The sequence below is a fragment of the Cyprinus carpio genome, unplaced genomic scaffold (assembly GCF_018340385.1).
Source record: "Cyprinus carpio isolate SPL01 unplaced genomic scaffold, ASM1834038v1 S000006643, whole genome shotgun sequence".
Classification (NCBI taxonomy): domain Eukaryota; kingdom Metazoa; phylum Chordata; class Actinopteri; order Cypriniformes; family Cyprinidae; genus Cyprinus; species Cyprinus carpio.
In genome coordinates, this window is record NW_024879270.1 from 248,572 (window position 1) to 392,750 (window position 144,179).

Genomic DNA, 144,179 nt, shown 5'->3' on the forward strand with positions numbered 1-144,179 from the left:
ATTGATATACAGTTTTCATTTATATTTTGTGTAAATTCATGTTTAAATTTAAAATTGTGACTCAAACCACACTTAGTAACTAACCTCTGATGCATTTTAAATCAAAAATCACATTTAAAAACAAATACTACTGAGATTAATATATTGATGCTATATACAAACATGACTACAAACTAAACCAACAGGGTCCTAGAACTGCGGTCCTGAAACTGCAGCCACCGCTATATCATCCATTACGGTAGGTGGCGCTGTCACGAAAAACTAGGGTCCTAGAACTGCGGTCCTAGATCTGTGGTCCTGAAACTGCAGCCTCCGGTTGTGCAGGAACATACTATTGGGTTTTTTACACTACCATTGAGAAACTTTAACCAAACTATGTTACAGACTTTTCATTAAGACCCTAAAGAATCATATCAACTTGTGGAAAATGGGCATCTGATGACCCCTTTAAAATCTTTTATATATCCCTCCAAGGCATATTTAGGTCCCACTTGAATGGTGGTCCTTCTGTGTCCAAAATTTATCAAAAACATCTTGGGACAAGGTTTTCACTCTGACAGCTGTCACAGTAAGACAGCAACTCCGTTTGTTTGTCCGAGTTAGCAACAGTAACTAAGGGGGGTGGAGCTTACCAATAGGTCAGTTAGACCATTTGAAATGGCACTCTTTTGCTTGAAAAAATAAATGCATTCTCTAGCATATCTAGAATTTCAGCAGATTTAAAACAATTTACTTGTGGCTTTGTAGGAATTTAATTTTCAGTAGTTTATTTATCACTTATTGTTCAGATTGTCACAGCATTAATTGAAAAAAAAAACATACTGTTTTACATATCTTTAATAGAGGAACTACAAAAGGACTAAGGACTTGATACAGTTCTTGAATTAAAAATCTCAAATCATAAAAGTCTGTTTTAAGTATACTTACAGTATAACCATCGAGAATGTGACCTTTTAATAATTTGATAATGTCATCAGTCTGTATTGTTCCAGTTTTAGTTTCATTGTGCATACCGGCAATGTCAGTGAATGAGAAAGGAAAGAAAGAACCAGTCTTGTCCTTCTTCACTTTAAATGTTGTGCACTGAGAACAAAACCCAAGCATGTGAGGTTTTGCTTTCAAGATTCTTATTTTGAAAATGCACATATTTTATCATATATTATATAGGTTAGCGATCAACATTTTTTACCTCCAAAGTGAAACTTTTTCCAAAATTTATTGATTGTGTCAAGGCTCTGGTAGTGATGCGACCCTCAAAAACATTATTTACAGAGTTGAAGAAGCTTGATTTTCCAGCACCTTGTGGTCCATGCAGGAGAATTCTGAGAGTCTCGACTTCTGAGCTCCCAGACTGGAAGTTGTTTATTGTTCTAACAAGGTTTTCCCTCTCCTCTCTTGAAAGGAAATTTAAAGGGGGTGGGCAAAACACTTATATCATTTCAGAAACAGAACTGAACAGAATTGCATAAATTCTACAATTTAAGTTTTTGTAATGGCTCATTGTCTCTCTGCATGAAATTAACAGAGACAACAGTAATTTAGTTCAGTGGTCAATTAACAAAAAACTGGTTTGCTTTACATTTGCTTGTGATCATGAGTGTTTCGAGTTTTGTTTACTAAAGACAACGACTGCTGCAACTATATCCTACTTTATTTTATCTCTGCTGCAAAAAACCTTGACAATAGCTATGTAATAAACATAGATATTTTGTTGTATTTATATAGAAAGAGGTTCTCAGAGCTTACCTCCAGTTCACTGATCTTCATGGCCTATTAAGCTCTGCTGAACCAAAATGTCAAAGTCAATAATTTTTACATTAAGACACTTTCACTGTACTTTTTACTGTATTTCATGACATTTAGGTGGGATCCAGGATAAATAAGTATAATTTCTGTCTTCCAGAGAAAAATCATCAATTACCTGGAGATAGAGGAGGAGGGGGTTGTTCGGATTGTCTAAACATCCACATCCTCCCAACAACTTGTGCTGTACTTGGAGTTGAAATAAAACGTGTTAGAGTAAAAAAAAAAAAAAAAAATTGAATATTTTTTTTCTATACATAGTTTTATATAACTTTTTTATATTACACGATTTGACACCTATTTTTATTTTAATCTGGGTCCCATTTTGGTGTCTGCATCAAATTTACAAAAGTGATTTTATATACATAGAAAGCATACGATAATGAAATTAAAGCACTGAAAAGAGTCATGAACTGCATTTTTTGATTATTTTTAAATGTTCTCTGAGGTTCACTTATAATGTTAGTGTGATTTTTATATTTTTATGTAAAAATGTAACCAAATACTTATTTTGACCTGCACTTATTAAAATATATAAAAGAATAAGTGATCCTACTAAATTTTATTACATTTGAAATGATATGCTGTTTTCAAAAAATCAAGCTATAGGAAGAAAGTGACAGAAATCTGTCACTGTCCAATGAGTTTGAGATATGTTTGTGGCATAAGTTTGTCTTAAAAAGTGGTGGGGACGGGGCTTGCATCTTCTTTAAATATTGCATACAAAAAATATATAAATGTAAAAATATTATCTACAAATTATTAAACTTAAATAAATCTAATATTCAAGCGCTTTTATGACAGATAAGTAACCAGTGCATGAAATAGTCATGGCAACCATACACACTGCGGCTGATTCCCTTTACCGGATGTGCTGAAAAGGCAGATAAGCAGGCAATATTTATAAGTATTTATAAGTGAAATTGTGTGGAACATCTTCAGACTTCAGCATCAGTTCTCGCTCATTTTACGGTCATTGCATTTGAGACTGGATGCGTAATGTACAGTACAGTAGCTGTAAACTAACAGCGCATGTGTGGCAGCGTGTCGAACGGGTCCGGCAGTGTGTGTATGTTTCTAAGCCATCTTCTGAATCAAGTGTGCCTCACTGATCATTTTTAAGATACAAATATTTTATTTGCACTCAGACTCTGATTTCTGCAGTATAACACACTTTAAGGCAGAAAGTGTAAACACAATGAAAATAAGAGATTCATTACATTGTGTAGAGAGATTCATTGATTTTAACAGAACTCTAGATCACGATAAGATAAGTGACAGCTTGTTAGTAATTATAATGGGAGCACTTATTGTGCCATAGCAATGGATGGGTCAAAAATCTAGGTCAAAATAGATTTGCATTAAGGCTATTTTCAGAAGTACCCTCGGTGATTTGATTCTGGAGCCGGACATGCATTATTATTACAGTATGTCTGTTCCAAACACGCAATTTTTAACTTCTAATAATTTAACTTCTGATAATTATAAAATATAATTTGTGTTCTTAATTTATGAGGGTGGTATATTTTATCGAAATTTGTTTACTTCATTGATATCACACAGTAAAAGAGTGTGTGCAGAAATGTGCACATAACATTTTGCCTTTACATAACATTGTGCGTGCAGGGGCGGACTTAGTTATTTAGGGGTCCTAAGCAAATTTCAAGTATGAGGCCCCAACACAATAATGTCACCAGTTCACCGGCTCCTTTTACCAAGCCTGTCACAAGACCAGTCATCTCAGCACACTACATTTCCCATCATCCCCTCTGACTACCACCTGTGCACACTCCACAATCACCACACCTGTCTGCCATCAGCCTCATCAGTTCCTCTACATAAGCCAGCACCAAACACACATGGTTGCTGGGTCTCATCATTCACTACAAAACTACGTACCTGTGGATTATTTTCCAGTGCATCGAACTGTCCTGACCTTTGTCGTCTTTTGTCATCTGTGTATCACCATCGGCCTACCTACAGCCCTTCAGCAACTCCCCATCATTCTCATGCCATAAAAAAAAGCCACCATTCCCTAACCAGAGTCATCAAAGTCACGATCTGGTAACCAGAAACTCACCTGCTCTCTGTCAGTCCCTAAGTTCAGCTCAGTCCCAGAGTTCAGTCATGAGTTCACTCCAGCTCCAGTATGCGGAAATGAGTCTGCTCTATCCTCAGAATTCTGTATCGAGCCTATTCCGGCCCCAGAATCAGCCACCATAGTCACTCGTCCCTGTAAGGAAATTCTTAATTTGCTTACAGTCCTTAAGTCCCCGGCCAAGATGGCTGCCATGCCGGAGTCTCGTCACGACACGGCTGCCACACCAGAGTCTTTGCCTGTCACGGCTGCCATGCCTGATCCTACGGCTAAGATGAAACTGGGGCCAAGAGAGACTATACTGATGTCCAGTGTGGCAAACCCACCGCTGATGTTGGTGCGAGCAGCAAGCATCCCGGTAACCTCAGTGCTCTCAAGCCCAGCCGTCTTAAAGGTTCTGCCTCTCTCCGTTGCCGTTCTGGTAATGGCGGTTGACATTTTGTGTCTTGGCTACACACTGCTCTTCTTCCCATGAGTATGTTCCATTTCCTGCTCCAGTCCATGGGTCACTCTGCAGAGCTCACTCAAACCTTAGAGCTCAGTCCTGTGCTGGTGTCAGCCTGTGAGTTCCCTGTTTGCCCTGCTGCGATCATGGAGACTGATATTATCCCCCGTCCTCAAAGTTCCCATGTGATGGCTATGGAAGCCAATTTGATCTCCTGCTCCCTCAGTTTCCATGTGATGGCTATGAAAGATGATCTGATCTCTTGTTCTTAGAGTTCCCTTGTCACGGCCAGGAATGCTATTTTTCTGTTGCAATGACTCTAGTGAGTCCAGTTCCAGTGTTATGGCCGAAGAGGCCGTTTCCAAGTCCAGTGAGTCCAGCTCCTGTGTCACGGCCGAGGAGGCCATGTCGAGATCCAGGCTTTTGGCTCCGCCCTGGTCTCTTGCTCGGACAGATGCTCCCTGGCCTTCTGCTACACCTTGGGGATCTTCGGCATCGTCTGCACTGCTGTGGTGGTCGTCTGCTCCACTGAGTAGGACTTCGGTATCGTGGTGGTCTGCTCCGCCATGAGAAACTTTGGTGATATCCACTCTGCTGTGGTGGATTTTGTGTGGCGAGAGGTCACACCTTTGGGAAGGGGTGAGTACTGTCACCAGTTCACCTGTTCACCTGCTCCTTTCATCATGACGGTCACAAGACCAGTCATCTCAGCACACTACATTTCCCATCAACCCCTCTGGCAACCACCTGTGCACACTCCACAATCACCACACCTGTCTTCTATCAGCCTCATCAGTTCCTCCACATAAGCCAGCACCAAACACACATGGTTGTCTGGTCTCGTCATTCATTACAGAACTACTTGCCTATGGATTACTTACCAGTGCATCAAACTGTATTGCCCTTCATCTTCTTTTGTCATCTGTGTATCACCATCAGCCTACCTACAGCCCTTCAGCAACTCCTTTCCAGAACCTGCACCACAGATAAGACCAAAATAAAACCACCAATACCATCACATTCACTATCTCCTAACCACAAACTCATAAGACCACACCCAAAACAAAACATTTAAATGAAACAATTCATAATACTACCTTTCCTTGCATTCTTCTGTTCTGTGACAAATAACTATGTGTTCTTTTATGGCTAACTCTTATTTTGCTCGCCCTCTCTTCAAAGTTTAGCTGATTACTTCTTCACAACTTAAATAAGTAGTCAACCTGATGCTGTTATAAAGCCATATTTGACTTTTTTTTTTTTTTTTTTTTTTTTTTCTTCTCAGATCACAAAAGACATGCTTGTACTTGTTCATTTAAAGGGGTCATATGATGCAATTTAAATTTTTCCTTTCTCTTTGGAGTGTTACAAGCTCTTGGTGCATAAAGATCTGTAAAGTTGCAAAGACTAAAGTCTCAAATCCAAAGAGATATTCTTTCTTAAAGTTGAGATTTGTCCACGCTCCCCTGAAACGGCTCGTTCTAACACGCCCCCACATATCTAGGTCACTATGTGGGAAGATTTGCATAATGCCGCCCAAATGTTCACACAAAGATATAAGGCCTTCCTCTTATTCTCGTTGTAGTATTGTTGTTGCCGCCGCCATGTCATTTAGACGCTGTGTGTTTCACTGTGAAAGCGAAACTACTTTGTTTGGCCTTCCAAAAGAGGACGATATCCGCTTCATCATGCCTGGAGCTGATCCGTGCTGGTCGCTGAGGAAATATGTCAACTTTGCACTGTGGATCACAGAATGGGCTTTCACCGTGGACGAAGTGGAGTCTAGCCCGGGGTCGTCACATGTGGTTGCTGCAAGCCCACTGGACGCTCTTTAGTTGAATCCGCCGGCCGCACCGTTCTCAAGTCGCCCGCCTCTGCTCACTCAAGGCCGCGGTGTGTGACGCTGTTTTGTTGAGAAAGTGAAACTACTTCGTTTGGACTTCCAAAAGACGACACGACTAGAAATCATGTTTATATCACGCTTATAATGGGTTTTAATGTTTATGTCTCGTTGCTCCGGCCGGACAATGCTTCACAATATGTTAAGGGGCATAACATTTCCATCACACGCTTGAGGTATTCGGCCAATCACCACGCACTGGATAGCTGGCCAATCACAGCACACCTCGCTTTTCAGAGAGATGAGCTTTGTAAAAATCGACGTATTTCAGAAGGCAGGGCATAGAGGAGAAACAATAATGTACAGTATGTGGAAAATAATGTTTTTTGAACCCTAAACTGCATAAACACATTTCTTTACACCAAATAATGTTCTTTTTAGCAGCATCATATGACCCCTTTAAACAAAAATCTCCAGTCATTGCATTCGTACATTTGTATGAGAGCAGCAGTTCGTGCTGGCACGCACAGAAAAAAAGCACACAAGCGAGACATTTTGAAACATCAAGATGAATAAAATCATGATACGAAACACAATAATATCCACTCTGAGACAAACATACACAATCATACACACTAAAACCGTACAAATAAAACTACAAACTACAAAAACAAAAATCCCTCAACAACCACAAAAAACTGCCATCTTAACTACATCCCGTTAGATCTTACAATGTTCCGTTAATCAATGATGCTGTCTTCACTGCACTATGAATCTATTATTTACATTGTATCTACACATTGTTATAATGAGAGGATTCGTCAGCTTGCAGAACTCAGCACTTTATAAAAACTCTGTGCTTTGAGTAGCGTGTGAACATTTAAGCAGTGAGTGAAAACTTTGACGCTCTCCAGTACACAAATACACACTGGAGCATTTGCCAAATGTTTCGCTAATGGGGCCCCTGATTCCCCGGGGCCCTAAATGGCTGCTTACCTCACTTATTGGTTAAGTCCATCCCTGTGTGCAAGACAAGGTTTATAGATCAGGCCTGTCTGACTGGCAATGTATTTCGTGTTACGTGAATGAATTAATTATGAATAACGAATGGAGATGTATTGGAGACGCTTTTACTTTGCGTTAAAGCCTTCCACATGCTATATTTTTGGCAGCAACTATTTGCACTAAGTGTAAATAGTAATTAGATGCTATTTCTAAACTAAGTGAAAATAGCAGTATTTTTGGCAATGTTATTTACACTAAGTGCAAATAGTGATCAATTCTATTTACACGAAGTGAAAAAAAACATTTTCTTAACAATAGATTCTATTTACACTAAGTGCATTTAACAATGGATTCTATTTCTACACTAAGTGAAAATAGCAGTATTTTTGGCAATATGCTATTTACACTAAGTGCAAATAGTGATAGATTCTATTTACACTATGTAAAAATAGGAGTATTTTCTTTGCAATAATAGTAGTTAGATGCTATTTATACTACTTGGTGCAAATAGTGCCAGATATATGCACCTCACTATTGTAGTACATTATTTAAAAAAAAAGTAGCAATAATAAAGTATTGAGTGTAAATTATAATTTTTATTACAATTATTAAATGCATGCTGCTTTGGGACAAAGCCCTCCCTACCCTAACCTTAACCAATAAGCACCTGTGAGGCACGTTATTTTCCACTTTTGATTATTTCCTTAATTTTTTTTTTTTTTTAAATAAATACCTTTCCGATGTGAAACCACACATTGGTGGGCGGAGTTAGTGTAAATAGCCTCTGCCAGCAAGTTGGGCTATTTGCACTTAGTGTAAAAAGACACTCCACATAGTTTCAGCGGCTTCCAACAAGTTCTGGGGACAGATTTGACTTTGGCAAAAAGTGGAGATGTCCCACCCTCAAATTACACCTATGTTTATAATGCAGTTTTGTACATGCCCTTTTGTTTAGTTTTTATTTTCAGTTTGGTTTGTTTTTGAACGTCCTGAGTCAATAGATGTTGTGAATATTCAATAAAATAATGTGCTGGAGAAAGCTTCATGATTTAATTCAATGAGATCCTATTTACAGTGTTTCCCAATCCTTTAGCCATGGCACAGTTTTGATAAGTAAAAAATCCCAGGCCACACCACTAAGCACTGCTTCAAATAGCATATTAAAACTGAATATTTTATAATAAAAGTAGTACTCACATTTTATTTGAAACTTAAGCAAAGTCAGGTATGAACACAAGGTCATGTAGCTTTATGTTGTTGGTGATGATAAAACAACAAATTTACATATCGCTGCTGTCGGGCGGAAGCCTTGTATGTCCAAAACCACTACCACTTTCAGGAAATGTAAAAACATTTCTTTTTTTTTCTTTTTTTATTAGAATTAAACTGCATCGTCAGATGTGACTTTTGTGGCTTTATATATGATCAGACACTTGCATGTTCCATTATAATATTAACATTTTATTAAAATCGAGCTCAAATGGAGGTACACGGTTTTTGACCAGCGGATGACGGCAATATGTGTTTTGTCCATTATTAACGGCTGCATCTGAGGCTGTGAGTGCATCACATCACATTTTCATCACAGGTTATAAAGTTTATTGTAGCTATATGGGCGCTCAGTTTTTTGTTTAATACATTTGGCCAAAATCTCATAAAATAAAAGATTAAGTGCTATACACAGGATATATAAAACAGTATATAGTTACACCTTTATGTCAAATACTAAGACTCTTCTCTGCTCTTCAAACACACAGAAAACATTTGCCTTTGTAGACATGGTGTTTCTTGAGTAATGAAAACGCTGTACTTATTACTCTGATTTAAAAAAACAAAAAAAACAATTATACATCCCATATATACACTGTTAGAAATGTCTGTAAATTGAACAGTATTTAACTGTAAAATTAACTGTATTTTACTGTAGGACAGTTATACAGCATGTTACTGTATTTTAAAGTTACATTTTGGGAAATATCCCCTTGGCGCCACTAAAATACAGTATTTTTGATTTACTGTAAATCTAAATACAGTAAAAAAAAAAAAAAAAAAAAAAAAAAGTGCGAAACCTGACCAATCACAGAAAAGCTTTTATTTCCCGCTTGGAGAAAGAAGAAATCGAAGACACACAGATGCAAGAAGAACCAGTCAGATGCAAAGGTGTGTACAAATATTTCTCCTTTTACTTTACATATATTATATCTTTGGTTTAACTAAAAAAAAAAAATAAAAAATAAACGCTGCCACTTAACGGCGCGCAGTCACCTCACATTTATGCTGTGAAGAGAACTAGAGAGAGTTGTGGTGACACTGTGCAAACATTCATATTTCTTTACTTTCTTTCCCTTTTCTGAACGTTTCACCGTCAAAATATGGACATTAACGGGTCTCTGCCTTGGGTTTGACCACGTCAGGAGCTGGTGAGTGTTCACGTGAACTGCTGGCCGAACAACAAAGCTTTTGTGGATTTAGTTTAAAGTCAGTCTAGTTTAAAGCGCTATTATCGCTTGCGTTAACTGATTACCTCATATAAATGCACGTCATGCATATAGTACTGGAGTAAATCCCGCAATGTTCGTGTGCAAACACTGTGGCGTCTCTGTGGAGACATTATACGCCTTTATTAATCATGCCAAAGGGCATAAAAACACGGCGAACTTCAGGTTTTCGTGTGCAGTTCCTGAATGCCCATGCACTTTCCAAAGCCTCTCCGCCCTTCAGTCTCACATTTACCGCAAACACAGAAAGGCCGCAAAAAAACCCCGAACAGATTAGAACAGCATGATCTGAATTCTAGATGCAGTGTTGAAGGCTGCAAGTAACATTCGTGTCGACCAAAATCACCAGTCTTTGTGAACATCTAAGTCTTATTATTGCTGTTAACATAACTGTTGCAAATAAATACATTTTATACAAAAAAAGTTTTCATAATATGCTTTATTTATCTGTGTGTGAGTGTCTCAACTTTAAAAATTGCTGTTTCATCTTTGGACCCTACATTACCTTACATTTCTTACCTATGAAACTTATTTAAACATATCATTATTATTATTATTATTTTTTTTTTTTTTTTACAATGTTACTGATATATAGATTAATCTTACCTTCTGTTCTTTTTAAATTTTGTATATTGTATACAAAGTTGTATGTCATAAACATGTCATCTCTTTATGTTTTACAAGAAAAAAAGCATGCCCCATCCAGGTTCGTCACTTATTGGGGTCCCCTGGAAATATTTTTGTTGTGTTCTGTGCCATTTGCAGCGCATTTCTGTATTTGGTTGTGTTGTGAGTATTTGGTTGTGTTGTTAGACATTTTTACACATCAAATGATCTAACAATTTTTTTTCTGTTATGTAAAGGTTCATTGTGAGGATTAACCCTGACAACAGCAAGTGCTCCTCAAATTTCCAGGTCAGCAAAAGAAGTGGGAAGATGCATGGTGCAAAGGAAGAACTCTTGCCTGAACCCTCATGTATCCTCCTTTATTAAGGAGTTTCTGGATTTCAGCTGGCAAAACTATTAAGCTACTAAGAGCAAATATGTTCTACACAGGAGTTTTCTGAATTTGTATATTTTTAAGATTGTTCTTATGACTGAATCTGTTCATGTCTGTTGTTTTAAAATGCTCTTAATATGAAACTTTTATGTATAAATGAAATGTTTGCAAGTTTTTGGAAAACTGAAAGTACAATCTGCAAGAATATTAAAATGTTATTTCAAGTATTACAATTGAACAATTAAATCAATAAAAGAAGTGAAACAGTATTTTGTTTCTTTTTATAGTTTTTACTACTGAGACCTGTTGAAATACAATAATTTGTACAGTTTTACAATAAATAGTAAAAGTGGGACAACAAATTACAGTCAATTTCACAGTGTAAAGTAATATTTTTATTGTATTAAAAATATATCAATGGAGAAAAGAACATAACATTGTGTTTTACAGTAAAAAATATATTATATTGTAAATAAATTTACAGCAAGTTAAGTGGTGCTGTAAATATGAATAGAGTATCTTTACTGTAAGTTTAATTTACAGTAAGTTACTGGCAAACTGCTGCCAGTAAGTTACTGTAATTTCTACAGGAATTTTTTTACAGTGTATATTAGGATGGCCATACATGCCATTTTTACGGAACACGCCCTGGCCAAGATTTGTATATTTTGCAATGCAAAATTATGCAAATAGGCAAATACACGTACAGATAAGATTTGATAAGAAGTGTTTGTTCATTCAGCTTGAAGCAGTGCTGAGCCGACTTATCAGTGTTTGACATCAAAGTACCGCAAAACCATATTTTCGACATTTCAATTATTTATTGCCTATATAATTTCTTTTTCATTAAAATACAATTAACAATGACTGGTAGGCTATACAAGGTGTGAAATATAAAAACGTACCTTACCTAATGTAAAAGAATCCACCTCTTTTGCTGTGTCAGTATTAGCAGCAGTAAGAATAAATATTGAAAGTGTCAGTCAGAAACCTCCACTCTTTTAGTTGTGGGTTTATTAAAAAACCGACAAATACCCATTTTGTTTATTTAGCATATCTCTGAAGACTAAAGCAGGAACAGAACAAGAAGAGAATTCACTCACGTGATATTTTGAGATTAAAATATTAAGATAATACAAATAAAATGAGAAAATGCACACCTGACAACCTGTCACGATATAGCAGTGTGCCGGAGCACAGTGGTTGGGAAATACTGCTCTAGTCTATTTCTATATCCTGACATAATGTCACAGCACCAATAAAACAAATGGAATTATTCTAAAATGTTTTTTTTGTTTTTGTTTGTTTTTTTACATTCATTCACATCAATTATTCTTAAGAAAATCTTTATAGTCCTACCTGCAAGACTGTCCCAGTGTGAATGACAATATTGTTCCTTGTTTCAGGAGCCACACCTTAATTCTGCAACTAGCTGATTTTCATAGCAGTTACTTTCAGTTTTGATTTCACCTGCTTTTGCTAACTGATGGTGCTCTGAATATTACCGTAAGGCTATTGTTTTTTGCACATGTAGCAATATAATTCAAATTAGATTAAAAAAAGTTTGTCAAGACAAACTTTGAAGTTGGCTTAAGAAAGCTAAGACAGGAAGTTAGAAAAGGTTATAAAAAGCTAGAAGTTTGAAGGTTTTGAGTTTGAAGTTTAAAGTAGTTTTAAAGATTAGATAGATATTGTCAAGGTGCAGGGTGCCCTCTCGGCTTCCCTTGCGGTCTGTGTTGTCCTGTCATGTTCGATAGCTCGTGGTCTGGGCAATCAGCGCTGATCTTGCGGCGGGTGTCCACAGATCAAGAGCTGACTCTCCCCCACCTGTCGCTCATTCCTCCACTCCCTTATATGTCTCTGCCTTTCGGTCAGTCGTCGTGAGTAGATTGTTTTGTCCTTGCTCGTGTTTTGTGTTTTAATGCTAGCATCAGTGTCTGACCCTTTGTTTCTCCCGTGCTTAAGGACTCGTAGTACGGAGATCCGGCAGCTCGAGCGGTCTGCAGTGTGCCGGCCAGCTCTGGAATCTCTGTTCACCTGAGCAGCATTTAACTATTGTTTATGTTATTTTGTGTTTTGTGGCGAGAAAAAAGATTCTCCTTTTTCACCACTCTGCATCTAAATCCTCTCTCTATCCTAGACCCTGACAAATATATAGATAGATAGATAGATTGGAGAAATTAGAATAGAAGCTTAAATTATTTTATTTGGCTTAGAAAGGACGGACGGACAGTTTGAAAAAGTTCTAATAGCTTGAAGTTTAAAGGTTTTCATCTTGAAGTAATTTGTAGTTAAAGTAGATTTAAAAATATGGATGTAAAATAATGACAAATGTCTTTGAAACAAAAAAGCATGTTTAATTGAACTGAAAAAATAATGCATTGCATTACCAGTGCTTGCATTTTTATGCCTTGTATTTTCAGGGCTTGCATTATTACGGGCTGAAATTTAACATAGTTGTTTATTTAAGCTGTCAATATTTCAATTCAAAACATTTCACACAAATTTTCATAATTAAAAATTCAATAATTCATATTCACTTTTCAGAGTTCACTTCCAAAATAATCTGTTTAAAAATACGATGTATTATATTCGACAGGCAATTTTCAGTCCATTTTATTCAGTTAACTTTTTGTACCTTCAGACCCATTTTGTTCTGAAGATCAGCAATCTTTCCCTCCAGTGCAACAATAGTAAAGGGGCCCAAGTAGTTTGGTTCGAGTTTGCATCATACAGCGTGCATTCACAAGAGAGCCACATATGTGCTAACGTAAAGAAATTTAAAGTAAATAATTTTTTTTCCCTTTATTGCTGCACATGGCACATTTAGACCACTTCATAAAACTGGGATTAAACCATGAAAGTCACATGGATTATTTTATTTCGTCTTTATGAACACCTTAAAGATTGAAAGCTTTGGGTTATTAGACATTGAATTTTTATTTTTAATGAAATTCAGATTTTATTAAAAATATCTTCATTTGATGAATAGGAGCAAACTTCTTATGGGTTTGGAACAACATAGTGACAGATGTTAAATAATAACAGAGTTTTCATTATGGGGGTGAATTAACCCTTTAAGAAGTTATTAAACATTCCATTCAGTTACATTCCATTCCAAACATTCGTTCAGTTACCTCGTATTGCTCAGGAATCTCGCACGGATAACGGGCCTCTCTCCCAAACATTAAAAAGCAAGGTGAGAATTTAGTTGTCATTTGTTTCTTTTTGTTCGAAGGCCGAACATGACAGAATCCAGATGCTTGTCCCAGTCCTGTGCTTAGTCTTAGACAAGCTTGCAAAGGGCTCTGTAGACATAACAACATTGAACATTTTTTATATATATATATATATATATATATATATATATATATATATATATATATATATATATATATATATATATATATATTATACCATTACTGTCTGTAGAAGTGTTCTTTTAGCTTAAACTGTAATGTGTTCCTCAGTGATGTGTAGGTTTAATTTGCCTCTTTAATATGCTCCTATATATTTATACAACAGTTAGCTCTGTTTCTCTAATCTGATTGGCTGAGAGCCTTTTCCAGCCATGAGTATCAACAGGAGTATCAATCCACAATTTGTATCACTCCGCTTTTTTTCTACCAGATCTAAACTGACACAGATTTACTCGAGGGCGGAAGAGCAAAGCTACTATAATTTACTTATAAAGTACTTCTGTTATTCTTTTAACAAAATTTGTTTATTTAAGTGAAGGTCAAATAAATTGACCTACCATAAAAAATTGAGTAAATTCAAGATTATTATTATTTTTTTTAGTGTATTAATTTACACTCTTGTGCCGTCAAACTGTTGTATAAACCCACTATCACTGTTGTAGTCAAGAGATATGGCTCTATATCGGCAAGGCTGTGATTGCCTCCAGCATCTGGTTCGGTTTTTGTTTTTTATTAAACTATCATATTGTAAGGTCCACGCACACGGTCCAAGGATGGTATCCGGTGCTGGCTGAAGGTTTCCTGCGTGTTCTGTCTTTTCAGCGCGTAGAGTTATTCAATTTAGATAAAACTCATTTAATGATCTAATCTGACTCCATTTTAGTATGACCTCGAATTTGGGTTGAAAGGCAAATTGGTTGTTTGTCTATCTCTAATTATTATTATTCTCACATTTGATTATTCTATTTATTCTTTAATATTATTGTACTCGTTCATTCGGGTGCTCATGTCGCTAACAAGGATACAACGTAATCTACTAGAGTCAATAATTACAGAATGACACAGAATAAAATCAAATGTAACAATTTATTATCAGTCAGGTAAATATGTATTCTGCCAATTACATACCCAATTCAAAGATATCAAATCAATACAAGACATCAAATTCTCAAAGATGAATCTAAGAGTGAAAGATGCATACCTGACTTCTAGTGAAATACATAGTATGAAGTGAAGAGACACACACCACACTCAGGCTTTCTGGCTACAGAATCGCCCCGATCCTTTTGCTGCAATCCTTTAAATACCTCAGACCAAGACAAACATCCCCCGAGATGAAGACAGAAACTAACAATTGGAATTTGTTTTAAGTCAGGTCCCAGACCAGTGTAGTTTACACCTCAAAGGGAACAGAAGGTAATTTACATGGAAGACCCTGGAAAAGGGCACTCCCATTACAGTAATCAAAATATCTCTAGACTCTTAGGATCTGTATTATCTTTAAGTCTACTTTTGTAAGGTTGAGACCATTGTACCAGGCACACTGAGACATTTCAAATGATACCAAACATATATATTGTCACTTGTTGTATACACTTAACATCGCATAGATTTAGAGTGAGTTTCAGGTGAGGGAGAAAGGATGGGGATCATAGTGTGAGGAGGGAGTGTGATGGTGAGGTGTGAACTGCTAAGTGTGGTGCGTCTCCGATGGCACTGTTACTTATGCAGGAGGGTGTTCAAGAGAGTGTTCAAATGTTAATTATCAGGAAAGTCCTTTGTTCTCTTAGGGGGAAGTCATTCCTCAGTCCAGACGGTCCGACTCCATCCTTACAACACCTTGCATTTAGATTCTCTTTTATGCCTACATCCCTCGTTCCCCTCGTTAAACAGGCAGTGTAGCATGGCACAATAAATATAACTGTTAGGGAATGCATAAGTTGATAGAGTTTATACTTCGAATGCATTGTTTTTTAAAGACTTTGGCTATAGTTGTCTGCCAAATGTCTACATATAAATGCAATATCATTCATCAGCATATCAAGTCAGTATATATAAAAATACCTCTTTGTATTGTGGCATTCATCCTCTCCACAAGGCCGTTGGTTTGAGGGTGATAAAATGCACACAGTGAGTGCTTGATATTAAGATGTTTGATCAGCTGAGACCCTCTTAGGGGCTTCAAACTGGTGCACAAACTTGATCAAGCACTCAGTGACCTCTTTGGCGGATTCTGACCTCAAAGGATAAGCCTGGGGCCACTTTGTGAGGTAATCGAAGATCACACAAATGTACTGATTACCATCGTCACTCGCTGACAGCTTACCAATGAGGTCCTTGCCCAACAGCTCAAATGGATGTTTAATCTAGAGTGTAAAAAAAAAATTGTTTTCTGTTTCCCTGGTTCTTTTTTTCTTCTCCTGTTTCCTGTGTTTCTACTCAGTTTTCAATTGTTACCATAGTTATGGTTATAAGGCATGTGTCTTGATTTGTTTCTCATTTAGTGTGAATATAAATTGCTCTCAGTTTCAGTTATATTTATTCATTCTGGTTGCAACATCTGTTTTATAAAAGAATTCATATAAGAATTTATATTACCATTTTCCACTGAATCAACAGATGTGTACCCATTGGTCGATGTCCTGAGACATGTCAGGCCAGTAAAATCATTGTGAGATTGTGTCCCTTGTTTTATTTTGTCCAGTGTGTGGCCTGATGCTGCTGCCATGAAAGTCTATGAATATGATCCTCATTATTTCCATAGACCACCTTTTTTATTTCTTTTTTGTTGTTTTTGTACTGAATATAGTACAATTTGCCATCTATGGAAAAAGAGACAATTGTCCATATATGTTGTAAACAAAATATGTGTTGTAATACATTGTATGTACATTTTATATTTTCTTATGGTTTGATATTAAAGTCACAAAATTACTAAATTCACCAAATAATGTATGATTTTTATAGCTGCATGCAGATAAATTTGTCTTTATAGAACATAGAATGTTTAAAGGATAGTTCACCCAAAAATTACAATTCGCCCTCACCCTCATGTTGTTCCAAACCTGTTTAATTTCTTTGTTCTGCTGAACACAAAGGAAGATATTTGGAAGAATGTCAGTAACCAAACAGATCTCGGACAATTCACACCACACCAACAGACGGCACAGGACATGTTTGATGGGTTTTGTCAGATCAGGTGTCTGTTGGAGCTCAGTTTCGCTGATTGAACATGCAGAATCAGAATTAGAATGTCTGAGAAGTGACGTGCTAATCTGTAATCTGGTGAATTTTGTTGTCTGTCAGCATTTGTTGGTGCGCTGTGAATTGGCCTTAATGAAGTTAGCCTACTGCTACCGTAATGTTCAAGTGCATTATAAAATATGGTAGGCCTGCATTTAATTGGTGATATCAACGCAAATGAATTTAAACATGTTATCAGTTAAGTATCAGTTAAATTAAATATGCAAATCTCAGTTATTAAAATTAATGATATATTACCTTCAATCTCAAAAGTCTGCGCTTTTTTTTATTTTCGAAAAGCATTTTTTTCATTCTTGCTTAACCATCTGGATATGTCCCCTGAGATTTATAAGCAACAATTTGGTCGTAAATAGCAGGACCCATAATTGGAAAAGGCCAAAAACATCTCTTTTTGGTTTATTTACAACCGCAGACTGGTATGTAGAACAAATTAGCGCGGGATTTTCATACAAGCAGGGAGGAAATACTCCACGTCCGTTCAAAGAAAAGCCTACGTAAAAAAATAAAAATAAAAAATAAAATAAAATAAATTGATAAAATATGATAAAGTAACATATTGGATGTCTTGTTTTTTTTTAACAAGTATTATAATGATTTTTATTTTTTTTTTGCATTCTTTTGCATTTTCTTTATTTTGTATTTCGTTTTGTGTATATTTCTATAGAGCGGGAGAGGTCCGTGTGTGTGTGTGGCAATATACTTTTAATGACAATGGATACACTACAAACATTTTTGTTGGCACGTACATTACACAATGTGTGGGAATTTTGTCAAAGTGGATTTTATTGTCATTTCAATCATATACAATTGGTACAGTACACCATTAACCAAAGATAATTAATACGAAAGGACTACACAAAGCACACGTGTCAGCATATTTAATGCACAGAGAAAACAGTACAGTAAGATGGTAATGGTGACAATGTGGTACTGAGCAATGCACAAGAGCTAAATCTGTTGTAAGTGTGATAAAATTGTCCAATAATGGTTGAACAATAAATATAAATATTTGCTATCTGAAGCAGGAGAGAGGATGTTGTTTGGCAACGCAGCCCTATATAGTCAATCACTTGTGTGTCTGGGTAGTCCTGGAACTCATTGGGTAGATGAGCTTTGACTGCCTCCTCAGACATCCAGATGCACACAGACCCAATAATGATGTACAGAAAGTTGTCCCAGGTTGTTATAATTCTGCTCACTGTGGACTGATGGATGTTAAATCTTCAATTGAAAGGTGAACCATGAAGAGGAAGAACTCATCAATGGGCTAGAGACTGACACTGTAAAAATAAAACTATGATTATTTTGAAATTATGATACACATAATATGCATGCATCAAGAGAGAAAAGTTAATATATTTTTTTCTCTTGTCCTAAAGAACACAATATCATTATCGTTGCATTGCTTGTTGCTCCAACTTCACTCCTCGTAGCTGCCCTTGCTCTGGTCACACTAACCATGTTGTGGGATACAGGTTCAATAAGTCCAAAAGGCCATTTAGTGGCTGTAAGTCACAAATTTAAATTAGATGGGAGGTATGGTTTAATAAAATACACACCACAAAATGTAATAATGCAAGTTAGTTTGTGTTCATTGAACTGAAAGTTACTTTAAAGATGTATGGTTATAATGGCATGCAGGTACTCTTATAAATTATGGTTTTAGCTGGGTCTTTTTTTAACAAGTTAAAAAAAAAGACTAAATTAAAATACTTCAATAATTTATTCTCCCTCATGCCGTTTCAAATGATTGAATGAATAAGAATGGTGACTGACACTACCATTCATCCCAACATATCTGTATGGCATACAGAAATGTTGAGAAGAATGTTAGTGTCAGTCACAATACATGGTATTATAGTAAATCAAAAGTGGGTTTAAATCTTACCTGGTGTAGAACCGTATGTCATCATCAAATGCAGCAAATAGAAACTCTGACGGGCCGACAATTCTTCGACCTATTTCCTCAGACCAGATCACCAACATTCTGACATCCAAGATGAAAGTTACTTTTATTTTCTACAGTAGAAGAGTAAAGATGATTTTTAGCTGAAACTGTGCTCCTTGATGATTCATGAAATGCAAGTCAGCGACTGTCCATCTTTGAGAATAAAAAAAGAAAGCCAAGGAACACAAAATGAATACCTGTTTCTCCTGATGATATATTGAGGTCTTATGAAGCAAAATGATTGGTCTGTGTACAAAACTGAACATTATTTATCCTCAGGAACCATGGGTATTGTTAACCTTTCCTGTTTCTGTTTCCTAACCGTGGTTGGGAGACACAGGGGAGATCCATCTTCTCCAGGGCCGGAAGTTCGAGAAGGGTCTGGCTGCAGACTTGCACTTGCATTCTCAGACTTGCATTCTCAGACTTGCACTCTCAGACACTTGCGCTTCCGCTAGTGACATCCGTCTTTTTTTTTTTGTTCTATTTATTGATTACTTTTTGTTTGAATCTCTCATCATTTTACAACAGTAGCCAGGTGGTGTAGACAAGAAAAAAAGAAACAAAATTACGAAGTCACTTGCACTCTCAGCTACCTGCGACGTCACTTTCAATCGACACAAATCATATGTGTTGCCAGTGGAGACAAGACGCTTAAAACTAATTTAGTACCGTAACGTACAGGGTCCTAAGAAAAAGACAAGACCCGCGAATCCGCGGCCACAGAACAGCAGAATATGAATATGACAGAGGTGGAAAGAGTTAGTGTCTGTGTCGGGAGACATTGCTCCCCATACTGCTTTCCTTCCCGGCTGAAGTAGACGCCTCTTAACGAGCTGCAGGTGCGGCCGCTCAGCCCGTGACGAGCTAGTGCCGGTGATTCCACTGTGTTGCCAGGGCGACGCTGACGAGCGCTCGGGACACACGTCACACTCCCCCCCCCTAAGCGTCGACCTGCGCCTGCGGAACAATGGGGAGATATGGGGAGGGTGGGGAGTGGAGCCTGACAGACCTGCGAAAGCTGCCCCTATCCTGGAGAGGCCGTCCGCGTTGGCGTTGGCTGTCCCCGCCCGGTGTTGTACGGTGAAGTGGAAGTCCTGGAGCGCAAGGAACCACCGGGTCACCCTGGGATTGGTGTCCTTTGCTCGGGCCATCCACTGCAGTGGCGCATGATCTGTCAGCAGGGTGAACCGGCGGCCAAGGAGGTAATAGCGAAGCTCCAGGACTGCCCACTTGACAGCCAACGCTTCCTTCTCCACGGCGCCATACCATTGTTCGGTCGGGGTCAGCTTCCGGCTAATATAGATCACCGGGTGTTCCTCGCCGTCCTGGACCTGGGAGAGAACCTCCACCAACCCGAATTCTGAGGCGTCGGTTTGCACCAGGAAGGGGCAGTTGAAATCGGGGGCTCGCAGGACTGGCTCCGTGGTGAGGGCTGACTTCACCTGCTGGAATGCCTCTTCCGCTTCTGGACTCCAGGCTACCTTCTCGGGTTGCCCCTTCCTGGTCAGATCTGTCAGGGAAGAGGCTAAGGAGGAGAAGTTAGGGATTTAAAACAACGGTAGTATCCCGCCAACCCCAAAAAGGCTCGTACCTGGGTCTTGGTAGTGGGCCGCGGGGCCGAGAGGATAGCTGTCACCTTATTTTCCTGGGGGCGGATGAGGCCGCGACCCACGCAGAAGCCCAGGTACTTGGCTTCGGAGAGAGCCAGGTGACATTTCCGGGGGTTGGCGGTGAGCCCCGCCCGGCGGAGTTCCAGCAGCACCCTCCGGAGCCGCTCTAAATGCTCCCCCCAGGTCTCGGAATGGATGACCACGTCGTCGATGTAGGCCGCGGCGTAGGCCATATGAGGCCTCAGCAGGACATCCATGAGCCTCTGGAAGGTGGCGGGTGCCCCGTGCAGGCCGAAGGGAAGGACCCGGTATTGCCAGTGGCCACTGGGGGTTGAGAAGGCTGTCTTGGGCTTGGCATCCTTAGACAGAGGGACTTGCCAATAACCTTTGGTGAGGTCGAGAGTCGATATGAACCGGGCCCTTCCCAGTCGATCCAGGAGCTCATCGACTCAGGGCATGGGGTAGCCATCAAAATTCAGAGACCTCATTTAGGCGGCGGAAGTCGTTGCAGAACCGGAGGGTGCCGTTGGGCTTCGGGACCATTACGATGGGGCTGGACCAGGGACTCCGCGAGGGCTCAATTACCCCCAACTTCAACATCTCCTGTACCTCTGTCTCGATTGCGTGTCGCCGAGCCTCCGGGACACGATAGGGCCGCTGCCGGACGATAACTCCTGGTGGTGTTCGGACTTCGTGCTGGATGACGGTCGTCCGCCCTGGCAGGGGGGAGAACACATCCAAGAACTGACCGACCAGGTGCTGCAGTTCCGTCTTCTGGGCCGCGGAGAGATTGGGATCCATGTCTACAACCACGGGAGAGGTGGTGGCGAGGGCCGAGAGCTGGGGTCCGGTCCCCACCCAGCGCTTCAACAGATTTATATGATAGAGCTGCTCCTCTTTTCGGCGACCTGGTTGGCGCACTTTATAGGTGACGGGTCCTACCCGTTCGGTGACCGTGTATGGGCCCTGCCAGCGTGCCAGGAATTTACAGGCGGAGGTGGGGACCAGAACCATGACGTAGTCTCCCGGCTGGAACTCCCGTGGTTGGGCGGCCCGATTGAAGAGGCGCTGCTGGTCTTGCTGGGCCTTGGAAAGGTGCTCCCGGACCAATGGCATGACCCTGTCGATCCGCTCTCTCATGGCCTTGATGTGCTCGAGGGTGGTCCGACATACCGCAGGCTGTTGCTCCCAGGCTTCCCGGGCGACATCTAGAAGCCCTCGGGGTTGGCGGCCAAAGAGGAGCTTGAAGGGCGTGAAGCCGGTGGAAGCCTGGGGCACCTCCCGGATCCCGAACAGCACATACGGGATCATTTGGTCCCAGTCGCGTTGGTCCTCGGCCACGACTCGTCGCAGCATTTGCTTAAGGGTCTTGTTAAACCGTTCCACGAGCCCATCAGTTTGTGGATGGTACACGCTGGTCCGGATCTGCCGGACTTTGAGGAGCTTGCAGAGGTCAGCCATGATCCGGGACATGAAAGGAGTGCCCTGGTCGGTCAAGATCTCCGCTGGTAGGCCCACCCGACTACTCAGTAGGAAGAGCTCCTGTGCGATGTTCTTTGCGGTGGCCTTGCGGAGGGGAATGGCCTCTGGGTAGCGGGTGGCATAATCCACGATAACTAGGATGTGTTCATGCCCCCGGGCGGACTTCGGCAGCGACCCCACCAGGTCCATCCCGATGCGCTCGAAGGGCACCTCTATGATAGGCAGCGGGATCAGCGGGCAGGGGGGAGGAGTATGTGGCGATGTCCGTTGGCACGTCGGGCAAGCTTGGCAGTACCGCTTGACATCCCCCTCCAGTCCTGGCCAGTGGAAGCGATCCCGGATCCGTTGCGCGGTGTTTTGAGCGCCGAGGTGGCCAGCCATCGGGTGGGCATGGGGCGAGTTCCAACACCGTCTGGATTTTGCTTCGCGGTACCACCAGCAACGTCTTTTCCTCCCCCCTTAGCTGCGCGACACAGTAAAGCAGGCCGTTTTGGATGACGAAATGGGGAGTGGGGTGGGGAGCCGGTTGTAGATCCTCTCCTTCCGCCACCCGCACTTGAGACCAGCAATGCTTGAGGCGTTCGTCCCCCCGCTGCTCGTTGGCGAGAGCGTTCCCCCTCCCGCTATCTGCTGGAAGACATCAAAGAACAGGTTAGAGTTTTGGGAGGGGGGCTCACCTCCTCGAGGGCTGTCCGACCTCAGCAGCGCGGGGCGTCGTCGAGGGCGCCTTGCTGATCTCCGGCGTCGGCGGTCCCCGGCCAGGCTAGCAGGCTGTGTGCTGGAGGTGAGGAGCTGATCGAACCCCGGCCAATCCCGGCCGAGGAGAACGGGTACCGGTAGGTCCTTTAAGATTCCCACTTCGACGGGCCAGGAACCAGGTGTCGCGGTGATGGTCACTCGCCGTGCCGGTACATGCCTGGTATCCCCGTGCACGCACGTTATCGCCAGCCGGGCTCTGGAACCGGTTCTGGGCGGAAGGACAGTTGGTTGTATCAGGCTTACCCCGCTGCCCGAGTCGAGGAGGGCGATGAACGGCCGGCCATTGATGTGCACCTCGGCTCGCGGTGCCTCCGGCGGCGGGTTGTGCACTGAACAGCCTGCTAGCCATATCCGTCCTGGGGAGCGCGGCGGCTCGGTGGGCATCGGTTCGTCCTGGGGGCCGGGAACCGCAGGCCTGCTCATGGGTCGCTGGGTGCCCTCCGGCGAGCGTCGCTCCTGGACCACCCTTCGGGGAAAAGGCGGCGCTCGCTCCCCTACCTCCCGGTGTTGGGCGGCCTCCGCCAGCTCAATGGCCTCCACGAGCTCGTCGAGATCGGTGGGATTCCTCATGCCAGCCGCCTGCCTCAACGCGCGGGGGAGGGCGCGGAGGAGTCGGTCGATCACCACACACTCAGCTACCTTGTGTGCGGAGGGACCCCCTGTCAATAGCCAATGGTGGGCCAACCGGGTTAGTTCTGCCGCTTGGGCGCGAGCGGGCTGTCGAGCTCGATATGCCCAGTCATGGAACTGCTGCGCCGCACAGATTGGGGAGAGTCCTACTCGGCTCAGGATTTCCTTTTTCACCTCTCCATAGTCCCGGCTTCTCTCAGCCGTCATGGTGAAATACGCCCGCTGCGCTTCCCCGGTCAGCAGTGGCGCGAGAAGTCTGGCCCACTCGTCCTCTGGCCACGCCTCCCGGATCGCGGTGGCCTCAAACATTTGAAGATACATCTCCACATCGTCGTGCGCCGTCATTCGCGGCATCAGCTGTACGGCTTGGACACGGGGGTCAGGCAGCGGCGTGCGGTGGGCGGCGGTGCGGAGGGCGGCGAGCTCGCGTTCGGCGTCTCCTTGACGTGAGGCCATGTGCTCCATTATTTGCTGCTGGCGGATGCTCACCTTGGTGAGGTGTTTAAGCAGCTCTTCCATGCCGGGGGAGGAGCGGCCGCCTGTGGAAACAGAGCAGAGGGGAAAAGAAAACCAATGTAAAAAAAAAAGGAAAAAAAAGGGGTGACTTTAACGATCTCCTCGGGGGTCGGTTGTCGGTGTCCACCTCACACTTGCCCGCATTCTCCACCAGTGTGGCGAGGTGAGGAACTACACGACAACCGATAGACAGAGAAAATCCCCGAAGGGTGGATTTATTGACAACTTTGTGCTCTGAGTGAAGACGGTGCTCTCCATAGTGCTCCAACTCCCTCGTGCTCTCTGTGCCTTGAGTGGTGGATCCCGTGCGGTGCTCTCCTGGTTGGGGCTGACGGTCACACGCTGCTCTCTACGACAGAGGTGGAAAGAGTTAGTGTCTGTGTCGGGAGACATTGGTCCCCATATTGCTTTCCTTCCCGGCTGAAGTAGACGCCTCTTAACGAGCTGCAGGTGCGGCCGCTCAGCCCGTGACGAGCTAGTGCCGGTGATTCCACTGTGTTGCCAGGGCGACGCTGACGAGCGCTCGGGACACACGTCACAATAGCAACACTGATTAACTGCGATGCTGTTGTGTCTAAAAAAACCTTGCCCAACAAAAGTTCATATGGAATACAAATATATAAGAGACATCATTCAAAAATACATTTCATGACATTAAAGGGATAGTTCACCCAAAGATTTGCTGTTAAGTTACTCACCCTCAGGCAATGGCTGCTGTCAGATTAATACCAGTGGCTCCAGATGATACATTTGGAGGTCTAATGAAGCAAGCTTCCTATTAATTTTGTTTTGTCTGTATGGTTTTTATACTCTCACATTGACATTAGCCATTGACTAGCATTATGAATCACCAAACACCACAATTACAGAAAAAAAAAATTCTTTACTGTTCTACACAAGGAAAAAAAAAAACAGTCAGCTACATCTAGGATGTTTGTACAGAGCCCTGCACATGACATGCAAGAAAAAATAAATAAATTGTGTGCACGATTTACTAATTCGTTCCCTCAATGTACTTAAACGTGCACACGATTACTATTGCGTTCCCTCGATTTGCTAAATCGTGCGCATAATTTATAAATCGAGTGAACGAAATAGTAATCGTGTGCACGTTTTAGCCTACTATTTTTTCCTGCATGCCATGTGCGGGGCTCCGTATGTTTGACAACTATCCTTGTAAGTTTTTGAATGATCAGTAAGCTGGCTTTCACCAGCCAAAAAAAAGACAAAGCAACAGCTATTTGTTAAAAATTAATTAATATATTGGCAAATAGTACAAATCTTCAGTGGTCAAAACCAAATGTGGGTCACTTTGTGTAAAGATGATACTGTCTTTCTTTTAAAGATGAATGTCTGAAGAACAAATAATGTTGAAACTAGAATTTTATCTTGTTTTCTTCTGTCAAAACAATTGCATAGAACATACTTGTCTGAATGTCATAAATAGTCTACAGTTTGCATGCCTATAACTCAGTAAGTATTAAAGTTATCTTAATAGGATTGTACATTCATAAGGCTCTGTAGGGTTCAGTTTCAGAGATATCAGACCCGTATTGATCAAGCATCTGAGAATTACTCTCTAGAATGCTGCTAAGAATTGACTTAAGTGTAAAAAAAATTATTGGCTCAAAGCTGTGCTTAAAAGTTAGTTATCAAGCATCTCATTGGTAATTTAAGCAAAGTGTAGGACTAAATCTTAAGTGTCAGTCTTAGAGTTTCACAACACTTGCAGTGCCACAAACCTGATTTTGGATGATGAAATATGCATGGACCAATCACTGAATAGATTTCTTTATTTAAGAATATTCTTAGATTAAATTCCTAATAGGAGTTTACATTCAACACACATGGACCGGATTGTGGCGCATGAAAAAACCTTTTGAATTCTTGCTTTAGGTAATTCATTAAATGTATGTAAATTCTACATGATTTAAAAATAATAATTATAATGAATATATAAATAATAAATAAAATAAATATTTTTTTAATTATAATTATTATTTATAGTACGTTAATGATATAACTGGATGACCACAAGGATTAGAAGGATTCTGTGACATTCAGTGGAGCATCATCATCAGTCTCTGGCTGAATGTGCTCCTCTAGCAAGCCAAAAACAGTTAATGAAACCATTAATTACTAAAAAAAAAAAAAATTATTACTACTACCTCTATTACTACTAATAAAAAGGTCCAGCTGGTTCATCTCACTGGTCACAGTTTTTTGTTAATCCAAACACTCAGCAGGCAGTTTTTTATTTTTTGGTGCTAGTGGTGATGAGTTATGAGTTACAAATTAACAGGATTCATCCTCTGATGAGCATGTGCTCATTACATTTCACAAAAATGTACCAAATTTATTTGGATTTGCATTAAAGTGTTGAATGAGGGATTGACAGTCTAATCAAATTTAGTCAAATTGTTTTTGAAATTTTGGATCTCCCCATACTGATATTAAAGTTAGTGTTTCTTCAGCCGTCCAGTGTCACTTCCTGGTCGCCATGTTGAACATCTGACTGAGCACGTCAATGATCATGTGACTGACTACAGAAGACACACAGTTCTGGGTTCGTAGGATTTCAAACTCAGACGTCCACAGCAAATTTATCTTCATCCGAAAGCATGTGTTTAATCACTGAGGAGCTATGGAGATTTATTTTTTACAGACATCCCCATGAGAATCAATTACTGTCCGAATAGGGCTTTAGATTGTATCATTTTAAGTGAAGATGATACTGAAAGTCTGTCCCAGTCACTGGTAATTCCTTACAAGTGCAAGTGTACCTTATTAAACCAGGACATTTATTTTAAAAGATCATTTAATAGATTTTTTAATTGATGCTGTCACGTAGAACAATTCACTTCAAAATTAAATGAATTGAAAAATGCAAAGCCTCTACACATTCTAGAAATTATTTACTAGAAATTAAAACGGTTAAAAATTTAATTTATATATTATAACTTCTATGTCATTTTGCTGGCTGGGCTGTTTCCTTGATCTTAATTATAAGATGTAATTATGTTGCAGTCTCATCGCCAGCCAATCGCCACATTGCTAATCATGATTTCGAGTATTGATATACCTGCCCTTTCCAGTGAACATGTCAACACAAACATCTCAGACAACTTAATCCAGATATTTTAATTAGGGGTGCGCCGATCTGATATTCAGTATCGGTATCGCTCTGATACTGGCATTTTCTGCAGGATCGGGTATCAGTCAGACGAGACCGATCAAAAAATACGATATTCTGCATATACTTTTCTGTTATTGTTAAGCGCCACGAAAGCCACAAAAAACATTATAAAGCACCATAAAGTTTCCGTACACTATATTTCAGGTGTTCTGAAGCTGTTCCACAGTTTATTATTATCTCAGATGTATTAAGTGAGGTACAAGGAACGAACCCATGGTGACTAGATTGCACTACACTGAGATCTGATCAAAATACATCCTCAATTACCTTTGGACCAGGACACACCGATCACTTAACATTCTGATCACAAACGCATTTGCAATGTCTTTTCAATGTGTACGTGGACAACATCTGAATACAGGTTGCATGTTAATACCAAGTGTAAACACAGCCTTAGTTCATGCAACCTAATTCTAAAGTAATGCTAATGAAAAGAATGGGGCTGTGCACTATAATTAAAACAGCACAAAAAAAAAAACTAACATTTTTCAGAATGTCAGGAGGACAGGAGGAGCTGGGAGGAGCTGGCCTTATTGACATATCAGGAGTGGGAAGCTCTTCACATCTTGATGGTATCTTTATTGATTGATTGAAGGTGGTTTGCTTGTTTAGTAATTTACATTTTTTTAATTGCAGGTGGAACTGGCAGCTGAGGTTCCGCTGTTATAGTTATAATAATAATAATTCCTTACATTTATATAGCACTTTTCTGGGCATTCAAAGCGCTTTACATAGAAGGTGGGAATCTCCTCATCCACCACCAGTGTGCAGCATTCACCTGGATGATTGGTGGAGAGGAGACAGAGTGATGAAGCCAATCAGCAGATATGGGGATTGTTAGGAGGCCATGATTGGCCAGAGGCCAATGGGCGAATTTGGCTAGGATGTCAAGGTTAAGTGCAGGCGTTAAGCCTGTGTTATACTTTCCGTATGAGTAATCCGGACATGTACACGGACAGCGTGGATGCAGACTACTTGTATTTATACTACCGAAAGCATACGCTGATGGTCCGTTCCGCAACAAACATGTGAACAAACAATTGCCCAGAATTATTGTACATCTGGCTATCTTTATATTATTTTATGGACAGATTGTACAGGTTGGAGTAGCAACGGGCTTCTTCACACAGCCTGTGCATGTACAGTTGGTGCTTTTGTAGCCTACTGACACAAAAAAATGTGAGGCACACGGATGTCTGCACAGAGCCTCCGCATACAATGATTTTTACGTCACGCATACCATAGCGGGTATATCCAAGTACTGGCCAGGCTCAACCCTGCTTAGCTTCAGTGGGCAACCAGTCTTGGGCTGCAGGGTGAAATGGCTGCTGCAATAATAAATTGAAGTTTATAAAAAATAGGAAGAAAAAAAGGAAAATCATGAAATATACACTGGTATTGGTATCAACTGCTGAAATTTTGGTATTCTGACACTATTTCTATGAAAATGTACACAAGTGGTAAAGTAAAAGAACTAAAAATGTTGCTTTAAGAAAGGCCTACCAGTGGTTTTGCAATCCAACCAAAGTATCTTTAAAAAATATAATAAAAAATATTTTTAGACCTATTACTTTAGTCCTTTACTTGTGAACTTCTTTCACATACTCAGGTTCATACCTTCATCAGAGCTGCTGAGACACACTGGTTGTCTTATCCTTTTGGGGGCGTCATCAGAGCTCTCAGGTGAAGATTGCACAGCTGCTTTTTTTTGACCAATCCTTAGTTGTTTCATAGCCATCTGAAGCAAAAATATGGAGAGTTTAGCATTCCTTTACAGTAGTAAAACATTCTTTTTGAACGGTTCTATAAAATCTAAAGAAATACCTGTTTTAGCAAACACCCTGACCCTGTGCTGGGTCCAATTTTCTTTATCAGGCAGTTTAAGCTTTTTATGTTTTTGGTTACATTCAGTGGTGGCCAGTACCTGCATTAAAATAGTACAATTAAATTATGATATGAATATTGTAGTATTACAACCTCAAAGCTAATATATAAAAGCAAGAGCAGCTGAAAATAAAAATAAAAAGTTTAAAAAAGCATGTTAATTACTTAAAGAATAGAGCTTTGAGCTTTCTGATTTTATGGTGACTTTAAAGAACTTGTCAGGTCAGAGTTATTTGGTATACACGTCTGTTAAAGCCATCATTCCACTTATTTTTTATGCATTTTGTTGATACAAGTGAGACAGAATTCAATACCTCATCTTTCCTAAACTACCAGATGTCTGGTACCATTTCACATGTCCCCTCCTCTGAGAATTCAACAATTGCATACATTCTGCAAGAAGCAAGAGAAAAATCATTGTAAATGCGAAAGAAGCAGGTTATGTGTACATATACTTTATATTACATCAAATGACAACCTGTTACCTTTGATTAGAATTCATTGAGCACTGACAGAAAAATCTCACATCTCTCTTCTGAATATTAATAAGAATTGCATGTTTTGTGAGTTCCATGAAAGAGTGTTGTGTTTGATAAATCTAGACATTGAAGTTCAACTACATCAAGACCTTCTAATGCTTCTTGTAATTTCTGTGTTAGTGGAAAGTAAACGTATTCCATTCCAGATAATTGCTTTATGTCAAGTTGCTGGGGAGTGTGCATAAGAGTCCAGGCAGTTGAGAGTAATTCATTGCATCCTCGCCACATACCCCCAACGCCCAACTCATGCCGGGGAGCCATTCCTAGAGAGGAAGTCTGCTATAGCCATCTGTGCCCCCGGCCTGTGGATCACCATTGAACTTAAAAGGCCTTCATGCGGTGGAGCCACTGCAGGGGCGAGTGGTCTGAACAGAGGGTGAATTCCCGGCCCAGGAGATAATAGCGGAGGGTGAGGACAGCCCATCGAATCTCCAAACATTCCTTTTCAATGGTGATGTACATCGTCTCCCTTTTAGAGAGCTTGCGACTGATGTTCAGCACCGACCGCTCCTCACCCCATCTCCTGGGCCAGAACCGCTCCAAGTCCCCTGTCCGAGGCATCCATCTGCAACAAGAAGGGGAGAAAGAAGTCAGGAGAGTGTAACAGCGGTCCGCCACACAGGGCAGCCTTTACCTGGGTGAAAGCATGCTGACATAGCTCCGTCCACTGGACCAGATATGGCGCTTCCTTTTTAGTGAGGTCAGTCAGTGGGCTGGTGAGGTCCAGATAATTAGGTACAAACCTTCTACAATATCCCGCCAGACCCAATATCCTGCCTCACCTCCTTTTTGGTCTTGGGTCTTGGGCAAGTTGCAACTGCTGCAGTCTTATTTATTTGGGGACGAACCTGCCCGTAGCCCAAGTGGAAGCCCAGATACCGGACCTCCACCCACCCAATCGCACACTTCTTTGGGTTGGCCGTCAGCCTGGCCCTCTTCAGCGCCCCCAGCATGGGACACAAGTGCTCCATATGCTGTTTTTTCTTTGGATAATGCAGATAAGGGGATCTGCCAATATCCTTTTTTCAAATCCAGTGTTGAATACAATTGAGCTGTACCCAGCCGATCAAGCATCCACCTTACGATAATACACACAGAATCACACGGAGCTGTCTGTTTTAGGTACTAAAACTATCAGGCTCGCCCAATCGCTGTGGGACTCCTCTTTTACTCCCATTTCTAGTATTGCCTCTTTTTTTGTGTTCAGGTAAATGATATGGCCGGCTGCTTTTGTTCTCAGGTCCAGCACGTATTGCATTTCATTTCGGCTTTCTGAAGGTGCGTCCTCCCAAATTTCTCGCAGGACATCCAGCACTCGTCCATAGAGGCTGCCGTCCATAGAAAAGTTTGAAGGGGGAAAACCCCATGGAGGCTTGCGGGACCTCCTGCACGGCGAATAAGAGGGGTTCCAGCCACTTGAACTTCCGAATCATGGTTTTTAATGTGCAATTAAATCATTCCATCAGCCCGTCTGTTTGTGGGTGATAGATGCTGGTGCGAATCGACTTAATGCCCAACAATTCGTACAGCTCGCTTAACGTATGTGACATGAACGCCGTGCCTTGGTCAGTGAGAATCTCTTTTAATCTAAACAGTGCGTCTGCTACACTTTTCACTGAAATGTTGCGAAGTGCTACTGCTTCCGGGTATCGGGTTGCATAGTCCACCAGCACTAACGCAAACTGATGCCCGAGTGGTGATCGTTCTAATGGCCCGATGAGGCCCATACCAATTCTTTCGAAGGAGACCAAAATGCACGTTTTAAGGTGTCATCCTGGGACCGCTCCAGGAGAAAGTCATCACGCTAAGTGAGGATTAGCCTCTCATTTGCACTCCGTTCCACTGACTCAGTATCCCGTGGACCCGGTTCAGCCACTCCCACCTGCGCGTCTGCCCCACTCCCCAGTTTTCTTTCCCCACAAGAGACAACTGCACACAAATACCCCATCAATTGACTAAACGCTGGCCAATTTGTCCCCAAAATTAGCGGATGTTGGAGATGCGGGTTAACTGTCACCTCTACACTATGCTTTTTCCCCCGAAATTGAATAATCGCGGGCATTAAAGGATACTTTACCACATCCCCGTGCACACACCATACCGGAACCACACGGCTTTTATCCAATGCCTCAAACTGAATCAGGCTTTGATGGATCGAGGACTGGTTACAACCTGAATTCACCAAAGCGAGATATGTACCCTCCCTTAATACTCAGGTAATACTACAGGTATTTAGTACAGGCCAGCTTGATCGGGGGCAGCCTGTGACCGGGATTAGTGCCCAGACTTCCTCACCACCCTAGTGGCAGGAGGTGACGTGGGGAGAGCGGAGAGAATAGCATTGTAGCATCACCCTGGGCGGGACTCTCGGGCCAGCAGTAGACTCGGGGATCTGCCCACCCCGTCCCCAGGGTGGAACTCTGGGAAGGATACTCGGACGGGACCTGGGCAAAGGGACAGGATGAGAGAAAACAGAGGGATTAGGGGAAGAGAGAGAGAGAGACAGACAGCTGGCAGAGTTTCGCCGACTCCTGGGCACGCCACCATCTGGTCCTCTGCCAACTGGATGGCCAGGTCTAGTGACGCCGGGCAGTGGCACTGAACCCATTCTGCCGTCTTCCTCTGGAGACGGCCGATAAACTGCTCCAGCACCACGTGGTCCATGATTTGCTCGATGAAATAAAAAAAATAATTTTAGGTCTGTATGATTTCTGTAATGTGAAAACTGCGAAGGAAAATCACTGAATCCAGTCATTAAAATGGAATTTACTTTGTAATGCAGAATGTCATAGAATTTGGCAAGTAGAGCTGTACACTTAGTCCATAGCTATGTGGACTATTGTCTGTATAAATTAAAGACTGCATGTTCTGCGCGTCTCTAATTGAATGAATGTCACGGTTTCATTTTCTATGTACTGAAGCACGCGTGGCACTCATGCTGTTTTCCGCTTCTGTCGTCTCACTATATGAGGATATAAACTCATGTATGTCTCAAAGTAATAATAATAATAACAATAAAATTTTACATTTACATTTACATTACATTTAGTCATTTAGCAGACGCTTTTATCCAAAGCGACTTACAAATGAGGACAATGGAAGCAATCAAAAACAACAAAAGAGCAATGATATATAAGTGCTATAACAAGTCTCAGTTAGCCTAAACACAGTATACGTAGCAAGGGCTTTTAAATAATATAATAAATAAAAAGAAAACAGATAGAATAGAAAAAGAATAGAGCAAGCTAGTGTTAGAGGTCTTTTTTTATAATTGTATAATAAATGAAAAGAAAACAGATAGAATACAAAAAGATTAAAAAGGTAGTTATTTTTTTTATTTTATTTTTTTAATAGAATTAGAATAGTGAGTGAAAAAGTTAGAGGGTCAAATAAAGATAGAAGAGATGTGTTTTAAGCCGATTCTTAAAGATGGCTAAGGACTCAGCTGCCCGGATTGAGTTGGGCAGGTCATTCCACCAGGAGGGAACATTTAATTTAAAAGTCCGTAGAAGAGACTTTGTGCTTCTTTGGGATGGCACAATCAAGCGATGTTCACTTGCAGAACGCAAGCTTCTAGAGGGCACATAAGTCTGAAGTAATGAATTTAGGTAAAGGGGTGCAGAGCCAGTGGTGGTTTTGTATGCAAACATCAATGCCTTGAATTTTAATGCGAGCAGCTATTGGTAGCCAGTGCAAATTGATAAATAGAGGTGTGACGTGTATTCTTTTCGGCTCATTAAAAATTTATCTTGCTGCCGCGTTCTGGATTAATTGTAAAGGCTTGATAGAATTGGCTGGAAGACCTGCCAAGAGAGCGTTGCAATAGTCTAGCCTGGACAGAACAAGAGCTTGAACAGGGAGTTGTGCCGCATGTTCGGAAAGAAAGGGCCTGATCTTCTTAATGTTGAATAAAGCAAATCTGCAGGAACGGACAGTTTTAGCAATGTGATCTGAGAAAGTTAGCTGATCATCAATCATAACTCCAAGGTTTCTGGCTGTTTTTGAAGGAGTTATGGTTGATGTGCCTAACTCGATGGTGAAATTGTGATGAAACGATGGGTTTGCTTGAACCAGAAGCAGTTCTGTCTTGGCAAGGTTGAGTTGAAGGTGATTGTCCTTCATAAAGCAAGAAATGTCTGTTAGACAAGCAGAGATGCGAGCACCTACCGATGGATCATCAGGATGGAATGAAAGGTAGAGTTGAGTGTCATCAGCATAGCAATGGTATAAAAAGCCATGTTTCTGAATGACAGAACCTAATGATGCCATGTAGACAGAGAAGAGAAGTGGTCCAAGAACTGAGCCCTGAGGCACCCCAGTAGTTAGATGTTGCGACTTGGACAACTCACCTCTCCAAGATACTTTGAAGGACCTAACTGATAGGTAAGACTCAAACCACTGGAGTGCGGTTCCTGAGATGCCCTTTGTCAGTAGGGTTGACAGGAGGATCTGGTGATTAACCGTGTCAAAAGCAGCAGATAGATCAAGCAAGATAAGTATTGAAGATTTGGATTCCGCTCTTGCCAGTCTTAGGGCTTCAACAACTGAGAGCAAGGCAGTCTCAGTTGAATGTCCACTTCTGAAGCCAGATTGGTTGCTGTCAAGGAGGTTGTTCTGTGTGAGAAAAGTAGAGACTTGGTTGAATACAGCTCGTTCAAGTGTTTTTGCAATGAAAGGAAGAAGGGAAACTGGTCTGTAGTTCTCTAAAAGAGATGGGTTGAGGGTGGGTTTTTTAAGGAGTGGAGATATACGAACCTGTCTAAATGATGAGGGGAAAACACCTGTATTAAGGGATGTGTTACTGATGTGAGTAAGTACAGGTACAACTGCAGGAGAAATGGCTTGAAGGAGATTAGATGGAATAGGATCAAGTGGACAAGTAGTAGGATGATTAGAAAGGATGAGTTTGGAGACTTCTGCCTCAGAGAGTGAAGAGAAGGATGTGAATGAGTGTATGTTTGTTTGTGAGATGTGCTTGATGGATTGTAGTGTGGAAAATTGTGCACTGATGTTTTTAATTTTATTAATGAAAAACGTGGCAAAATCGTCAGCTATTAGAGATGAAGCAGGAGGGGGAGGAGGAGGACAAAGGAGTGAGGAAAATGTTTTAAAAAGCATGCGAGAGTTAGACTAATTGTTAATTTTGTTATGGTAGTATGTCTTTTTAGCAGTAGAGACATTAGCAGAAAAGGAAGAGAGGAGTGACTGATACACATTAAGGTCAGTAGTATTTTTGGATTTGCGCCACAACCTTTCAGCAGCTCTAAGCTTAGAACTATGTTCGCGTAGAACATCAGAGAACCAAGGGGCTGAAGGGGTGGTACGGGCTGGCCTGGAAGACAAGGGGCAAACAGTGTCTAAACAAGATGTAAGAGTGGAGCAGAAAGTATCAGTAGCACTGTTAGCATCAAAAGATCCTAACAGTTTAGGGGAAGGAAACGAAGATGAAACCATTGCAGATAGCCGGGAGGGTGAGAGTGAGCGTAGGTTACGTCGAAAGGATGACATGTGGAGGGGTAAGTGATGTGTCAGGCACCACCTTAAGGTAAAGAGTGAGGAGGAAGTGAAAACAGGTGTGCAGTGGAGTAACCAGTACATGATCAGTGGAGCAGTGTCATGTGTAAATAAGGTCCAGTTGGTTGCCTGATTTGTGAGTAGCAGTAGTTGACACCCGGTTAAGATCAAAAGAGGCAAGCAGAGCGTGGAAGTCTGAAACCTGAGGTTTATCTAGGTGGATGTTGAAATCTCCAAGCATAACTAGGGGAGTACCATTCTCAGGAAAGGTTGAGAGCAGCACATCTAATTCATCCAAAAAGGTTACCTAGTGGTCCTGGGGGTCGATAGACAACTACAAAATGTATTTTAAGAGGGTAGGTAACAGTAACGGAATGAGATTCAAAGGAACTGTTGATACCCAAAGATGGTAAAGGATTAAATTTCCAATCATTAGAGATGAGCAGACCAGTACCTCCACCTCTTCCAGTCAAACGGGGGGAGTGGGAAAATGAGAAATTATTGGATAGGGCTGCAGGTGTAGCAGTGTCCTCTGGTTTGATCCAGGTCTCTGTCAGGGCCATGAGATTTAACTTTGAATGACTTATAATAGAAGTAATGAAATCGGCTTTGTTTACAGCAGACTGGCAATTCCAGAGACCAATAGAAAAAGATAGTGTATTAGCAGACATGTGCAGGGTGAGAGTGTGCAGGTTGTTAGGATTGCGCTGCCTACATTGTGTGATGCGTGGTTTGCGAGTGGTAGTGATAGTAGGGATCTGGAAACACATAGTAAGAATTAGTTATACAAACTGAAACAGAAGTGAAACAAGTAGAAGGAAAAAGGATTAATCAAAAACAATACTTATATCCCTTGCCGGTGTCCCTGCCCGGTGGAGTCGCACGGTAGAGTCGATGGTCTTTACACTCTTCGGTCTTCACACGAGGAGGGCTTAACAGGAGGGCTGCCGCAACCGCTGCCGCGGTTTACTAACCTTTTTTGTATACCCGTCAGACAAAACGGAAATTGAATTCAGCTGAACACACTTTACTGTTTATCACAACAAAGGTCTAAGCAAGCGCGCGACACTGACAACGTATGCGATAGAGTACGAGACCAAACGCAGCACCTCTCAACACAGTAAACAAACAAGCGTTTCCTAGCAACGACAACTGCGCTAAACACTAATGAGACAAGAAATAAATGCACTTACGATCTGCTTTTAACTTCCGCTGATTTAACTGCTTCTCTCAAAGGGTATTTCTGAACACTGTCTTTTGCTAGTGCTTGAACACACTTTACTGTTTATCACAATTTTATAGGAATAATCAAAATTTTTCTTCCATGTTTAAGTTTTAACAGTTGCCAAGAAATTTGATTATATTCTGAAAGTTAATGTTTTGACTCCTTCATCTTGTTACCACTGTTTTTGATAATAAATTTGTATTAAATCATACATCCAGAAAAAATGTAAACAGGCAACATGGATGCATATGGGTAGAGGGATAGACATCAGTGATTGCAGGGGGCAAGGGTATGATAATGGGGCAAATATGTCAGGGAAGATCAATGGAGTCCAGGCCCAAATATTACTACAACAACAAAAACTAAAAAATCTTGCCACATTTTCACCTTGTGCCTCCCATACATTGAATCTTGTGGGTGTGTATGCTGCAGGGTCAAGCCCTGAAGTGTCTACATTTTTTATTTTTATTTGGCTACATCAATGGGATGTACAGTTTTGTAAGTGCCAGTCCAGAGTGATGGCTTATCTGACACTCGCTGGAGTGCTCGAATTGATGCTGTCAAGTCTGTGGCTTTTATTATTCATTAAAACTGACATCAAACAAAAAGAGACAGAATTGTGTAACGGTAACAAATGGGTGAGGAAGCAAATGCAAGAGTTAAATGTAATGTTTATTGATAACAGGAATGTATAACTGAGTCCAAGGGAAACAATAGGTGATAACAGCGATGGCAGACGATGGTCCAGGAAGTGGCGGTGAGTAGATGCAGCAGGAGAGCGTGACACAGGCCTGAGATGAGCAGTCCGTGGTGGTAGTAGGTGCATCCGGTGGTGAAGAGTGGACGGGGTTCCGGGGAAGACAACAGCGAACAAAACAGCACAGAGGAACAAGGACGAGAACCAGGCAACCAGACGGGAAACTGCATAAAAAACGCTCTGACAAACACAAGACGAAGGACAGGGCAATAAATAGGGATCAGGTGATGAGTAACAGCTGGTGCAAATGAACAATCAACGGCGACGCCCACATGAAACAATCAGTGCAGACGAGCGACACACAAAACTCCACCCACATAGTGAAAACCTGAGACCACGGTTTACCAACCGTGACAGTACCCCCCCCTCTAGGAACGCCTCCTGGCGTTCCCAACCGACCCTACCTGTCGATTGTAATCATCAATCAGGGAGTGATCCAGTATGTCCCTAGCAGGTACCCAACTCCTCTCCTCCGGACCGTAACCTTCCCAGTCCACCAAGTACTGGAATCCTCGTCCCCTCCGTCCCGAGTCCAGAATACGATTAACCGAATATGTGGGTTCCCCATCTACGAGATGCAGCAGCGGGGGAACCGGGGTGGGCGGGTTAATTCGTGAATAAAACACAGGTTTAATTTTGGACACATGGAAGGCGGGATGAATCCTCCTGTACGCCGGAGGTAGTTTGAGGCGGACTGTCACCGGACTAATGATCTTGGTGACAGGAAACGGGCCAATAAATTTGGGAGCTAACTTATTAGAAACGGAACGGAGAGGAATGTTAGTAGTAGAAAGCAACACTTTTTGACCCACGACGTATACGGGAGGCTTAGACCGGTGGCGATCGGCTTTGGCCTTGGTACGCATCCTCACTTGGAGCAGAGTCTCACGGGCTCTGGTCCACGTGCGGTGGCACCTCTGGACAAAAGCGTGAGCGGAGGGGACCGCGACTTCAGATTCCAGACTGGGAAAAATAGGTGGCTGGTAACCTAAACTACATTCAAACGGAGAGAGGCCCGTGGATGACACTGGTAACGAGTTATGAGCGTACTCAACCATAGAGAGTTGTTGGCTCCAGGAAGAAGGATTCTTGGAGACTAAACATCGCAATGTTCGCTCTAAATCTTGGTTGGCTCGCTCAGACTGACCGTTGCTCTGAGGGTGGTAACCCGAAGACAGACTAACCATCGCTCCTAACAATTTACAAAACTCCTTCCAAAATTTGGATACAAATTGGGATCCCCTGTCAGAAACCACGTCTACCGGGAGGCCATGTAACCGAAAGACGTGATCCATAACAGTGACCGCTGTCTCCTTGGCTGAAGGTAATTTGGGCAAGGGAATGAAATGTGCCGCCTTCGAGAACCGGTCCACTACGGTTAAAACAACCGTCATGCCATTAGAGGGCGGGAGGGCGGTAACAAAATCTAGAGCGATATGGGACCAGGGTCTCGAAGGGACAGACAGCGGCTGAAGAAACCCATCCAGAGGTCGGTTAGACGACTTACCACTGGCGCAAACTGAGCAAGCCAAAACAAAATCGTGAACGTCGCGAGCCATAAGTGGCCACCAGAATCGTTGCTTAACTAAACCCTTGGTTCGGCTTATCCCTGGATGACAAGCTACATTAGAGCAGTGACCCCACTGAATAACGTTGGACCGTAACTCCTCCGGCACAAATAAGCGATTCGGTGGGCATCCGGGCGGAGGCGTTACCCCTTCTAAGGCCGTCCAGACCTTCGATTCGACCTCCCATACGAGTGCTGAGACGACTATATTCTCAGGTAAAATACACTCGGGAGTCACCGGGCGTTCGGAAGGATCAAAAAGACGTGACAAAGAATCGGGTTTAACGTTTTTGGAACCCGGGTGGTACGATAGAGAAAAAATCAAAATGACCGAAAAAAAGTGCCCACCGAGCCTGCCTGGAATTGAGTCTTTTGGCAGTTCTAATGTATTCTAGGTTCTTATGATCGGTCCAAACGATGAAAGGTACCCCCGACCCCTCCAACCAGTGACGCCACTCCTCTAATGCTAATTTGACGGCCAACAATTCTCTGTTACCAATGTCATAATTGCGTTCTGCAGGAGATAACCGATGCGAAAAAAAACGCGCATGGATGCATCTTGTCGTCTGAGGCAGCACGTTGGGAAAGAACTGCATCTACTCCCACCTCTGATGCGTCGACCTCCACCACGAACTGCCGTGTGGGATCAGGGGCTACTAAGATGGGAGCCGAAACGAAGCGGCTCTTGAGGTTGGTAAATACAGTTTCGGCTGTATTAGACCACCTGAACGGAGTACTGGGGGAGGTCAAGGCGGTCAGAGGTGCGACTAGTGCAAATGAACAATCAACGGCGACGCCCACATGAAACAATTAGTGCAGACGAGCGACACACAAAACTCCACCCACATAGTGAAAACCTGAGACCACGGTTTACCAACCGTGACAAATTGTGCTTCATGTATTTTGAGACAGGGGTAACTGCAGCCTGGAGCAATGGGCGTGCCGAAAGGTAGGGGCGTGCCAAAAGGTTTCTCATTGGTGAAAGGCGTTTTACTGTGTTGGCCAATCAGTGGTAAATATACGTTTACGTAATTTCCTTTAGACAAGAGAAGGTGGCGGCGATAAGACGTGAGGTAATTATTCATCATACGTTTATCTATACTTTATATACCACAAATATGTATATTAAGATAGCTTGTTACAATACGATCGTAATTTTTCCTTTGCGTTATATCTTGCAACTTTAGTAATTAGTTTATTGTTGTTGACAGACATACTGTATGTACAGTGAGACAAAACGATGACCGCATCTGCATCGAAGGCGAAGCTCTCAGAGCTGATAGTTTGTATCAGTGTCCTTTTTGTGAAATACAGTACAGAATACATCCTGTAAGTATAATAATTATTACCACCTCTGCTATTACAACTGAACTAAGATCACTTCACAATCTATGAAGACGATTAGACAAAATAAAAAATAAAAAAGAAACTCTAATTCAGAGTTTGTTTCTACCTTTCTGCTAGGTATCCAACTAATGCAGAGTATATTCAAGTTGCCAACACACTGGTTGTGAAGAACCCTTTCCAGAGAAATATAAAAGGAAATGACTGTGTAAGTTACATTGTTTTTAATTCATGGATTTATCTCTTATCAACATAATCCCACACGATATTGTAGTAACAATATATTGTAATCTTTATTTGCTGGAAAATGACAATCAGTCAAATTTGTGTTTTAAGCACACCTGACACATCCCAAAACTGGAAATTTAAAGTAGAACGTGCACCACTTGCAGGTTATTGTAACATATGTAAGCACACTGCCATATGCATAATTTATTTTTGCACTGTTAATCAATTTTAAATTTTTACTTAGTGCAGGTCAATGTAAGGAAGATGCTACAGATATTTAAATCTTTTTTTGTATCTACTCCACTGTTTCACTGTCTGACCATCATCTTGATGTTTATGCAGTTCAATGTTTTTATTATTTTTTTATATCTAAAGCACCTTGTTCAATAAGTATTTGGACGTTTCGCATATCTGTCAGGGTCTAAGCATGATCTGTTTCTGTTGTTCTGATGAAGGAAACTTGTATTGGAGAGGATTCAATGTCTGTTGAGAACCATGTGAATGTGCTACAAAGTGAGTATCAGAAAACACATCCAGACACCTGGACTGTCAAAGACCACACGGCAGGAACATTCTCCTGGAGACGCTGAGAAAGCACAGAAGGAATGTCTGTGGAGGATGTACTCAAACACACCCATACTTAAGGACACCTGCTGGAGTGAGTATAGTAAAATAAATAATCAACTGTAAAATATCTTGTTTCAAATCTTTTCTTGTAATATTTTATTCTTCTGTACCCTTTTAGCCCATCTGTTAAAAATTTAAAACAATAGTTTTAGAAAACAATGTAAGATTTATCAGTGTAAACAAGAACATGAAATGCATCGTATATTGTGACCCTTATACATTAGCTTCTAATAGTTTTTGCAGTTCTGCACTGTATGTAGCTACACTGTCTGAGCCAAAGAGGATGGAACAGAATCTGATGAATTTGAAAAGCGTTTCTTTTTTTTTTATTATTATTATTATTTTTTATTTCATTTTTTTATGTAGGGGGACCCTGCTACACCCTTTCCTACCATACAGCTGATGGATACTGACTGTAAAATGGCAATCATAGGAGGAGGGCTCAGTGTGGTGACAGAAGATGGAATAGACGTGTGCCAGTGCACCAGCCTTGATGAAGCCTTCATACCAGCCCTCTGGATGTATTTTGCTTTCAACATTGCATATCCAACATACCTGAGAAAGACACTGACTTTCCTTCAGAGTCACAATGTCAACATTGTGGAAGATGGAGACAAGCACTGCCAGTAACTTTCCTCTGAATGATTAGCCTTTTGTATTAGATCCTCATGCCTCAACTCTACCATTACACAAAGTGCACTCGAAGGACATTCACTCTTTTGAAGTTAATCCAACATGTTGAACCAAAAATTAGTCTAACCTATGGTATAGATGAGTGCCAGTCACCTTTTTTGTGATTCCATTCTTTTAGAATGCACAGGAATCATATGTACTTTTGGTAACATAAATGACTGTCTCAGTGAAGAGTCTGCAGTACAATTATATTATAATATAATGAAGAAGGGTCTGGCTGCAGACTTGCACTTGCACTCTCAGACATTTGCGCTTCTGCTAGTGACAACACTTGCAGTCTTTTTTTATTTTATATTTAGTTCTACTTATTGGTTACTTCTTGTTTGAATCTCTCAACATTTGTTTTTCTCTTGTGTAAGTATCGTTGACTGGAAGTCTGTCAGTCCAGATGTGAGAAAGACCTACAGAGTGAGTTTGAGCTCAGCAGGTGTGATAGCTGTGGATACATCTACAGAAACACCACTGGATACTGTAGCCATGGAAAGAAGGGGGTCTTCACAGCTTTCTATTCAGATAAAGAGTTTGCTGGATTCTGTTCTATGGACTGCTACTACAGAATGAATGAATGAGTGGCTTATCTGTCTATCTATCTATCTATCTATCTATCTATCTATCCATTTTTTTTACTTGAATTGGTGACTGAAAGTGAAAACTAAATAAATGTTTTGGTGGATAAGGCTGTGTCGGTTTGCTTATGTCACTTAACATAGGGTTACTAAACTCTTCTGACTAATTTTCAAATTTTATAATTTAGTGGTTTTGTCAACTATATATTTTTCTCTATCAGGCAAAACATAGTTCCCTTTCATAGGTCACTTCGATGCTGCGGTGACGTCACAGTATGGGAACACCTTTCGGTGTGACGAATGTCTGAAGCCCTATACCATCCCGCCAATTTTATTGGCCAAATAGCGCTTGGCACCGCCTTACGCATGCGTACGCATGGTATACCTGAGTGCCGCGCGCTATATGCGCTCTGGCTGGCACATGCGGTTCTCTCCCTCCGAGCGGACAGGAGAAACGCGCCTCCCCTTTCTCAGTGAGCTGTTGAATGTGGTTACCCGCGTGGTGGATAAACTACCCTTCTTCACGGATCTCCACCAAGAGGTTTCGAGGTCCTGGAAGCAGCCTTAATCAGCGCGCGTCACGAACGCCGCGGGTTTCGCCATCATTGCTGACATGGCGGACCGCGGTTATACAGCGATGCCGCCGGTGGACGAACTCTCTTGCCGAACGTATCGCGCCGAACTCGGCCGCGGCCTAAAGTCTCGCCCCCTCTCGAAGGCGTGTCGAGTCGCGTCTAATCTCGGCAAATTTACTCCACTTGATGGCGGTTCTAACGAGAAAGATATCACAACCGAGGCTGTGAAAAAGCTGCGGGGGGCAACAGATTTGGCGCTAAGTGCTACCAAACATACTGCCCGAGCAGTGAACCGTTCTATGATGGGGATGTTAACGGTCGAGCGCCACCTTGGCTAATCTTGCCGACATTACAGAAAACCTGAGTTGGATGGCCAAAACCTTTCGTCCTCAATCTCCTTACAGCAGTTCCTGATACTTCTGCTGTTCATCAGGGACTGTTCCCTCCACTAGAGAACGCTGTTGGACTGCTAATGCACATCCAACCCTCTCACTGCAGTCCCACGCTCTAATATTGACTGTCTCGCAGCAAAGGCACCTCGAGCATCATTGGATTGAGCTATCACTTGAGCGCCCCCTCAGACACTCTGCACAATCCAGCCTTCAGAGTTTGAGGGACGGCACAAGAAGCTGACAAAGACAGCCTGTTTATGACGGCTCACACAGCTACCGCGTTCTCGCTAGCAGCGGGGCCCAATGTTTATCTTGTTGGATTAAATCCTGCCGTGGAAACGCTTCAGGATTATACACAACAAAACACAGCGACTTTGACGCATGCGCTTCCCTTCCTGTTCGCCAGGGACTGTGCCCTCCACCGGAGAGCGCTGTTGGACTGCTAATGCACATCCAACCCTCTCACTGCAGTCCCCATGCTCTAACATTGACTGTCTTGCAGCAAAGGCACCTCGAGCATCATTGGATTGAGCTATCACTTGAGCGCCCCCTCAGACACTCTGCACAATCCAGCCTTCAGAGTTTGAGGGATGGCACAAGAGGCTGACAAAGACAGCCCGTTTATGACGGCTCACACAGCTGCCGCGTTCTCGCTAGCAGCGGGGCCCAATGTTTATCTTGTTGGATTAAATCCTGCCGTGGATAAGCTTCAGGATTATACACAACGAAACGCAGCGACTTTGACGCATGCGCTTCCCTTCCTGTTCGTCAGGGACTGTGCCCTCCACTGGACAGCGCTGTTGGACTGCTAATGCACATCCAACCCTCTCAATACAGTCCCCACGCTCTAACATTGACTGTCTCGCAGCAAAGGCACCTCGAGCATCATTGGATCGAGCTATCACTTGAGCGCCCCCTCAGACGCTCTGCACAATCTAGCCTTCAGAGTTTGAGGGACGGCACAAGAGGCTGACTAAGACGGCCCGTTTATGACGGCCCACACAGCTGCCGTAAGCACGCTAGCGGCGTGACCTGATGTTAATTTTGTTGGATTTAATCCTGCCGTGGATACGCTTCAGGATTATACACAACGAAATGCAGCGACCAAAGGAAATCGTGGTGCTGCGGCAGGAGCGTCTCTGCTGGGAATAGGGGCTATAAAGTACACCCCTCTCAGATGGAGTCAGGTTTTACAGCCGCTATTTTTGTCTAAAAAAAAAAATACCGTGTTCTTCCCTTCGGCTTAGCCTTGGCTCATCGAGTATTTTTGAAATGCATGGACGCAGTTCTGGCCCTATTGTGGCTCCAGGGCGTTCGCGTATTGAATTACCTGGATGATTGGCTGGTGTTAGCACAATCGCAGACTCAAGCACACTCCCATTGGGATCTTGTGCTGAATCATCTAAACAGCCTGGCTTATGCACAAATTTCCAGAAGTGTGTTTTTAATTCCCTCTCAGCGGATAACCTTCTGGAAATAGACTTGGACTCTTGCGCGATGACAAGACTATCTCTCCCGCGTGTTCAGTCTCTCACATCATGCCTGCGCCTTTTCATAGCAGGTCGCGCAGTGACGGTGAGTTTGTGCCTCAGACTTTTGGGTCTATGATAGCAGCATCCCCTGTAATCCGTCTGGGCTTGCTTCACATGTGCCCATTTTCAGTGGTGGATGAAAACCAAACATTTCACCCCGTTGTTTTCCGCATTGTACGATTTCGGTGACACGGAGGTGTGTTATGTCGATAAAACCATGGATGTCAGCTAAATTCCGTCAACTGGAGTTCAGCTGGTGATTCGTGCTTCCCGCAAGACTGGCACGACGGACGTGTCTTTGACCAGTTGGGGAAATGTTTGTCAAGGACGCCCAGCTCACGGAGCATGGACGGCGACACAACGCGGCTGGCATATAAACAGGTTGGAATTGCTGGCAGTTTTTATAGCTCTCCAGTATTTTCTTAAATCTGCTGATCGGCCGTCATGTACTACTCAGGTCAGACAACATGGCGATTGTGTCATATCTGAATCAGCAAGGAGGATTACACTCTCACCCCCTGTGCAGGCTGCCGAGGATAATTCTTCTTTGGTCTCAGAACAGATTTCTGTCGATCCGAGTGGTTCATGTCCCCGGGCACTTGAACTTCGGAACGGATTTGTTCTCCGGACAGAGCCTGGAGCAAGGGGAATGGAGGTTGCACCCCCAAAATGGACAGTGTGGAGCCACACCCCCGTGGTTTGCGGATCTGGTCAATCCTGTAGCGGGCTCTCTGTGGAGATTCCCCTCAGACAGCACTTACTATCGCAAGCACGAGGGATGACTTGGCACCCAAGGCCAGATCTATGGAAGCTGTTGGCGTGGCCTCTCTGAGCTGAGTGAGTTAATATGTCCCGGTTTTTCAGTTGGAACCACCGAGACTATAATGAATTCTAGGGCAGTTTCTACGAGACGCTTTATGCTTTCGAATGGAAACTGTTTACTGCCTGATGTGGAATTCATAATTTAGATCCAGTTTACTGCCCCGTGGTTTCAGTACTGGAGTTTCTTCAAGACTGTTTTTCTGATGAAGTAACACCAGCCTCTCTTGAAGTTTACGTGGCAGCCATTTCAGCTAACCACGTATATATAGATGGTACTTCAGTGGGCCATCATCCGCTGGTCTGTTGCTTATACAGGGTTTGTGACGGCTAAGGCCTTTCCCGCCCTGCACGAGTTCCTTCATGGAATTTATTCATTGTGTTGCAAGGTCTATCAGAACATCCGTTTGAGCCCTTGAAAAATAAATAAATAAATAAATCCTACTTTAAAAACAGTTCTTTTTGTGGCTTTATCCTCCCTCATGAGAGTTGGGGATTTGCAGGCTCTTCTGTTTGGCCCTCGTGCATGGACTTTTCACCAGGGTTTGTGGAAGTACTGCTGCAACCGAGACCTAATTATGTCCCTAAGGTCGCCTCGAACCCCTTTCACTTTAACAAGTGGTCTTGGAGGCTTTACTCCCTGCTGAGGCGGGGCTAGGAGATCTGAGTCTTTTCCCTGTCAGAGTGCTGAAGACTTATGTTGATCGAACAGCTCCATGGGGTGAGTCCGACCAGCTGTTGCCTGTTAGGACACAAAATAGAGGCTGTGCTGTCACAAAGCAGCGCATGTCCCATTGGTTGGTGGAGACTATATCTTTAGCCTATGAGGCGCGCGGACTGCTTCGCCCTTAGAAATTGGAGCTCATTCCACGAGAGCAGTGGTTTCATCGAAATCATTTCTCAGTGGATCTTCTATATATGATGTCTGTGCTGCGGCAGGATGGTCCTCTCCGAGCACTTTTGTCAAGTTTTACAGTCAGTCTGGATGTGAGGATGGCTCCTGGCTCCCGGGTTCTATCCGCTTGAGCAGATGCTTTCCTTGGATCCCAACTATCAGGTACGTCAGGCGTTATGGTATAGGGTTTCCATACGGTGACGTCACCGCAGCATCGAAGTGACCTATGAAAGGGAACATCTCGGTTACGTATGTAACCACGGTTCCCTGAATAGGGAACGAGATGCTGCGGTCCCAGGCCGTTCCGTACCTTGATAGCATTTCTTCAGTTCATGAAATCTGAGCTAAATAGCGCGCGGCACTCAGGTATACCATGCGTACGCATGCGTAAGGCGGTGCCAAGCGCTATTTGGCCAATAAAATTGGCGGGATGGTATAGGGCTTCAGACATTCGTCACACCGAAAGGGAACCAGTGGTTACATACGTAACCGAGATGTTTTCGAGGGTAACACTTTACAATAAGGTTTCATTTGTTGACACTGATGTATTAACTAACATTAACTATGAGCAATACATTTGATACAGTATTTATTAAACTTTGTAAGTTAATAAAAATACAGCTGTTCGTTGTTTGTTCTTGTTAGTTCACTTCACAGTGCATTAACTAATGTTAACAAATACAACTTTTGACTTTAATTTAAGAACAGCTAGTGCGACTAACCGTCTTAAGAGACGTTTGTATTCTAGAAAAATAATTGTAATTTGTTTTTTGATTATTGATAAATCAAGACCTAAACTTGCGGTGGTGATGACGTCAGTAACCCGCGCCATGCAGAAGTTTTGAAGGTACTTTCAAAAGTAATTTAAAATAATATTCTTAATATCATTAACGCCGTTTTTACCTTGGAAGAATTAAATTTGGTTTTATAGGATTATGTTGAATTTATGGCTTCCTTTTAGTCTGCGATTAAGAGTATATGGCTCGCCAGCTTTTTTTTTTTCTTTTTTTTTTTTAACAGCCATCTTTCGCATTACCTTTTGGCACGCCCCCTACCTTTCGGCACGCCCCTACCTTTTGGCACGCCTATTGCTCCAGGCTGCAATAAGAGTCAAGCTAATAAGAGTAGGCTATAAGCACATATTGCCTGAACCACATATTAACGTGTTTTTAAAATGAAAAAGAAAAGAGTCATATCTGTGTTTACATTTAACGTTGGTTTTGTTATAAATATACTGTATGCATGCAGTGAAGATCATTAAGCATGCACGCATTAGCTGAACCATGCGTTGGGGCTATTAATATGTATGAGATTTTTAAAATGAAAACGAAAAGAGGCAGGTTGGTGTTTTATACGATATTTAGTTTTATTGCTAATATACAGTGAGGAGAACCGGAGTAACTGAGGCGAGGTGAGTAAAGTTATCAAGTACGCTGCTGTTCCTCCTGTCCTCGGGAGTTTATACTGCTGAGGCGAACTTGCCAAGTCCAGACTATCAAGGGTGCAAGTCCAAAGTTTGAGTGCTTGGTATTGAGAAATGCCTCAGGTGCCTGCAAAAAAAAAAAGAAAAAAAGAGTGAATTAATAATAATAAGTTTTGTGATGAAGGTGGGAAGACCCAGTCTCACAGTGTTTCAGGAAAAACTTCCAATCTTCTGGTTGGCCTCATCTGCTCATTGTCTTCTGCCAGGAGACACTCTGCCACTGTATCTGATGCATATGCAATTAATCAATATCGTGCCAGTGTAGTCACAAAACCTTGTTGATTCACCATTATGGCAACAGCGGAGGATGTGCTGTCACGGTATCATTTGTGGCGCCACAAGCATTTTCCCCAGCATCTCTAAAAAGAGCCTCGGTCTTAATGTTGTGCCCTGGTTCCAGGAGGGGTCCATAGCTGTACACTGTACAGTTCTAGGCAGAGACATCCGTGAGGTTATAGAGCCACTGACAACTGCTTCTTTTACAACAACCTGCAAAATAAAAAAATTAAAAACATTCTTCTCATTATTCACAAAATATAACATTGTTTATATAGATCTATATAAACTCTTATAAATATAAAGAAATATAAAGATTTACGGAACAATAACTGCATTGGTAATGAAAAGGCTCTGTAGTTAGTTCACACTTGCTTACATTTAAAAATAACCAAAACTTCTGAAAAAGCTCAGTGGTTTTGATAGCTCTGAGAATTTTGACTCATCCCTGAAATTCGTTTGTTATCTTATCACTTGAATATGTTTTCTTTATGTTAATTTTTTTTATAATTATTTCAGTATATGAGTATGACTTTTATTTTGGAGTGGGGGATGACGTCATAAGGCTGCGCCGCGCTCCGCATCTGTAGTGGTTCGGCAGAACAAAGGTTAGTTTTAAACATTTAAAGAGCCTAAATCAATACAAACTAAACTCAGATTTACAGACTTCATGTGTCTTATATCATTTACGAACATTGATTTTTTTTATGAATAAAGTATGAAGGTAAAATAATGCCTAAAAGATTTGCAAACGCAAGAGTTGTAGAAGCGTAAGTTATAAGACTGTAAGAGTAAATTAAATTTGCATGCTCAAGAGAAGCTTTGTAAAGATTTCAATCTAGTTTCAAGTGCAAGAAAAAATTATTTGCAGCATTTTACTGTTACTCAGAAGTGTGATTTATGTATTGTGAAACTGCTGCTTCATGATAAATCAAAATAAATATGATCTGCATTCTTCTGACTTCCATTTTTCCGCGCTTACAATTTTGGCACGTTGTTTTCACCAAAAATACAGTCAAAAGTACTGAATTGTACTGGGTTGGGGGAGATGTAGAGAGGACTAATTGTCCCTTAAGGCAGCATCCATTAGATAATTTTAATAAATATTTTCATTTTAACTATTGCATACTTTTTTTTTTTTTATAATGTAGCCATTATTTCCACTAAGTATAAATATCATCTGTCTAAACTTAATGGAAACATACTACTATTGCTATTTGCACTTCGTGTAAATAACAGACTGCTAAATAATGCTATTTTCACTCAGTGAATATAGAAGTGAAGTGAATTACACTTGAAATATACCTACGTTTATTTGAGGGATTGTCATTTTCCATAGAAGTGGATGTGCCAAGATAATGTGGGCGTGGTTTGTGAATCATGTCACCACGGGAAATCATGTTAAAATTACACTTAAACTGTGTCGCATGCTTTAAAACAAGTATTGAGGAATCAACACAGCGTAATAAATGCATCCACATTTATTGAGAACATTAATGACTTGTGCATGTGGGGCAAAAGGTTCCCAAAATAAACTGATATATACAGCTCCATCTTTCTTTTCTTTTCACTTACAGTTTTGGCATGATTCTCACTAACTGAGTTTTGCAAGCATGAGAGGGAGGGAGGGCCCACCATTTTCTTGTAGCCAATCAAACGAGGCTCTCGCTGACTCTCCATTTACTCTTATCTGATTGGTTCAACACATCGTACGCCAAGACATTTATCTTCATTTAGTTCAGGATCGTTCTTGCTGTACATATACATTACAAATAAATAAATAGCAACTTGATTAAAACATGATACTTTATAAGTATGCTGCATGAATGGATTTAATAGCGAAAATACGAGTAAAACAAAAGATTATCAGTTTTAGTTAAAGGCAGATGGACATGATAGTGTTCCTTTACAAGTGATCCATAGATGCTGACATGTGGCCAGGAATCGTGTTTAATGACCTTTACATGTGCCTGATTTTGACGCCGGGAAATACATAAAGCAGATTTGCCTGTGAACGCTTATATAATCACGTATATCATGCATCGTCATATTGTCCAGCCCTAAAACTAGGATGTTTTTTTAATAAACATTGACAAAAACTGTAGAATATAAGGTGTTTTCACACTTGGTCCTTTTCAGGGGTCTGCACACGGTTCGCGTGATTTTTGGCCCATATGTGATGAACACTCCAAACGATCTCAGAACCGAACCGAGACCATCTCGGGAGGTGATCTGAGTACGTTCACACTCTTTAAAATCAATATGGTTTTACCCCAAAATTCAACATATTGACAAAATAATAGCTGCAAATGCATGTTTTGCTGACTGGAGTCTGTGTGAATTGCAGCAAACCATTTGCTTCTGTTTTCTGTAGCTTTCGGCAGCCTGTAAATATAGACCTTAGATTTCTTGTCAGATCTATTTGTCCAGTCAATCGCAAAGTTCTTTCCCATTTGAGATGTGTTTTGTGTGTTTTTCGCAGCATTCGTGCTAAAAACCAATGCTGCCACTCAGTTTTTTTGACCGCAGTGACTCCGGCTGACGGTGACGTCACTTGCACACCCTCTATATGCGAGAGATGAATGACAGCTTTTACTTACAGACAGCAAATATTTATTTGTTGTAAATCATAACTAAATTTATGTTCTGTTATTAATTTGTAGGGATAGCTTTGAGTGTTTACAAGTCAAGTCCCCTTTATTTATATAGCGCTAGTGCACTGACTACTGAACTAGAGCTGATTGAGACGCAGAGATTTAGTTCGGACTAATATTTTATTTCTATAATTAATCTCATCCACAGATGGCGTTTATTAAAGAGGAGAGTGAAGATATGAAGATTGAAGAAGCGCTCAGAGTCAAACATGAAGATACTGAGGAACAAACAGGTTGGTTTCATTCTCAGAGCTGAACTCAGTCATTTGATCCTGATTCAAATGTTCAGCTCTACAGTAGGGCTGGGTATCGATTCAGATGTCCTGGTTTGATTCGATTTCAATTTGATTCACAATTTTTTTATTACATTCAGTGATTATAGTTTTAATACAACATGAATAGTAAACATCAGTTTACAAATGGTGAATTAATAAAAAGAAAAAGAACCACAGGCCTGTATTTTAAACCTATTATTATTTTTTTTTTGTATAGGGCTCTTTTTTTAAACAATAATAGCAGATGTGCACGATAAATATCGGCCGCTAATTAAAGGGTTAGTTCACCCAAATATTAAAATTATGTCATTAATGACTCACCCTCATGTCGTTCCAAACCCGTAAGACCTCCGTTCATCTTCGGAACACAGTATAAGATATTTTAGATTTAGTCCGAGAGCTTTCTGTCCCTCCATTGAGAATGTATGTACGGTATACTGTCCACGTCCAGAAAGGTAATAAAAACATCTTCAAAGTAGTCCATGTGACATCAGAGGGTCCGTTAGAATTTTTTGAAGCATCGAAAATACATTTTGGTCCAAAAATATCAAAAACTACGACTTTATTCAGCGTTGTCTTCTCTCCCGGGTCTGTTATGAGCGCGTTCACAACACTGCAGTTTAGTGATATCCGGTTCGTGAACGAATCACTCAATGTAACCGGATCTTCTTGAACCAGTTCACCAAATCGAACTGAATCGTTTGAAACGGTTCGCGTCAACAATAAGCATTAATCCACCAATGACTTAAGCTGTTAACTTTTTTAACATGGCTGACACTCCCTCTGAGTTCAAATAAATCATATCCCGGAGTAATTCATTTACTCAAACAGTACACTGACTGAACCGAGCCAGATAACGAACGAAACATTGACTCGTTCTCGAGTCAAGAACCGGTTGCATCGGTTTTCGGATCACCGGTAGTGATGGGAAGTTCTGTTCTTCTCCGCAAACCGGTTCTTTCGGACAGTTTTATTCAATAAACCGGTTGCCGAAAACGGTTCACCAGTTCTTTTGCGCTCGACGTAACGACTTCATTGGCGATGATTGCCCTTGATTGAAGCCTTCGGTTTACCCGCGCTCATAACATTAGCACAGAATCGGTTCAGAATCAATCACCAAAAGAACCCGTTCAGTTCAGACGCGCTGTGTGTCAGTCTGAATCACCCATGCGCAGTATCATCAGCTCCTCGGTTCTCGAATCGGACGCGTCCAACAGAAACGGTTCTTGACTCGAGAACGAGTCAATGTTTCGTTCGTTATCTGGCTCGGTTCAGTCAGTGTACTGTTTGAGTAAATGAAATACTCTGGGATATTGGTTTATTTGAACTCAGAGGGAGTGTCATCCATGTTAAAAAAGTTAACAGCTTAAGTCATTTGTGGATTAATGCTTATTGTTGACGCGAACCGTTTCAAACGATTCAGTTCGATTTGGTGAACTGGTTCAAGAAGATCCGGTTACATCGAGTGATTCGTTCGCGAACCGGATGTGCTGTGAACGGCGCGCTCATAACAGACCCGGGAGAGAAGTCAATGCTGAATAAAGTAGTAGTTTTTGATATTCTTGGACCAAAATGTATTTTCGATGTTTCAAAAAATTCTAACGGACCCTCTGATGTCACATGGACTACTTTGAAGATGTATTTATTACCCTTTTGGACGTGGACAGTATACCGTACATACATTCTCAATGGAGGGACAGAAAACTCTCGGACTAAATCTAAAATATCTTATACTGTGTTCCGAAGATGAACGGAGGTCTTACGGGTTTGGAACGACATGAGGGTGAGTCATTAATGACATAATTTTAATATTTGGGTGAACTAACCCTTTAATGCGCATCTCGTCAATAAAGCCGGTTATCTAATCAGCGGTAAATTCCTTCAGGTGCGTGATTTCACATAGAGCAGCTGCACGTTCATTATCAGCGTGGATTTGCACAGCTTGTCAGTTAACAACGTCTCTGTGTAGTAAACGCTGCTCTATGTGAAATCATAACCGGCTTTATTGACGAGATGCGCATTAATTAGCGGCCGATATTTATTGTGCACCCCTAAATAATAGGGCCCTATAAAAAGTTCTTATTTTTTCTGGTAATCAGATGAATGCATAAAACATATATTTAATTTATCCTAATCAACTGAAAATTAAACCCTTTTAATTTTGGGCAAACAAAATGTTGCACAACAGAGGTTTACTGTTAAAATTAAAAAAGAAAACAAATGTGATTAATCCTTTTAAAATAAAGATTTATTAATATGTATTAGCAGTAGTAGCACTGAGTCTTAAGACTGCTAAATAGTAATATATTCTGATGTTTCTTAACGTTAAACTACACTTATATTTTGATGGGTTGCAGTGAGGAACTTGCAGCTGCTGTGTATGTGATATGACGGTAGTTTTCTCAAATGAAACGGTAAAATCCAAATGAAGTGACTCTCAGAGCAGCTAGAGAGGATATTCGTGTATTCATTATCATCATAGTGAGACGGCAGATGCTGAAAACACCGCGAGCGTCGTCCGCACTTTAGTATGTGTGTGAACGTAAGTAAACAAAACAGTGCGCCGTGCCATCCGCCATTCATTCATTGATTGCAGAAATCATGGCGCCTTGCTTGATATCAAATGTTTCCGCATATTTTTAGTATTTCTATAGCATTTCATATTCGCATTGTGAATCACGCGTTTGGCTTTGTTCTTGGTTCTCATCAGCAGTATCTCTGCCATGATAAGCGCTGAATGAATGACAGGCTTTCCGTTGTAACATCACGCAAGGTAAATAAGGGTGACATCTAGTGGAGAAGAGTAATGATAAGATTCACGTTAATCAGATCTTGTTTTAAATGTGTGCTGAAATAAATACCGGAAAAATCGATTCACGACTTTTGAGATTCGATATCGAATTGACCTCATTTTTAAAAATTAATTGAAAAATATTTTTTTTGCCCAGCCCTACTCTACAGACATGAATGATATTTCTGAAGAATAACTAGGAACAATTTTGTATTCTGTTCCTATAGCGTAAAAAGTTGAAGGTTATTGTCTTTCTGTGGAGTTACACCCATAACGTATAAGGCATATATGTGATTTTACCTGCTATAGGCCAGTTTTCCCCAAGCTTTTTAATTTTAAGTACTATTACAGGACCATCAATAGGACTCAAATAACTCTTCATCACCACTAAATCAAAGATGTGTACCTAAAACTAATATTAATGATAACATTGAAACTATATGTAAAGTAGTGTAATGGGCAGGGCGTGACAAAAAAAATCCAAATTCAAGCTTTATTTAAAACAGATTGTGGTCAATCACAACATCTGCAAACAACAGAATCCAAGGCAAGAAAAAGGGTAATCCAAGAAACAGGCAATGGTCAGGGCAGGCAGCAAACAATCACAAAAAAAACAGGGAAACAGTCCAAAAGGTCCAAAAAACAGGCAAGTCAAGACAAAAACATGACTAGGCAGAAAGAAGACAAAATAAGGCAGGAAAAGATGGAAATACGCTCAGTAGAGTCCGCTTACAGCTGAACAAGACTTTGCAATGTATGTGGGTTTGTGTACAGCTTAAATAGTCCTCCTGATTGGGAACAAGGGTGTATGCAGTCAGTTCCTAGATGTGGGGTGTAATAGGAAATGGAGTCCGTGAAACATTGGCAAACGTCTGGGATGGCGTGCCCTCTGAGGAGCTCATGCACTGTAAAAAATAAATAGTAGAGAAAACATAAAAATATAAGGCAGCTTGATGCAGTAAGACTTTTGAGTTGTCTCAACAATTATTTTTTAGTTCTTCTCAGTAATAATACTTTGTTTAGCCAACGTAAATTTGTTCGTTAATGCAATTTTGATTGTCGTATTTTGCGAATAAATATAATATAATAATATAAATATATGGATGTAAAAAGTTGAATTGGTAAAATAAAGCGTCAGCACACTGTCCTATTTATAGTGATTTTACATCTATTTACAAATGACATATATTTAAAACATGGACTTATTCCTTTATCAGTTTATTGCAGTTGTTAACAATTGCATTAAGAATGTAGTGAAACTTTATATAAATCTTAAAGGGATAGTCACCCAGAAATTAAAAAATTCTGTCAACATTTACTCACCCTCATGTTGTTCCAAACCTGTGCGAGATTCTTTCCTCTGCTGAACACAAATATTTGAAGGATTACCAATAAAAGAGTGCAGTGTTTCATTGTAAAAGAGCTTGACATTCTGTTCTATCTAGAATTAAGAACGGCAACAAAAAAAAGTATCCACAACTATGAACATCTTCGGAGTTAAAGTGATTTACAGGGGAATTTTATTTTTACATTTGTAATGGCATTTTTCTAACTTTATTAAAAGTATGTCATCTTTTGTCAAATTTGAAAAATATATAAGCTTTTTAAAATTTCTAATTAAAACAATAGAATAAGAACAAGTAGAATAAGAAGAATAAGTCACCGATCAAATGAAATCAGTATTAGCTAAATTAATTTGTACACAAGTGGCATGTAGGTGTATTTTCAGATGTCTAATGAGCCTCAGAGGTGGCATGAGTGCAATTAAATTTATCAATTGTTTTAACGTTTTAAATATAAAATTTTGAATATAGAAATATTAAATGATTTAAATAGCTGAAAAGATACATTAAAAATGAAACTAAAACTGCCAGTATATCTGAATCATTCATTCAATTGATTCGTTTGAATGGCTGATTCATTCAGGAATAAAGCAAGGGTAATTGAATCATTGACTCAGTAATGTAAGATTAATTTAAAAACGCACGTTCATTCATAAACCAGACACCGCTGTGTTTGAATGGATGCGCAGCAGCTGAGTTGTGAGTTTGTTTCAAACTATTTTCGCTGACGAAATAGAGCAAAATCAGGCAACAGTGTTATAGTCAGACAATGTAAGTCACTTAATATTAACTTCTTATTTATTGAACTGTTGTAGCCTATTAAATCAAGATCACATTTACAAACTCCCTTAATAATAATTAAATGTCACAAGGTTCTTCACGATCTCACAAAGTTCCATTATAATCAACGAAGCTCTCTACACTGCACAATAAATCTAATATTTACATTGTGTCTACTTTGTTTGTTTATGAAAGGATTCGAGAGAGAGCCTATGTCTGTGATACATTCCTCAACGCTGTAAAAACACCTAGAAACCTTTGAAGCTCCCCTCAGCGCAAACACAAATATGCTTGGGTCAGTCGCACTGGTGCTCCTAAATTTTTTTTCACAGTCGCACGCAGTAGTTTTCAGTCTCATTTGCATGCGACTCAGAATATAAGAGCGCGTCACACAGCCTTGTGTGAATAAGATCAGTGTGACAGGCCACGGAGAGCACACCGATGCCACAGGACTCAACGAGAGTCAGAGAAGGCTGGTTCAGTGCTGTTTGTGGAATTAAATTCTAAAATAAAGAGAGACTGTTTGAATCTGTGATTTCTTTTTTTGCTTCTGTCAATGTATCATAATTTGATCTGAGATGTGTGGGAATTTCACGCATTATAAAAGTTAAACTTGCAGGAATGGTTTAAATTATGTGCAATCCCACGCCAAAATTCAAGCCCTGCACACTTTCAGTCTGTTTCTCTTAATTAGTAAAATGCAATTTTATAGCAGTTGAATCATGTAGACAACAAGTTAAGTAAAAATATTAAAATGCAAGCGCATAAATATAGCAAAATGCTCCTCTTTATGGTTGATTTTCTAGCTGACTGATGAGCTTATGGACACCAAATGGTTATTCTAAGGTAAACTCTATATTACGTTGCAATGTTTACAAGCTTTACATGTTTTCTGCAGTTTGAAACACTGAATGAGCTTTTACTTGAGACATTTCAGTACGTTGTACTGTAGGCCCTCTTATAAAATAGCCTACCTTTTGATGTTAATTCATGTTCATTATGTACTGTAGTAGTAAAGAGAAAGATTAAATTGGCTACTTGCCACTTGAACTGAGGCGCTAAAGCGGTCGTGCCTGCCGCATTAGAGAACACAACTGCCAAAAACAAAACTGTATTTAGCCTATTGTTTGTATTTCCTTATGAATTTTGCATAATTATTAAAGCTGATAGTTTGTTTATTAAAAAGTAATAAAGCACAAAGCTTTTTGCAATTACTGGATTGGTGCTTCAAATAAGGAAGTTCAGGCATTAACAGAACACAGCATAGACCTAAGATCTTGTTAAGAAGAAACCATTCTAATAGAGTTGTTAAAGATGTTGCCAATATCCACACAGCTGACAACTTTACCTGCTGTAGTTTGTTCAAGTTGTGCATGAAATAGCTGCTTTTCTGTTCTTTTACTTCGCACATCTCTGTCATTTCACGCTGCACAACTGAGCTGCATTTATCAGGTGTGCATCAGTGCTGCAGAGATGAGGACTGTTTGAAACTCTTTTTTTCCACTAAAACTGATGCGCATCGTCTCAGTTTAATACATGAACATAGCAAATGATGCGATCGCAAAACAATCAGGGAAAAAAAGGCATTACATGCAAATTTTTAAGTCATAACATGTAAATACTAGGGCTGTCAACGATTAATCGATGATCGATTATTTGTCGATAAGAGATGCAATCGATTAAAGCTGTCGATGGTCGGTTAACTGATTTAATGTTGGGCTGCATGCAGCTCATGCGCAAAACACGTGCGAGCGGCTGTGAGTGACGGTGACCGTATATACATGCATCTTTCATTCACAATGTACAAATTAAGCTTTTAATGTGATTTAAACTTTAAAAGTACATTAAAAAAGAAACAACACAAAAGCTCTTCAACATGGAAAGCAATAGAAATGTAGTAACTAAGTAATTTTCCCAGATAATAGTTTCATATCATGCGCTTTGCAGGGCTGCAGGACACAGGACAGAAAGGCTATCCTACCACATGTGTTGTAGATGTTGGTGAGGCATAATGTGTGCCTGTTGATTGAGTTTCCAAGTATTCTATTGGTTACAAGTTTTATACAATGTTTAAAATGGATAGTTTAAGTAGTCAAATATCACCTCGTAAGGGGAAGGCTAATTTATTTTTTTATTAAACAACAACTACACTGAAAGGCATTCATAAATAGTTTTTATACAGTTCTTAATGTCAGTTTGGAGGAGAGCATGACAAATTTTGTAAAACCACCATACATTAAAATCTATAGACATAAATAAATGAAGATGATTCATTTACCATTTTTGGTTCTTTAAAGAACCATCTCTTTCTCAACTTTTTATAATCCGAAGAACCTTCTTTCGCCACAAAGAACCTTTTGTGAAATGTGAAGGTTCTTCAGATGTTAAAGGTTCTTTATAAAACCATTTAGAAAAAAAAAAGGTTCTTCTATGGCACCTTGAAGCACCTTTATTATTAAGAGTGTATGACAACATTTACAGGATGCATTGAGGAGGAGCCCAAGCTACAATCAGTGGCCAACTGATCCTTATGGTCCATAATATTGGTACAGATTCTGTGTAATAAACAATTCTTTGTGACTTGGAAAAGACATTTATTTCCCACTTTAAGAGACCTTAGTTCCCAGGTCATCTACAAGATGGATCAAAATGCTGATAAAGTCAAGAAAAGATGAGACATAAACATGACAGTATGATTGAAATGTTAAAATGTAAAATAATAATAATAATAATGTAAATAAATCACGTTTATTCTGTGGCACCTAAAAAAATAATTTGGCACCTAAGTTTTTTCCTTATAGGGCCAATGGCTTCTTACTCTATTTGTTTTGTTTGGAGCCCTGTAAGTGTTGCAAAATTATGAGATCAATCTCAATTACTTATTCTGATGTATTTGACATGCATATTAAGCCGTAAACAGTTTCAGATTACATTTTCATTATGTTTTCCACCAAAGAGCAAATGTTTTAATGATTTCCAAGGGCATTTTAAGTGTGTCATATTGTCAAATTCTTAAATCAGATTAGAGTAATGACACACTGAAGGCTTTTAAGTGCTGTAATTTGGTGCTATTGGAGTATACATTGCTGTTAAATTTGTAAATAAAAATGTTTAGGAAGAGGTTAAAGTCCAGTAGCTCAGGTCCAAGTTTTTCACAACAGGTGCTGCGGTAATGACTGAAATCAGTAAAATCAATTAAAAATGTTAATTTAAAAATGTGTAATTTCATAGTTTCAAGTAACGATCCTTCAGCATTTTTAAGGTGGAAGAAGGCTGTTCTAGAAATGTTGGAAATTTGATTTTTGAAGAACAAATTTATGTCAGTTCAACACCTGGGTCCCTAACTGTGAAGAATCACATACCATTTACACACATTGAGATCAAGAGATCAAAATCATTGAGATCAAGAATCTTATGTTCAGAGATTTTTGGCACAATATTTAATACTTCTGTGTTGGTAGATTTTAACTGAAGAAAATTATCCTATCAGTTTTCCCAGTGGTCTGGCCCTTGAGATCTACTTTCCTACCGAGATTAGCTCCAACTTGGATTAAACACACCTACCTGCAACTTTGTAGTAATCCTGAAGACCTTGATTAGCTTGTTAGGGCTGGATCTAAACTCTGCAGGAAAGTGTCTTTCTCAAAACAATTCGAACAAACAGCACCACTCAATGGATAACCTTCAAAAGCCTGTAACTAACTCAAAATCTTTAGTTCATCTCTCAAAAGTAAGTATTTATGTCAGTGAACATATCAGTGCCATCAGAATGAAAAGTGCTTAGTCAAAATGCTTAGTCATGTTTTCAATGTAACAGTGCACTCTGTTAGTATTACCTGATGTAAACTATGGCAACAGTTTGCATGACAGTTACTGTATTTAAATACAGAAGGCTTCACTTCTTATTTATGCCATATATCCATTTCAAAAGTACAAATTTACACATTACTGTATAAGGGATGTTGATTGAAAGAGACTGGATCGGATTCACAGTTACACTTTTACTAGTGGTCCGGTATAAAAACAACACATAACACTGTCATTGTCATAAAGAAAATTTGTTTATGAAAACGATATCAACTATTTTGCATTTCATGACTTGTACAATTAACTAATGACTGCATGGTTTGAGGGGTAAGACTGAAACATGACATTAGCAACTGATAGTGTAGGAAATCACAGACAAATGTACATAATCAGTTGCATGTATGTACCAAAGCAACTTGTTCAAAAGAATGATTAACTGCTTTTATGACGTGCACAAGTGACTAGTTGATGTGGCGTAGTTATGAGAATTTCATTTCTGATCTGAGAAATGCACCTAAGCGACTGAGAAAAACTGTAACACATCCTCCCATCTTAAAGACTTGAGAAGTTTTTTCAGGTTGTAAAGCAATATAAAACAGAGTATCACGGCATAACAGTGAAATAATGTTTTTAGGGGATGCACCAAGAGAAAAGCAGAGGACCTAATACTGAGCCCTGTGACACTCCATACTTGTATTTGATGAGGTGTCTCAATTTACATGAACAATGCGGTTGTGGTCAAATAGGACTTAATTAAACCACAAATGGCAACAATTCTCAAGATGTCTAATGTTGTAGTCTATGTTGTGAAAAGATTTAATACCACTGAAAGACTTCTGTTCTTACAATCAAATGAACCAGATAGCTTAATACGAACAGTATCAAACATACATGTTGTTGGTTTTGATTTTTGTTGCTGTGTGCCATTAAACTAGGGTTAATTTGTATTTGTCTTTTTTTCCCTTAGACCTGATGCTGCTGAAAGTGGAAAGTCAAGAATTTAATGAAATTGAAAAGAAAGATCATGATTTCATTTTTGTAGAAAAGACATTAAGTTGCTCGCAGACTGAAACATCTTCACAAAAAAGAGCAAATGGAAGTTATTTCATCTGCCAACATTGTGGAAAAAGTTTTAACGGAAAAGGAAACCTTAACAAACACAAGCTAATTCACACTGGAGAGAAGGCTTTCACCTGCCCTCAGTGTGGAAAAAGTTTTACTCAAAAAGCAATCCTTGAGAGACACATTAGAATTCACACCGGTGAGAAGCCTTACACATGCATACTGTGTGGAAATAGTTTCATTCAAAAAGGAATCCTCAAAACTCACATGAAAAGTCATACTGGAGAAAAGCCTTTCAGCTGCAAACTATGTGGAAGAAGATTCATTCAAAAAGCAAATCTTAGAAACCACATGAGAATTCATACTGGAGAACAGCCTTACACCTGCCCTCAATGTGGACAGAGTTTCACTCAAAAAGGAAACCTGACACAACACATGAGAATTCACACTGGAGAGAAGCCTTATACCTGCCAACAGTGTGGAAAGGGTTTCACTCATAAAGGAAACCTTAAAAAACACATGAACAGTCACACTGGAGAAAAGCCTTACAGCTGCAATCACTGTGGAAAGGGTTTCACAGCAAAACTAAACCTTAGGTATCACATGAACAGTCACACTGGAGAGAAGTCGTTCACATGTGGTCAGTGTGGAAAGAGTTTCAGACGTAAAGACACCCTTAATTCCCACATGAAGATTCACTTAAGACATTAAGTATTAAGTGAATACATTAAGTTAATACATTAAGTACCTTGTGACCAGCGTAATAAACAATTCTTTGCCTTCACATCCATCATTTTGTCCAAATTTTACTTCCCACCTTCATGACCTTCTTTCATACCAGTTGTCTTCTCCTTAGTTTCAAAAATTGAGTGGTTGCAGTAAACACCCTCTAATTTTGATTGTATGGAGGAGTCACTCCAATCCATATGCTAATGTAAAACATTAGTTAAACTTCTGTCTCACTGTGAAATTTTATACATAATAATGTACATAATGCATATGTTGTAAATCTGGAGTTGAATATGGCCGCTGTTGGTGCTCATTGGTGACTTCTGGAAGCTGGTTCCAGCAAGCCATCTCACTGTTGAACCTAGATGTTTCTTGCTCATTAATTAGTCAAAAGTAATTAGTAAATGCAGCTTAAAAATTAGCAGTGAAGACAAATGTATACAGTTGAACACATAGCCTTTTGAAGTATACTCCACTGATAGTATACATCACATGCACACTAGAAAGTTTCATCTTCAGAAGTCATGTTTTAAGTGTAGTTTTACACGTCTATGTTCTCACTTCAACTTACCTACAGTGGCCTGATTTGTGACAGAATACACGACCAATGATGAATCCAGCAGATTATCTTCTGCACCTTATCATGGAAACAGGACTATTAAGGACTATGGGTTTCCTGAATTTTTAAAACATGCAGATTTTAATGACATTACCCTTAAGGACATTTTTGCGGATGACTAAATTAACCCATTTGCTTGCAGCTTCCTGGTGGTAAAGATCCACTAGTAGAGGGGTAGGAATGTCTGTCATAAGGCGCGTTTCCATTACAGATTTGTGCAAAACTTTGGCGATATTTTATAAATGTTGATAAAAAAGTATAGCAAAATGATGGTGTTTCCATTAACCAATGTTATGCAGCTAAAACGTAACCTTTTGCCTCTCGCGATAAGTCATGGCAATGGATTTTGATGGATTTTAGCTATATTTATTCGTATGTGTGTATCTTTACAGAAGCAGCACAGAGAGCCCCTTCAGACCCGTGTGTTGCGTGGCTGGCTGGCTGGAATAAACACAAGCATAGACTAGAGTGGCTGTATCAGAGCCGCACTGGACCACAGACGTGTGCAGTGTAAATTGTCTAAGCATTACTGGTAGGGAATGCCCCTTATACTGGAGAGCGGCCACATATTAAGTGTTTCTTGGAGATTATAATACATTGAAGAATGATCATATTACTTATTACATACGATATGTGACCTGTAAATGCAAAAAAAAAAAAAAAGTTTCCATTACAGTTTTGCTAATTATTCCTTTTTCGCATTGCCTGAAAAACCACATCATTTTTTGCAATATATGGGCGTTTATGTGAAATTTAAATGTTTCAATTACATGTATTTTTAATTCGCAATTTCAATTTGCACAATTTGAAGGGTAATGGAAACGCACCTACTGAGAGCTGCTGTCCTGCAGAGTTTACCTCCAACCCTGAAAAAAAAACACCTGCCTGTAGCCTTAGTGTAATCCAAGGGCCCGTTTCATAAAGTTTGCAAAGAAAAGCGAGTGTTTCACATCCTGACTTGAAATAACCTAACAAATCAATTTAGCTCAGTTTATAAAGCTGTTTTCATAAATGACAAAGTTCACGCAATCTCACTAATTTGATCCAGGTTCAGTGGCTGCAACCAAAACCGCATTCTCAATGAGTAGGTATTTCATTTCAATAAGTTCTTACTTCTCACTAAAAGACTATGTACCAACTTTTTTAGCAAACTCTTTCTGGCCAAATCTCATTAATTATGAATGCAATATGAGGCTTGATTCAAGTTAACGCACAATGGCAGGGGTACAAACACTTTGCATTTAATAGGACAAAACCTCACTGAAAATAGATGATTAAACAGTTTATATTTTATATAACATTTGGATGTGAATGGTCTACATAAAAGTAGAACACTGAGGCGCTAAAATGGCAGCATCCAACAGGCTTGTTTTTTTGTTTGATTCACCGCATTAAAAACTGATGAAAAACAATGAGATTGGCACTTTTGTTCACGTGCCTGGAGCTGCTGAAGTTGCAGTAAAACATGACTTGGTGGCACTCAAGCACAGAATGGTCTTGCTGAGCACACATTGATACCTAACGACGAAGGGGACGTAAGAAGAAGCATCGAGGCAAGATGAATGTAGAGCTGCTGGTCTAATTGGTGTCTGAACACAAAGAGCTTTGTGACAAACGTGACAGCGACTACAAAAATCTGGATAAGAGTGAGTTGTTATGGAGGGGAACTGCAGATCAAATAGGATTCAATGTGTACCAGGGTCTTTTTCATTAAGCACCATCTAATGTCAGGGAGTGAATTTGCATGTTCACTCGGCTCATCGCCAGTGAAAATCACTTGGGTATAAACACACAAGACGTGTTGAAAAACGCTGGCGATAAGCACACGTGATAATCATCCTGGTGTGCACAAGGCTTTATTCTGATGAAGCAGCTGACCACTGTGTACACCTTCACCTGTCTTTGCCCTCCATTCTGTTCCTCAATGCTGCAGTCAGACTGAATCTGATCATGATGAGAAAGAGACATCAAGGCTGTCCTTGTCCGAGTGCACAGAGAGGATGAGGAAGACCATGATGATCCCCCGAACCACACAACCCTGAACAAGAGCAGGAGAACATGATCTGCCTGTCACTGTCTGCTCCAAACATTTGTGTGCTGCTCTCCATGAGCACCACTACCTGTAAAACATTTACACCGAGTAAAACGCTTTATATCTCATGTTGTCAGCATTTCATTTTTTGCCAACATGCTAATTTTTGTTATAGCTTCATTACTTTTGTGGTGTAGTGGGCAAAAGCAGTGAACTGGAAAGCAGAAGGTAGCTGGTTCACCAGCGGTGTATCCTTGAGAAAGGGTCTTTACTGCAGGGGGATTGGGGTCCCTGTAATAAGAGCACTGTAAGTCAATTCAGATAAAAGCATCTGCCAAATTAATAAATGTAAATGTGATTTTTGTAAATCCTTTTTGTGTCTTGGGCACAAACGCTCAATAAAGCTGCTTATTTCTTAAAGTTTATTTCTTCAAGGTACTATTATAATATAAATGCATACATATGTCATACAATTTCTATTTGGGGGGTTTAAAGGGATAGTTCAGCCAAACATATAAATTCAGTCATTATTTATTCACCTCCAGGCTGTTCAATACTTGTGTTTAATTTTTTGTTTTGTTTTGTAAACACAAAAGGTAATTTTGGTCAAGTTTGTTCTGCTGGTTTCTGTTCATACAATGGAGCATGACTTTCAGAAGCTTCATGACATTATTTAATGATGCTTTTGAAGCTTCTGAAAGTCAGGTTTCAACAGAAACCAGCAGAACAAACTTGACCAAAATCACATCCTCAGTGTCTTTTGGTCTTTCTCTAGATGATCTCGCTGGCTGTGGGGTCACTGAGGATGAAGAGACCACAGCAGCGTCCAGTCCAGATGAGGCAGTAAGAGCTGGAGTGATGGAGTCTCATCCATTTCCAGGATGCTGCTGTCGAATCTCCATCCTCACAGCAGTCTGCAGACATTTCAGATCACACAAAGATGCACAAACACAATACAAAAGCAGTCATGTTTTTAACAGGACAAGGTCATTTGATTTCTGTATTGGAAGAAACAAAATACTTTATATTTTTGTTTCAGGTTTCTCCCTTTTTTCCACAAATGCCGCTGTCACCTTGACTTGCAGGTCCTGCTCCACCACAAAAGATCTGCAGCAAATGCACAAAAATCAAGAATCAGAAAAGTGCTTTAATTACTGTTTGAAATTACAATAATTAAAATAATAAAAAAATGTTTTATTCATTTCTGTAGTGTACTCACTGAGCCTTCATCGGTCTCTCTGCAGCAGATAAACACACGTGTGTCTCGTGTGTCCCTGTAAGATCCAGACAAGAGTCAGTCTCCTCTCTGATTTATCTGCTCAATACTGCATTTACATGTTGTGTTCCCTCACTTTTTATCTAACACAAGTGCTCCACAATTTATCCACAGTACTAATGAGCAAATGAAATAGAAAACTTATGTTTAGTTACTTTATGTAGATTAGTTTATTTCTAAAGCAGTGTTGACAGTGAATTCTACATAATAGCACACACACACATCACACAGATGTCTGTTCAGACTGTGATGTGCTCACCTGTAATTCTTTTAGAACATTTTCCTTTCAGATATTAAATAGACATTTAGTAATCGTCTTTAACTCTTTTCTCGTCATTGAAGAGTTATCTCATCTTTTAGAAGACAACGCTTCCCCGCCAAAGACAAGTTTTTATGGCTTTTCGTGTTTTCACTGTTATACACTCGGGGGCGCTATTACACATCTTCTGAATGAGTACAAAACCCCCAAACAAAAACACATGAGCAGGACAAAAACTAGCGATCTCTTATGTAAACATGCATATTAAAAATAATGCGATCATCAGCAATAGACAGCATATAAATGAAAACTGCATAATGTTATGGAGTAAAGCTAGAATAAAACAGATTTTTTTTTTGTTTAAAAGTAGAGGCTCTGATCTTTATTTTGGTGTATTGCATATTCAAATATTAATACAGCAAAATATTCTAGAGGCCATCAAATTTTAGTGAAAATCATCAAAATCGCTGGCGGTGGCTGGCAACTTTTTTCAAAAATGCTGGCGAGGAAAGAGTTAAGATGTGGCTTTTGTAAATTCACTTTGGAGACAAACGTGTGCTTACTGGAGCTCCGCTGTTCGCTATACATAATAAAACAAGTTTTTACAACAAAATCACAAATATACTGTACTGTTTAGCATCTTTACACTTTCAGCGATTCAACAGTTTACAGTAGCTCAACAAATGTGATTTTAAAAAAAGGAACCGTGTATTTGATTTATAATACTCACATTTGTAAAAACCCTCATCGCTGTTCTCCATCATGTTCGATGATGACATATCCTCTCCGGTGGGCTTCTGGGATTGAAAAGTATCCATCATATGAGCACTTCAGAATCTGGACTGAAGCAGCAGGACATCCGGGGATTTCTCGCCTACTCTTTTATGAATACTGAGGTTTCGAACATACTTCTTTCTTCACAAACCGTTTTCTCCTACTATATAGTAGGTAAGTAGGTATATTCAAACGCAACGCAAGTATATGTATGTCCGAATCTTGCGAGAATTAGTACATCACGCTCTCAGTACATCAGTTCTCACCTATTCTTTAATGAATACTAAGGATTCAGACATGCTTATTCTTCGCCTACTATATAGAAGGGAAGTAAGCGGTTTTCAGAAGCAGCCACTGTGTGTTGGCAAATGCAAAGTCCATGAAACTTTTGAATTCCTCATACTTTGTGTTCAGTGTTGGGCATAACGCGTTATTTTAATTAAATTACTTATCCACTGAAAAGAATAAAGTAAGTGATTACTGTTTATTTCTAGGTAATTTAATTACAGTTACTTATAAAGTATTTGCCGTTACAGTTCTAAAATCAACATTGAATTTAAAATCTAAATTTATCGTCTAAAGGTATAACTGAATGCAGCGTCTTTAACTCTCTGTGCACCGGCGCATTCATTTGCAGTTTTTCCTAATAAGAGAGAAAAGGACCTTAATTAACCAGGTACAGAGAAGACTAAAATCAGTCGAATCTATAAAGGTTCTTCTTTTATTTGTGTACACTGACAAAAACAACAAAAAATTGTGCTTTAAAAAAAAAAAAAAAAAAAAAACAGGATGCGCTTCCTGCCATCTCAGTCTCCGTGAACTTCTTTCTGAAAAACGTCACAAAAACGAACCAAAACTCGGCGAATACTTCACACACACACAAGTATTAATTGCTGCTTTCTGCTGTACAAATTTTGTTTGTGATGAAAATAACAGTGCATTTTCGTCAGTTATTTTATCTACAGATCGATGCATTTGTTACAGATTTCTGCTCATTCAAAATCAGATACAGATGAAGTAGCACTGTAAGATTACATTTGTTTGAATGCATTATTGCGACAGCGATTGCGTGTGAATGTGCTGTACCTGTTTAAATCATGCTTTAATCCGAAAATATTCAGTAAAAAGAACAGACAAACTCCTTGAGAACTAGTCTGTAACTTCCCACTCGGCTATTGGAGTCATTATAACCTTCTTATTTGAGAGATCCATCTGTATCAAGCTATAGCTAAATATGTTTAACATGTGAATTCTTGCTAAAAATGCAGTTATATTACGGGCCGTTGGCATGAATTGTACTTGTGGTGGTGAGCAGTGGTGGAGCGCTCTTGGAGCGAGTGAAAAACCACGATGTTCCGACTTTTAAAAAATCCGCTCCTCACTCCAATCAAAATAACACCGCTCCACTCCGCACTACGCTCACATACTCTGGTGTCGACGACTCAGAGTTATTCAGAAAGTGACGTAGAGAAACATCAGATGCACGTTTTCCAAAGCCATGAAAAGAATGAAAGGAAAGAGTAAAGAAATAAGGTAGCAATTACCAAATACATGCGTTTCAAATAAATGTTACCCATACTGCTGCTGCTGTTTTTCTTTCATTAAGCGAATTTAAAAGTTATACAATAAATTAAATGCCACAGGAACATACAATAATAAACCTTTATCAAATCATGACACTACATAAAATATAAAAATGTGTAAATTTATCCAGTTTAATAAAATAAATGATCACTAATAAAATAAAGTAGCAAACAGGTTTTTGTTATTGAGATGACTCTAATATTTTTTTCCACATCATGCTAGAGTTTTCAGACTATGAGCCATTCACACCTAAAGGACTGATTGTGGAAATGGAAAGGTTCTTTTGAATTGTAAACTTGACTCTAGGGCTGGGCGGTATGGCAAAAAATAAAAATAAAATTTTTTTCATTCATAAGCGATTCACAATTTCGATTTTTTTAAAAATGTGTAACTAGTCAGCTTAAAACATAACTACAACAATAAATGTTTGTTAAAAAAAAAAAAACTAACTAACAGCACTTTGCAGACCATCATGCAAACATAAAACATGTTGTTAAGTCACATGTAGTTGTTCTTTACAGGTTTCTTGAAAGGAAGACCAGTCTGTCAGCTGTTTTCGGCTTCAGAGATGCTCTATGACAGGTTATAATGTTCCCACCTGCACTGAACACCCTCTCAGAAGGGGCACTGGTTGCAGGAATACAGAGGTATTTTTTTTGCAAGTTTGCTGAGCCTGGGGAAGATTGCCTCATTTGCCTTCCACCAGTGAAGTGGGTCTGTGTCTGAATCTACATCAGGAGACATCAAAGAGGCTGTCAGCTTGGCTTTGACTTTGTCTTCTTCTGATTGAATGACAGGTTGCTATTCTCTATTCTTCCTGCTCCACATCCTGAGACATCTGAACTGTTGTCTCAAGATTTTTGTCTGGCAACAAAGATGTCAGCTCTTTAACAACTTTTTGCTTGATTCCCTCCAACTTGTCATGTTCGATGTAGGTTGTACGGAACCTGGGATCCATCAGAGAAGCTACGTTGAGGATTTAATCTGTGACAGGGTGGATACGTACTGGATCCGGGTGACTGCAGTGACCCTCTGACTTGGATACAGACTGGATCTGGTGGCTATGGTGACCTCGGAATAAGAGAGAAACAGACTAATATTAGCGTAGATGCCATTCTTCTAATGATGTAGCAAGTACATCGGGTGTTATGGGAAGTGTTCCCAGTTTCGGTTTATCTAATTAATGCAGCCTAAAAATCCTTTAACAGATTTGGATATTAGAAGTGTATTAGTATGTTATGTGTAAGCCAGGTTAAAGAGATGGGTCTTTAATCTAGATTTAAACTGCAAGAGTGTGTCTGCCTCCCGAACAATGTTAGGTAGGTTATTCCAGAGTTTGGGCGCTAAATAGGAAAATGCCGTCCGCAGTTGACCAAGAGCTCGTTCAAATACTGAGGTGCTAAACCATTCAGGGCTTTATAAGTAATAAGTAAGATTTTAAAATCTATACGATGTTTGATAGGGAGCCAGTGCAGTGTTGACAGAACCGGGCTAATATGATCATACTTCCTGGTTCTAGTAAGAACTATAGCTGCTGCATTTTGGACTAACTGGAGTTTGTTTACTAAGTGTGCAGAACAACCACCCAATAGAGCATTACAATAATCTAACCTTGAGGTCATAAACGCATGGATTAACATTTCTGCATTTGACATTGAGAGCATAGGCCGTAATTTAGATATATTTTTGAGATGGAAAAATGCAGTTTTACAAATGCTAGAAACATGGCTTTCTAAGGAAAGGTTGCTGCTGGCACCACATTGTGGAGACACTGTTTCGTTGTGAAAGTGAATCTACTTTGTTTGGCCTTCCAAAAGAGGACACAACTAGAAATCAGTGGTTATTAAATTGTATTTACAACACTGTTCTAGAACAAAAAATTCAAAACAGCTCAAAGGCTGGGGCTATATATTTTAGGGTGCCTAGAGGTGTTTTTTTTTAGATTTCAAAGTGTTTTTGAAGGTATTCCCAAATGTCATGTCAATAAATAGAATTACACAAAAATGTCCAAATGCATACCTAAAGTTTATGCGTCTTCCCTTTAATTTTCTGACTGTAGCATGTTAATCTTAGTTTTGGAGAAGTGCATGTCAGGCTACGGCTGAGGTAGAACTATATTTCAGGTAGCATGGACACACTTATAATGCAGGAAGGCTCCAATGTATCGGAGATTGATAAAAGTGTAAAAAATAAATGGAGATGGGCTTGGCTTAGCGAAATGAGGGAGAATGGCAAGCTTATTAGTTCTTGGGTTAAAAAAATGTGTCTTTGCACAGTACAGTAGGTGGCCAACCAAAATGCCTAATACCACCACAGGGCCACGGCGATAACATCAAGTTAGTTGTGTGTTAAAGTCATTCACAAAACTACCATCAGGTGGCACAAAGGGACAGTCTGAAAACTGACTGCAACTATATTTTTTGTAAATGGAGATTAAATAACAAAAATAACTTTATAATATAAAAATCATTAGAAAAATAATTAAAACGTTATTTTTAGAAAGTTAATTTCAAAACGTGAGATAGTCATATAGCCTGCAGCCTAATGCATAAAAAAAGCAATTTACACAAAGGCTCTTACTGCATATTATGGTTATTAAACATTCATTATGAAACCATTAAAACTACACAATTTCCTTATGTTGTATTAAGGAGCTTTCATTTCGATCTACAGTCTAATGAAAGTTTTTGAATGAAAAATCCTGACCTTGGCCGTTGGTCCACTGTACAAGCATACATATCGATGTGTACATGGCTGCATGTTCATGAGACTTTCTTCGCGTCGCAATTTTCTCTGACTCACACCATAAAAATAAATAAATAAATAATAATAAAATAAAAACTTGAACAAAATAAGTTGTGAGAAATAAATAATAATAGGCTAAACCTGCGACATGAAAAATTAGAAATCGTACAAAAAAATGGGATATAAACTTGGAACATATAGATTACATTTAAGGATGTGTGCATTATGCTATAAAAAAATAAAACGATTGAAAAGGTGGCTTATTGTTGTGTGTTATAGGCTAGGCCTAGTTCAAACACATATTTTGACACTATAGTCACATTAATGTCACAAATTATGAAAGGCTTGAAACTTACATTTAATAATTTGCTTATTTATTTCAGCAGGTCACACACCTTTTTTTAACACATTTTATTCCCACATACAGACCCCATGACATGGGGAAAATTACATCCACGAATTACGAAATTTATCACCTTTTATCATTCCTTTGTATTAATTAAAACGTGTTTAAATAATAATTAATCCATTTAAAATAAATAAATAATACGGTTTTGTATACAGAATTTGGCATTGCCAGAGATTGGGGTAATCCATAAAATGTAAAAAATAATAATAATAATAAATAAATTCATTAGACAACACAATACAACATAAGAATTTTGTCATTTAATTCACAACATTTGTTTCCAAACACAGAAATCAGGCAGACCCCTGTACGGGGCTCAGACCTAAGCCCTATAGCAGCCCTTGGCCGACCGCTTACCAGCATCCTCGGCCCGAGTCCGACTGGAGCCCCTGTCTCTTTTCTCTCTCGCCATTTAAATAGTTCAGTTTTGTTTTTAATTTAAAAGTTATATTTCTTATTGTTTCATTATTAATAAATTTAGCAAAATTTTGAACTTTTTTTTTTTTTTTTACATTCTGAGTTGATCACGTTTGATCAGTTTTGCCTTCTCAAATCATCAAGACTTGCTTAAAATGAAATCTGTAGATATAGAACACTTAAAGCATATTACAATGTTATTTTTAACATTTAAAAGTCCACTGTTAGGCGTATATCTAAGCGTTTGTGCGGAGAGGGTGGAGGTTAATGCATGGAGGCGCCAGTGCGATCCCTTCATTCTGTTCTTCATAACAGTGGAAACAACTTGAAGTACGTCGTCATTTTTGCTCATACAGGTAAGACTAATATTTAATTCGGAACTGTAAATGGTGTACCCTTATTTTTGTGTACACTCACATGAATATCAACAAAACGTTGTTCTTCTGTAATATAGAGAAAATAAACCAGATGTGCTTTCTGCCGTCTCTGTCTGCATGAACATGTTGAGCTTGGGCTGAAATGCAAAGCTCTAAAAGAAGGTACAGTTTAGCTTTCCCGTGTCTGAAACTGATGATTTATATTCACAGTAAGCTACATATAATACATATAAGACTGAATCCATGAAGGGCTAATAATGACAGTAAAACGTTAATATCATCGCGCTTTGAACAGGCTGAAACCAGGCTGATTAGATCAGATATTGCAGAGAGAACAGAGAGAAATAATTTTTACAGCAAAAATGTGTTTTTTTTTTAATTATAATTTTTATGTGAGGTTGAAAAATAAATGGTGCTATTACCATCAGTGCTGTAAGTCAGTTTTATAGGCTATTCATCAAAAGCAGCTTGCTCACTGGCAGTCCAGTTCATATATATATATATATATATATATATATATATATATATATATATATATATATATATATATATATATATATATTAGGCCTATAAGATCAGTATTAGAACACCATAATAAACACAATAATTATCTGCTTGATGACACTGTTATTTTTATTATTGTGAAGTGAGATGAGTCCAGCTGGACGGGGTTGGGGTTTGGGGTTAGTTCTGTAAAGCTTGTGGGGGTTGAAGGTATGAATCTCTTGCTCTTTCATATGGAGAGTGTCTGATCAGCATTTTAAACTTGCAGAGCAGGTTTAGGCAAAGTGCCTCGTTTGGTTTGTCTTTTGCAATTTTTGCAACGGCATACAGAGTATTACATACAACATAATATGGTTTGTTTTTTCACTGGAGACATGAGGAGCCTCTGAGAGAGAAACAAAGTAACTGCCAAAGAGAAAAACTTCTGTTCTTAATGTGCTGCTTTGTACTATTTTCAGTTTTAATTGTATGCGGCAACGCTGCAGTCATTTTGGCAATACAAATGTAAAAACAAAAGACATTAGGCCTAATAATATTTAGTTTCATTTTTGGTGAATCCCAGCATTATTGACATGACATCTAGTCAAAACCTGAAATATAATTTCTAACAGAATGTATTCATTACCAATATATTGAACCATCTCTTTATGTTTTTCTAAACCCCAAACAGAGTCCAGACATCAGAAAAGTATCCGTCTATGAACATGTTTTAGGCTATTTTAGATTTGGGAAATACACATACGTTACGGACTCGACAAAAAAGACCAGAATTTTTGGGAGACAACATATTTTGTAGACTTTCTGTGATTTACAATGCACAAACCAGAAGCAACAATATCTGCAGAATGGAGAAGGGTTGACCATTCACAAAACATAAAATGGGCCTATCAGTTTTATTTCAGTTTTTGTGTTTCAGAGGAAAAATCAATGTTAAGGATATGTCATCTCTCTGTTACAAACTATTCTGAAAGCAGAATTTATGCAAACGCATATAAAATACATTTGAAAAAAACTTTAATAGAGATGTCTAGAAGGAATTTTATAGGGCTGCCCCCCACATAAGATTTTTTTAGTTACTAGTAGTGGTCCATTTAAGTCATTATTCAACTAATCACAAGTTAATATTAAAATAACAGTCTAATCAATAATGAGCCTTAATATATTCCGCACCCAAGAACATGCATTATGTTTGCCACAAAACACAGTCAGAAGTAACCTAATAAAAGGAAAAGGAGACATTATTTAATTAATTAATAATCTAATGTTTTCTGCTACAAGATGACATTCAGGGTGCTGACTCTCTCCACATGGGTGCGCGCCTTTCGAGAAAAGTGCAACCTTCACAGATTACATAATCAGGGACTATTTGCTTTCATTTTGAATTGGTAAGTTTAAAAGTATACATTTCAAGCTTTCTGTAGATATATTTCTCATGTATGTGAGACACCCCAATTTTAAGTTATTTTATTATCAGGACAAAATTCTAGTGATCGAGAGGGCACCACCCTGTAATGCATGTGTATTCATTTTCCTCACAAATACCTGAATATGAATAATAATAGAGCACATTACTTTTAGGTTACAGTATGGGTTCCGCATTAAAAATAAATCTTCACAAGTCTACAACAAAGACAGATGCAGTTATAACCTGTAAATGGAAGGCTATTTGACGTTTAAAAATTATCTAATGGCCAATGCCACTCAAAATCATTGATCATTAGTTGTTCTTGATCAAGATTAAACGGATGCATGAACTTGAAATCTCTTTTGCATTAAATTATAAAGATACAAAGCAGGTTAAGTTAAATAAATCAGACTGTTTCACATTTTTTATATGAATTACAAAGTTAATTTTTTTTACATGCAATTATACAAAATAAAACCAGACACAATTTTTAATGAAGAAAAAATATGTAGACAAATAAGTATAAATGTCGCGCGTCGCACTCAGCATCATGCGTGTCAAATCTTGCACTCTGATATTTTAAGGAATAGTAAACACTGCATTTTTTTTTTTTTTTAGTTTTATATAAATATATAAATGCACAAAAGCAAGTAAAGGCGGCTCCCTTTAAAATCACTGAAGTTGTCAATTAATGAAGCTCTTTTTTACATCGTGTGCACTTTGTTGAGTATAATGAGAGAACTTGAGTTTTAACGTGAGGACATTTATTAATCCGTCCATTCTTTAGAGTTACAGTGATTTAGCTAAATCGTGCAGATTTAATTTATTAATTTTTTGTTTTATTTAGGCCTAAATAATGGGAGCGAAATTATACAGTGTGTCACGTTTTACTAAAAAAAAGGAAATAATTGATAAAATACGCAACAATTTCTTAATCAGTGTACAGACAGATATCTTTTTCCCAAGTAGTTATCTGTCAAAATAAAAGACAGGTAACGAATAACAAAGTATGTGCGTGTCAAAAATGCATGTTGTTTTATTAAAGGAATTAAAAAAAAAAAAATAATAATAATAATAATATATATATATATATATATATATATTTTTTTTTTTTTTTTTACTTGTGACAAATAATACCTAATATGTGAGAATATTGACATTTTGCATATAGATCCATGTATGTAGCCCAGCTCACTAAAATAGGCTACCACTTAATGCTCTGATGCAAAGTAAACCACCATTTCTTTAGGATAATATAACAATGTTAAAAGTTAAATGTTTCAAATCTAAAATAAGGTGTAATACTGTGTAGCTTATAGAAAATATAAGCACAGGTTCATAGGCTTGACATTTATCCTGCTTGAATTCGTTCTAAGAAACGCACATAACTTCATAAGTACTAAACTTTCATCGTGAATATTCAATGATTTAACTACAGTGTTTTTCCTTCATTTTCTCGACTGCAGCAGTCAAATGTAACACATCGGCGAGGCAAAGCTGACAGCTATTTGCAAAAATGCTCTTTGATGCATTTGTTTGATAACTTGTGGTTAAAGCACCACTCAGCGGTCAAAAGCTGCAAATGCACTTTGCAGACGCGGCGGCAGAAAGCGCACACTGTTTGTGTGCAAAATAGAACTGCATGATTCTGGATAAATTTTGTTTTGTTTGTTTTTTTCTCCAATGGAAGTTGTGGTTCTCTCATGATTCTGAAGAAAAAACATTAGACAACTAAACAAAATCACATGTAATTTATGAATAAATGATTCAATGACTCATGTTTCATTACTGGATGAATCAGCGTTCTTGAATGAATCTTTTGTATGATTCAAAGACATATACAGGTGCATCTCAATAAATTAGAATGTTGTGGAAAAGTTAATTTCAGTAATTCAACTCAAATTGTGAAACTTGTGTATTAAATAAATTCAATGCACACAGACTGAAGTAGTTTAAGTCTTTGGTTCTTTTAATTGTGATGATTTTGGCTCACATTTAACAAATCTCAACAAATTAGAATACTTCATAAGAACAATAAAAAAAACATTTTTAGTGAATTGTTGGCCTTCTAGAAAGTATGTTCATTTACTGTACATGAACTCAATACTTGGTAGGGGCTCCTTTTGCTTTAATTACTGCCTCAATTCGGTGTGGCATGGAGGTGATAAGTTTGTGGCACTGCCGAGGTAGTATGGAAGCCCAGGTTTCTTTGACAGTGGCCTTCAGCTCATCTGCATTTTTTGGTCTCGTTTCTCATTTTCCTCTTGACAATACCCCATAGATTCTCTCTGGGGTTCAGATCTGGTGAGTTTGCTGGCCAGTCAAGCACACCAACACCATGCTCATTTAACCAACTTTTGGTGCTTTTGGCAGTGTGGGAAGGTGCCAAATCCTGCTGGAAATTGAAATCAGCATCTTCAAAAAGCTGGTCAGCAGAAGGAAGCATGAAGTGCTCCAAAATTTCTTGGTAAACAGGTGCAGTGACTTTGGTTTTCAAAAACCCAATGGACCAACACCAGCAGATGACATTCCACACCAAATCATCACAGACTGTGGAAACTTAACACTGGTCTTCAAGCAACTTGGGCTATGAGCTTCTCCACCCTTCCTCCAGACTCTAGGACCTTGGTTTCCAAATGAAATACAAAACTTGCTCTCATCTGAAAAGAACACTTTGGACCACTGGGCAGCAGTCCAGTTCTTCTTCTCCTTAGCCCAGGTAAGATGCCTCTGACGTTGTCTGTGGTTCAGGAGTGGCTTAACAACAGGAATACGACAACTATAGCCAAATTCCTTGACACGTCTGTGTGTGGTGGCTCTTGATGCCTTGACCCCAGTCTCAGTCCATTCCTTGTGAAGTTCACTCATATTCTTGAATCGATTGTGCTTGACAATCCTCATAAGGCTGCGGTTCTCTCGGTTGGTTGTGCATCTTTTTCTTCCACACTTTTTCCTTCAACTCAACTTTCTGTTAAAATATAAGAATAAACCACCAGTAGGTGGCGTCAAGTGACTGTGTTAATTAGTGAACATGTAAATCATTAATTCAAGCAATACATTCTGATGGCTGATTCATTTAACAATCAAGCAAATGCTGACTTTTTTGAATGGATCACTGAATCATTGACTCAAATGACTGATTCAAAAGCACTGAATCATTCAGTAACAAAACACCGCTGTGTGCTGCTCGGAGATTAGTGGATGATTATTACTGTTGAATGAATAAAATCAATGTCAAATCTGCACTTGTGCTGATATTCAGGAATCAGCGCTCTCTTGGTCGTCTCATGTTGCTTAACTAGGCTACATCATATGGTATAAATATAAAAACTTGATTTTTACCACAGTATGTTTGTTCTTTCAGTTGTCTGTGCAGTTGTGCTCATTTGTTTTGATTTCTCCATGAGATTCTCTCTCTCTCACACACACACACCGGCTGCGTGAGCTTCAACGTGTGACCTTGTTACTGTCAATACATTATTCATTATCATTCGTCATTTACGCTGAATGTAATAAATAAGAATCATTCTTGCCAAAATTGCTCAATTGCACTACACAATTTCTTTCTGACTTTACAAAATTAACATTCTCTGTGAAAAGAGCTTAGGCATATGTAACCAGAAGTTTTAAGATATATGAATAAGTTTTTCTTGCCTCATGGGTTTGCATCTTAACAAGAAAAGCAATTCAACATTAATTTCATGGTGTCAGTGAAACGTTGAGGTACCTTTGCAGTAGTTTCAAGCACACGTGAACGTCAAGGCAACATACAGCACAAAGTACCTCACACAGGAAACACTTAACATAATGCGTAAATGCACGTAACTAACGGAAATCAAGCAAGTTAGTATGCATAGGCTACGAGGTGTTGGCAAAATAACAGTAGCGGACCGGAGGGAATAATATGGATTCTTTTCCAGAAATCTTCTTGCACAAAATAAATTCAAGCACTTTCAAGGACCTGTATCCATGTATGTTCATTTTCAAAAACATTCCAGGGCCTTGAAAAACATTTACAGATTCACAAACTTTCAAGGATTTCAAGGACTCGTGGGAACCCTGGTTCTAATCCTTCATCTTTCCCATATTTTGAAGCTATGCATGACATACTCAGTCATCGACCTTAGTCCAACATATCCGTGAATGGAGTGGACATTGGGTTTGACGGGGAAGAGGATGCAGCATAACACTCAAATTTAATGAAGGGTAAGTATGCTTAAGCTGGTTGTATTTGTTTTTTGGGCTAAAGCCAAGACAACAGTGGAGTTGCCATTGTTATTGTTTGTGAATGTATATCTATATTTCTTTTCAGAAGTGTGTTTCACTCTGTTCATAATGTGGTGTTTACGTGAAGTTTTTAGTTAAGATGTACTGAATTGATATAAATTAAACTAAAATGAATGGGGGGGGGGTATAACCATTTTGACGAAGAATATAATTTTATTATTTTAAGTTAAATAAATGTTTCATTGTCATTTTTTTGGTCATGCTTTGTGTCCACCCTGTCATCCTGATATTTTAAAATAATATTTTAAATAATTCAATCATATCTATATAATCCAGTGTTCAATAGCTAGGTGTGGGGGCAATAACATGCAAACAAAAAAACTGCATCCAAATATCCGTTTTCTCCAAATAAGAAAAAATAAATGTGCGAATTGTGTTTCTTTAAAAGCACATGGTTTACATAAAATCTTTTATGTGTTTATAATTTGAAGGCAAACAAATAACCCTATTTAGGGAAGGGACATCATACCTATAATGTATATAATTTGCATCTTAATTTTGCAATTAAAACATATTTAACAGTAATATGTGTGTCCATGACAGGGTGGACATATCTTATGATTTATACTTCAAATAATGGCCCATATTTATCTAAAAAAAATGTGTGGGAGCTCAGCTAATATGTTTCTATAGTACTTGAGCGTCTTCTTTTAATGACATGACAAAGCGAATGGGAAATTAAAACCAAACTTTTTGAGTATTGTGAGGGTTGAAAGGCACTCTATGGTGATATTGGCCCATCTGCATTTTTTCAGGTGTATCTGTGTGATGGCAAATGAAATTATTACACTGAGCAAAATCACATTCTTCTTCCTCCACAGTCAATGCGCATATGATTTTTAAAATTGCTCTATTTTGTAAACCTCTTGCCACACTGGGCGCCGCTGCGATTTCTTCCCAGAATGGATTTGCAAATGCCGTTTCAGGTCTCTCCGATATGTGAAACTCTTTGTACACAGTTGGCACGTGAACGGCTTTTCTCCAGTGTGTAGTCTCATGTGAATGTTAAGGTTTCCTTTTTGAGTGAAACTTATTCCACACAGTTGGCAGGTGTAAGGGCTCTCTCCAGTGTGAATCCTCATGTGGACTTCAAGGTTTCCTTTTCGACTGAAACTTTTTTCACACTGCGGGCAGGAAAAAGGGTTCTCTCCAGTGTGAATTCTCATGTGGACATTAAGGTTCCCAAGTTGATCGAAACTCCTTCCACACTGAGAACACGTGTAAGGCTTCTCTCCAGTGTGAATTCTCTTGTGGGCGTTAAGAGTTGGTCTGTGTGTAAAACTCCTTCCACACTGAGAGCATGTGTAAGGCTTCACTCCAGTATGAATTCTCACGTGGCTTTCAAGGCTTCCTCTTCGAGTGAAACCTTTTCCGCAGTGTTTGCAGATGAAAGGCTTCTCTCCCGTGTGAACTCTCATGTGGTACCTAAGGTTTTCTTTTCTGCTGTAACATTTTCCACACTGTTGGCAGGTGAATGTGCTATCAGTGTGAATTTTCATGTGGACTGTAAAGGCTCGTTTTTGGTCAAAACTCTTTCCGCACTGTTGGCAGGTGAAGGGCTTCTCTCCAGTGTGAATTCTCATGTGGATTTTAAGATGTTCATGTTGACTGAAACTTTTTGCACATTGTTTGCAGGTGAAACGACTTCTAGATCCTGTCTTTTGAGCTCTTTTTTGTAAGGAAACCTTTTTTTTAGTCTGCGAGCGATTATGCTTTTCAGTTACAAAATCATGATGTTTCTCACAGTGATCTTTCTCTTCCGTTTCATCCAGTTCTTGAGTCTCCTCTTTCAGTGCAATCAGGTCTGAGGGGGAAAAAGAAGTTAACTCCAGCTTAATGCCACAAAATAACAGTCATAAAAACATTTGGACACGTAAAGCATCAACACAAACAAGCATTTAGCACACTTCCCAAAAACATCTTTGCACTTTGAGATGCTGCGAGAGTAAATGACAATATGGGAACTGCACCAGCTTGACCAATTGTCTGAAGCCTGAATAGAATCATGCAATTCATTGGCTAATGGCACCAATATCACCTAAACTGCATTACTTTAATACATATACTCCAATGCTTTAAAAGGATAAGTTTGGGCCATCACTGGCAAGCTACACTGCATCTCATTCACTATTCAGGTTAAGGTTACATATGTGATATTCCTTCACATAGGTTCAGTTGGTGTTGCGTCAATAGCTGGTGCTATGGGAACAATATAGTACACACCCGTTCAGACAGACAAACCTGGGAACTCTGATAAAAGTGTGCAGAGAGGGCCAGCCTGCCGCCACACAAATATCATCCAAAGACGCACCTTCAGATAACGGCTGAGAAGCAGCAACACCTCTAGTAGTGTGCGCTTGAATACCAAGTGGTGAAGATAACCCATATGCCTTAGGGGCAAAACAAAATAGGATTCTCAACAAATATGACATTCATTTAGGGGTGTGAACCTACACTGGTCTCACCGTTCGGTTTGGTTACGTTTATCATGTCATTGAATCAGTTCAATTCGATATCACGATGTATCACAACGCATTGACGATGCACTGCATCCTCAATTTTTAATTTTACTTCACATTTATACAATTTTGTCAATAAATACAAGCAGTCAGATATATGAATACAAATGATTTCAGAAAAATTCAATATTTGTCATATGCAACTCATATGTGTACATTATTCTTCTATTACATCATACTGATATTTGTTCTGGTATTAAATTGCACAGTTTAATGGGTAAATTAATTTATCAGAGGCAATTCAACACACACACACACACACACACACAGTTAGGCTTTTATTTGTTTACGTAATTTGAATCGATCTGTGGAATATGTGGTATATGCCTCGTTCTACGGAGCGTCTTTCACAGGCTTTTGGCTGATATATTTTTTTGTCAAGCACCAGATTGACATTGAATCTTTTCCTGAACCAGTCAGAGGAAAGCCGCAGTGCTTCACGAGGCTTCGTGCGTGACATGATTTACACACAGCGTGTGTTTTCTCCAGTTCGTGCTTTACCAGGTTGTTCATAAAAGTCGAAATGTGGCCAGATGTCAGCTTTTAAAATAATTTGAACATTATTAATTACTCGCGCTCGCTTCCCTCTGCATTACTCTCGTTTGATTTGAAGCAGCACTGCGCAGGATGAGTGTATGACATCAACTGCGAAACCATAAGGATCCTGCTCTCTTATTGCTCTCGCGTTACTTGATGTCATACACTGATCATTCTGCACAGCAGCTCTTCAAAGTATGTATGCGACAAATGATGTCAGAAAAGTGTCAGTACGTTATAATCGGTTATGGTGTATTATTGAACCGATACCGAATCGTCCGCGTCTGCATTGCAATGTATCGAAGAAACGATTAATTTTGCCACCCCTACATTCACTGTTTGCTGAGCCATCAAAACAAACAAACAGCTGATCTGATTTACACCCCTGACTTGAGTCGATGTTAAATCCTCAGTGCCCTAACTGGGTGAGAAGCCTTTACAGTTTCTCACTCATTTCAAAGGTTGGAGGAGAAAAGACTGCAACACAAAAACTTGGGAGTGAACGAAGCGGGAGCAACATTTTTAATTTTCTCGCCAAAGCCCTTTAAATGACAAGGAAATGTAGACAACATGCAGTAATTCTACAAAGCTGTGTCCGCAGGCAAAATGTTTTATTTACTTACTACAATGGTGTTTTTGACATATGAATTATTTATTACTTGAATCAATGAATATGTAAGTTAAAAAAAAAAAAAAAAAAAAAAAAAAAAAGACAATAATGGAACAACGGTTAATTTTTCACTACTATTTACAACATGATCTGCCTTTTAATGGGTTTAAATAAAATATGTTTATTATAAGTACAATCAAAACCACTCCTTGCCTGGTAAAGAATTCACTTGATTTTCAAAAGGCAATAAATTTGCGACAGCTGGAAGTAACATTTTTGACAAGCATCAGTTCCGGAGTAACATGTAATTTATTCAAGCCAAAAAAAAAAAAAAACTTTATTCCATAAAATAAGTTTAAAGAACTACACAAAAAGCGTTTTGAACGTCTTAAAGGGATACTCCACCCCAAAATGAAAATTGTCATTAATCATTTAACCCCATGCCGTTCCAAACCCGTAAAAGCTTCGTTCATGTTCGGAGCACAATTTAAGATATTTTGATGAAAACCGGGAGGCCTGTGACTGTCCCATAGACTGCCAAATAAATAACAGTGTCAAGGTCCAGGAGAGTATGAAAAGCATCGTCAGAATAGTCCTGCGCTGAAGCGTAAATACACATAGAAAACATATCCTTGTGGTGCGCCTGACACAGAAGAGCGTACGCTGCTTGCGTTCAGCAGATGTTCTACAAAATGGCGCTATGCTAATGTGGAGAGACACAGAGGAATTGTTGAATAAAGTCGTGTTTTTTTATTTATTTGCGTACAAAAAGTATTCTCGTCACTTCATAACATTACGGTTGAATCACTGATGGCAGATGGAGTATTCTGACGATGCTTTTCATACTCTCCTGGATCTTGACACTTTTATTTATTTGGCAGTCTATGGGACAGTCAAAAGCCTCCCGGTTTTCATCTAAAATATCTTAAATTGTGCTCCGAACACGAACAAAGCTTTTACGGGTTTGGAATGACATGGGGGTAAGTGATTAATGACAAAATTTTCATTTTGGGGTGGAGTAACCATTTAAGCACATCTTATAATTACCCAAGTATCAATCATAGTTCCCCCCCTTACATACGTTATCACAGCCATCAAAAACTTAGGCTGGCTGTCAGCTGGAATAACAGGAATAAAAACATCGATATAACACTCATGGACATCAAACAAATCACTGAATACTTGCCAGCTACGAGTTATTTACTTATGAACTATGTGTTTTCAAATCCACATCATTTGAATATCATGACATTGATGTTGGTCAAAAACAATGTGCTTGTAATAACTACTGTTAAAATTACAGCAGTGACTGCCTTCTCAGTGGCAGCACCAACTGGCCAAATCATGTGTTTTTCATGCTTGGTGACAGAATCAAATCATTTGTTTGACTTGTGATTTTGCCTTCCAACAATTATGAAAACATGATAAACAAAAAAAAAAAATGCTGATTCTGACCTTCCTGATTTACAATAATTTACAATTCTAACACCATTTATGTTTGCATATATATATATATGTATATATATATATATATATATATATATATATATATATATATATATATATATATATATATATATATATATATATATATTTTCCTTCTTCCTTTTATTTGCTTTTGTATATTTAGCCTATATTTTAATATGTTCATATTTTAAACCCCTTTCACACAGAGCGTTGATCCCAGAAAATGCTCGAGTGCCTTCAGTGTGAATGCAAACATGTCCTGGGACTGATCCCGGAATGGGGACCTCGTAACATTGGTGAGATCAGTCACAGAACATGCCCTGCTTGAACAAAAGGCAGGACTGATGTCATGAGGGGTGTGTCTTCGCACTGTCATAGTTATCAGTGTTTTAAAAGCATTATTTCACATAAACTGGATTAGATTGTCTCAGCCGTTGCTATTTTCTTACAAGTGCACCATATGAACCAAGAATATTTATTATTATTTTTTAAAAATTCAAAAAAAAAGTACATTATTTAGAATTTTTTTTAATGTTGCATAATGGTCAATTTTACTCATTGAGAAATGTATTCATAAAGGAATAATTCTCTCAATTTTATTGCAGTCATATACACATTATGTACAGTTCGTCTGAGTCGTGTGTTAATTTGAAAGGTGAGCTTTTATGATACACAGTTCATTTAAACAGTTATGTCTTAAGGAAGAACTTATGGAAACTTTAATTAATGCTGTCACGTATAACCAATTCGCTTTAAAATAAAATTGCTAATTACAATACTCCTGACATTGAGAAATACAAAGCCTGTATACAAATACTACAAATGGAAAACATAATTAGGAATCATTTTATTAACTTTCATGTCATTTTGCTCGCTTGGCTGTTTGCTTGTTCTTCATTATATGATGTCATTATGTTGCCACTGGACATTGCTGATCAAGGTTTCGAGTATTGATAAATCTCATAAATCCAAAATATTATTTTCTGTAGAGGTCGACATTTTAATGAGGATCAAAAGAATGAGTTCAGCTTTGAGAATTAAAACCAACCTGTTTGTTCTTCAGCATCTTCTTGTTTCGCTGTGATTGCATCTTCAATCTTAATGTCTTCACTCTCCTCTTTAATTAACGCCATCGTTATAATACTGTGACACGTGGATCTCAGCTGCTTCCCCGGGAGTTTTTCTGCGTTAGGACACTCATGTTTAAGATGGGACGAATTAAGAGACAGAATAATAAATCCAAACCAAATCTCTGTGGGCGTCTCAATCAGCTCCTTAGTTAAGGAATCGGTGCAGTGGTAAGGAAGTCAGTCAGCTTGATAACATGGTATGATTAGAAAAAAAAAAAAAAAAAAAAAAAAAAAAAAAGAAAAAAAAAAATCCAAACTAAACCTGAAACCTTTCTTCAGCCGAATCTTAACAGATACAGGAGCGCGGCGCGGCCGTATGACGTCACTCTGCCAAAATAAAAGTCCCGTTTGCAAGCTATATTAGGAAAAAAAAAAGTAATTCTTCTTCTTCTTCTTCTTCGGGTTTATTGGCGAGTTGCATACCGGCTTTTAGGTGCATATTTCCACCTCCTGTGCTGGAGTGATTTCAGTCTAGGTGTGCATTTTAAAATCTATATTCTGTTCTTAAAATCACCATTTTTTATGTATTTTAAAAATGTATTTTATGTATTTTAAAATGTATGATTTTACCTGATCCTTGATTTGTATTTAATAAATTTCAGATTGTAAATTCTTTGCATTCCATGTTGTAGAGTTTTCTTATTAATTTGTTCTAGGTATGATCAGGAAAGGAATGCATTAATAACACATGTTCTAGTGTTTCCCCTGCTGAAAAAAAAGAAAAAAACAATTGAAACCATTACAAAGTTTGAAATGGTTATAATGGTAATTCTCTTGGTTTTAATTGACACTGTAATGGTCCCTGTGTGTCTCTATTGGTAATTTGCTTTCTTCTGTTGGTGGCATGTATTGTCTATTGGATACCATTAAGGACTTCTGGTGGTATCTACTGGACACCAGTAAGAACCATTATTTCTCCAATAAATTAAGTGGTTTCCTTGGAAAACTGTAATGGTCCTAGTGGGTTTCTTGGTAATTTGTTTTCTTCTATTGGTGGCATTTTGTTTATTGGATACCATTAAGGACCAATAGAACACCTTTAGCCACTTATGGTGGTATCTACTGGACACCAGTATGAACCAACAACAATCCAAATAAAAAAAATATTTTGATTATAATATTATTTTACTTTAACACAAAACATACCCTAAACTAACTCTTACATTACATTTCATTTATAATATAATGACATTAAATAAACACAAACAACAAATAATCAGAAAGAGCTTTATTGCCCACTATGCTTGCGCATACAAGGAATTTGTTTTAGTGACATAAGCTTCCAGTACACAGAGACAAAAAAATATATAAATTAAAAAAAAAATAAAAAAATTGCACAATAAATTGGATAATAAATAAATTGTATGAACAGTTGTGCTATAGATGATAATGGAACAGAATAGAGTGAGATGTAGGGATGTACTAGGATGGAGCGGTAACAAATAAATATAAGGATATTGCACATTTATATTGCATAAGTGGGGAACATTTAACTGTTCATGAGGTAGATTGCCTGGGGGAAGAAACTGTTCTTGTGCCTGACTGTCCTGGTATTTGCGGCTCAAGTTCAAAAAGGGGGTAACTTGGATGTCAGGGATCCAGAGTGTTTTTCTGAACCCTTTTCCTCACTCTGGATGTACACAGTTCTTGAAGGGTGGGCAGGGGAGCACCAATAATCCTTTCAGCAGTCCGAACCGTTCTCTGTAGTCTTCTGATGTCTGATTTTGTAGCTGAACCAAACCAGACAGTTCTTGAAATGCACAGGACAGACTCAATGACGGCTGAGTAGAACTGTTTCAGCAGCTCCTGTGGCAGGTTAAACTTCCTCAGCTGGCAAAGGAAGTACAACCTTTGTTGGGGCTTTTAAACAATGGAGTCAATGTGAATGTCCCACTTCAGGTCCTGAGAGATGGTGGTGCCCAGGAACCTGAATGACTCCACTGCAGCCACAGTGCTGTTCATGATGGTGAGTGGGGGGAGTGCAGGGGGGTTTCTCCTGAAGTCCACGATCATCTTCAATGTTTTGAGAGTGTTCAGCTCCAGGTTGTTAAGACTGCACCAGACAGCCAGCTGCTCAGCCTCTTGTCTGTAAGCAGACTCGTCACCGTCCTGGATGAGGCCGATGACTGTAGTGACGTCTGCAAACTTCAGGAGCTTGAGTCCTTCAGATAAGCCAGAACCAGTTTTTCAAACGACTTCAAATCTACAATAAAACTAATTTAGGTCGTCAGCAAGTTGTTGGGTTGCCTCAGTGCAGGGGGGTGGTGCCTTGTAGTTTGTGAAATTATACTGTTATGTATTGTTTAGTTAGTAGACCCCCCCCCCCCCAAAAAAAAAAAAAAATCATTCATATAGGTCATGTATAAACATAACATTCCATTGTCTTTTCATTTTCCCTTACACTGGCGTAACTTTGTGGTTGGACCGGAGTGTGTGTTTGTACTTGTATTACTTTGTTGGTTCCAGATTGCATACACGGAAGACACAGAATCTTTGACTATGGTGTCCTTTACTTGTGCCTGTCATCCTGCTCCTGGTCTTGGGACCCACTAATCAACACTACAAATATGACCCTAATCAAACACACCAGAAGCAGATAATCAGCTCTATGAATACTTGAAACTACACATGCAGGTGTGATGAAGCAGGTTAGAAATAAACTTTGCGGGACTGGGGCGTCATATAGTAGTTTAATGTAGTACTGTCTCTAAAACATCGTAAGCTTTTTTACCCCCATGCGTAGAGCTGTAGTCAAGTCCAGGTTTGTCAAGTCCAAGACCAGGACTAGTCGAGACCGAGTCAAGACCGACACCAAAGAGATTCGAGTCCAAGTCAAATCCAAGTCCAAAAGTTGAGAGTCCAAGTCAACACCGAGTCCAAATGAGAGAAAAAAAAGGATCCTCTTCAAGACCACATACTTAACTACTGATAATGTATGTGATGCGAGAGACAGCATATCTCCTGTTCTAAGAAAATAATTTTACATTATTATTTGTACTGATCAAAAAGCATGTGCAAAGTAAAAACTCTGTAGGACAGGGGTCTCCAAACTAGATCCTGGAGGGCCAATGCCCTGCAGAGTTTGGCTCCAACTGGCTTAAATACACCTATCTGTAAGTTCTAGTGTGTCTAGTAAGAGCTTGATTAGCTGGTTCAAGTGTGTTTAATTAGGGTTGGAGCTAAACTCTGCAGGACACCGGCCCTCTAGGACAGAGTTTGGAGCTGTAAGATAAAATGATTTTTTATGTACTTTATTTACATTTAATTTACTTTATAATGCTGCTGTTTGCTGACATCATGTCTTCATCATTTAAATGAAGTCCACAAAAAAATTATCATTACCGCAACATGACATTACATTAAATATATGGTTAAAAAAAATTATTTTTGGCTAATGTTAAAGTAGACCCTTATTACTCGTGCTCAAAGCTATGTAAAACTCTGGAGAGATTACTTTTTCATATTTATTATTTTTTTGTAATTTCCTTATTTTCTCTCATTACCGAAACATACATGATGATTTACAATTTATTTTATTTAATTGTTACCATACACATTTGTCATGTAGCAGACCTTAAATAAGTAGTGTTGTATAATATGTATATACATTTTAAAACAAAATATGATTATCTAATTATTGCTTAATTTGTAAAAAATATACATGTTGTGGTAATGAAAATGCCGTTTCGGTAATGAGGATCAATGTTTCGGAAATGAGATTTAGCTCACACATTCACTGTTGACAAAGGGGTTTGATGCCTAACCCTATTTTACATATTTAAAACGCATGCAATTTTTAAAAGAACATTTATTTCATAAACAGTGTTTCATTTTCTCATTTATCGTAATCATCACAGTACCATGCCTTGTGTTAACAAGTTACAATCTTATGCTCTTCTTAAGAATCATGTCATGTAGCCTACACTGTAGTACTAACAATTATACAACCATTAGTATACATTTTATCATTCTAGTTAAACATACAACCATGTGATGAGAACTTTTTCAATGTAACATATCATCATGTGGTCCTGAGAAACATTTAAATGTAACAGCATCATGTGCTCTTGTAAAAATATTTTAGTTTAGCTAAAACACTTTGGTCCTGACATTGAACCACACAACCTTTTTCTGAGAATAATTTAATATGAAGAACTTGAATAGCAGCAACTCGATTTATGAGTTGGTCAAACAACTAAAACAAACAACTGGAACGACTGCTTTGTACCAATCTCAACTGTAACTCATTCATGAGCGTTTCTTGTGTTTTGCCCATATGTCAGGTAAAATGCAGAAATGTCTAGCAGAGGAGGTGACAGGAAGTGGTTCTGGGATTATGTCCCGTATGTCCTGACCATAGCACCAGATCCTTTCTCCTGGAAATCTGATGCTTGGTACATAGAAGCGGTTCTCCCCTGCACAATTCATGGTGTCGACTTCATACTGCCCTTCAGCAATCTGTTTTAAGAAACATTTATATAGTCTCTACACATTTTGGCTGGACAGCATGTACTATATTGTAATGTAACTGAGAAATATTCACACATTAACAGAAATCTTGAAATTAAATTCACCTGTGTGACTGTACCAGGGAACAAGTCACCATCGTATTCAACCAGGACCCACTGTCCAACCTCTATGGTGGCCTCTGTTCTGTCAGGGTCCTCATCTCTTCCCTCAGAGAACATGTGGCAATTTGTAGAAAAGCACTGGCAATTTTTTCCACAAAAGCATGACACCTCCCGTGTGTTTATGACTCCTGGTTTTGTGGATGTCAGCTGTTAGGGTGGAATTCAAAAAGACACATTGACTCAGTTAAAGACATTATTTTATTTATTTACTGGTGTGGTCTGCTTTCCATGTTAATTACATGGAGAATTTAACTTATTTATTTAACTTCTGTAACTACATACTACTTAACTACATTTACTTATTTAACTACATTTCTTCATATTTAATCATATAATTAACATAAATGTTGACTCACTTATTTTCTCCTCTGATACTTTGTACAGAGTCACTGATGAATTGTTCTTCAGCTGCTCATACAGAGAGTCTGCATCAGGAATACTGGTCCGATAAGAAACAATTCTGTCCGCAAGATTCTTCAAGGCCCCACCAACTCCATCTGGTGCACCTTTGCCATGTGATGCCTCAGTATAGTTCCAGGTCAACCATTCAAATCCGTGCATAAAGGGCACAGTGGAGGCTAGATAGAAAGATGTTTTGTTTCTATACTGGGAAGTTGGGCCATCTGAAATGAAATGTAGGTTGTGGACTTCAGGATACTTTCCTCGTATGTATCTCAGCACTGGGTCAAGATGAGCCCAGGTTGCCACTGCATCGTGCTGTAGAGATGATGAGAGGGATGCAAAGGCTTCCACTCTGCCCCTACTGGTGTGGAGGGTTACCTGATCATTCCCAGTTCCAAAATGGATGTCCTTGATTTCTTTAGCATATTTGCAGCTGTAATTTTTGCTGTAATCCACATGCACAGCAACAGCATCATCTGTCAGGGTATCTTTCATTGCTTTCAATGACAAATATTGGTTCTTGACATTAAACATGTGAATGGCAAAACCTGGAAGGTGTTCTGTTGTTAGGGCCAGCAACCGCTCAATGGATGAGGTACGCTTTTCGAGGACCGTTTTCTTTGTCTGCCTTTCCTCTGTAGATCCATCCTTGATGGTCTTTGTTACAGTGACAGACCTTGTCATCCACTCCTGCCAGATGAAAGTGTTCCCCTGAGTGAGAGGATCTAAGGATGTGGGAAATGTCTTTTCAATGCATTTTTGACATCTGCCGTACATGCAGGACATGTTGCCAGTGACACACACACTGGACTGCACAAGATCCTCTGGGCTTGATGTTTCAATGATACCCAGTTGTTGCATCCTTTTTAATTTAAACCCAATGTTCTCGTGCATTTTACATGCACACGTCTCTCTGTCTTTAACTTTAGGCCTAATAATCCAAAATGGCCTCAATCTAAAGAACTGAGCTTTGGACACTGTTTGCTCAGGATGTTCAACAAGGAAGCGTTGATGGAGTTTTGCCAAGGTGTCTGTGAGTGCTCTTTTTCTATAAATTTGTCCCTTGCGACGAATCTCTACAGACTTGCCATTTATGATAGTTGAGACATCATCCCGATGTAGGGACATGCTCACAACCTTGCCAAGTTGTTTCCACCTGCTATTGATCGTCAGTCCCTTTTTAGCCTCTCTGATACTGACCCTCTGTGAAATATTTGCTGCTAGCATTGTACTTTTTGTTCTATTAGCCACCAGCCTTCTAATTTTTCTGTTTACTGTCAGCAGTTGTGTTGTCTTTGCCCCAAGTTTCTCTTCAACATACCTTAGTTTTGCTTTTAATTTGGCCAGAGTCCTTGATGCCCGCTCTCTTTTTTTAATGACTGGCCGTGTTCTCTGGGTGGATGCCTCAATTGGCCCTGTCAGATCTAAACTTTCTTCTGCTGGTGTTCTGTTCAGATCATTATTTGTGTCTTGTTCCTGTCTGTTATTTTCTTCATTTCCAAAGGAATTTTCTGTCTCACTTAATGAAGATGTTTGGGTTAGATCTAGAAGTGCTTGCTCTTGCTTTTTTTTTCTGTAATATTTTGCCGAATTTTTCTTCCAAATTTTTTTTTCTCTCATGCTGTCTATTTTACCATTTTCTTTACGTTTCCGATACCTGAAAAAGAATTAATGAAAGGTGAAATGCAGTAAGCACTGACATAAATACAAACTTTGGACTATGATCAAAATTGCACACAATTTTTCATTTAGGAATGGTAGGTGTGTGTGTGTGTGTTTGTGTATGCGTGTGTGAGTGTAAGCACGCACACACACATGTCCCTATTATCACCCTGTCCCCTGACCTTTCTCTCTCCTTTCTTCTGTACTCCTCAAGTAACACTGGATTACTGTATATTTTTTCCCTATGCTTTGCCAGCCTGTCTTTCGCTGATGCCCTTTTCTTTCAACTGATGCTTGCCTGTAACAAAATATACAATATCCATTTTGATTGAATGTAACATTTCTTAAAAAAGACATAGAAATACATTGTTTCACAGTAAAAAAATTAAATAATATTACATTTATAGTAGGTGGCCTATACTGCATTCATACTGCTTTTTGTGGAAGCACTTCATAAAAATGAAAAATTAGTGACCCCTTCTGGGGGGGTTGTAATGGCTATTTTGTTTACGCAATCTGTTCAAGAAGTGTTTAAGGCAAATATCAAGTTATATTGAAATTAGCAAGAGTTATAGTGCACGTTCCTCCTTCATAAGTCTGTTTCTCCTCATTACCGAAACATTGAGTATCTCCACCGCAACAGGCTTTCAATTGTTGCGGTGAATGATAATGGTATTGCGGAGGATGAGCGACCTTAACATTTTTGCTTACTGTGGAAGCTAAATGAGGTTAGCTAAACTTTCCCTCTCTTTTTAAAAAATTAAAATAATGGGATATATAGTTATCAAAAAATTAAAACGGCAACATTTTTTTAAACTTCACAAACTCATGTTTCGGTAATGAGAACTAAAAAGTTGTGTAGGTACTATGACAAACAAAATTGTAACTTTTATCTGCAGAAAAAAAATAAGAACTGCTTACCTGGTAGCCATCTTGAGTGTCACAGTCAATTATGTCCCTTCCAACAAAACTCCTTGAAAATGTTAGCTCCTTGAGGACTTAAACAATGATTGAAAATTGTTGCGGAGGATGAGAAAATTGGTCTTGGACACAGTTATATTCCTTATTATTTTTACTACATTTACCAATGACCACCAAATACCACATGTTTATTTACTGTAAATGTTTATAGTATAACATGCACTGAAGCTTTTTATTTTTTATATTTTTTAATTATAAAAAATTCCACCTCAAGGAACCCAAATCCAGTCATGAACACGTTGCGGTAATAAGAAATTTTCCCTTAAATTTGAAAAAAAAAAAGTTGGTATTTATGGTATTTATGATGAAATCATGTGCAAAATAGTAGATGAAGAGATGTTTATAACTGTATCCTTCTTATTTTGATAGCATTTACTTTTATCATCAAAATGTTTCATGACACCTCATAAGTCTAATTTCGCGAGAATCACCCTAATGTCAGTAATAATTTCACCAACAACGCATCTGCCTTAATATTCTAGTTTCATGACTTAAAATGCATTATATAAAAACAATGAGGCAAAAATGATTGGAATTAATAACAATCACAAGGTTTTATTGAATACCACTATTAAAATACATATGTAATACAAAATAAACAATGTATGTAGGCCTACATTACATTACAAATTCCTGCAAAAGGCGCAGAAGCCCTGGTAATTGCTTTTTTTAAACTTACAGGTCGATCAAATCCTTAATATTAACCAAACATTTAATTCAAATAGCCAGATAATCTTTCATTTTTGGCCTTTTCAATAGAAATGCTATAGCCTCTATTTTTATTTCAACAAAAATATGTGGACACATTACAACCCTTAGAAAAATTAACCATGGTTTTATTGAAGTAAAGCTGCTTAATTTTCTTTTGTGTGATTTCTGAATGCTTGAGACTATAAAATCAATCGGACAACTGTACTAATAAAATCATAGCCATAGGTAGGCCAACTGCCTAGAGATACAATTGTAATTTATAAATAATACAATTTAATTAGTTTATTTTTTATTTACTTTTATATTTTATTAAAGTTCTGTTTTGACCCCATAGTAGTTTTTTTTACTTCCATAATATTTGAGGTAGGGGCACAATAATAAATTTCTGCTTAGGGCACCCATTTGGCTAGCAGCAGCTCTGTATAATGTTATTTTTTTATTATTTTTGTAATTTTCTCCTTTTTTGAGTTATATTTTTGTCTCAATGTGGAAATGAGAGCACATGGTGATTTATATTTGTTTTATAGAGAAAATCAAGGGCAATTCACTCAAAGGGACTGTTTGTTTGTCTGTTGTATCAGGTAAGTATTCTGTTTTATAATATTTTCTTGTTTACAGTGATTTTTCTTTACTCAATTTATGTTTCAGTCTCCTCTGCCCTTTTGCCTTTTTACTACATGAGAGAGAGAATAAGGGCAATTCACTCAAAGAGGCTGCTTGTTTTTGTGTTAAGTTCATATTTAGGCAAAATAAGTTTCAAAACACTTACATCAGGTTTCTTTTAAATTAAGTACAGACAAAAAGGACCTAGTCAAGTGTAATATTTTATGAAATCCAAAATATTATAGAAAAAGAATGAAAACAAAAAGCAAAAGTACATTTACCTGCCTTTTATGTTTCTTTCTGTATATACTCCATTTTACTAAAATTATAGATTGAAATTGGCAAAACATCTTTAGCTAACATAACTTGACAACTTGACTTAATATCAGTCAACACACACACACACACACACACACACACACACACACACACACAGGCAAGGCAAGGATTTGTTCTAATCTCTTTCATACACATTTGGAAAACTGCAAATGTTTAGTTTGTCTTGCACTTTGATGCCTATGCATTTACCCTGAAGGCAACTAACAGGAACTATTTCTGTCTTGGATGACTCCAAGCTTTGCACAATGGAAATGTGTGGAACAAAACCACAAGGTTGTGGTAGTGGAAATGCTAAAGCTACCTCAAATGTTGTTATTAACAATACTATGTGATCATCCTCGTCAGAGAAATAAACAGTTTTATGGATTATCCCACATGTTCCATCGGATAGTTTCACATAGCGTTCATCTCGTCTGTGAGACTGGGTGTAGTCTCTGCTAGTATACACCAGACCTCCTTTGAATTATACGTTTGTGCACTACAACTTCATCAGGTATGCACATGTGAGAGGCACAGAAAGCAGCCTGTTCTTCCTTTGTGACAATATGGACATTTCCATTGTCAGGTAGTGTGGTATTGTCACATTTGACAGCATTTTGAACCCTTGGGTACTTGTTCAAATCAGAACAGAACCGTAACACCTCTTCTTTCACCATGTACTTGGATGAGAAGTAAGGAATTGATCTAAACAGAAGAAACTTAGTAATTATCTGTTTAGTCACTTCTTTTGTTCCTTTCAAAAGGAAAGGCAGAATGTGCCCACAATGGACCCCACAACTTGACTGACCTGGCAAGATGACTGAGAAGGTGAATGTTAAATGTCGTCTGTGACTCGCCCTATAAGATCTGAAACCTGAATATGAAATCCAGCAACAAGATCTCGGCTCTGTTGATTTCACTTGGTTTTAGTTCATCCTTCCAAGATGGCCAAGATGTTGCAAATACTTTTTAGGAAGAATTCCTTCAAGACATGGTAGGCTGTAGAACAGGAGCCAGGATCGCCACTCAGGCTTTCCAGTGCATCATATCTGACAACCCTCTAGGCAGTCGAGTAATCAGGTGTGGAGGCTGGATACCAACAATTCTAGCATCTATCTCTCTCAAAGTGGCAGGACTGCCTACATAATATGGCTGGGTGGATGAAGTAGTATCAACAAGGAGTCTTGTCAACTGTCTTGAAACCCCCAGTAAAACTGCATGCATGTAGTCTGGGACAAAACCCCAGACTACATCGAAGTATGGCAAGTTGATTAAAGGAGAAGGACCTTTTGTGCCCCTAATGCTTGTCCTCACTTCCAGAGCCAACTCCATATCCCTGACCATGTCCTCATTTGTTCTGTCACAGTATTGTTCTGTTGAAACTGGATATTTAACTACTTTATCAACCAGCTTCCCAGGATGCAGACAGAATCCACAGCCATAATAGCCATTAAACTGAGTAGGGTTTTACATCAGTGGTCTTGCTCTGGAATCAAAACTACAACAGAGGCCAACTATTTTGCTGTTGATAACCGACCCATCTTTAAGCCATGAGACACCAGTGTCGGCTAGAGTCTTGGCCTGGTCCACAAATTACTTAAGGAAGACTTCCATCAAAGGCTCTTTTGGACCAAACCAAAGGCCAGCAAGCAAACCATGCTTAAACCTAATTTCAGGTGGAAGCTCATTGATCATGATGTGGATGGGCCATATAGAGAATTTTGATGAATTAAAGACAAAGTTAAATATGTATGACAAGTTGTGAGAATCTGAGAGGATCTGATTTGGGCCAGACAACTCTCTGTACTTCTCCCCATTGTAGATGTCTGACAGCATCTCATTATGGCTCTTCTGCCTATCAAACCTGTAGTTAAGATGGCGACTCACTTCTGTGCTTTCAAGCAGAGTCTGAATTTGTGGAGCAAGAGGAACATTGATGAAGAAGTTACCACCATTCATAGAACCAAATTCAAAAGTGCTGCCACATGATCTGCATTCATTTGTCTGTCATTGATTTCCTGGGCTGTTCCAATATTTGAGTTACAATTTTCACAGTAGAGCTGGAATTCTACTTCCTCACAACTGTTTTTAAACACTCTGTTAAAAAGATACTTGGATCGAGGTACAACCTCTTGACCAAACAATTTATTTATCAGCTGTAATTAGGCATGGGCCGATTACCGGTTTCAAGGTATACAGTGATTTGAAAATGTCACGGTTTCAAAACCACTAATATTTTCCATTATACCGTTCCTGCGGTATGCGCTGTTTTCCATGTCTCCTCAAAGAGTAGGAATCCCTCAGACTGAGTGCAGTGTAGAGAGTAACACTGACCCCTCCTCCTCCTGTTGGTGCGAGCGGTCAGTTACGTGTGTGGGATGGCCCAGGTTAGGGGTTGCACAACTACTGATTTCTGCTAGTCGATTTCTTATTTAAAAAATACTTGAGTTACTCGACTGCTCGTGGTTCATGCTGTAAATGAAAAGACATGAAATAGTTGTTATCAATAAACGCTTATTAATTCATAGTCTAATGCAACAGTTACATTTGTAAATTGTCAAAACTTTATAATTATGACATTATATATTAAAATTTTCATGTAACGGCCAGTATATGTATCTGTATTTGTATCTGTAACAATCACAAAATTATTCGTATCTGCATCCGGATAAAACCGGGTGGAACGTCGTACAGTTACTTGATATGTCCGTTATGACTATATTGTTTTTCATAGTTTTCACTGAACAAGTATGCCGTGTTAAACTAAAACAATTATTAATTTCTAAAACTTTATTTATCATGCAAGCAGAGAGATGTCTTGACAAATGTTTAGTGATCATTTGAACTGGACTGAATTAATTCAATGCGCACATTTTCATTATGCAGAACCCTTTAAGCGAGTCTTTTTTTGAACTTCACTAAACAAATGTGCACGTGCCGCGCAAACCAGCAAAAAGATAAAGATGCAAACATGTAGATCAAGTAGAAAATGTATCTTTATCTAAGTTGATTATTAGCCTACTCTTGAGAGAGATCTGGTTTGTTTTTTGAGAGACTGAGGTGCGCAACAAGGCTGTTTGATTGGTGAGCGTGCTGTGCTTATTACATTCATTCGTATCATATCATAGCCTAAGGTTTAAATCATTGCCTTTTAAATATCTACAAATAATAGAACGTGTATGATGTATTATTTTATAGGTGATATTACTCTTGCCAAGCTCTGATTTCTGAGAGATGCACGGAGAGGCAACAGCAATACGGTGTTTGAACTGCGCTCTTTTCATTCATAAAGTTTTCAAAACATTCATTCACTTCACATGTTACAGGTTACTATCTTACCGATTAGTAGGCTAAACAGCCACGTTTGTCAGAAATGGCTTAAACATTGCTAGAATTTAAAATTATAATATTCATTTATTTTATGTAACCACTTAATCCTAGCAAGGGTCTCAGGAAGACATTTAGCAATATCATATCAAACTGTTATTATATCAGGGCTCTCAAGTTTTGAAGACAGGCAAGAGTGACACCCCCCCCACACCCCTCCCGTCGGGGAGTCAAAGGGATAGGGCAACATTCTGACAGTTTAACCAAATTGCTCAGACTTGCAGAATAAAATATATTAAACATCAAACTAACAAATTAACCAGTGTGTGTAACATTTAGTTTCAATTTTATTCATTGGGCCTTCATGTGTGTGTGTATGTGTGACCCCCCTCCCCCCCCCCCCGCGTGTGTGTGTGTGTGTGTGTGTGTGTGTGTGTGTGTTTGTGTGTGTGTGTGTGTGTGTGTGTGTGTGTGTGTGTGAGAGAGAGAGAGAGAGAGAGAGAGAGAGAGATTATGACTGCTGTTGTTTATTGTAAGTGTTTGTTGCCTTTTTGGACTCCTTTATGATTTGGGGTGTTGGCTCCCATTTGAAACAGTTCGGCTCAAGCCAAGCTATTTTCAGGGTCATGATTGAGGACAATGTCCCGTCCAGAGACAAGCTGTTTCGTGTTGAGGTTTTGTTCAAACCAACCATTGAAAATACCCTCTCGGCATCAGCATTAGAATGTGGAAGGACTAAAACCAAGGCTGCGATCTTTGATAGCCTCCCAAATTGGTTCAAGCCAGTCACCTTTGAAAAAAGGAACCAGGGGCCTCTATTTCTCAAATGTTTTCCCTTCATCGTAATTACTAATGAGCAAGTCATGTTGTGTGCAAAATATTTCTTACCTTGTTCTTTGTTGTGGACATTCTTCCCCAAAACTCCTCAACATCAAAGACTGTTGGGTCCTGGGGCAAGGCAATGTCCATGAGTTGGTACTCCATAAACTCCTCACTTACTTGGTCTTGTTCCTTTGGGTCACAAAAAGGAAGGAGTTCCTGAAATCTTAAAAAGAGCACATGTGTACAAGACTGATTAGAGTACAGTGAGAGACAGATTTATTTTGTGATCATGACCATTAAACTTAAAAATATATAATTAGTATGTGAAAACCCTTGCCTGTCTACAAAGTAAAGGGCATCTTTAACCCCACATTCAGCTCTCAGCTGCACATCAATAAATCTTGCATGCTTCAGGAGAGCATCTTTCAGCGGGAGTTTATCCATGGCATACTCCACAGCTCCGAATTGCTGCTGGAATTGTTGATCCTCTGTGATGTGACCTCTCCAGCCTCAAGGAGCCTGTTGAGCGTAGCTCTGGTGGTGAAACCCACATTGAGTTTTTCTCCTATCAGTGAGACAGAAGACATAGAGAAAGCTAGTCAAATACAGGCATCTTATAGAATATCTCTGGGTTATACAAGTTTCATGTTTATTGTCATATACACATAAATAACATTTATCAGTCATGAAATTTGTTGTGCTCAAAGTAATCTCGACTTTACAGAAAAAAATCAAATAAATAGAAAGTAGATAAAAAGAAGAGGTAAAATAAAAAAGGATTCATTTAAATTGAAGGATTAATTCTAAAAAGTGACAAGTGTGCCATTTAGGAGAGTGAAGATGGTTGAGTATAGTTCAGCATTCTGATGGCTTGAGGATAGAAGCTGTCTCTGAATCTACTAGTGCTGTTTCTGATGCTCTTATCTTCTACCAAATGGCAGAGGGGTGAGTATATTGTTACTGGGATACCATTCTTTGTAAAATTTTGTATCCTTATTCCATCATCAGAAAGACCTCTCAATCCATAGAAAAGGTGTATTTGTTGTGAATAAGCAGACAGGTTTATCTCCCTATGTGACTTAAAAGCATTACCTAGCAGTTGGTGCAGTGGGTCCTTGAAGGGGATGTCATGGACTTCTCTCGTAGTGCTGCTCGGCAGGAATTGTAGGTGGGGGAGTGAATGTACAGCACTCTCTCCACCCTCAATACCACGACTGAGGTGCCCTTGAGCAAGGCACCGAACCCCCAACTGCTCCCCGGGCGCCGCAGCATAAATGGCTGCCCACTGCTCCGGGTGTGTGTTCACTGCTGTGTGTGTGCACTTTGGATGGGTTAAAAGCAGAGCACGAATTCCGAGTATGGGTCACCATACTTGGCTGTATGTCACGTCACTTTCACTTTCAAATATGGATGCCTTTTCTCTCTGGAGAATGAGGTTCAGTGTAGAGAACACTGGGAATGTGGCCTGAAGGAACAGGAGGTAGACTTCCGTCAGGGGAAACGCCTCCACTAGCCTTCTGAACCTTGGTTGTTTCTCATCTGCAAATATACAAGTTGTTAGTATTGGGTGTCTCACATAACCATCTTGAACTAGTGCCAATATAATGTGTGACTTACTTAAAGATTTGAAGTAGCTTGTGAGTGGGCATACCGCTGCAGAATGCAGGTGATGCACATCTCCAAACTCAGCCACCTCACAGAAATGTACAGCAGCATTTCCATATAATCATTGCCATGGATTTCTGGTAAAATATGTAAGAAAAACAAACAAAGTTAACCCAATTTTTCCTCAGTTTGGGTGTGTAACACTGGAGCTAACTGAATTACAAACCTTTCAAGTAACGTTTACGGTTTGTGCTGCCCTTAAACCAGTATCCAACATCAACCACAAGGTCCTTAGTGTCAAATCCAGATATCAGCAGAACATGACATGAGCGCAAACATATATTATGTATTTATACAGCAAATTATTTACTTCACCTTGGCTTAACAGATATTTAATGGAAAGCAAACATGTTGAAACTTACTTTCAAAAACCTCTTCCCAGCGTGTTTGGCAGTGTTATGGATTATATGGCAGGGGCATCCATGCATGTAATTCATGGGATTTTCCTTAAGCATTTTTACCGCAATTGAATTTTTGGCTCCAGTGTTAACTGGGGCACTGTCAACTTGACAGGCCAACACAATTTTTCCATGGTATGTTATGCTCTATCAGGACATCGTTGATTTTTTTATATATGACATCAGCTGTGCCACAGTTTCTTCCACTTGTGGTGCACATGTCGAGAAATCTGTGCACAACTTTGGTGGTATCAAATACCCTTACAGTTAGGGGATTCAACTTCTCTAGTCCTGTAACAATATGGTACATAACTAACTCTTGCATGCATGTATTATTTCAGTGTGTGTGACATGAACATGAGGAAATGGAAACAGGTAATTTAGCTGTCAAAGGTTTACCTGTGTCATTTGAGCCATCCGTGACCAGTGTAAAGGGATTTTCCCTCATCTTCATCTCCAACTCCTTTCTATAATTTAGTGCAACTGCTTGATTAATGATGCACATAGTTTTTGTGCTGGCACTCTTGAAATTTTGAGCTGTGAAGCTTTGAAGCATTCCCTGTACAAGGGGCTGAAATGGTCTGCCACAGCAAATGAAACATTGTGTTGAACCATTGCTACGGCATCTTTCACCTCAGCTCTCCTTGTCTGCAACAGAAACAAATGAAAACAAATATAGCTATGCTGAATACAAATTTGAATGTTAACTCTGATTTAACCCATGTCTGCATGTCCATTAAAATTATGAATTTCAGTAACAATAAAAATACATTACAGAGCAGTATTCTGTCCATGTCATGGATGAATGTCTCATATATGCCATAAACATAGAATTGGTTGTATTATTTAGGAAAAATGGTATTCATGAACAATCAATGTAATCAACCTTTTGGATTTAATGTGCTATGTACCTTGACCTCTTGCACACTCATTTCTGCAGTCACTGCCAAGTAAAAGTTTTTGACTGTGCTGGCTGACTTTAGTGCCTGCTGTTTGGCCTGATGCCCCTTACTTTCTATGTGCCTTGTCACATCCCGCACACCTTGATGGGCACAGGAGTTCTCTTGGCGGCAGATAGAGCACCAGTAATAGGAGCTGGTGCTTCCTACAGTAATAAATGGCCATTTAGAGGTCCATTCATTATTAAAAGAGCTCTTGTAGGTGGCTGCTCCTGGTACTTTTCCCCCTTTTGTTTTGATGGCCTCTTCTGACACCCTAGCCATCTCCTCCATCGTCTCTTCCTCTTCCACCTGCACTGTCTCTTCCTCTTCTGCCTGCATTGTCTCTTCATCTTCCGCCTGCACTGTCTCTTCCTCTTCTGCCTGCATTGTCTCTTCATCTTCCGCCTGCACTGTCTCTTCATCTTCCGCCTGCACTGTCTCTTCCTCTTCCACCTGCACTGTCTCTTCATCTTCCACCTGCACTGTCTCTTCATCTTCCCGCCTGCACCGTCTCTTCATCTTCCACCTGCACTGTCTCTCTTCATCTTCTGCCTGCACTGTCTCTTCATCTTCCGCCTGCACTGTCTCTTCCTCTTCCACCTGCACTGTCTCTTCCTCTTCTGCCTGCATTGTCTCTTCCTCTTCCACCTGCACTGTCTCTTCCTCTTCTGCCTGCATTGTCTCTTCATCTTCCGCCTGCACTGTCTCTTCATCTTCCGCCTGCACTGTCTCTTCATCTTCCGCCTGCACTGTCTCTTCATCTTCCGCCTGCACTGTCTCTTCCTCTTCCACCTGCACTGTCTCTTCCTCTTCTCCTGAGTCCGTGTCTTCAGAGATGAACCTGACGATTCCTGACCCCTTCCTCCTTCACCTGCACCGTCTCTTCGCGCCTTTAGCAGAGAAATGCATCTTTACAGATTTTATAATGATGGCATAAAAATAGTATTGTGACGTGAATTATTTAGTTTTCGTCAGCGTAGTAATGGCCAACTTTCTATAGATATATTTAGCAAGTCTGTGAGGCAAGGGCTGAGCGGCCGTCACCTGCAGCTCATGAAGAGGCGTCTACTTCAGCCGGGGAGGAGAGCAGTATGGTGAGCAATGTCTCCCGACACAGACCCTAACTCTTTCCTCCTCTGTCATAGAGAGCAGCGTGTGGACCGATCAGCCCCAAACAGGAGAGCACCGCACGGGATCCACCACTCAAGGCACAGAGAGCACGAGGGAGTTGGAGCACTTCGGAGAGACACTGTCTTCACTCAGAGCACAAAGTTGTCAATAAATCCACCCGTTCGGGGATTTTCTGGCTGTCCATCGGTTGTCGTGTAGTTCCTCACCTCGACACAATATATTATAAACAGTTTTTCTGCATAAGAAATACAATGTGTGGCGGGGTCGCGGTGCGTGACAAAAGAGACCGAAAATGAGTGACTGACACGCTCAATGCGTGACACTTTGAGAGCCCTGTATTATAAAATATAAAAGTCATTCCCATGCACGGGATTGTTTTATTACATTCGCACTCGCCATTACTTAAGTTATCTCGCAATGATATGAAGCAGGGAGCAAACACCAAGCATTTTGCGTCTTCTTATAATGAATAAAAGCCGTGCCAAAGATTCAAATCAGTCACCTCGTTCAGGTGGTTTCATTGTGAACATATGAAGCCTCAAACAGTCATAAGTCATGTGATTTGATACAAGCCTCGACACAGTTCTTTCCAGCTAGTCTGCTTCAATATAGTAAAACGGCTTCGGCGCCTCAGTGTCAAACATTCCATCTCTACTTCCGGTTTCGTCTTCCCTTGGATTACTTTGTGGACTGTTTATTCTCTTCGTGTGATTCTTTGCTGCCTGCCCTGGGGCTAGAGGTCTGCAAGGCCGTCGGGTCCCGAAAACTCTGAATCCATTTTGGCCGGGCTCATTTAACTAATCTCCTTTATTGTGCCCAAATGCCTACTGTATAAAATATTAGCTATACTGTGATTATTATAGGCTACATGCGCCTATGAAATACGCAACACATACACATGCATTAGCATGCAGGTGACAGTTGACCATGCAGAGCATCAGGGAGAAGAGAAGAGCATAGGGAGTTACTAAAAGTTCCCAGTGCTTCGGGAAAAGCTGTATTTTGGGAAGAGTTTTGATTTTGATTACCACGACAAACAGTGAGTCAAATTGGTCATGTGCAGTGCAAAAAAAAAAAACGCACGCAATACGCTACAGCGTGCTGCAAAGCCCCATCAAAAGTAATTAACATGAATGTGTCAGGGGGAAATAGATATTTTAATTAGAGATGAAGAATACAATCTTTTCTGAGTCCATGTCGCAGAGATGAAGATGACGATCCTGACCCGCCATCTCCTCATTGGACGCGCCTTTAGAGAGAAATGCATATTTACAGATTTTATAAAATCCATAAAAATAGTTTTTGATTTGAATTATTTAGTTTTAAAGTAGTAATTTAAAACTTTCTATAGATATATTTAGCAAGTCTGTGAGGCAAGTATTCGCTGAGTTTCGGTCCATCATTGTGAAGCGCTCCTGGCCAAATTGCAGAAAGCGCATCCTGTAGGCCTATGTATCCTTAATCAATAAAAACACAACCACACAAACAAATAGATATGCGTCTAATAGTGCACATTTATATAGGTTAAACATTTAAAGCATGCTTTAGCTCTCCACACAAACGATTAGATATGCGTCTAATAGTGCACATTTATATAGGTTAAACATTTAAACTAACATTATGATATGCTTGAACTGTCGTGATGATTTGAGAAGGCTAAATTGATCAAACATATAATCAATTCACTGTCTGCCGCTGTAAAACTCAAAAAAAAAAAAAAAAAAAAAAAAACTTACATTTAACGAACAAATAAATGCTCCAAATATTTTTCTAAATTAACTTAATTAAAAAAATGAAACAAAATATAATCACTTTGACATTACATACAAAACTGAACTATTTTAGCTGAAACAGTAGTATAAGCTGTTTTGAGAGAAGGTGGGGGGAAAAAACACGGGCTCGGGTTGGACTCGGGCAAAGAATTCTCATGAGCTGTTGGACACGGGCCGGGCTAGGGCCTATATCTGAGGCCTGTGCAGGGCTCTACCTGGGGCCCATTTCAATGAGGAGGTTCAACCATCTCCAAGTTGAAACCACAACTATGAAAAGCCATGATCAATAAAACTCCCAAATAATTACTAACCAATATAAAACTTAAATCACAACTATGAAAAGCCATGATCAATGGAGCTCTGAAATTATGATTCACCATGTTAACAGTTCTCACAAAAACGTCCACATACTTCCGAGGCAATATGTAACTTTAATTCTCAATCACTGTTATAATATCAAAGGTACAAAGTGGTAAAACTGTAAATAATTTAACTAATATTCATTTTCATGGTATCTGCCTACAGACAAAAGACAAAAGCATCTAAACATGAGGTATAAAAACAATTTAATCAAGGTAAAAGGTAAAACTTTAAGCATAAAAGGTTCATGAGTGTAGGCTACATGATTTTACAAGCATTTGACATATTAAATATAATTCAGTGTCTATTCAGTGAGCAGCAGAATTCTCACATAGTTTAATGCTCTTTTCACTTAATTAAATGTTCTCTAATCCAAACTGTTGCATTTCTTAATTACAGTAATGAAATGAACATTTGACTTCTACTCAGCCAACAACAAGAAGGCTTGCAAAAATAATGAAGAACAGACTTAGGCAAGGTGAGTGAAAAGCACAGACACAAACATGGTGTTGAATGCAAGAACAATCCCTGGGAGAGGTAATTTATTGGACAAAGTGAGGTAATACGGTGGGCAGTTCCCTTGGGGGCGGGGGAGGTCATGCTCAAAAGCAGGGCATCGTGCTGTTCAGCCTGTGTCCGTGTGCAAGGTGACGTGCCAGTCGTTAGTCACTGAAAGCTGCAAGCAGAAGGAAAGAACAACATGAGATGAGATCTGGAGATCTAGCAAACTCTTCCTTCTTCCTTCACTCCCTACACACTAACTCCCACCAATTCCAAACAATCGCAAATGATCGGCACGTGTTCCTCGTTAAGTGATTCGGGAGATTTGTTTCCTCGGCGACGCTGATACCGCTTTGGCTGGCTCCCCACAAGATGAAGAGGAGATGGCCACAATACCAAGTATTAGAAGAATATTAAAATCCAACAGGAAAAAGAATAACTGTTGATTTTGTATTTGTAGGAAATAAAGATGACCAAATAAATTTAACAGCTGGTTGTTAAGGCATATATCTCCAACTACCCTTCCATCTGGCATCCTTCAATTCCATACAGTAATCAGCTTCATTTTCAATGGGGCTGTGCTCAGTAAACGACACAAATATTATAAGAGCGTGAGATCAAGACACACTTTCCTTTCTGCTCTGCATACAGTGGCCTTACTAATGTGCTCTGCATCCCTGATGTTTTATAGAAAACTACCATTTAAAATGGTACTGCTCAAATAAATATGCATGCGGATAAAACAAAAAAAACCAAAAATGTCTACATCTAAAGAAAATGCAAAATCACTTAATATGCAAGCAATCCAACAAACTATTTTCTTACTATTTTTATCTTGTTGTTTCCAGTCAATGTCTGCATGATGAAAATACATGCAATGAATGAATGTACCTTTGCACCGCAAAAAAAAAAAAAAAATATTCCTTTCTTACTTTGTACTTTCCAATGAAAATATCTAAAGAAAAATAATCTTGTTTCCATTTGCATTAATATTATTTTCCTTGCTTTAAAAGTGTGTTTTTCTTATTCAGCAAATTATCTGCCAAAGGGGGAAGAAAAATAATCTTGTTTCCATTTGCATTAATATTATTTTCCTTGCTTTAAAATGCACTTAATTTAGATTCCAAAATACTCACTTAAGAAAAGCATCTTTTGCAGCGTGAATGAATGAATGAGGTGTTTAAACATTGCTTACGCTTTAAAAAGGCTGAGTAGATAGAAAGAAACTCTGGGTTTACCGAAGAAAACCTGCTCCCGACAAGGTTAGGTTCATAGAGTAAGTTACCACGGTAACTGATTCTGAGTATAACTTCTTTCTCAGGTTTGACAAACCTTCCATTCTGAAACAGAAAACGTCTCGGTTACGTATGGTAACCCTCATTCCCTGAAGGAGGGAACGGAGACGCCACGTCGGTGACCGACGAAAAAGTAATACTTTGTGTATTTAACAAATCAATGAAAAACATTATATAAAACCATGTGAAAACTTGAAAATATAAACAAAAAAAAAATATATGATACAGCTGTAAATATTGCAAATGTAATTGAGGAAAAAGTCTGGGTCCCTTTCAGTCGGTCACACTCAACGCTACGTCGGTGACTGACGAAAATGGGATATCGCTTTGATAGACCAATCTACTTTGAGTATAAACTAATCTAGCCAATGCACCTTGGTATGCAATTATTGCATCCAGCTGATCACAGCGTGAGCATAAGAAGGCAGCAGGTGCAATGCATACAAGGTTTTCGCTGAGGAGCTGAGCCGGATACCCGGCAGCTCAGTGGCGGTACAGCAACCATGGTGACGGGACGTGGCATATCCGTTCCCTCCTTCAGGGAACAAGGGTTACCATACGTAACCGAGACGTTCCCTTTCAGTCGGTCACTCTCGACGCCACGTCGGTGACCGACGAAAATGGCATCCCTACCAAAGCGCCATGGGTGCTGCCCCTTCCAGTGCCCTGTGCGAGCCTATTAGGGGCTCAGTTGTAGAGCATTGCGTTAGCAGCACAAAAGGTTGTGGGTTCAAATCCCAGGGAACACATGGTAGGTAAAAAATGTTAGCCTGAATTCACTGTAAGTCGCTTTGGATAAAAGCGTCCGATTAATGCATAAATGTAAATGTAAATGTTTAGGTGTATGTGGAGAAATCTGTGGTCTTTGAAGGGTGTAGTGGGAACCTTGGGCACGTAGCTGGGCCGGGGCATCAGGACCACCTGGGAGTCAGCCGGCCCAAACTCCAGGCACAAATCGTCGACCGAAAATGCGTGCAGGTCCCCTACCCTCTTGATGGAGGCCACTGCAAGCAGGAGCAGAGTTTTCAATGAAAGAAACTTTGTCTCAGCTGAATGCAAAGGCTCAAATGGGCCCTGCTGTAGTGATTTCAGCACCAGAGTCAGGTCCCAAGAGAGTATGGAGGGGGGCCAGGAAGGATTTAACCTCCTGGCCCCTCTAGGGAACCTGATGACGAGGTTATGCTTACCTAAAGACTTCCCATTCACGGGGTCATTGTACACAGCAATAGCGGCAACCTGGACTTTGAGGGTGGAGGGAGACAGCCTTCGCTCCAGCCCTTGCTGTAGAAAGGAAAGCACGACCGCAATCGGGGATCTTCGGGGGTCTTCTCAGCAAGAAGAACACCACTCGACGAACAGGTTCCACTTCAAGGCATAGGCGTGTCTCATAGATGGTGCTCTTGCCGAAGTGATGGTGTTCACTACCTCTTGGGGTAGGTCACCTAGAACCTCCGCGTCCCGTCCAGGGATCAAACATGGAGTTTCCAAAGGTCTGAATGCGGGTGCCAAACGGTGCCCCGTCTCTGAGTCAGTAGATCCTTCCTCAGAGGAATCGACCAAGGAGGAGCACTAGTTCGGGGAACCAGGTCCAAGTGGGCCAATACGGCGCCACTAGCGAGACTTGTTTCTCGTCCTTCCAGACTTTGCACAGTGTCTGTGCGAGAAGGCTCACTGGGGGAAACGCATATTTGCGTAGGCCCCGCGGCCAGCTGTGTGCCAGTGTGTCCGTGCTGAGTGTTCCCTCGGTCAGGGAGTAGAACAACTGGCAGTGAGAGGTCTCTGGAGAAGCAAACAGGTCTACCTGAGTGGCTCCTAAATGTCTCCAAATCACGTGGACCGTCTGGGGATGGATTCACCATTCTCCCTGGAGCATTGCTTGAGACAGCTCGTCGACTGTATGGTTGAGCAGGCCCTGAATGTGAACAGCACGAAGTGACCTCAGAACCTTCCAACTCCAAGGTTCAAAGAGGAGGTGGCGGGCGAGTTGTGACATGCGACGGGAGCGCAGACCACCTTGTCGGTTGATGTACGCAACGGTCGCTTTGTTGTCCATTTGGACCAGCACGTGCTTGCCTCACACGCGACCTTTGAGATGGTTTCAAGGCAAGGGGCACTGCTAATAACTCTAGGCAATTGATGTGCCACTGCAGCTGCGGGCCCGTCCAAACCCCTGAGACTGCATGCCCATTGTACGTGGCCCCCCAGCCGGTGGTGGAGGCATCCGAGTAAACCACAGAATGCCTGGAGATCTGCTCTAGGGGCACCCCTGGAGGGTGGTGAGGGAGGAGGAGCCCACCGGCCAGTTTCTGGCAGTAAAAGGTGCCATCCACGACCTGGTGAGTTTGTCATGCACTTCCGGGAAGAAAGGCACCGGGGTGGGGCACTGAGAACCAGCGTGGAACCACCCTTGAGAAAACCAATCATCCTGCCTCGGGGCTCGGGACGCGGTGAGATTTCACTCGAGCCCTACCAGCAAAGTGATCTCCGGACCACAGGCTTGAGAAAACAATCTGGTGCTGAGATAGACATCGTCTGGGGGGGAGGCCCACTGGATACCGCTGGTACGCTCTTTGAAGAGGGCCCAGCACGTTCCGTGGGTTACTCCACTGGATCGGAGATGCAAGAGGAGTGATGGTCCCCAGAGGGTTGGTTTCCCTGCGGGATTTGCCACCACTGTAATCCTCAAACCGCCCATGCTACTCTCGTATGTCGGCCGCCAGAATGAGGCCCAGATCACGGCACCGGCAACGGGACTCCGCCCCCTTTTTTGAAGGTAGTGGAGCCTGGTTCGCAGCTCCGATATGGTCATTTTCCCGCAGTGGGAACATGACTCATCCACAAAAGCTACCTCAGCGTGTTTGCCCAGACACGTGAGGCAGCGATCGTGACCATCACCCGTTGCCAGGTAACGACCGCACCCAGAAACGATAAATTTGCTCTTTAGGAAATGCTCTTTTAGTGCTGAGGCGCATAGGGGAATTGGCCCATGAAGCTCTTTTAAATAAATTTGCTCTTTAGGAAATGCTTTTTTAGTGCTGAGGCGCACAGGGGAATTGGCCGCTTGCAACACGACAGGGGGTAGTGCAGCCTGAAGTGTGCAATCCACTCGATGCTGGAACGACCACCGCTGAAGCGCCATCTCGCTAACACACAAAGCTTCCGAAGGAGCGTGCTGAACTCGTAGTTCACAGCAGACACAGTTGAATAGAACGAAACTAATGCTCAGCTCCGAAGCGAAAATCTGGTATGCATTGCACCTGCTGCCTTATTATCCCCACGCTGTGATCAGCGGGCAGCTGGATGCAATAATTGCATGCCAATGTGCATTGGCTCGTTTAGTTTACACTCAAAGTAGATTGGTCTATCGAAGCGATATCCCATTTTTGTCAGTCACCGACGTAGCGTCGAGAGTGACTGACTGAAAGGGAACCCAGAGTTTTCCTCAATTACATTTGCAATATTTACAGCTGTATCATATTTTTTTTTTATATTTTCAAGTTTTCACATGGTTTTATATGTTTTTCATTGATTTGTTAAATACACACATTATTACTGTTTTATTATTAGTTTTTTTGTAATATTTTTATTAATTTATTGCTATATATGTCTGTATATATGTATCTTCACACAGTGTGTGTGTGTGTGTGTGTGTATTGTGTCACCCCAACAATGTGAAATTCCATGTGAAACTCACTTAAAAAAAGTCTTGCAAATATTATGCCATATTAGTATATGCAAGAAAGTTCAAATATGTGCTTACTCTCACATTGCATTGTCCAAAGGTGAGTAAGAGGACCAAATTTAGGCGTGCGGTCTAGACAGTGGAAAAGAAAGTTGTATTTTGGTTTCACAGGCAGGGTTGCCAACTTCAGAAAAGGAAAATAAGGGACAATCGTGGTTTTTCATAGAAAAATAAGGGACAGAATAAGGGACACACATGGGCCTATATATATATATATATAATATATATATATATATATATATATGTATATATATATATACACACATCCACACCCACAGATACACACACAGGTATATATCTCTTAGATTTGTAAAATTATACAGCATTATTACTCCAGTCCTCCCAGTCCTCAGTGTCACATGCTCCTTTAGAAATCATTCTTATTCTGACTTATTATCAGTGTTGAACCTCTTGTGCTGCTTAATATTAAGAATAAACGTTAATTATTAAAAATAAAAAGTTAAAAAGAACAGAATTTATTCAAAATAGAAATATTTTCTAACAATATCACTTTTTTAAGTATTATTTTAGTATATTAGTTTATAAAAAAAAAAAAAAAAAAAGTTTATAAAAAAAAAAAAAAAAAAAAAGAAAGAAATTTATTGACCCCAAACTTTTGTAGTATATTTAACACAAATTTTTTGTTTTGAACAAATACTGTTCTTTTTTACTTTTTATTTATCAAAGAATTGTAAAAAAAAAATCACAGGTCCCAAACAATATTAAGCAACACAACTGTTTCTAACACTGATTATAAATAAGCATAGTAGACTGATTTCAAAAGGATCATGTGACACTGAAGTTAAATTGCAATAATAGGCTATTTTGTGTTTTAAGAATGATATTCAAGGTTAAGAATATGCTGGAAGTTACTTAAATGTAAATTGTTTTATCTAGGTATACGTTAGAGAAAGACAACTTTCCTTATTGATCACGTCTGCCCTCAGGTAAAATGCATGTTTTCTTGCGTGGCTGGATGTTGGAATCACATTGTTTGCATTTGCTCAAACTGCTTAGCTGAAGTCAAAACGCGGACGTTAAATAACCTACCTCCGTTAGAGACCCCAACACAGCCAACCTTTACTAACACAGCCTCCCATTACTACCGTTTGTCTTAAAGCCTCCCTTGAACGGTGGTGTTCACAAATCAAACACTTGTCAAAAAAGAATTATTAATTCTCGATTTAGAGTTTGATATTCGTATGGTCTAGGTGGTCATTCTGAAATGGGCCTCTGGACTGTTTTCTATCGTGGACTAAAGATTAAATATTTGCTGCCTGTCTTGACTTTTTGGCTGTTTTTGGATTACGAGTTGCTTTGTCTCTACTGTTGTGTTTGCTGGTGATTGACCCTGATTGTACGACCAAGATTATAATAAAGCTGCAAATGGATCCTCACTCTGCTGAAGTGTTGTTACAGCAGTAAGGCTAAGGCAAATCGTTCAGTGAGGAATCTAGTGCTGAGGGAGTGATGTATCCTGAGAGACATTTGCATCTACAGGATAGTAAAATAGAGAGTTTTCCTCAATTACATTTGCAATATTTGCAGCTGTATCATATTTTTTTTTTATATTATAAATTTTTCACATATTTTCAAATATTCACAAACTTTTTTATATTTATAATTCTTATTTATTTAATTATTAAAAGTACAAAAATTATAACTGTTTTATAATTAGTTTTCTTATTTATTTTATTATTTAAAGTTTGATATTTGTATGGTCTAGGTGCTCATACGGCATATGCCTTAAATATGGGACAAACTGCGTTCCGTATAGCTTTCATACAGAACGCGTCTTTGATGCCTGAAATACGGTATTATACGGAATGGTTGGCAACCCTATTTACAAGTATCTGGGAAAATATCTACTTGAAACTAATGGTTTAGCTCCTGCGTACCTAACTAGTCTTCTACCACGCTACAATCCATCACGCTCCCTAAGGTCACAAAACGCTGGACTTTTGGTAGTACCTAGGATAGCAAAGTCCACTAAAGGAGGTAGAGCTTTTTCGCATTTGGCTCCCAAACTCTGGAATAGCCTTCCTGATAATGTTCGGGGTTCAGACACACTTCCTCTGTTTAAATCTCGATTAAAAAACACACCTCTTTGGCCAAGCATTCAAATAATGCATCTCATAATTTTGGACTGCAGTTATATTTGATCAATGGCGCATTATTATTCTTCAGCTTGGGTTAAAACTAATTAATTTTACTTGGCTGGAAAACAGCAGCTACGCTAATTATGTCTCTATTTGTTTCTCTGTTTTGCCACAGGATTTACATCACGTGGTAACTAGGATTTACACAAGCTCCAGTCTGGATCCAGAACACCTGAGAAGAGATGATGCCAGCCCCTCAGAGGACCTCAGATGATGCTAACCCAGAGACAACATACAGAACTACCACATTTTGCTATAAGTTTGATTGCATAATTGCTGTTAATAGTGTTAATCGTCTGTTTGTTTACATCTTTTATTGATTTTTCCGAACATTTCTGCCGTATGCAAGCTACTACTAAATATTGTAGAAACTTAATTTTCTGTAAAGTTGCTTTGCAATGATTTGTATCGTAAAAAGCGTTATACAAATAAACTTGAATTGAATTGAATTGAATTGAAACTAACGAATCGTTGATGAGTAGGCCACCTCTCTGGTGTAAATCCTATGTGCAAAAATGACCTCTGTAATTACAGTGAGCCTTAAAAACACAACTGTCACACTGCGTCATCAAGAGCATTTTTATGATGCAGTTGCCAACATTTGTAAAAACATTATCATTTGGCACAATGTACAAAAATATTTGGGATTTCAAAATGTACAGTACAAGGGCATAGTTTACATCTACTGGTTCTTTATGAGGAAACGAAGTTTATGTCCTTGGATGAGCTGAAAATGAAGTATGCCTTACCACAAACACTTTTTCATATATTTACATTAAAATTTTATTTTGACCCACTTAAAACTTCAGAACAACCCCCACTGTCATTATTGGAAAAAATTTCCCCACAAAGTTGTTGGGGTTACCCAGTTGGATGGAAATTGTAAAGAAAACTCTGAAAGTAAGAAGCAAGATTAGATTCAAGACATACAAGATGATATTTCACTGGATGAGATTAAATATATTCGCAGGCACAAGTATAAACCGTATATACTTGACTGAGATTTATGCACTATAATATGAAAATAAGAATGTAAATGTACCACTACGCCACACAAGGGTGCCATATACTGAGCATTAACATATCTGACACATTTGGTCAGTATAGACTTCATGCAAACTATAAACCTCTTTGTGTGGCTATATTATCTCCCACTCTCACTGTGTAGCGACCCTTTGTCTGGATGTACAACTCAGCTGTAATATTATTGTCATTAAACTTTGCAAATTAATTTACAGTCTTCTAAAACTAATACTTCTTTACAGTACAATAGCTCTGTGATGTTAAAAAAATATCCCAAATTTCCTGATCAATGTTAAAAGTGCAATAACAATTTAGGTTTTTTTATTTCACTGCATGTGTTATTGTGAGGAGATGCAACATTTTGAGGGTGCTTCTCTTCCTTAGTACCACTAAATCTTAAACAGTGTATACTAAGCATTTACCCTGACAACTATTCACTTACTAATAGAAAAATTAGAGGAATGGTTGACTTGTGACTGAAACCATCAAAGGTATCGTTTGCCACAGGTCTAACATGGCTCAGGGGTTTGTGTTTGTGTATGGTATGTTGCTGTGGTCATGGATCTTTCACAACAGTTTTTGTGAATGAGAGGTGACACACAGTGCTTCCACCTGCTGCATGAGTGAGAGACCTTTGCTGTCAGTATTTGATCTTTCATTCAGTTCCAACATCTGCTTTAGCTCAAAACTCAGTGGCAGGATAGTCTGGTGTTTTGTCCCCAGTAACCAGCATCATTATTGCCATTTATTCCAGGAACAGATGAAGAGATCAGATCTTCAACATAACGGTGAGCTTGATGACAGGCTGCTCTTTCAGCAAACATAGCTTTGAGATAATGAGGCATGATCCATCACTCGTGTTCTTTCATACATACATTGATTACCAATCTTCATGAAGGACAGAATCTGGCAATATTAAAAACAAAATGTAAACACAGAAAAGAAATGGTAAACATTCAGCAAAAAAGCAGACATAAATGAATACACTTTTCAACACAAATAAATATTTAAATAGGCTTGCCGCAAAAATTACCATGACTATGTTGGGGAAAAATAGTAAGGAGATATTTGAATTATTTATTAATAAACTAGTGTTTTATGAGTCAGTGTCACAATGAAGTTGATGATCCTGACTCGCCATCTCATCAATGGACGCACCTTTAGAAAGAAATGCATCTTTACAGATTACATAATAATAAGTTTTTGTTTTGGATTTGAATTATTTAGTTTCGTAGTCATTTAAAGCTTTCTATAGATATATTCATGTCTATAAGAAAATATTAGCTTAGTTTTGGTGCATTTTTGTGAAGCACTCCTATTCAACACAGAGACAGCAGGTGTTTCCTATTTGTTTTCTTTATTTTAAAAAAAGCACAATGTTTTCTTGATATTGTGAATGCACACAAATAAAAATAGACCCTTTACAGTGCCAAACGATGTATTATTCTTACCTTTATGAGCAAAAATTATAGCGTATTTAATTTGTTTCCACTGATGTCATGAAGCACGCTACAGCTTCCACTCTCGGCACAAATGATTGGATATGCACCTAATAGTACACATTTATATAGTTTAACTGTTTAAACTAACATTGTGATATGCTTTAAGTATTTTATATCTATAGATTTTATTTTCGGCAAGTCGTAATTACAACATCTTGTGACACTGTCTGATGATAACACCAAATCAGTCAAATAAAAATTGCACAATGAAAGATCTCCATGATTAGCCTGTTTTTGCACTTCCTGTGTTTCCCTACTTGAGAATTTCTGTCCAATGAATGGATTATCTTGGCACACATGTGGTTTTGTTTACAGTTTCTGGTTCATTTGCAAAAAAAGGCAGTGTGAAAGCAAACCGCACCAAACAAAAAAATCTACATTTTATTTGGTCTGGACCAAAGCAGACTTTGTGAACTAGCAGACTTTCCTGGTGTGAATACACCCTAAGTGTCGCAAACAAATTGCTAAATTAAAAAAAAATAACTACAAAGAGTATGTGGTTTCAGACACATCCCCTGTCTTTCTCTCTGGCTCTCTCCCTCTCTCTCTGAGCTTGAGCAACCTCCCATTTATCCCCACCCCCACCCCTTTCATAGCAGCTGCAACACACACACAGACACACAGTTCTGCTCTTTAATCTTCAGTAAAGATGCTGCGGAAAGTCCGAGATCAGGTCAGGAAACATCCAGGAGTAAGTATTTTAAACCTGTTTTCTAAAAATATTTCCTTTTATTTAATAAAACAATCAGCTCCTTTGATTAGACTCCTAGAAATAATGCAGAAATGTCTCCTTGAGTGCTCAGAATAATAAAATAAAAAATAAAATAAAATAGTATTGCATGGTCTGTGGGATCTAATGTATCTTTTTTTTAATTTTTTATTTAACAACTGAGCAACTAAAAATATGCTACTGAGTAACAGTGTAGTATTAATATGCTCATCTTACTGTGGATGCTCTTCAAACATTTAAAACATTAAAAATAAAACAAAATTAAAGCTTAAAAATGGAACAACTGGATCTGTGACATTAGTGGTCTTATTCTGGAAAAAAAAGCAAAGGGGAAAAAAATGCTTCTAATCAAACTTCTAATATGACTACACAAAGAACCTTTATGTTTTATAGCACTTTCCAAGAGAGCAATTAATAAATCATATCATCTTTCACAGCTCATCCCACAGTTTTTCTTCATCTGTCTGGGAATGGGTGGAGCGTTCCTTTATTTGTTTCGGCTTGCCAGAGGACCTCATGTCACGTAAGTAAATTATTACATTAAACAAAACTCATTAATGGGTAAGGCGTATTAACAGTGACTTCAGACAGTGACTTCTTTTTATTATTAATTTGGTCCTATTTCCATAAAACTGCATAAAAATTAAGCAGCAGTTGCATTTAATAAATGTCATATAAAAATTAAGTTGTTTTGTCAACAGCACAATAATCAAGAATGTTTTCTGTCTGACTCACAATTCAATAAGTGGAGCTAAAAAAAAATCAATTTAAAACCATTCTATAGTCGTCATTCATTCACTAAAATAAATACTAGGTTTGACAATATTTATATTAATTATTTAATGCATTATAGTATTGTATCTGACAATGTTGACTCATATTGAGTGATGGCAAGAAAAACGCATTTTGTAAGAAAATGTTAGCAGGAGAAAATCAAACATTAATGCCACTTAACATGTTTTATAATATTTAGTTAGTTAGTTAGTAGTCCATTTTGCCCAGTACTAAAGAAATAATAGTTGATTTGAGATGTTGATTTATCTTTGACTCCCGACAGCTGGAACAAGAGCAGCAACCCTGAGCCCTGGAATAAGCTCAGTCCAAGCTACCAGTACAAGGTACATAAGCCCACTGTTGACATCATATAAGAAGTGTTGAGTATTTATTTATTTACTTTTTAAGTTTAGGTTTATCTTAATGTCTTTCTAAAGTTAACAATTCCACAACGTTTCACCACTCAACCAGTCGGCTTCATCAGTGTAGAACAGGATGTTTTGGTATTTCCTGTTAATTAATTCCCTGATGAGCTGAACTGTGGCACATGAGCTGGGCTGACTTGCCCAGTAGATCATGAGTCTCACTCCTTCAGCACAATTGATAATGAAAACTAAATGCTGGTCAATACATGCATATAACATCACTGTCTGTCTCCACCTGCCATACAATCGATGTTGTATGTTTTCTATTTTCCCTTCTTTAGTTTGTGGCCATTAACACAGACTACAAAAACCTGAAGAAGGAAGGACCAGACTTCTGAACATGTCATGGATGTTGCCTCAACTTTTATCATGAAAATGCCGAGATGTCCTTGTGCCTCACTAGTCTAAATACACAATAATAATAATAATAATAATAATAATAATAATAATAATAATAATAATAATAGTAGTAGTAGAGAAAAATAAACTTGTAGGATCTTTTCTATATTTTTTATTAAAGAAAATTTTCAAGAACATTTATATCTTCACTAAACACGCTGATAGACAAATTCATTAGCATGCGATAAAGAGCAGAATAAAGGACTAAACTAGTGTACTTTTATTTCTGTGATTTAGACATTAAGCTTTATAGAAATCCCCAAAATTGCAGCAATAACATGACCTCCCTCTAGTGAGCATGAGAAAGGGCAAAAGGAAGACGAGCAGATGTTTGTCTTTCTGTAAACAGAACCTGAACAGCAGAGACTCATGGGAAGAAGACTGAGCTCCCTCAGGCCTGCCCTTGAAGTCTGTGATTATTTGGAAAAGCAGTCATCTGTTCACGCACATTGACATGTTTATCTTTGTCTCTCTCACTATATTTCTTTCTGCACTTATTACTGTCTTCATTTGTATATCACCGTCATCATTCAACTTCATTTTAAGGTCTTCTGTACACATTTTCTTCAGACTGGCAAGCCATACAAACAAACTCAGGAAATAGGCAGATATTTTATTCAGAGTGTTTACTCTTCAGACCCCCAGAGATTTTCAAATAATACAAAAAAATCTGTAAGCATTTTATCATTAGCTACCAACAAAAATCTTATAAACTGGGAAGAAAAAAAAACAACAACTGTGAAGATAAAACACTTTGAATACTGAGAATGGACAGCTTTATTTTACCCAGCTAAATTCAGTTACTGTGTTTTGAATTGTGCTAAAACTCTTGAGGGTGTTTAATGACATAACTTAACACAGTATGAAATACAGAGATTTTTATATTTTCAAGAAGGTTTGACTGATGTTTTATGCAAAACTCACCACCACCACTAGTGGTTTATGTACGTTGTAGGGTGGGGCAGAATTTTGGTGTCTTTCAGTTCATGATTTGAAATACTGAACAGAACTATTAGAAATGTGTATTGGTCATGCAGTTACAATTTAGTTTTTGACTTTTGCATATTCTTGTATGAGAAATATATATTCTGTGTTTTAGGCGAGACTAATAAACAATGCTGGGAAAAAAAAAACTATATCTGTACAGTGTTTTTTAATATATATATATGTGTGTGTGTGTGTGTGTGTGTGTGTGTATGTGTGTGTGTACATGTGTTGGTAACACTTTAATAAGTGTACATGAATAGTCACGTTACCATTTTGTTTAGTTTCTTTAAAATCTTCTTTAAGTTTCTTTTAATCTTTCCTTAAAAGGGATTTAATGCGTTATTGTGTTTACTACAGAAAAATAGATTGTTCAATCATGTTTCTGTCACAGTTTTGTTAGTTTGGACTTCCTGTTTCTGTCTTGTTAGTTATCACGGTTTTTGTCTAGTCATTATCTTAGTTTGGTCTGTGTATTTAAGTTGTCTACTTGTCAGTGTTAGTTTGTCGGGTCTCGTCAATGTTATGTGTGTCACCAGCCTTCCATTACCTTGGATTTATTATTATTATTATTTTAGTTTATTTGTGTAGTGCTTTTCACGATACAATTCATTGCAAAGCAGCTTAGCAAGAATTTAAGTTTATACAATATATTTAGTAGTAGTTTGTCAGTGGTGACTGTCAAATTGATGTACATATGACAGAAATGTATGGTAGATTTCAGTTAATGATGTAATCAAACGAGAAGGGTCTGGCTGCAGACTTGCACTTGCATTGTCAGACTTGCACTCTCAGACACTTGCGCTTCCGCTAGTGACATCCGTCTTTTTTATTTTGTTCTATTTATTGATTACTTTTTGTTTGAATCTCTCATCATTTTACATCAGCAGCAAGATGGTGAAGACAAGAAAAAGAAACAAATTACGAAGTCACTTGCAAAATCGTCACTTGCACTCTCAGCTACCTGCGACGTCACTTGCAATCGACACAAAATCATATGTGTTGCCAGTGGAGACAAGACGCTGTGGTGATTAAACGATTAAAACTAATTTTAGTACCGTAACGTACAGGGTCCTGCAAGAAAAAGACACCGCCCGCAAATCCCACGGCCACAGAACAGCAGAATATGAATGCAGTGCGCAGTCTCTCGTTAAGCGTTTCATTTCCTCCCGTAGAAAATCATAATAAACAAAACACATATCTTAATGGACAAAGACAAAGAAATAAAAGAGCTGTAGACAGTTATTCTATATGGAAAAACGCTTAACGCGAAACTTTGCATGTTTGCATTTATTCTGGGCTCACCTGGTTGCCTGTACATATTGTTTATGTATATTTTAATAGGAAGAGGAGCATATTGAGTTTCTTCTTTATCTTCTTAGTCTATTATTATGCCACATTATGCCATGTTTTGCGCATGTTTTGCCATGTTTTATACATTATTCATTATATTAATAAACTACATTGAATTTGATATTTGAATAGCATCTTAATACATTAATAAGCCATATTAAGTGCTTATGTTTTCTACGGGAGGAAAACGCTTAATGAGAGACTTTGCGCATTGCATTCATATTCTGCTGTTTTGTGGCCACGGATTTGCGGGTCTTGTTTTTTTTTTTCTTGCAGGACCCTGTACGTGACGGTACTAAATTAGTTTTAATCGTTTAATCACCACAGCGTCTTGTCCTCATTGGCAACACGCATGATTTCTGTTGATTGCAAGTGACATCGCAGGTAGCTGAGAGTGCAAGTGGCGATTGCAAATGACTTCGTAATTTAGTTTCTGCTGTTGTAAAATGTTGAGAGATTTAAACAAAAAATAATAAATAAATAAAACAAAATATAAAATAAAGACTGCAAGTAATGTCACTACCGGAAGTGCAAGCTTCTCAAAGACAAAGCATGAGTGCTCTTCGCCCAAACAAAAAACGCAAATACTCAGCCAGACACCTTTTAATCAAAACAGACAATGAACACTATTAACAGCAATGATTCTATGTTGCCATCAAACTTGAAGCAAAAATTGGTAGTATATGTTGTTTCAGGGTTTGCATCATCTCTTCTCAGGTGTTCGGTCATCTCAGGTCTTTGTAAGGGCAGGATCCAGACTGAAGCTTGTGTAATTCCTAGTTACCACAGGATGCCAATCCCATGGCAGAACACCCCAGGGATTGGGTGTTCTTAGGCTGATGTTGTAGCTGGTCAAGTAAATGTTTGTGCTTGTTTGTGTATGATATAATTGTTCATCATACTGGTCTATAACTCTTCCCTGAACTTTCCTCTGCCCTGTATCTTGGTCTCACATTGGCTGTAGGTCATCGCAGATGTAGTTTTCAGTCAGAAATCATTGCACACATCGTGAATCGTGAAATTCTTCATAGAGATTTTTTTGCAAGAAGGAGCACAGTTGAGCAGACACAACTTTTTCTAAAATTTTAGACATAAATGGAAGATTTGAAATGGGTCTGTAATTTGCCAGTTCAACTAGGATCTAGTTGTGGTTTCTTAATAAGAGGCTTAATAACCGCCAGCTTGAATGGTTTTGGGACGTGACCTAAAGATAACGACTAGTTAATAATATTGAGAAGCGGTTTTTCTGCTACAGGTAACAACTCTTTCAGTAATTTAGTGGGTACAGTATCTAATAAACATGTTGTTGGTTTAGATGCAGTGATAAGTTTATTTATCTCTTCCTGTCCTATAGTTGTAAAGCACTGCAGTTTATCTTTGGGTGTGATTAATGAAGCTGAAGTATTAGATGCTGTAGAATCTACATTTGTCATTGTATTTCTGATGTTATCTATTTATCAGTAAAGAAATTCATGAAGCCATTACGATTTAACTGTGAAGGAATATTTAGATCGGGTGACGCCTGGTTGTTTTTTAATCTAACCACTGTGCTAAATAAAAACCTTGGATTGTTTTGGTTATTTTCTATGAGTTTGTGGATATGCTCGGCCCTGGCAGTTTTTAGTGGTCAGTAACATCATCAATATGAGGTATGATATTTATATCAGTAAGATCAATTCCATGCAATATAATTAAATCTAGCATATGTTTAAAATGATGAGTGGGCCCCGTGACATTTTGGCTTGACTCCAAAAGAATTGATTATGTCAGTTAAGTCCTAATGCATCATTTGTATTATCAACGTGAATGTTAAAATCTCCGACAATTAGTGCTTTATCAACATTTACCAATAGGTCTGAGAGGAAATCTGCAAATTCTTTTAGGAAATCTGTATATGGCCCTGGCAGTCTATACACAGTAGCCAGAGAAAAAGATAGGAGAGATCTTTTGCATATCTGACAGTGTAACATTAAGCAGAAGTATTTTGAATGACTTAAACCTGTATCCTGTTTTCTGGGTAACATTGAGAATATCACTATATATTGTTGCAACACCACCGCCACGACCAGTCTGACGGGGCTCATGTTTATAACAGTAGTTTGGTGGAGTAGACTCATTTAGACCAATATAATCATTTGGTTTGAGCCAGGTTTTAGTCAAGCAAAGTACATTAAAACTATTATCTGTGATCATTTCATTTACAATAACTGCTTTGGGTGTGAGTGATCTAATGTCTAGAAGGCCAAACTTTAAAAATTGTTTTTGTTCATTTATTTTGGATTTTTATCACTTAAAGACACTATTTTATTTTATTCTAGAGCCTGCATTTAATATATATTTTGGCCTCACTATTCGGGGAACAGACACAGTCTTTATAGTTTGGAGAGCACAAATACTTCTATCATTTAAGTGGGTAGAACAAAAGCCATCATAGCAGTTATTTGAGAATTGGTGTTCTAGTCATATGGAGCGTAGAGTCCTGGAGATGTTGTCCGACAGGAGATCCGCTCCAACTCTGCTGGGGTGCAGGCCATCAGCGCGAAAAAGCCTAGGACGCTCCAAGAAAATATTCCAATTATTACCAAAGAACAGTTTCTGTTTTTTACACCATGACTATAACCATTAGTTTAAAGCAAAAAGTATACTGAACCTTTCGTGTCCTCGTTGATACATGTGAAGCAGTCCTGACACGATGATCTTCATCGCAGGTGATGTGAAGTCCCTCTAAAGTGTCTCCGTCTGCCGCAGCTTGCTGTCGCTATCCCCCGTGTGCAGCATGACTGCTCCAATGCTCTCGTCGCCCTTCAGGATAGCAGTGACCAAAGAGGGATTTAAAAACCTCATCCGAACGCTGGATAGGAGATATACAATTCCCTCTCACACATATTTTAGCCGTGTTGCAATCCCACAGTTGTACATTGAATGTGTGAATAAAGTTGAGACGGAATTGAAACACATGGAATATTACGCCACAACAACAGACTTGTGGTCGAGCCGGACGACTGAACCGTATCTTAGTTTCACTGTGCACTATATCAATGATGACTTTGAGCTGAAGACTCGCTGTCTGCAGATGGCATACTTCCCTGTAGACGACACGGGACAGAATATTACGCATGAACTAAGGGAATGTTTATCCAGTTGGGGTCTGAACGAAGAGGGACAGACATGCATAACCACTGATAATGCAGCAAATGTTATCAAAGCTGTCGAGTTAAACGAATGGACCAGACTTCAATGTTTTGGCCACAGGCTGCATCTTGCCATTGGTAAGTAGGCCTCTCCAAATGGGTGTGTAGTTAGTTGCAATATGTTTATCTTTAAGCATTGCTTTTGTTTATTAGATGGTATTGTTTGAATATAATCACTTTGAGACAAATTGTTGACAAAATAAATTTTCCTGCTTTATGATTTATATTTAATATATTAATCATAAATATTTAATATATTTCATGTTAATTCCATTGCTTTCTGTGAAGCACTTTGCACTTGTTAATACATTAAGTCTTGTTACATTAAGTCTGGAAAATGCAAAACTGTACCATACACAATATTTTGTTTCTTTTTTTTTTTCTTTTTTAGAAAATGCTTTGAAGGGTGATGCATGGGTAAATCGGGCAACAGAACTTTATAAGCAGCTGGTTAGCAATTTCTCACACAGCTAGAAAAAGAAAAATGCTCTGAGTGAGGCACAAAAACATTTGAATCTGCCAGAGCATTCCTTAATCACAGAGTGTCCAACAAGATGGGGCTCTAGACAGAAGATGATTGCGAGGGTCTTGGAGCAGAGTCAGGCCTTGTCTCAGGTTCTGTCTTAAGACAGGAAGACATGTCACTTAGTTCCCACCTGGCAGGACACAGAGGTCCTTGAGTCTGTCAGTGCCACCCTACATCCTCTCCAGGACTTCACAGATGCCCTCTCTGGTGAATCATATGTCAGCGTATCCTACCTGAAGCCAGTCCTGCATCTCCTGAAAACAGAAACCCTGGCTGAAAAGGAAGATGACACCAACCTAACGAAGGCCATAAAGTCAAGGGCCCTTGGCTATATGGAGGACAAATACAGTGACCCAGCCACACAGGAGCTTCATTCCTTGATCCACAATTTAAAATGGGTTACATAAGGCAAGAGGATATCCAAGATATCAAAGTAAGAGTCAAGTTAGAAATGGAACAGGAGGCACAAAAGGTAAATTGTTTTTTTTTTATGTGCATCAATGTGCAACGGCAACAAAATATGCTTAATGTTATAAGAGAAAATAAAATAGCAACAGATGACATCATTAAAGTAGCTCTAAATTACACTACATGCTATATGTTATGATAGCTTGTTATTATAATGCATGCAATTTAAGCCACTTTATTTATGTTGACAGGCAATTTTTAAATGTTTACATAAAAATGCCTGATTTCCTCAACATTATATTATAATTTTTTTTTAGGTTCTCTGTTTTTCAGGAGAAGAAGGCTCGTCTTAGCACTACAGGTGGCATGCATCAAAGTGAAGCTGAGAAAGAACCATCAACATCCACAGTGAAGAAGGGGAAACGATCACTGGGCAGCTTCTTCAAGAGCACCGCAGTTCCTCCTTCTTCATCTGTGCAGTTGGAGGACACCGCTATGGAAGCTGAGCTAAACAGCTACCTCATGAGTCCTGCTATTGATGGAGAGCAAGATCCCTTGGCTTGGTGGAAGGTACATAGGGTTAACTTTCCAAGGCTGAGCAAACTGGCTCGCAAATACCTATGTATACCAGCTACAAGTTCTCCATCTGAGAGACTCTTTAGTGCTAGCGGAAACGTTGTGACATGTGAGCGCTCATGTCTGAAACCAGCAAAGGTAGACATGTTAGTGTTTTTGGCCAAAAATTTGTAAAATCTCTACTCAATCAAGTGTTGACTTGGGGTGAAAAATAAATTTTAGCAAGTGTTTGTAAGGCTTCAGTTGGAGTCAAGATTTGTTCTGCACTTTATTTTGTAATGCCACTTACTGGCAGCATTTACTGCACAAAGAAAATGTTAACAGTATTTGTACTTGAATGTGTGGTGTGCATTGCAATATTTTAAATGATGGTTATCTTAACAGTCGTGGCAGATTTAGTTGTTTATGAATATTTTGTGTAGCATCTGTGATAATTATTTTATGTTTTTAGACTATAAGCTACAGAAAGTTGAGGTTCTTCATCAGCCATGCCAGTTTGCTGAATGTTCTATGTTTTGATCAGTTTGTGTTTTGTTTGTATAAGCTAGACTACCTCCCTTATTTCAAAGTTAAAAGACCTTGTTTACAGAAAGGAAATGTCATTTTATTTGTGCTTACTGGAAATTGTTTGCTTTAGAGAAAATTTTGTTTAATTATTGGATATTTACTAAGATATTTTAATAAATGTTGGAATAAGTTAATATCTTTTCAGTTCTATTTTTTTAACATTGACTGTATTTTAGCAGCAAGAAGCTAACCATTTATTGGGTAGAAAGGCACACTGCATCTGCCAGAGAATGTTGAGCTGAAGCTTGACTACAAAATTAAATCGCAAATCAAATCGCAATCGCAATATCTGTCAGAAAAATCGCAATTAGATATTTTCCCCAAATCGCACAGCCCTAGCCTGTGCAGAGAAGCACACGGTGTAGTGATGGTGGGAGTGTTAACAGCGCGCTGTATACTTACGGTCTTGTGAACATCAACCCGAGATGTTTCCAGCACGGCTCTCCACTCTCTCAGCTGGGCCTGCTTCTCCACCAGGTCGCGGATCTGCTTCTCCATGGCCTCCAGCTCGAGCAACGTGTCCTCACCTCCACTCAAAGGTAGACACACATCTGCCATTAAAGCAAGTAACAGTGAGTAAAACAATGGTAATGTGTGTATATAGAATATTAGCAATGTAATCGAGATTAGTGGCAACCATGCTGGCAATGCTAACAGGCTATAAGCTAATAGTGGACTCGGGAAATCAAAATAAAACTAGTGATAACGGCGCTCTGATTGTTTTTGTTGTAGAATATGATATGGGATATATTTATATGTTATAGTAATGTAAATGATGGTATAATACATTTATTTTAAGATATAAAAGAGATGATAAAGAATTAACTTGATGGAGCTCAAACTCAAAACATGCGGTAGCAACAAACAGGAAGTGATGTCAGTCAGCGACAACAAGGAAAACTCTATCATCTACTCTATTATCTATCTGTGGATTTATTAAAGACTGCTTTCCTTAATCTTCATCTTCGTGTGTGTTCATCGACAGTTATTGTGACAGTTTCTTCTGCTTCTAGCATATTTATTTCTACAGATTTAGTTGGCCAGAAGGCCCATTCATTCAATAAGTTGCTCATTCATTTCTGTGAGGAAAACAAACAGGGAGAAATGTCTGATATTTCATTTAATGGCAAAAGCATACTGAAAAGCAGCGATGCATTATTGTACATTTCAAATAAATAAAAAAATTCAGAATTTAATTTTACATTCTCCCAGTGGGTTAACTAGTTTTGATGGAGCCCAACCCCATTGTGTGAGAAAGGGAACATCTAATGCTGTATCTAGTCTACTAAAAACTACTATATTAACAATCTTTCTGCCAACTGCACCTGTTAGGGGTTGCAACAGCAGAATTATCTGCATTCCGGATATATATACAGGTGCATCTCAATAAATTATAATGTTGTGGAAAAGTTAATTTATTTCAGTAATTCAACTCAAATTGTGAAACTCGTGTATTAAATAAATTCAATGCACACAGACTGAAGTAGCTTAAGTATGGAAGCAGATTGGTCTCAAATATAATTCACGCAAAAAACACGATTCACACATGCGTAGACAATTTCACATGCATGAAACCTAATTCACGTACACACAAAAAAAATTCACGTGCGTGAAAAAAAAATTATATATTCACAAAAAGCAATTCACATGCGCAAAATAAAATTATATATTCATAAAATACATTTCACAAATGAAAAACACAATTCAATAGATATACAACGGTGCACAAAAACCTTGACCTGAATGTTTAAAATGTACGAGTGTCTGAATGTACAAATCGTCATTTACTACGAATCCACTCGGATTTGTGTGAGTGTGTTTTTGAGACTTTTTCCTGGCAGAGCTCTCTTCCCACGTGGGTCTGTCGTACTCTTTAGCCAATCAGATGCGAGCTTACCATTCAACCAATCATATCATAAGCCACTGAGACTGCATTCAGAAGCTCCCAAGCAATCGGGGAGACGTCAAGAGAGAAGCCCATAGAAGCCCTGGCGTTACATTTTAAAATACTATACAAAATAATTAATCAGAATACTTACTCCTGCTCACTCACGCCAAAGAACTCCCCGATCAAGCTCACCGTCTCTGCAAGATTAACGATGGCAGTTTGCACACACAGCTACTAGAAGATTTACATCTGTCAGACAGGTTGCTGACGTCATCAAGCTTAGTTTGAGTCTGCGCGTCAGAAAAGGAAGTGCTAAAAATCTCTAAAAATGGGCTTCACTTGTCTCAACTGAGTTCCAATTGGGTCGCTGTGTCCATTTCTTTTACTGTCTATGGGATTACTGATGTAAAGGCCTTAATTTCCGTTCTAATTAATCCATATTGCGCAAAAGGTGCGCAGAATCGTGCTCCTTGAATGCACTCTCAGTGGCTTATGATATGATTGGTTGAATGGTAAGCTCGCATCTGATTGGCTAAAGAGTACGACAGACCCACGTGGGAAAAGAGCTCTGCCAGGAAATTCTCAAAAACACACACACACACAAATCCGAGTGGATTCGTAGTAAATGACGATTTGTACATTCAGACACTCGTACATTTTAAACATTCAAAGGTTTTTGTGCACAGTTGTATACCTACGAATTGTTTTGCATTTGTGAAATGTATTTTATGAATATATAATTTTATCTTGCGCATGTGAATTGCTTTTTTGTGAATATATATTTTTTTTCACGCACGTGAATTTTTTTTTGTGTGTACGTGAATTAGGTTTCATGCATGTGAAATTGTCTACGCATGTGTGAATCATGTTTTTTGCGTGAATTATATTTGAGACTAATCTGCTTCCATACTTAAGTCTTTGGTTCTTTTAATTGTGATGATTTTCACTCATATTTAACAAAAACCCACCAATTCACAACAAATTAGAATATTCCATTAGACCAATAAAAAAAAAAAAAACATTTTTAGTGAATTGTTGGCCTTCTGGAAAGTATGTTCATTTACTGTACATGTACTCAATACTTGGTAGGAGCACCTTTTGATTTAATTACTGTCTGAATTCGGCATGGCATGGAGGTGATCAGCTTGTGGCACTGTTGAGGTAGTATGGAAGTCCAGGTTTCTTTGACAGTGTGTCACGGCGTGATAAAGGACAGGAGGCAACTGCGAGTAATAATGATGTTTATTGAAAATATGAGATGAGGACTGGCTCCTGGAGAATGACGCAGGGACTTTGGTGGCAGCACAGACAGGTGAGTAGATTCCCTTGAGTGCGCTGATGGAAATGGTGAAGACCTGACGATTCCCTTGAGTGCGTTGGTGGAGATGGTGATGAACAAACACTCCCCTTGAGTGCGTTGGTGGAGTGGGTGAAGGCGAGGTATCCGTAATAAAGGTTGTAATCCAGTGACGACCAAACAGGAAACAGAGCAAGAGGCAGGAACGCTGAACAACGAGCAGACAAACACCACGCGGACCTCACACAACGATCTGACAAACAAGAGACGAAAGACCAGGCATTATATAGGCTGATGTAATGAGCAGCACCTGCCGCTGATCAGCCGATCAGCGGTAACACCCACATGAACACAATTAACATGACGTCACAACAAACCAGCAGGAGGAGACGTTGCATTCATGAACCGTGACAGTACCCCAACCTCCTAAGGACGCCTCCTGGCGTCCCCAGAACCCCTTACCTGTCGATTGTAAATCATCGATAAGAGAGTGATCCAGGATGTCCCTAGCAGGTACCCAACTTCTCTCCTCCGGACCGTAACCTTCCCAGTCCACCAAGTACTGGAATCCGCGTCCCCCCGTCTAGAGTCCAGAATGCGATTGACCGAATAAGTGGTCTCCCCATCTACGAGTCGCGGCGGGGGGGGTAACCGGTGTAGGCGGATTAATGGGGGAACGAAAAACGGGTTTGATCTTTGACACATGAAAGGCGGGATGAATTCTCCTGTACGCCCGAGGGAGTTTGAGGCGGACTGCCACCGGACTAATGATCTTGGTGACAGTAAACGGGCCAATAAATTTGGGAGCCAATTTATAGATACGGAGCGGAGAGGACATATTCTTAGTAGAAAGCCACACCTTTTGACCCACGACGTATACGGGAGGCCTAGACGGGGCGATCGGCTTTAGCCTTGGTGCACGCCCCCACTTGGAGTGGAGTCTCGCGGGCTCTAGTCCAAGTGCGGTGACACCTCTGGACGAAGGCGTCATTGTGGAACGGAGGGGCCCGCGACTTCGGATTCCAGGACTGGGAAAAACCAGGGTGGCTGGTAACCTACACTACATTCAAATGGTGATAGGCCCGTATCTGATATGGGTAAGGTATTGTGGGCGTACTCCACCATCGACAATTGTTGGCTCCAGGAGGAAGAATTTTTGGGAAACCAAAAAAAACATCGCAACACCCTTCCCAAATCTTGGTTGGCTCTCTCGGTTTGACCATTGCTCTGGGGATGAAGAAACCCTGAGGACAGGGACTTACAGTCGCCCCCAGTAATCTACAGAACTCTCGCCAAAATTTGGACACAAATTGGGGTCCCCTGTCGGACACCACGTCTATCGGGAGGCCATGTAACCGAAAAGACGTGATCTACAAACAGCCACGCTGTCTCCTTGGCTGAGGGTAATTGGGCAAGGGAATAAAGTGGGCCGCCTTCGAGAAAACCGGTCCACCCACGGTCAAAAACTACCGTGTTGCCCTGGGAGGGCGGGAGGGCCGGTGATAAAATCTAGAGCGATGTGGGACCAGGGTCTCGAAGGGCACCGGCAGCGGTTGAAGTAACCCATCAGGAGGTCGATTGGAAGTCTTACCAGTTTCACAAACCTAGCAAGCCAACACAAAACTGTGAATGTCGCGAGCCATCAATGGCCACCAGAATCGTTGCTTGACCAAAAACTTAGTACGGTTAACACCTGGATGGCAAGCCACATTCAGAACAATGTCCCCACTGATAACGTTGGACCGTAATCCCTCCGGCACAAATAAGCGATTCGGTGGCACCCGGGCGGAGGCATTACCCCTTCTAAGGCCGTTTTAACCTTCGATTCGATCGCTCCCATGTGAGTGTGGAGACCACTAATGTCCTCAGGAAAAATACACTCGGGAGTGGACGGGCGTTCGGAACGGTCAAAAATACGTGATAAAGAATCGGGTTTAATGTTTTTGGAACCCGGGCGGTACGAGATAGTAAAATCAAAACGTCCGAAAAAAAGTGCCCTACCCCCACCTCCGACGCATTGACCTCCACCACAAACTGACGTGATGGGTCAGGGGTTATTAAGATAGGGGCTGAAACAAAGCAGCTCTTTAGTTTGGCGCAAACAGCCTCGGCTGTGTCTGACCACCTGAACGTAGTTTTGGTGGAGGTCAAGGCGGTCAGAGGTGCGGCTAGTTGGCTGAAGTTGCGAATAAACCGCCGATAGAAGTTGGCGAACCCCAGAAACCTCTGTAGGGCCTTACGGGACTCTGGACTTGGCCACTCTACCACAGCCTTAATCTTCTCGGGATCCATGCGTATTCCCTCAGTCGACACGATATACCCCAAAAATGGAACCGACTGTGCATGAAAACTCGCATTTCTCCGCCTTGACAAAAAGCCCATTCTCTAGCAACCTCTGAAGCACTCGTCGAACGTGCTGCACATGTTCCTGGAGAGAGAAAAAAAAAATCACTATGTAGTCCAGGTAGACATATATGAACAGATCAATCATATCTCGCAGCACGTCGTTGACGAGTGCCTGGAAGACCACTGGGGAGTTGGAAAGCCCGAAGGGCATGACCAAATATTCAAAAGTGCCCCCTGGGGGTATTAAAAGCGGTCTTCCATTCATCCCCCCCCCCTGATGCGGACCAAATGATAAGCATTACGTAAGTCCCAGTTTTGTGAAAATCGACGATCCCTGCAACCCCTCGAAGGCTGAAGACATCAACGGCAAAGGATAAGTATTCTTGACCGTGATGTCGTTCAGTCGGGGTAATCGATACAAGGTCGCAGTTGATCCGTCCTTCTTTCCCACAAAAAAGAACCCCGCCCCCGCTGGAGAAGAGGAAAAGCAGCGCGATGAAACTTGGAAGCTAGAGAATCAGAATATATTTTCTCCATAGCCTCCCTTTCGGGAACCGAAAGTGAATAGAATGTGCCCTTAGGCGGGAGGACTTACCCGACAGTAATTCTATGGCACAGTCGTAGGGACGATGCGGAGGAAGAGAAGCAGCACCGAGACTTACTGAACACTTCCTTCAGGTGGAGATACTCGGCGGGCACGTTAGACAAATCCACCGCCTCCTCCTGCAACACAGACATAGAAACAGACGGACAGGCAGACACTAAACAAGACTCATGACATCTACTACACCAAGTAAGAACAGAGTTAGAGGACCAGTCTATTTTGGGGTTGTGGAGGAGGAGCCAGGGGTGACCGAGGACTATGGGTGCCAGGGGAGAGTCAAGGATGTGAAATGAAATAGTTTCCGTGTGATTGCCTGAAGTGATGAGGGTGCTGTCTTCAGTGACGTGAGATATGACTGGGAGTTTTCTGTCCATTGAGGGAATGGACCGTGATGTGGGTGAGGAAGGGCTCTGAGGGTAATGTGAAGTTTGTGTGCCATGCCTGACAGTGGTGTGCTGCCCCAGAGTCCAGTAGTGCCTGACAGTGGTGTGTTGGGTCTGTGCTGCCCACCTTAGTCTTACCGGAAGGAGCGTGGATGATGATGAGGTCTTCTCGGCGGAGATCCCACCCGATAGTAGCCTCATACGTATCTACCGGGCCTGGCCTTTTACCGGGCAGGTGTAAGCGTGATGCCCGGTTCCCCCGCAGTAAAGGCAAAGGCCCAGGGACCTCGGCCTCTCTCCTTCTCCCCCCGGAAAGCCGAGCTCGCCCTACCTGCATGGGCTCGTGATCGGAGGGACTGGCCGCGTCCCCGCGCTGGGACCGCACGTTAGGCTGGGCCCCCGATGTGGAACGGGGTAAGCTCCGCCTCTCACTATCCGCGTCAGCCGTGCGTCGACCCGCAGAGCCAGCTCGATGAGGCCATTCAGTGAAGTGGGGAGGTCCAGGGCGTAGACTACTCCTTCTGGACGCGGTTCAGCCAGCCATGCAGGAAACATGTCCCCACTGCGCCTCCTCGTTCCAATGACACTCTACCGCCAGGGTTCGGAACTCGATGGAATAGTCTCGAGACGGATCTTTCGTGCTGCCGTAGTTCCGCGAGCTTCCTGGCCGCCTCCCTCTCCGGCGACGGCCCGATCAAAGACCCGTCTCATTTCGGCGGAGAGTGACTGAAACGAGGCGCAGCATGGATCCTGGTTCTCCCACACCGCCGTTCCCCCATAATGCCGCCCTCCCAGTGAGCAATGTGAGAACAACATGCCACCGTGGCCCTCTCGTTGGCGAAGGTTCTGGGTTGGAGGGAAAAAAGTGCATGTCACAACCAGGTCAAGGAAAGCTCTACAAACTAGTTAGGCTCACCCGAATATGCGCTCCGGAATGGGGAGCCGTGGTTCCGGCTGGGAGGGGGCTTCCGAAAGGGGCTGCCGGACACGGGGCGGTGGGGGGCGCGACAGTGGGAGCTCGTAGTAACTGAAGTTGTTGGGTGAGCTCGGACACCTGCGTCACACAAAGCCTGAACGCGCGCGACCAGTGTCGTTAAGATTCCTCTCTCTGGGAGTCCATCCTCCGAACACTGCCGCGTGAGGAAATCCTCCAGAGCAGACGGTTGATTACTCGCTGCCTCCATAACAAGGTCAGATCGTTCTGTCACGGTGTGATAAAGGACAGGAGGCAACTGCGAGTAATAATGATGTTTATTGAAAATATGAGATGATGACTGGCTCCTGGAGAATGACGCAGGGACTTTGGTGGCAGCACAGGACAGGTTGAGTAGATCCCTTGAGTGCGCTGATGGAAATGGTGAAGACCTGACGATTCCCTTGAGTGCGTTGGTGGAATGGTGATGAACAAACACTCCCCTTGAGTGCGTTGGTGGAGTTGGTGAAGGCGAGGTATCCGTAATAAAGGTTGTAATCCAGTGACGACCCAAACAGGAAACAGAGCAAGAGGCAGGAATGCTGACACAACGAGCAGGTGGACAAAAACACCACGCGGACCTCACACAACGATCTTTTCTGACAAACAAGAGACGAAAGGACCAGGCATTATATAGGCTGATGTAACGAGCAGCACCAGCCGCTGATCAGCCGATCAGCGGTAACACCCACATGAACACAATTAACATGACGTCACAACAAACCAGCAGGAGACGGTGCATTCATGAACCGTGACACAGTGGCCTTCAGCTCATCTGCATTTTTTGGTCTCTTGTTTCTCATTTTCCTCTTGACAATACCGTTTGCTGGCCAGTCAAGCACACAAACACCATTGTCATTTAACCAACTTTTGGTGCTTTTGGCAGGTGGGGCAGTGCCAAAATCCTGCTGAAAATGAAATCAGCATCTGCAAAAAGCTGGTCAGCAGAAGGAAGCATAAATGGGCTCCAAAAGTGTCTTTTTGTAAACAGGTTGCAGTGACTTTGGGTTTTCAAAAAACATACTGGACCAACCCCAGCAGATGACATTGCACCCCAAATCATCACAGATTGTGGAAACCTTACACACTGGACTTCAAGCAACTTTGGGCTATGAGCTTCTTCCACCCTTCCTCCAGAACTCTCGGCCCTTGGTTCCAAATGAAATACTAAAACGTGCTCTCATCTGAAAAGAGGGACTTTGGACACACTGGGGCCAACAGTCCAGTTCTTATCCTTATGACTTTTCACGATACAATTCATTGCAAAGCAGCTTAGCAAGAATTTAAGTTTATACAATATATTTAGTAGTAGTTTTGTCAGTGGTGACTGTCAAATTGATGTACATATGACAGAAATGTATGGTAAATTTCAGTTAATGATCAAATCAAACAGACAATGAACACTATTAACAGCAATGATTCTATGTTGCCATCAAACTTGAAGCAAAAATTGGTAGTATATGTTGTTTCAGGGTTTGCATCATCTCTTCTCAGGTGTTCGGTCATCTCAGGTCTTTGTAAGGGCAGGATCCAGACTAAAGATTGTGTAATTCCTAGTTACCACAGGATGCCAGTTCCCATGGCAGAACACCCCAGGGATTGGGTGTTCTTAGGCTGATGTTGTAGCTGGGTCAAGTAAATGTTTGTGCTTGTTTGTGTATGATATAATTGTTTCATCAATACTGGTCTATAACTCCTCCCTGAACTTTCTCTGCCCTGTATCTTGGTCTCACATTGGCTGTAGGTCATCGACGATGTAGTTTTCAGTCAGAAATCATTGCACACATAGTGATTGTGAATCGCAGACAGCTCCAGATATTTAGCATATCTGGCAAAACCTGTTCAGTGAGTGAAAAATCGGGCTAAAATCGTGCCAGTGTGAACTCGGCATAAGATCCAGTAAAACTAACAATGAGATGCAGCCTTGGTCTGACGCAAAAAGCAAGTCATTTGTAATTTTAACAAGAACAGTTTCTGTGCTATGATGGGGCCTGCAACCTGAAATTCTTCATAGAGATTTTTTGCAAGAAGGAGCACAGTTGAGCAGACACAACGTTTTCTAAAATTTTTAGACATAAATGGAAAGATTTGAGATGGGTCTGTAATTTGCCAGTTCACTAGGATCTAGTTGTGGTTTCTTAATAAGAGGCTTAATAAACCGCCAGCTTGAATGGTTTTGGGACGTGACCTAAAGATAACGACGAGTTTATAATAATATGAGAAGCGGTTCTTCTGCTACAGGTACCAACTCTTTCAGTAATTTAGTGGGTACAGGATCTAATAAACATGTTGTTGGTTTAGATGCAGTGAAAAGTTTATTTATCTCTTCCTGTCCTATAGTTGTAAAGCACTGCAGTTTATCTTTGTGTGCGATGGATAAAACTAAAATATTAGATGCTGTGGAATCTACATTTGTCATTGTATTTCTGATGTTATCTATTTATCAGTAAAGAAATTCATGAAGCCATTACGATTTAACTGTGAAGGAATATTTAGATCGGGTGACGCCTGGTTGTTTTTTAATCTAACCACTGTGCTAAATAAAAACCTTGGATTGTTTTGGTTGTTTTCTATGAGTTTGTGGATATGCTCGGCCCTGGCAGTTTTTAGAGCCTGTCTATAGCTGGACATACTGTTTTTTCCACGCAATTCTAAAAACTTCCAAGTTAGTTTTTCTCCATTTGCGCTCAAGACTACGAGTTTCTTTCTTGAGAGAGTGGGGTATTACTGTTGTACCATGGCACAGTACGTTTTTCTCTAATCTTTTTCAATTTGATGGGAGCAACAGCTTCTAATGTATTAGAGAAGATAGTGCCCATGTTGCCAGTCATTTCGTCTAGTTCATATGTGTTTATGGGTTACACAGAGCAGTTGAGATAAATCAGGCAGGTTATTTGCGAATCTGTCTTTGGTGGCTGCGAACAATAGTTCTGCCCGGACGATAACGCGAAGCTATATAGTTATATCAGTAATATGGCGCATGCATGATACAAGGAAATGGTCAGTAACATCATCAATATGAGGTATGATATTTATATCAGTAAGATCAATTCCATGCAATATAATTAAATCTAGCATATGTTTAAAATGATGAGTGGGCCCCGTGACATTTTGCTTGACTCCAAAAGAATTGATTATGTCAGTTAAGTCCTAATGCATCATTTGTATTATCAACGTGAATGTTAAAATCTCAGACAATTAGTGCTTTATCAACATTTACCAATAGGGTCTGAGAGGAAATCTGCAAATTCTTTTAGAAAATCTGTATATGGCCCTTGCAGTCTATACACAGTAGCCAGAGAAAAAGATAGGAGAGATCTTTTGCATATCTGAAAGTGTAACTTTTCTGAGTAACATTGAGAATATCACAACCTACATCCTCCATTACAAGTAAAACTGAGAACATCACCATATATTGTTGCAACACCGCCGCCTCGAATAATCTGATGGGGCGCGTGCTTGTAACAGTACCTTGGTGGAGTAGACTCATTTAGACCAATATAATCATTTGGTTTGAGCCAGGTTTTAGTCAAGCAAAGTACATTAAAACTATTATCTGTGATCATTTCATTTAACTGTGCTTTGGGTGTGAGTGATCTAATGTCTAGAAGGCCAAACTTTAAAAATTGTTTTTGTTCATTTATTTTGGATTTTTCTGGTTTAATCACGTTTAGATTTTATTTTATTTTATTCTAGAGCCTGCATTTAATATATATTTTGGCCTCACTATTCGGGGAACAGACACAGTCTTTATAGTTTGGAGAGCACAAATACTTCTATCATTTAAGTGGGTAGAACAAAAGCCATCATAGCAGTTATTTGAGAATTAGTGTTCTAGTCATATGGAGCATAGCATCCTGGAGATGTTGTCCGACAGGAGTTCCGCTCCGACTCTGCTAGGGTGTAGGCGATCAGCGCGAAAAAGCCTAGGTCGTTCCAAGAAAATATTCCAATGATTACCAAAGAACAGTTTCTGTTTTTTTTACACCATGACAATAACCATTCGTTTAAAGCAAAAAGGTATACTGAACCTTTCGTGTCCTCGTTGATACATGTGAAGCAGTCCTGACACGATGATCTTCATTGCGGGTGATGTGCTGCGTAGTCCCTGAAGTCCCTCTAAAGTGTCTCCATCTGCTGCAGCTTGCTGTCGTTATCCCCCCGTGTACAGCACGACTGCTCCAATGCTCTCGTCGCCCTTCAGGATAGCAGGTATCTGCAAAGAAAAACGAGAAACATGAGCACCAGGGAAATAGTGAGTGTGCACTTTACCTTCAGCTAACATAGCACGGATGTGTCGGATGATGGAGTCTCCAATGATCACAGCGCTGTGTTATGTCTTGCGGAGGGGATGGGAGCAAAGCGGTTCCGGGTGGAGATCTAGAAAAGACCAGAGGCGGCGGAGGAGGAGAGGTCCTCGCCTGGGACTGGCTCATGTATTTCACTGCAGGTGCACCCAGGATCCATGGTGTCCCGGCGTCGGAGTGGAGAAACATCTGGGAAGATTGTGTTCTGGGGGACTCGGGGCCTGTGCTAGGGCTGAAAGATTAATCAAAAAATCAAAACGCAATCGTGATTTTAAACGTTGCGATTAGCTAATTGCAAGAGGCTGTGATGTGAATGCGATATGAATATAAATGTATTGTTTAATTGCTCTGTCCCAGAGAAAGTGCATGACTGCCCTCTTTGTATGACAGTCTTACAAGCCAATTGAGTGAGCACACCTTCGTTCTCCCCAATCATCATTGCGCTACCCAACCGCGCGTAACTCCCACTTTTAAAAAACAAACAGGAAAGAGCGGTGGAGCGGGATGATGGCATCTGCCGACAGTGCAGAGTCAGAAGCGTCATTAGGTGAATTGATATCAAAGAAAAACAGCTCGTCTGTAATATGGGATTATTTTGGCTTTGAAGTGACAGACCCCGAACAAAAAAGGGTAATTTGTAAGAGCTGTCGCAGAATTGTTGCCACAACACGAGGGAATACAACAAACCTCCACCAGCACTTAAAAAAGCACCACAGGCGGATATTTGAGGAGTGTGTTGCTAAAAAGTCGACTGAAATTGTTGCCAGTGACACTCAATCTAGTAGCAACTAACAGCAAAGTACAATTTCAGAGTTGTTTGCGGCCGTTACAACCATATGAAAAAACGTCACGAAGGCACCAGGAGATAACTAACGCCATAACCCCACTACCCTTGCTAAGGACATAGTGCCTGAACGCTGGATAGGAGATATACAATTCTCTCTTACACATATTTTAGTCACCTTTATTTATATAGCACTTTAAACAAAAAAGATTGCGTCAAAGTAACTGAACAACATTAATTAGGAAAACAGTGTGTCAATAATGCAAAATGACAGTTAAAGGCAGTTCATCATTGAAATCAGTGATGTCATCATGCAGCTCAGTTCAGTTTAAATAGTATCTGTGCAATAATTTGCAATCAAGTCAACGATATCGCTGTAAATGAAGTGTCCCCAACTAAGCAAGCCAGAGGCGACAGCGGCAAGGAACCAAAACTCCATCGGTGACAGAATGGAGAAAAAAAACCTTAGGAGAAACCAGGCTCAGTCGGGGGGCCAGTTCTCCTCTGACCAGACGAAACCAGCAGTTCAATTCCAGGCTGCAGCAAAGTCAGATTGAGCAGAAGAATCATCTGTTTTCCTATGGTCTTGTCCCGGTGGTCGTCTTTACAGGGGATCTGTCTCTGGGGCTCTAGTTGTCCTGGTCTCCGCTGTCTTTCAGGGCTGTAGAGGTCCTTTCTAGGTGTATCACGGATTTGGATATTAGAAGTGTATTAGTATGTTATGTGTAAGCCAGGTTAAAGAGATGGGTCTTTAATCTAGATTTAAGCTGCAAGAGTGTGTCTGCCTCCCGAACAATGTTAGGTAGGTTATTCCAGAGTTTGGGCGCTAAATAGGAGAAGGATCTGCCACCCGCAGTTGACTTTGATATTCTAGGGATTATCAAATTCCCAGAGTTTTGAGAAACGCAGCGGACGTGGAGGACTATAATGTAACAAGAGCTCGTTCAAATATTGAGGTGCTAAACCATTCAGGGCTTTATAAGTAATAAGCAAGATTTTAAAATCTATACACATGTTTGATAGGGAGCCAGTGCAGTGTTGACAGGACCGGGCTAATATGATCATACTTCCTGGTTCTAGTAAGAACTCTAGCTGCTGCATTTTGGACTAACTGGAGTTTGTTTACTAAGCGTGCAGAACAACCACCCAATAGAGCATTACAATAGTCTAACCTTGAGGTCATAAACACATGAATTAACATTTCTGCATTTGACATTGAGAGCATAGGCCGTAATTTAGATATATTTTTGAGATGGAAGAATGCAGTTTTACAAATGCTAGAAACGTGGCTTTCTAAGAAAAGGTTGCTATCAAATAGCACACCTAGGTTCCTAACTGATGACGAAGAATTGACAGAGCAGCCATCAAATCTTAGACAGCATTCTAGGTCATTACATGCAGAGCTTTAAGGTCCTATAATTAACACCTCTGTTTTTTCAGAATTTAGCAGTAAGAAATTACTTGTCATCCAATTTTTTATATCGACTATGCATTCCGTTTCCATTTCAAATTGGTATGTTTCACCGGGCCGCGAAGAAATATAGAGCTGAGTATCATCAGCATAACAGTGAAAGCTAACACCGTGTTTCCTGATGATATTTCCCAAGGGTAACATGTAAAGCGTGAAGAGTAACGGCCCTAGTACTGAGCCTTAAGGTACTCCATACTGCACTTGTGAACAATATGATACCTCTTCATTCACTGCTACGAATTGTTGGCGGTCATATAAGTACGATTTAAACCATGCTAATGCACTTCCATTAATGCCAACAAAGTGTTCTAGCCTATGCAAAAGAATAGTGTGGTCAATAGTGTCGAACGCAGCACTAAGATCCAATAGCACTAATAGAGAGATACAACCACGATCAGATGATAAGAGCAGGTCATTTGTAACTCTAAGGGGAGCAGTCTCAGTACTATGATACTGTCTAAATCCTGACTGGAAATCCTCACAGATGCCATTTTTCTCTAAGAAGGAATATAATTGTGAGGATACTACCTTTTCTAGTATCTTGGACAGAAAAGGGAGATTCGAGATCGGTCTATAATTAACTAGTTCTTTGGGGTCAAGTTGTGGTTTTTTGATGAGAGGTTTAATAACAGCCAGTTTGAAGGTTTTGGGGATGTATCCTAATAACAATGAGGAATTAATAATAGTCAGAAGAGGATCTATGACTTCTGGAAGCACCTCTTTTAGGAGCTTAGATGGAATAGGGTCTAACATACATGTTGTTGGTTTAGATGATTTAACAATTAATTATATAATTATAATAACAATTTAGATGATCTTACAATTCTTCCTCTCCTATAGTAGAGAATGAGTGGAACTGTTCCTCAGGGGATCTATAGTGCACTGTCTGATGTGATACTGTAGCTGATGGCTGCATGGTTACAATTTTTATCTCTAATAGTATCAACTTTAGAAGTAAAGTAGTTCATAAAGTCATTACTGCTGTGATGTTGGGAAATGTCAACACTTGTTGATGCTTTATTTTTCGTTAATTTAGCCACTGTATTGAATAAATACCTGGGGTTATGTTTTGTTTTCTTCTAAAAGAGACGAAAAGTAATCAGATTTTGCAGTTTTTAATGCTTTTCTGTAAAATAGGTTACTTTCCCTCCAAGCAATACGAAATACCTCTAGTTTTGTTTTCCTCCAGCTGCGCTCCATTTTCCGGGCTGCTCTCTTTAGGGTGCGAGTGTGCTCATTATACCAGGTTTTTTAGGTTTTTTGAATTGATTAGGTGATTGGCATGTCACCATATTCTGATTTGTTGAGATAGTGAATTGTGTTTTTTTGTTAAATGTGAGCCAAAATCATAACAATTAAAAGAACCAAAGACTTAAACTACTTCAGTCTGTGTGCACTGAATTTATTTAATACACAAGTTTCACAATTTGAGTTGAATTACTGAAACAAATGAACTTTTCCACGACATTTTAATTTATTAAGATGTACCTGTATATATATATATATATATATATATATATATATATATATATATATATATATATAATATATATATATATATATATATATATACATTTAAAAAAATTATACAGTATATATAGGTCATTCTACAGGAACGTCCACTTTTGGTATGGGAAGATGTTTTAAAATTTATTTATTTTTTAATTTAAATTTAGACCACATTATTAGATTACCTTTTGATTTTATGAATACACATAAATGACAGCTTAATTATTATTATTATTATTATTTTGTATATTTCAGGGTTTCTGCAGGGTTTAATCAATCAAATTTAAGACTTTTTAAGACCTTTTTATGACCATTATGATTTGAATTTATGACCTACACAAATTATGATAAATAACTTCAGTCATTAAAATTCCTTTCAAAAGTCTTTTTTTTATTATTGACTTTCATTGAAAGTAACAAGTTTTATTATTTAAAGAGTAATTCTATTATTTCTTACTTAGGATTAAAAAACTGAAGCCTTCGCCTTCTTTTTCTTGAGTATCAAGAACACAGGAACACTTAACAATTGTAACATTGTAAAGTAACATTGTAAATTAACAATTATTTTATGGCATTACTTTCCAAAATAACAAGTCAGTCAGTGTCTGTCTACATTTTTTCTCAGTTCGTCTCATTTAATGGTGATCTCCTCCTCAACCTTTTTCAGCTCAGCCAATTTCTCCAGCTGAGCACCCCCATACATTTCATTTAAGTTGGATTGGAGAAGCTCAAAGAACTTTAAATTTACATTGGGCCCATCCATCGATACAGAGACCAGCCTGCTGAGATTCAGGTGCTGCACACACTCCTTGAGGGAAAACAATAAAAAGATGAAGATAAATAAATATACCACTTAATTGATAACACACACACACACACACACACACACACTTTTGCACTTTTCAAGTTCAAGCAAGTATAATGTTTGACTAGGCCTACATGTCTGTTTCTATTCAAGTTATCCATGTGGGCTGTTTCTGAAAATAAAACCACACCATGCAATTGATTAAACAAATTAAAAGATTTAGATTATATATAGTTATATTATATATAGTTATTTTTCTATTTTCTCAAAAGAGTATGGCTAGAATGGTGCAGAGTAGAGACCATTAACATATATTATTATATAACGGTTTTCCTACTCTCCAAATTGGTTTGAATAAATGGATCAAACACAGGTTTTAGGCTATTCATAGTCGTAGGTTTGAAGATGAAATTATTTCAAATATTACATGCAGCATTAGAAATCATATTTGTTTTAAATATTAAACTTTAATTACTTACTTTAAAGTGCTTTAGCAAATCCTGGGCCGTGGAATGGCCAATGAAGTGTGATCCCAGGTACCGGGAATGCACCTTGTCGTCATTCCAGAACTGAACATGTATGTCCAGCTGTTTCTTCTTACTTGTGTGATTTAAGCTTTCATCAAACATAAGGCCCCGAGACCTTGGAGATGAGGTCTTTTTTAATATAATCTGCCAAGCCAAACCGGGTGATGTATGAGGTCTTATCTTTCCCGCACTTATCTTTTGGCTATGTCAGAGTCTGGGAACATTGTTCGTAAAAGTTCGGCAATATCCTCGTTCCGGTTGTACGACTGGTGTTTGGTCACAGTATTCAACACACACAGGACCTCCGCTTTCAGTGTGGAGGTTGATCCGAAACCACTGTGTGTGGCACTGGATGCGACAGAAACGGAATCCCGCGCTGTACTTGGACCAGGTAACGTTAGTGACGGAGCCGAACAAAACTGACGGATCGCCCGCACCCGCTGCAGGCCTTTTACAGCAACGATGTGCTTTTCCGACTTTGCATGCGACTTCAAGGCTTTTATGCCTAAACTAGACAGCTCCAACGTCTTCTTACACAGAGTGCAATAGGCTTGATACCGATTGTAAGTGACGGGCTTGAGCCAGCTACTAAACGCACCGTCTTCGAACCATAGATCGTTAAAGGTACATTTTCCAATTGTGATAGCCAGGATGATTTTAATTAAACTAAGCAGTGAGTCAGTATGATACAGTATGTTCAGAGTTTGCGCGGGTTTCTGTGAAAGTTTCAACGACAAGCCTCAATGACCCCGCATTTACCTAACACTTCTATAACACTGTGATACCAGTGTGATACCACCCAGATTCCTCATACAGAACTACAACAGGCCGCCGCGAGCGCATTTTGATGGAAGAACAAATTAATGGACGAGCATATCAATTTAAGACGTGGCTAAATGTTTTTTATGACCTTGTTTGGAAAATCCGGACGTTTTTATGACTTTTTATGGCCTTAAATTCTTATTGTTAAATTTATGACTTTTTATGACCCCACGGAAACCCTGATATTTATTTAAAGACCGCATGTACCCTTTTTTGTCACTGGTATTAACCAATCCATATTAAAACCAATCCAGTTTTTACGAAATATTTCTCTTTTTTTTCAGCACATGTAGTCAGAGTTACATAAAAATAATGATAATGCAATAAATAAGATTATGTTTTATTTATTTTATAATCAGGTTTGTTAAAAGTGTGATTGAATGATGTTAGTTCATTTGCACAACCATGTATTTGCTATAACAATGAAAAAAAAAAAAAAACACAGTTATAAAGAAGTAATGATGCAATCCTTTTACATCTTAAAAAAACACACAGTAACACCAGTGACATACATAAGACCAAACACCCTTAATTTTATAGAATGTGACAGAAAAAAACACACAGTAACACCAGTGACATACATAAGACCAAACACCCTTATTCTTCAACTATAATTAACAATTACTAATTGTTACATTTGGCATACATTTGCCAACTTGTGAAAACAGTTAGTAAAAGAACATCAACAACATTTTAAAACATTTGAACTAAATCAACTAAAATGTACAACAAAGTACTGTACATTGTCTAAACTGCAATTGTCCGCTGCTATTTAATGTCATGCTCTTACACTAGGTCATGACTAAGAGATGTACACTTCGAACTATCCTCATTTTAGATTTCATGGTGCCTTAAACTACTTGCCCAACTGCACCATAATGAACTCCCAGAATCGCTTATCAATTTAAACTGAATGCTTATTCAGTGCCTGGGGCTCTGGAATCAGGCATATGATCTAATCATCACCGTACCAGTTAACCCTCTGAGGTATAAGGGGTTTTGGGGGCCTGGAGAAGTTTTGACATCCCCTGACTTTTGTGCTTTTTTCAGTTGCTTATAAACATATACATGGCTAAAGCCTAATAACACTGTAATCAGTACAAACTGGGCTACAATAATATGTGAATAGCATGTATGTACATGATTGTGTTTTTGAGAAAACAACGTTTATGCGTGGTTAGTGAAAAACTACAATTTTGTCACTGAAATAAGGTCCTAAAACACCTACAGAACATTTGTTCACAAGACATGGACCTTGTAGCCTAGAATTTTTGCTTCAAAATGGTGTGAAAATCATCTTGTTTACTCGCTCACAGAAAACAATAGATTGATTTAAATTTTCTAAGACACTTTTTGTTTCAAAAGGGCATATGCGAGTAGGCATGATTGACCATGAATATAAGTGTGATTCACACCTGAGAAGACAAAAGCCCGCATAATGAGCCTTTCAGTCAGATGTGTGACTGAGAGGGAAGAGTTACAATAAAGAATGTGAGGGAAAAAAAAGGTATATATTTTTATGTTTGTAGTTTATTTAGAAAATAATAAAATATCCCACCAAATAACTTGAGATTCACTTGCGAGTGCAGTTAAACAGTTTATTAGGAAAAATAAAAGCTGAATTTTAAAGCTGAATTTTTAGCATCATTACTCCTTCAGAAATCATTCTAATATTCTGATTTGCTACTCAAAAAACATTATTATTATTATTATTATATTTTTTTTAATTAATTGAAAGAACAGCATCGTTTGTAACATGGTTATTGTATTTATCATCACTTGTGTGCTAAATAAAAGTTTTAATTTCTATATATACTGACTCCCAGCTTTTGAATGGTATAGTGTATATTGTTACATTTGGAGTAAGACTGGAGTAATGATGCTGAATTTAGATTTGATCACAGGATTAAGTTAAATTTTTAAATATATTCAAATAGAAAGCAGTTATTTAAAATAGTAAAACTATTTCAAAATATTAC

General features: G+C 39.5%; 3 protein-coding genes across 3 annotated transcripts; 2 read left to right on the forward strand and 1 right to left on the reverse strand.

Annotated features, from left to right (window-relative positions):
* Positions 1-51,044: 51,044 nt before the first annotated feature.
* On the forward strand, positions 51,045-64,580 carry LOC122144329 (gastrula zinc finger protein XlCGF8.2DB-like). The gene is made up of 2 exons (XM_042755156.1): positions 51,045-51,100; positions 60,831-64,580. The coding sequence occupies exons 1-2, from the start codon at positions 51,046-51,048 to the stop codon at positions 61,634-61,636; spliced, it is 861 nt and encodes a 286-aa protein (XP_042611090.1). The 5' UTR covers position 51,045; the 3' UTR covers positions 61,637-64,580.
* A 12,356-nt stretch (positions 64,581-76,936) lies between these two features.
* LOC109065096 (gastrula zinc finger protein XlCGF8.2DB-like) lies at positions 76,937-84,868 on the reverse strand. The gene is made up of 2 exons (XM_019082107.2): positions 84,524-84,868; positions 76,937-80,146 (listed from the first exon to the last, which is right to left on the reverse strand). Exons 1-2 carry the CDS (start codon positions 84,606-84,608, stop codon positions 79,182-79,184), a joined length of 1,050 nt encoding a protein of 349 aa, XP_018937652.1. The 5' UTR covers positions 84,609-84,868; the 3' UTR covers positions 76,937-79,181.
* A 30,248-nt stretch (positions 84,869-115,116) lies between these two features.
* On the forward strand, positions 115,117-118,012 carry ndufa4l2a (NDUFA4 mitochondrial complex associated like 2a). Its single transcript, XM_042755155.1, has 4 exons — positions 115,117-115,242; positions 115,719-115,804; positions 116,339-116,399; positions 116,762-118,012. The coding sequence occupies exons 1-4, from the start codon at positions 115,201-115,203 to the stop codon at positions 116,816-116,818; spliced, it is 246 nt and encodes an 81-aa protein (XP_042611089.1). The 5' UTR covers positions 115,117-115,200; the 3' UTR covers positions 116,819-118,012.
* Positions 118,013-144,179: the final 26,167 nt, after the last annotated feature.

Excerpts from the sequence above, each read along its gene's own strand:
- LOC122144329 (XM_042755156.1), top strand. The coding sequence starts at position 51,046 with ATGAAGATTGAAGAAGCGCTCAGAGTCAAACATGAAGATACTGAGGAA. Across the intron at positions 51,101-60,830 it reads AGATACTGAGGAACAAACAG|ACCTGATGCTGCTGAAAGTG; the intron begins GTTGGTTTCATT and ends TTTTTCCCTTAG.
- LOC109065096 (XM_019082107.2), bottom strand. The coding sequence starts at position 84,608 with ATGGCGTTAATTAAAGAGGAGAGTGAAGACATTAAGATTGAAGATGCA. Across the intron at positions 80,147-84,523 it reads AGATGCTGAAGAACAAACAG|ACCTGATTGCACTGAAAGAG; the intron begins GTTGGTTTTAAT and ends TTTCCCCCTCAG.
- ndufa4l2a (XM_042755155.1), top strand. The coding sequence starts at position 115,201 with ATGCTGCGGAAAGTCCGAGATCAGGTCAGGAAACATCCAGGA. Across the intron at positions 115,243-115,718 it reads AGGTCAGGAAACATCCAGGA|CTCATCCCACAGTTTTTCTT; the intron begins GTAAGTATTTTA and ends CATCTTTCACAG. Across the intron at positions 115,805-116,338 it reads GCCAGAGGACCTCATGTCAC|CTGGAACAAGAGCAGCAACC; the intron begins GTAAGTAAATTA and ends GACTCCCGACAG.